Raw genomic sequence first — 144,179 nt, 5'->3', positions numbered from 1 at the left:
GGTACATGATTGGATAGTTGGGGTGGTAGTGCCTATGCACAGCACCTATAAAGCTTACTATATTGGCCCTAGCATGTCAGGTGGCTTGCCTGCCCCTTCCCCAGAAACTATCTATTACATTGTTGCAGGATTACCATTGGCCCTTGCCCTCTGCCATCCACCCCTGCATGTGTGTTCCCTGATTGGCAGGAGCAGATCCACCCCCAGGTCTGGGACCGAGCTCTGTTCTCAGCGCACAGTGCTCCTTCACAAGGTGATGAGAAAGACTATGGGCCCAATTCACGGAATGGGGTGCAGAAATGGTGCAAGGTCCACGTGGCGAGGAGGACCTAGCGCAATCTGTGATGCAGAAAAAAATTGCATGCCATGCATATTCATGGATTTCAAGATGCATTACTAGCCGTCCCGCAAGTAACAAAAAGCTGCGTGAGGAATGCCCACAACAAGCCCCCACGCACACAAAAAAGCAAGCTAAAGTCCTAACATGGCGCAAGCCTCCATGCCACCCCAGGCCCAGAATCCAGTACCACTGTGAGAAGGCGTGCCTCATCTCACAAGCCCATGCTGCACCCCAGTGAAAGTGCACGCCTCACCTCACAAGCCCAGGCCACATCCCAGCAAAATTGCGCGCACCTCGCAATCCCAGGCCGCACCCCAGAAAAAACACATGTCCTCGCTAGCATGTCCAGGCTGCACCCCAGCGAAATCGCGCACCTCATCTTGCAAGCCCAGGCCGCAGCTCAGAGAAATCGTGTGCCTTCCCTCGCAAGCCCAGACCGCACCCCAGAAAAAACGTGTGCCCTCCCTCACAAGCCCAGGCCACACCCCAGTGAATTTGCGCGTCTCACCATGCAACCCCAGGCGCACCACAGCAAAATCGCACCTCAACTCGCACGCCCAGGCTACATCCCATAGAAAACGATTGCCCTCCCTCAAAAGCCCAGACTGCACCCCTGCAAAATCGCGTGCCCTCTCTCTCAACGCCAGGCTGCACCCCAGTGATAAGGTGGAGCCCCTTCGAAGTGTAGGCTACACCCATTACAAAACCGTGAGTCCCGCGTACACCCTCGACTCCCATCCTGTGACATACCCCCTACTGCACATCAACCACTGTAGTAAAGACACCAACCCCAAAACCCCCTCACCTGTGACACCCCCCACAGCAGCCCACTCCAGACTGGACACCACCCACAGGCAGCCCCCTTCAGACTGGACACCACCCTGTAGCCCCCCCACACTTGTGACACCCCCCACAGGCAGCCCCCTCCAGACTGGCCACCACCCCCAAAGACCCCACACCTGTGACACCCCCACAGGCAGCCCCCTCCATACTGGGCACCACACCTAGCCCCCCACACCAGTGACACCGCCCACAGACAGCCTACTCAAGACTGGACACCAACCCAGCCCCCCTCACCTGTGACACCCACCACAGGCAGCCCTCTCCAGACTGGACACCACCCCCAGCCACCCTCACCTGTGACACCCCCCACAGGCAGCCTCCTCCAGACTGGACACTTCCCACAGGCAGCCCACTCCAGAATGCACACCACCCCCAGGCCATCTCCAGACTGCACACCACATGTGACACTCCCCACAGGCAGCCCCCTCAAGACCGGACACCACCATCAGCCCCCCACCCCTGTGACACCCCCCACAGGCATCCCCCTCCAGACTGGAAACCATCCATAGGCAGCCCCCACCAGACTGGATACAACCCCCAGGCCCCCTCACCTGTGCCATCCGCCACAGTCAATGCCACCAGACTGGACACCACCCCCAGCCCAATCACCTGTGACACCACCCACAGGTAGCCCCCTCCAGTCTGGACACAACCTTCCAGCACTCCTCACCTGTGACACCCCCCCAGGCAGCCCCCTGACAGTCTCACACAATACCAGTGCAATGTATGACTGCAGCTCACCTGAACTTCCGTGGTCTGACAGCACCATGAAGTGCAACACCAACATGTAGTCCACAAATACGACCAACTGGAATCACTGGAGGTCCATCCATGAGTGGAGCATCTGCTCACACACCGTTCCAGGCCTTAATCACCCCCCACCATACACATGTGACAAGTGAATGCAAAAACATGTGCTTGTTGCACATGGCACATTGCCAAGGCATCAAAGCACAGCGAGTGAAAGAATGTGTGCGCACGACAGAAGAAAACCTACCAAAAGTTGTTGCACGATACACAAATATTGGCCAGGCGTGTCACAGCCAGAGCATGAGTGGAAAAATAACTGTCAGGGAAAAATCTGCATTGGCTTCCAGTGAAGGGAAGAGTTCAATTTAGATTGCTACTCATCATCCATAAATGCTGTATGGGTCGCATGCCATCTTACTTTATGGAAGGCTAGTGGAGAAACAGACCCAGAGGTCCCTGAGATCCAATAATAACCATCTACTGAGAACACACCGGTCAAAGTCAGCAAAGCCCTCAAGGGAGTATTTAGCATAGCTGTCCCCATGGAGTAGAACACTCTCCCACTGGATTTAAAAGAGGCCAAGTATACTGACATCTTCAAAAAGAAATTAAAATCACTTTTATTCTATTAGTCTCCTGGAGTAGCTGTGGTACATCTTTTTAAATCTGTGTAAAAAATAGACTCACCTGTGATTGTTCTTGTTGTGTTTTGCGTTGGTTATGTGTGTGCCATTAAGCCTTCGGGTACCCGGAGCGTGGTATAAATGTAAAGTAAAGTAAAGTAAATCACATGACAGAGCCATGCATGGGTGATGGTAGGGCAGTCAGAGAGAGCATGACTCACAGAGATTGGACAATTATGCTGCCACTCTGGAACAGCAAACATGGCCCTCCACTGAATTCCAGTGGTAAAGGTTGAGCAACACATGAGATAAGGCATTGTGTGACTGCACATGCTGGGGAACGTGTGTGCACGACATGGGTTTTACACAGCAATGACAAACTAATGTGCTATGAACGTGACAATGGAACACTCCCACAGTGAACCCACCTCCCTCCACCATAACCACACTGATGCCAAACACACACTGATTCTGCACAGGTGAATGCTAATGAAATCATACAGTGCAGACCCAGTTGAACTGGGGTGTCTGACCCAGCCCTTTAAGATGAGGCAGCAATACTTAGAGACAGATGGGGATGCAGTATATTACTCAAACATCAATAATCAAAACGGACTCAGGAAGTTGGTAGAGTGTGACTGTTTTAATATCAATTATCTGAAACAGGGAGTTACAATGAACATCAACGCGTTTGCTCGATCTTCACACTCAAAGCAACACTTAAAAAAGCAGGTTATATACTGAAAACTCGTCATTATTGATGTCAATCTACATTGCAAACTACAAAAACCTACTTGGGATGGTGATAGACTTACAGGGAACATCTAGGTATACATTTCAAATTTGTCAGGGAAGGTGATTGGGTGTCTAACATCAGGTTGGGCAACTAAGCCCTCCTCTATTGAAGGTTTCTACTAACGTCATCAAATACACAACGTCTCATTGGTTATACAAACTATAGGGCTCTATTTTACATGTTCCTCTATAATTTGTTGGCACCCTTGAACCCTACTGTAATATTCCAACTACTCAAGCCTCAAGCAGGCTGGCACACAAGTGCCGGTGGGCTGGTCCTAACCATAGCTTCCCACCAGCTTGGCCCTGGCATTCATCATCACTTTTGCAGTCTACTAGTCAATTCAGGCTTTGAACTTGGCCTTGGAAATGTTCTCTGTGCTGGAGAATAGGAGGGAGAATAGCGTACTCTGTCTTCTTGGTTTCGATACAGCTCATCATAGTGTCTATTTTCATCTGACCATGTGACTGCAGACCATCTTTTCGAGTCTTACTGCATTTAAAATACTATTATTTGATGAACCTCAGACGTCTTCAACGTTCTCGCCCCTCACTTAAGACAGAAAGTTTATTGTATTCATACGTTCTGTAATAGTTTGTACGCTCATCTAGGCCGACAGTGGCCTTGACTTCTTGGTGTTGATCCAACCAAGCCTTTCTTTGATTTACTTCCATAGTTAAGTTTTCCCAATTTCTAATTGCGACACACTGAAAAAGTCTTTATGCTCACAGGATCCAGCTCTGCTAAAGTGCATTATGGAATCATCCATAGTCCTTACATTTCCTATGTATATATGTTGGCACATCAACACAATCAATTCTCTACATAGCTAGCCTTTAAGAATACTTTGTCTACTTGCGTTACTGCATCTGTGCAATTATAAAATGACTTGATATCTTCTTCATTATTTCTGTAGCAACAGCATCTTCATCTCAAGCCCGAAATGTTGCTCATCTTTAACACCTCCTCTTTAGAGGTATTAGAATATTTAGGTTCTCTCGTCTCTGCATCTCTTTTGGGTGTGTCAGCTCTGCTTTTCATGACATCACCAGTCTTCCCTTTTGCTCAGTTTTCACACTTCCTCTGGGATTTCATTCAAATGACCATCATATCAGGATTCTCTTTGGTATGGGTATTCTTACTGGTAATGCACGTGTCTCACACTCTGGCTGCCAACATATAGGTAACATGGGGGAGGAGCTTTGGATGGGGGTACTTGGTTCCACCTCTACACTCCCCCCTCTGGGCGATTCATCAACCACTCTCTCATCAGTTTTCACATCTAGACATCCTTGTCTGAAGAAATTCTTCTTTGGGACCCATATCTTTGTGACTCCTTTCAGGCATCCTGCTGATTTAACATGCTCATCCTTATTCCAAGACACGAGCGTGCATTGTGCACTTGGACTGCAATAAATCAATTTTCCCACATACTTCTTGTGATTCTTTGGATATAGGAACTTCATTCCTTCAGGTGCATGGACACTGGCTTTTACATGATCTCTGATCTCGTCATCTGTCAGCTCTTTCGTCTTCCATCCTGATTCAACATCAATCATGATCTTCATTCCCACAGCTTTCTTTGCAGTCTTCTTACATTGTGACATTATTTTCGTAATCACACAGAATCCATGCAATTCCATCAATATCAGGGCACCAAGGAACTTGAATATATCTGCCATGCATTGTGTAACCCACGAAAAGAGTGATCCATCCAGCTGTCAACAGCAATGCTTTCCACTTCGTCTATCATTTGGACGTGTAACTTTGCCAGCATTTCTATGGCCTCTGTCAAGGTGCCATTCTCGTTGTCATGAGCAGGTATGAACGTGCAACATGATTCTCCAACTTTGGCTCAAACACCTCCATCCATGGCTGAGATCATGTCTGATCATATCTATTCTGAACAGTCATCAGTCAAATGCCTCTCAGCTCCTCTTTGATTGCATTAAATCTCTTGATAGTCGCGTTGATCGTCTGCAGCAATTCCAATCTGGTTATCTGTAACCACCTAGTGTTTGCATCTTTCTAGATCCTGGGCATGAAGATTATCGTGAATATCGATGAAGTCCTACTAAACAATCTGTGTTCATATGGAATAGAATCAAAGGCTTCTATCGACTTGGCTGAGAAATAGTTCTCTCGCTTCATTCGACTCAAGATTTCAGCATATCTCTTCTTTCTCAGGTGAGCGTCTGCTTTTGGAAACTCGTCAATGTTCAGGTCACTTTTAGGAATCACCAATGCTGTAACATGAACATTCATTATAGAACACAGTCCTTCCCAATCCCTGGGAAGCTTTATGTAAGCTATGAATCCACAGGCCCAGTAGTGATCAATTATCACTGCTGTTCCAATGTTCATTCTTGGCACAGCAAAGATTCAACCACAATTCTGATTTTCTCCAAGCATAGTTTTTCACTTTCCAGAGGCACTATCTGTAAGGGCCCTCCTTTGTCTTTGACCCATGTCAGTAGTTTAGCAAGTTACGCCAAAGAGATTTGTATGCATTTTGCACAATGTCAATGGTTGGTTTGTAGCTTCCAATTATTACCCACGTTCTGCAGATGACCACTCCTTCCTTCCATCTATCTGGAGAAAGTGCTGATCCCCACATCTGTATCTGGCCTCTGTTCTTCCATCTTCAAATGTCTTCTGCTGTTTTTCCTAGACTTTCAAGTCTTCTTTTTACTTCCCTCCTAATTCCATCCCCTTTAACTCCTGGCTGTTCATATCATATCACCTGATTTTTTGTGTGGGCTCTTGCTCTTGTCTTTGTGTCTTGCACATAATAATCTTCATCTGAATCTGTCCATTCAGTTGCCCATGCTAAATAGGCTGTTTGGCCCATGAACTGACCCCTTACTCGGCAGAGTGCAATGTAAGATAGTCAGTGTGCTGTCTGAACATCTATTTCAATAACTATGAATATCTTAGACTTCCCCATACAGGCAGGGGTGCACATACATAGCATTCCTCCTTTGAGGTACTCTTGCCTACCTCTTTCATGTGCTGATACCACATATCGTTTCCCAAATGAGCTGTGCTGTCTAGATAATCATTCAAGTCATGATCATCTTCCCTTTTCCTTCTCTTAGGTCTCCTTCTCGCCTCTGCATAATTCCTTCCCACTGGGGGAATCATAGGGACATTCATCAGTACAATTGGTGTCTTTACATGTGTTACTGGTGTATGAACAATCACTTAAGGCCTTGGTTGCCTTACACTAGTCACTTCTGCACCCCCCTCCTGCTGCATAGGAAGATATACAGGAACTACTGCCTTGTTTGGATCTACATAATAGACAGTAGGTACTGTGAGAGAAAGTAGAATGATAATGAACATAATGCATGTATAGATAATGTACCAATAAGTCCAATGTATACAACAATAGCCTCTTGCACCTCGTGGCGGTCTCTTGTTGTTTACCACATTATTGTTGCTTCCAATGTTGCCCATTTTCTATTTTTACTTTTAAGGAAGGAAAAACCAAACTTGAATCGGGCAATCTCATACAATATCTTGGCAACTGCCAAATCTTTTCCACAAGCTCCACAAGCTGCTGGCTGATTGTAGGACGATTAACTGGATTTTGGATAAAGACAAAGGTGGCGTCTTGTCGCCAAAAAAATGCAGATGAAGTTCTAGCAAATAGCAACAGAACAAGGTCTACAGATTATGGATATCCTCACTCGATAAGCTCATCAGGATGCTCACTGTGTTGTCTTAGACAATAGAGAAACTTGCTCATTTATATCATGTAGCAATTGATTAATTGCTGGTTGATTTCTAGGATCTCTCAGGAATACACAAGTGTTGGCTTGACGTCCAACACGGTGCAGGTGTTCCTCAATCAAGAAATAAAAGACCATTCCACCTAGTTTATGAGTGTCTTTGCCAGACAGAGGCATCTGTGTTTTCCATGCAGGACTCATGCTGTTGGAGGATTTGCTCTATTATGGCTGTGAGCAATCACCTCATGACTGGACAATTTTTAGGATCTTGCAAAAATACCTAAACGTCAGTAGTTCTCCCAACCAAATTAGGATACGCACGCACAGAATGAACAGGAAAACAGTAAGAATGATCCTGTGAATGTTGCCATTAGGCACCACAATGGGTACTTCCAAAGAGAACCTCAGTGAGGCAGGAATCGGGGTACTGCTCCCTTTTCCAATTGTCAAAGATGAACTCTAGGTCTGGCATTTGTTTTTCCTTCAAAACTTCAATATGTCTCAGTTCAATGTTAGCAAGCTCCTGTGGCTCAGTAACAACAGCTTTTCCTTTCACTCCTTGTTTAGCAGCTACAAAGAGTGTCTCGAACGAACCACAGTCCAATGAAATCTTTATCTGTCTACTGCGTCCTTCTTCCTGATCATCGATTTAGTCTGCACATGCTGAACTACTTCTCTGTGGCTTGCTTCAGAATGGGGTAGGGGTGCGGTGGTCTCGACTGTGTAGATCTTCACATCTCCCAGGAATATCAAAGCACATCTTCCTAAAACCGTGACTGCTGATGGAGTAACGTTCTCGACAAAGAAGGTACCGTTAAACCTGGGTTGATGCCATTTTCAGACAAAGTTCCGGATCAGAACCTGATCTGCTGGAAAAAGCTTTGGCAGTAGAGGTTCATTTGATCTGGTTGCTGTATGGTCTTCATCTGTTTTCTGAGACTGGCATGCAAAGAAAGTATGAGGATGCACACCTAATGTAACTTTACAACATTTATCATAAGAATCACAAGCTTAGCTGTTAATATAATTTTAGGTGCAGGGGAGGAAAAATAGCCCTGGCACAGAGCCACAGTAACACAAGTACACAGAAAAAAAAGGATCCAAAACGGGACCCTCCCGTCTCCTGCACACCTTACAATGCCGTCATATCACCATTTAAGTTAGATATTGGGGAACTTCAAATCGAACAGTAGGTGAAAGAAAACAAAGTTTCATATATTGCGTTAAGTAAAACACAGTGGTTTAATTCAAACAGAACATATATATCAGAGAAAGTTCGGTTCACTAAATATGGCTCACGCGTTTCGAGAAATGCTCTCTCTTCTTCATGAGCCAGAGTCATTTTGAACTGTAAATAGATAACCAGAGAGAAAAAAAAGGAAAAGAAGCTGTCACAAATGAGTATGTACATAATCTATAAACAACGTAAAGTCATAATCAAACAGCGGAGCATCAACAGAGTCAGCAGAGTCGAGCAGTCTGCAGGAGTCTGCTTTTCGTTTCCTTTACTGTGGGCGGACCCACTTTAAAAACTGTATCCTGTCCATGGAGCGGACAGTGGAGCATCAGCGGAGTCAGCAGAGTCGAGCAGTCTGCAGTCATGCAGACGGTGCAGAGGGTCAGTGGCACGGACCCAGAGGAGCCTGAGGACCCAGAAAAAGGTAACAACATAACGGCAGAAGCGGAACCCACGGGGGTGCGAGACGCGGCCGTGGGTGCGAACGAGCTGGAGCCGAGATGCCTCAGAAGTAACGCGAAGCACCTGCCGGAGGAGAAATCACCTCTAGTAAAACGAGGTAAGAACACCTCCGCTACACCCACGCCCCCATAGGCCACAAACTCCCTTTTTGACTTTTTGCCGGAGGTCCCCCTGGATCGTCAAAATAAACCACGGAAAATGTTAAAAGATGTAATCAGCACGGGGCAGGACATGCCAAGGGCAGCTCCTGGAGGCAAAGTTAGTTCGCTAACAGGTCAAGCGGAAGCGGCAGTGTATAACGGGGACAGAGACAGAGGCAGGAGCCCCGCTTCGGCGAGAGGTGTTCCAGTCGAGATGGACGGAGGGCTATTTGGGCTGGCCCTTTTACCCTGCCCCAGCCCGCCCGCAAATACACGCGAACCGTCGGAGGAAATAACGGCAGTCCAGGCAAATAAGAACGCATTAAAGTCGGCAGCAAAGTCGACATCCACAGCGAGGGCGGAAGAGGTGGAACGGATAAAACTGCAAAGTTTGAACACAACGAGCAGGGAAGACCCTGAGGGTGACCCACTAAAAGGAGGAGCCCAGACAAACAAATCTGGTGAACCAGGAAAGAAGGGGAAAGTTACAATACAGATAACATCGCAAATTCATCGCCATATGCAAATAAGGACACCAAATCCAGATGATTCAATAATCCACATAACGGAGGATAAAGACTTGTCAGCAAACGCGACCCAACAAAGCGCCCAGTGATTAGAGAAGAATTGGTCGAACTCGATCCAGCAATTATGGAAGAAAGACAAGCGAAGGAGCTTGAGGGAAACCTATCGACAGTTACCTCAAAAATGTCTCAGGCAAAGCCAACGAAAATAACTACCACCAAAAGACAAAAGGAAAAGGTGCCAAAAGCTAAAAGAAAAGTAAAACCTATTCAAAATATGTTGACCAGTAGCAGAGGCACGGACAAAATGAGTGAAGTTAAAGATAAAAAATTAGACAAAAAAAAGGGGGTAAAAAGAGAGGTGAAAACCAAACAGACACTCTACCAAATCCACTAATTTCAAACGCTTTGTTGAATTTCTTTAAGAAACAACCATTCAAACGAAAACTGGACTCTGCACTAGAATTGTCCGACGCAGAAATGCTAGAAGTGGTAGAAGGGATCTTACCTGCAAATAAAACAAGAAAAACTGAGGACTCGAAAGGCATCAGAAGTCCTGAAATTGAAACTGAAACGGGACCTGACAGGCCTCTAAAGCCAACTCAGGAATCAATAACATCGGAACCCACAATTCAACCAGAAGAAAAAAATTCAACTGTTCTACCAAGGAAAGAAAAGGAGAGTCAGCATTCTGGCAAGATGATGAAAGAAACGATACCTCAAATTTCAAAAGAGGTGTTCCGGCCACGGGAAAAGGCCTCTCCCGTCGCCGAGATAGAACCGCAGCTAGAGGGGAGTCCACTACAACAGGAACCATTAGACCCCACAGATAAAAAGTCGTCTCAAGATACCCAGAGGCATAAAAATTTGCAGGAAGAGGGGGAAGGGGGTTTCCCCACACACAAGGGGCACGGGGGAAAATGAGTGAGCAGCCTTGGACAAAAATTCATCTGCACAACTTAAATAGAAGTGAAATTCGACCATTCCAAACTGCAGAAAAAACATTGCTATCAATGGGCACTACCGGGATTCACGGAATGTATCCACCAACCCCATCTTCCCCCAGGACTCCCAGTCGGCCGGAAAACATGCCACAGGCCTACCTCCATTCCCATACCCAAGAACAAACACCAAGGAAGAACAGAAGACACAGTGAAATTTCAATGGACACACAAAAAAACTCACCAAATAGAAAACAAGACATGACAACAATTATGGCAGCAATAATGATGGCTCTTGGCCCTTTTGGCAAATTGTATGAAACAATGAATGAAGCAACAAAAGACAATACAACTATCCTAGGGAAATTACTATCCAAATTTGAATTTATGGAAGGCTACCTAACGGCGGTAGAAGCCAAAAATGGAAAACAAATATCAAGGTTGGAGGCGAAATGGGCACAAATGGAGATAGACTCCAGGGAAGGGACACAGAGAACTAAGCCACAAAGCAAGCCCGTGGAAAGTTCAACTCAAACATGTCCAACAAAGGAGAAAGATGATATGGAACAGACTTGCAACAACCACAGACAATCTATACAGCCAGAAGAGACCCTCGCACAAAGGCCAAATTTGAGACTTGCTCAAAAATTGGCAAATCCCAAAAACAATTTACGAAAAGATAGCCCTACAGTTGGCAAGGCAAATAGAAACGCAGAAAAAGACAACCCCACGAGTAGTACACAATAAAGAGAAAATCAATGTGGATCTAACTAAAAGTCCCAGCCGAGATACCGAAAAGATGACAAAGAAGCAAAAAGAGGTTATCCACATAGAAAACTCGCCAAGAACGACGGAGGAGTTCCTAATGACAAGCTCATTAATGGATGTATCAGTCTATTCTGAGGTGGAGACAGATAAAGAAACCATCCACGAAAAAGATCATGAACAGATACCACAAGAAGAGCATTTTAAACGAGACCAAATTGAGACAGTGGCCCTCATTACGACCTTGGCGGAGAACCATGGTGCTATTAGCACCATGGTCCATGGCGCTAAGTTGCCAACTCCGCCATGGTGGTTGGCGGACTTACCGCCCCATTCCGACCTTGGCGGGGCGGTAAGTCCCCAATCCCCATTTACCCTTCCCCATTCCCATTTTTGCCCCATATGGCATAATGGGAGTGGGGAAGGCGTTAATTACGGCACCGTAAATTACGGTGGCGTAATTAACAACAAGGTCCCTTAGCGCCATGGATTTTAACGCCTGCAAAAAGCAGGCGTTAAAATCACCATGGCGCTACGGGAACTCGTACTCAGGCGGTAAGGGTCGGCGAAGTTTACGCCGGCGTAAACCCCTTACCGCCTGGGTCGTAATGAGGGCCAGTGATTTTTACGGAGCACAAGACGTACACAAAGAAGGGGCAAACACCTGGCGAAAAACAAGGTGAAAACCAAATGGAGCAGAGTCGTCTGGAATACACAAAAGAACAATGAGAATGGAATCCAAGAAATGAGAACAGACGGCCGCCAACACCGAAAAAACAAAAATTACAACGAACCTGGGAGGAAAGGACAAGAAGGACGCCAAGGAGAGAGAGACTAACTAGACGAGAAAAAGAAACGGAAGAAGTCAGAGTGTTCAAATTGGAACAATCGTCGTGTAAAAGTGAGTACATCATCCTAAATAGGAAAACAGTGCTAAAAACGTTGAATAAAATCAACTCATTAAAACACCTGAACACAGACGACTTCCTACTGATAGAACCATACCACCGTGATCAGAAAGCAAAAACATACCTCCACATTAAAAGCAAGGCTTTAAAGAGTTTGACACACAAACCTCATAAAGAACTAAAAAAGATAGGCTTCACATTGACCGAAATCACGCAACAAGAAAAACAATTGAGCAGAAGGGGAAGAAATAAGGAGAACGAAGGGGGTATATCCCAACAGATGACAAATCCTCAGTCTCTGGGAAAGCAGAAAAGATACGAAGGAAGATTGAAAAAGAAAGAGGGAAACTTCAGAAATAGGAAGCACAGCAACCAAGGAGGCAGACGGGAGCCAAGCGGTAGTAGAGAGCTCTACCCCGTGGGGCAAAGGCAGAAAGCACCGGCATGGAAGAATGAGAGACTTTACAATGACAGTCATGTTTCGGAAAGAATGGAACAATATCAAAGACCAGCAAAAGAGGGCATTAAAGAAAATAGAAGGTATGAAGAGACCAAAGAAAGAGGAGAGGGTGAGCCAGAAAGGGAAGACCCAAGAAAACCAAAAGGCCCGTGGAAATGGTTGAAAGCGGCACTAAATTCTAAATTGGATAAATAGCAACCACTAGGAGGTGAGTCGGGAAAACGACCTCCTCCAGTCGAACTTCAGCAAACGAAGATAAAGAACACCTTGACAATGGCCTCATGGAATACGAGAGGTCACCATCACCTAACAAACCCAGACAACCAAGACCTCAGGGCTTTTGATATACTCTGTCTCCAGGAAACATGGTTAATGGAGAAACCGGCACTGGACGGTTTCGAAATAGCATTCTCCGCGGCAACTAAAGGAATCTTTGGCCGCCCGTCTGTGGGACTACTTGTAGCAGTCCGAATGGGTTCAGGAATTGAAATTACCAAGATAATAACGGAATCATATGGTACGCTGGCTGTTTTGACCACCTGGATAAAAGAACAAAAGGGAACTAGTCGCCTAGAAACAGAGAAGATAGCAATTGTGACAATATACTGGAACCCGCAGAGAATATCAAGCTCAGAGTTCTGCAAAAAAATAGAAGACGTGCTGGATAACATCTCAGTGGAAGATCCACAAACACACATAATCATATGTGGAGATTTGAATTCCAATTGCAGCCAAAACACGGAAAATAGTGAGAGGATGAACGTGCAGATGCAAGCAGAAGAAAGGGGAGCCAGATGGAATGCCTTCATGAAATCAAGGAACCTACACATTGTCGCAACATCGAGAACATGGGGGGAGACGATACCAACCTGGGAGAGAGGTGAATTGAAAGCTACCCTGGATTACGTTTTTACGTCGGAAAGTATGCTACACTACATAGAAATCTATGCAGTAGTTAGAACCATAGAGAGTGACCACAATCTGGTAACCATAGCATGGTCATCAATAAGCCCTCTTACTCAAACGAATCAACACTCGATAGAGGCGAATAGCCAGCTAACTCGCCTGCGCCTAACTGCTTCAGAGACATTGCAAACATTACGGAGAAATACCAAAGAGAAGCCCTTATCACGGACCAGAAAACAGCACGACCAGACTACCTACCCTTCCTCTTACAGCACAGACAGAAAAGGAAAGGGGGAAACCCCGCTAAAATGAACAACATACATGCATAAGTTAAAGAGGTAGTGGAAAGAAGAAGAGAATTAAGAAAAACAAAAAAACAAGCTAAGAGACTCAATACCACGATAGGGTGGAGAAACTTGCAACTGGTAAAAAGGGCATACAAAACCTGGATTTTAGGGCACCGTCACGTGCAGTATCAAAAGGATGCAGAGGCGATGCTTAGGGCCCTAAACTCCAAGAAATGAAGTGATTTTTGGACACTCATCAAAAAGCCCAATAAATAATCAGTCAACCGACTTACCAACGCGGTGAGTGAAGAAAAATGGGCCACTTTTTTTGAAGATCTGTTCAAAACTCCGTCATCAACTACGACGCGAACACAAAGAACAAAAGGTCCACGATGGCTTGATGTGTCTGATAAACAAGAGATAAGTTCAGCAATAAAAAAACTCAAGAAATCAAGGGCACCAGGCCCGGATGGCCTGAGTAATATAGATATCAAACAAAATGCTGACGCGTGGACAGATTTCATCAGTATGCTCTTTGAACACTGCAGAGATGCACAAGCAATCCCTACATCATGGACAGAAGCGGTGATTGTACCGATTTTCAAGCAAAGCGACAGAGAAGAACTGGGCAATTATTGCCCGATAGCACTCTTGGACATAATAGGGAAAATCTTCGCAACTCTACTGTTAAGGCATTTTCAAACTTGGGCCAAGACATCACCGGCAAACGACCCCTTTCAAATGGGCTTCCTCAAGAACGGAAGCACCATAGTGAACATCTTTATGTTGAACATTATAAAAGCAAAGGTAAAGCAAGGAGCGGCACCAGTACATATGGCTTTCATAGACCTGTCACAAGCATTCGACAGAGTGGACAGGGAAAGACTATGGAGCAAACTGGAAAGTTGGAAATGCCCAGGAGAGCTACTGGACCCAGTGAGGGCCTTTCATGAGAACACCAGAATAAGAGTTGCCTCAATACCCAAGGTACGCTGACGCGTGAAATTACAGCCAACCGCGGAGTAAAGCAGGGCTGCCCGTTAGCCCCGGCACTTTTTATCGCATACCTGGGTGACTTTAAAGAAACAGAACTCTCAATAAGGTCCTTTCCGCCTAAACTAGGAAACACAACCATTTCACAGCTACTGTATGCAGACAACCTTATTCTACTGGACCAGACGGAGATAGGCCTACAGCGCCAATTAATCAACTTGGCAACATACATGGAACAAAACAATCTACAAATAAACAAGAAAAAAACAAAAATGTTGACATTAAGAAGGAGAGCTACAAAAATAAACAGAAATCACAAATGGTATCTGGATAAGGAAAAAATCGAGGTGGTTACTGACTATAAGTATTTAGGAGTCCTGATAGATGCCTCAAACCAAGAGGATACCACACAATCAACTCTCTGGAAAAAAGCAAAAAACCTGGCAGCACAGATGAGAACCCTGGATAGAAAATACAGGAAATTTTCTATCACTCCGGTTATCCAATTCTATAAAGGGAAAGTAGTCCCGACCATCACCTACGGGATGGGTGCCACGTTGAATATACCGAACACCATATGGCGGAAATTGGAAGGGTATCTGTGGAAATCCCTTCTAGGTCTACCAAATTCAGTTTCAATGGACCTTATTAGACGAGAGTTAGGCCTGCTCTCTCTAGAACAATCAGTAACATTGAGTGCAATGCAAATCTTAAGAAGTACTTTACTACCAGAGGCCCCACCTACATACAAGATTATCAGAACTGAAATATCAAGTCGTAAACTGACTGCCTTAAACAGCTGGATGGACAAGCTAAAAGAGAAACTGGAGGAGGTGGCATGCACGGAAGCAGACTTGCAAACAAACCCAGAAAGAGTAAAAAACAAATTGAAGGCCCAAGACTGGATAAACACCCTGGAAAAAGCGCACGGAAATTAGCTGGCAAAACATCTCCCTCGACCTTCAATAGCCTGAACAAACCGCTACCATACTGCACAAAGTTTCCGGATAAAAGATTAAGAGCATTTTACATGAGAGCGCGTCTAAATCTCCTGCCGACATGAGAAATTCAGGCAATCTGACTAAAAACTGCCCCTAAAAACTGCAGACTATGTGGAGAAACCAACAAACCGGAAACAATAAGACATATGTTAATGGAGTGCCCGGAGCTAAGAAATATACGGACAGACTTCCTCAACAACCTGTGTATCGGCTGGGTAGGCTTACAGGGAGAGGAACAAGCCACCTGGTGGAATAGACTAATGTCAGGTGAAAAGACTTCCTGGACCTTGGCCGCAGCTAAAATTCTGGAAGCTGCCTTCCAAAAAGTAAATGAACAAACTGAACAGAGATCCACCGGTGTAGCCAAAGACCTTGATGAAGGCAATTAAATAAATCTAGCAACATTTCTTCTTCTTCTTCTCTCCTGACTTTTGGGCGCAACCTTGCCACCAGGGTTTCGCTCCACTCGACTTTTGGATTTACCTTCGTTCCTACTTCTTTTATGTCTGTAATTTCTTATCTCCTAAGGAACATTGCAAGATTCTTGTAAAAATTGCTAAAACAATTATATACGAGTAATAAAAATAAATTAAAAAAAATAAAAAATAATCAAACAGTTTCAGCTGGACTATTTATATAAGTCAGAGTAATAATAGACCTATTCAAAATCAATCAGAAGCATGGAGTGCACACCTCAATGGCCGATAATACGTAATTGCAAAATTGCATAAAAATGAATGACAGGTAGCTAAAAGGTATGCAAAAAAAATAAAAAGTAAACTAAAAACTTCGATGTAAGTGAGTATATTAGCTATGCTTTATAGATTTACAGGGAATGTGAAGGACATACATAGATAATGGTGCAGTCAACTCGACATACCTTTTTCAGAATAACCGACATCTACAAATGTAGATCGGCAAAAAATAAGATTCAGAGTAGGTGCCTCCAAAGGTAGCACAATCACTAAAGCAGAGAGCCCTGATTCTGCTTTGGGCAATGTAAAAGTCCTACAAAGAAAAAGGGGATTGAGGGGTTGGATTTTCAAATAGCAATATCTCAGACTTAAAAGGGCTGACGAGTGAATCAGTAACTAATAAAGGAGGGTATGACTAACCTTTAAATGCAAAGACAAGTCAGTGGTAGTGAAGTTCCAGACCAGCGCGGAAATTAATAACAATGCTTTGAATGGAGACGTTCATCAAAGCGATGCACTGGGACACCTTCCAACTGTGAATAATGCAATAATTGTCAAGGTGAGTGTAAATGAAAGAGAAGAGAAAAAGATGTCGGAAGGAGAAAAAGATTTGGGAGTGGAAAGGTACTTACTGTCAATCTCATGATACCAGGAGCGAATTGGGATAGACGGGATGTTCTTGCGGTACGGAGAGCCACAGAAGGTTCGTCTTAGTCTGGTGGAGCTCATACAGGGTCTGCCTCATGGGTAACCTAGGGTAACGGTTGCTTGCAGGGAGACGCTGCAGATACAGCGCGCACCCCTCGTAGTGAGTAAGAAAATGGCTTAGCGCTTCATGAACATAAAAAAAGGACTACATTCACAGACTAAAGGAGTTCATACAGTCGAAGTCAGTGAACGGTATCCATCTTGGAGAGGAATCGTGAGTTAAGAAAAACACTGAGAAATGCAGTGCTAAATTCGTATAAAGCAGAAGTGAATATGCCTGTGGTGGTTGTCATCGAGAAGTATCTGAAAAGTGACAAAATTTATAAATGCTAAATCGAAAAATAAAAATAAATGACTGGTATATTAAGGAGAGTACACATACCGTGCTCGGAGTGACTGGAATTTACATATGGTCGCATCAGAATAGGGACACACAGGTCCTATGTGGTTTGTACATGAATCTCAAAACAGAGTGTTAGAAGCAGATATTCTATCAGTGTTGTTTGGATATGCAACATAGTTTGTATATAGTTTGTATATACATTTTGAAAAATCAGGAAAAGTATCCCTTACATTGTGGGGAGAGTACGGAAAATGACTTATCATAGACAGAGTTTCAACGAATCTGAAACTCACTAGGTACCTAATGCAGGTCAAGTGTTGGGAATGATTGGGTTGAAAAATCATTGATATTATGCCAAAAGGGAATTTTAGGGTCAAGCTCTAAATAAAGATGATGTAAAGAATAAGTAGTAACAAATGAGGTTCAATTCATACAAAGCATTTCAGTGAAAATTCGTCATTCAGTCCCCTGGGAGTTAGGGTATCAAGGTAATGTATCCAAAAATGTTCTCTCCTGGACAGAATGGCTTGGTAATTGCCACCTCTGTGTGGTGGGTTTTTTAACCACCTCCACGATTTGAAATTTAAATTGAGGCACAGTGTGGTTGTGTTCACAGAAATGTCTTGCAAGAGGAGATTTAACGCTCTTACATATAATATTAGATTTATGTTCGGTGAGTCTGTCTTTAACAGGTCTAGTGGTTTGACCCACTAGTGGGACTGACACCCCGTCTGTTTGACTTGGTCTGAAATTACAGAGATACTTGTAGTCATACATGTTAAGTATGCACGTTGCTCATCTCCTAATAACTTTGCTGTTGTCTGGGCATCACTTCTAGTCCTCGATGGAGGAGTGAGAGGCGTTCTCATTCACCTTACTGTTACTAGTTCATGGGGCGTAAGATGATGGTAGAGCCTGGTTGATTCCTCAACGTATATAATGCAAGAGGCAGGCAATGCAGCCAACCTTTTTCAACGTTAACTTAAGCTTGGCTATCCTCTCTTTAAGCAGGCTGTTGAGTCTCTCACAGAACCTGTTGGCGTGTGGGTCATAAACTGAAGAAAATGTATTCTTTATACTGAGCTATAAGCTGAATTGCTTGTATACTTCATTTACAAAATGTGGGCTCTTATCTGATCTTAATAATTCACATATTCCCCATCTAGGAAATACTTCTTGAACTAGGAACTTCTCAGCTCAAGTGGCGTTTGGATGTGTGCATGGGCCAGCTTTGACCCACCTTGAGAAGAGGCACACCACCACTATCATATATCTATAGCCATTACAGACTTGCAGCATGTCAACATAATCAGTATGTAAATGCTGAAAAGGACCATTTGGTCGAGGTATGACTCCTCTGACTGTTTGCAGCGTGTGCCCAGCAGTAAACGTTTGACATACAATGCAATTTACAACATAAAATGCAACGTGTTCAAACAAATTTGGTGCAAACCATTCCTCTGCAATAGTTACTGTGAGGCTTTTCCCTAGTGAGATACGCAGGATAGTGTAGCTATTCCAATGCCACCCTTAATATGGCTGCAGGAATCACCGGTTTAACAGTGATTTCCTGTCACCACAATGCCTCGAAGGGGATCAAGAACACCCTCTCCATGTCCACAGATCTTTCTCATCCTGTGGTGCCTCATGTTAAACTTCCATTATTTCGACAAGTTATTAAAACTTTCATTTTAATCATCATCGCCACCATTCTTTCATTCACTCACATCAGGCGTATCAAAGCTAATAATATGAAAGTCTGCTCTCTTAGTGTGCGCTGCGCATTTAACTACTGCAATGACTACTGGGAGCTGTAGTGCTTTAATAAGTCTGTCCAATAAGGAGGCATGTTGCACTGGAGTGCTGTCCGCTCGGCGGTAGCCCCTCCTTTTACAACGTGCATCTACTGTCGATGTCGCATAGGCGGAGTCACTGTGCACAGTTACTTCTTTGTCTGCGTGGTTCTCGAGCGTGACAATCAGCGCCACTAATTCTGCAGCTTGTGCTGAAAAGTGAGATGTAGTCATGCTCATGTCATTACTTTGAATTACCCGTTAGCCATGTGCCTTACCACAGCAGCACCTGAATATCTTTGCCCATCAGTTTGATCGATCTGTGAAGAACTGTCAATAAAGAGGGTCTCGCCGGCTGTCAGAGCATTTTCTTTCATTCTCGCAATCTCGTCATAGAATTCCTCATAATTCGAGCAATCATGTGCATGCTTGTCTTCTACCAGTCGTTCAGCTACAAACGTGGCAGGATTCACCTTTTTACATCAGACTATTTTAATCACTGGATTCGATATGACCACCTCATAAGCAGAATCTCTTTGAGACATCAGTGCCCCTTTAGGTTTTTCCAAAACAGCAAATAATGCATGCTCAACAAACAACGTCATGGAACATCCCATTACTATGCTAGCCGACTTCTCAATAGCGAACGCGGCGGCTGCCAAAGATTGTTTGCAGGGGAAGTGACCCCTCATTACTGGGTCCAGAATCCCACTATAATATGCTAGAGGCTTGTACCCCAACATAGTTATCTGCTTGAGTACTGCTATCATAACTGTTGCATTTGTGTGCGAGAATACAAGTAATTCCTCCGAATAATTCGGGATCCCCAAAACTGGAGCTGTGCAAATTGCCTTTTTCAACTCGTTAAACCCTTCCTCCATTTCCTCGGTCCATACAATCGTTTCCTGACCTACTTGAACCTTTTTCAAGGCCTGCAACAATGGCCTCATGTATGAACTATAATCAAATACCAATACCCTTACATAATTGCATAGTACCAAAAATGACTGCATATGCTTTACCGTGTGTGGTTTTGCTGTCTTCAAAATGGCCTCAGCCCTTTCAGGTGTAACTTTCTTTCCTTCATGTGAAATAAACTGGCCTATCTATGACACCTCTTCTTGGCAATACAGCAATTTTCACTTTATATCCTTTCTCAGCTAAAAAAAAACCATTAGCTGAACTGAATCACGCCTACACTCTTCTTCTGACATGCTGCAGACCAAAATCTCATCTACGTATTCCAGCACAGTGCTTGGCAAATCAATATTGCTTAAGTCCATCTTCAGAACAGGACTCACAGTACTCCTGAGGTAATCTTGTACTTTTTAACTTAGTCTGTCTGAATGTAAATGACGTAAGATCTTGAGAATCTTTATGCAATGGGATTGAGAAAAACGCATTTTTCAAGTCAATCACAGTGAAATATCACGCCTCAACAGGGATACTACATAAAATCGTTGCTGGATTAGGAACTAGTAGAAACTCAACCTCTACAATCTGATTAATCAGGGGCATGTCCTGAATTAAACACCACGACCCCCCCTTCGATTTTCTGACAGGATACATGGCCGTATTACATGGTGATTCTGACGTCACTAAAATATTTTGATCCACCATGGCAGATATCGTCTTAAAAATACCCTCATCTGCCTCTCGGGAGATGGGATACTGTTGTGCTCGAGGAAAAATTGCTCCTGGCTTCCGTTTAATCTTAACTTCTCCAACCCCTTATAATAGGCCTACGTCATAGGGGCCCGTAGTCCACAAAGAAACTGGCACTTTTGCCATGTCTTCATCAAAAAATGCAGGACGCTGTCTCACTATCATCATTCTCTGTGGGATCTCGCATTTTTCTGATCTAACCCAATATGTAATGCTCATCTTGAACACCACTTCATCATCAGATGGGTCATCTTTAAACATGTCCTCGTCAGTGATGTCAGTTTATCTGTAACCTTCTCCGATAGCAATTACTGTGCTGCATGATCTGCCATTGTCATCAAATCCTATGAGCATAGCCAAAACCCCTCGTACCACAGCTGCTTGTAGTTCAAAGAAAAATCTGTTGCCCTTCTTCGTCCATAGGGATCTCTCATCTGAAGAGAAACTCGTCAGGTATTCTCATGGTCTTACCTATTAACCCAGGCAGCCATGTTAACAGAATACATACCCCATATCGAAACACCTCTGGCTGTAACGGTACTCCTCGTATGGCTATTTGCCCTGTAAATGCCCTAATGAATTCGATCACATTTAAATAATGTATTCCTGGTGTTGAACACACTATGCCTTCATCAGTAAATCTTAATATTCAGCTTTGTCATTAAATCTCATCCCAGTATATTAACTTTGAATACCACAATGGTACAGACATATCACATTCTCCTATAGAGACTGGTAATTCTTCAGTAAAAGGAACTTTACATGTAGCTCCTGTGAAACCTTGAGCATTCATGGCATTTCCTGAGAGTAAAAATGTTCTCTCTCGTACACATGAGCGAGTTGCACCCGTGTCTACTAAAAAAATGAAAAAGATCTGCCTCCTAATGTGACTTCAACCCTTGGTTCCTCTTGAGGATATGGCGTTAGAGATAGTACTGAACACATCAAGTCACCCAGTGAGCTGTCCTATTGTGGGTACATGCTTATTCCGGTGCCTGTGAAAGGATTCCCTCCCTCGACTGTGACACCCCCTGTGACACCCCCTATCCTAGGAGTCAGTAACTGTCCTGTGTTTGTGCTTTGCTGTATTTGCATGGGTGCATGCTGTGACTGCCATTGTGGTGGACTCAATAGTGGTTTCTGTGTTTGCAAAGCCTGTTGTATTCTCGGCGCTTGTGCTTGATACACTGTTTGATCTTGGGAAACCCCCTCCCTATTTTGTGTGCCATATAAAGGCGGAGAAGCAGTCCCCCCTCTTGAGAACCCCCCATTCTGTGCATATCCTTGGCTCCCACATGTTCATGCTATATGCCCTGTCATTCCACATGTCCAACATATAGGGGGAACTTTCTAATTTGTCCTCCCAGTATACCTTGATTATCGTTCTGTATCGGCTGAAACCCACTTTGGTTATTCTGGAAGTTCCCTTTATTGTTCTAAAAACCTCCTCCTCCGCTGAAGTTTCCTCTACCTCGTGGTTTAAATCCATTCCCTCCTTGATCGAACTACTGTTGGTTATTCACCTGCGGCACACCTACTGCTTGCTGCAATCCCTGCCCTTCACCGCTAGTTAACATTGCCCCTTCTATAGCATACTTTGATAGCTTCTTCTGTACTAACTTAGCCTCATCAAGCTTCCTACCTTCTTCTTTCTTTTGGCTTTTCTCTTGTTACAAACGGCAATGATGCGCTATCCTCAACTGTATTCCTGGCCAAGGTTTTGCCTCCGTACCTACAATTATCTTGAGCTGTCTCTGCACCTTGTTTGGCAGCACTTAACATAATATACGATAGAATAGAGGTATAGATTTCCCCCATGGCTCATGCGTTTCCAAGCTCCGTTGCTCTTGGAAATTCTGAATATAAATCAACGGATCCTCCCCTTCCTGCATCTTGCGTGCCATTATACCTTCCATGTCCGACGTGTCTGGGTACTGTACTCAAAGCGCTTTCCAGACTGCCGCTCTACAATTATTAAATGGTGCTCCATCGTGAGCAGTGTTCTGAGCACTGACACCTGTGTATCCTGCTCTCGACCAAATGTCATCAGCTCTCTCCCCAAGTATAGCTGCTAGAAGACCCTTATTGTCCCCTATTGCTAATGTATTTCCTCCTGTCATTTTCTCTAATTCATAGATCCATTTCCTGGCACCCGACTTCAAACTCAGGAGTTTACACCTTAAATTATCCTTATCCATCTGGGGCCAAGGAATATACTGTGGTCTGACCCCTCCTTTCTCTAACAATGGGAATTGTGAGATTCCAAATTAACATTTATCCCCCAATCGTCCGTCTGTCCAAAGCAGGGACAATAGTTCCACACCGTCTTCTTCCCGGTAATGACTTTACTCTGCTCACATAAGGTGGCGAGTCCCCAATCACACTATGGGACTGTATTTAGGTAGATCTAGCCGTGCCAGAGGTTCTGACGCTCAAGATTTAGGTAGGTCTAGATCTGACCATCCTACTTCTCTGCCTATCAGAGAACACCCTTGAGAACCATATTCATTAGTTGCCTCCTCCCCACGGAAGGTTTCTCTATCTTCGTCTGACATATCCTGTCCCCAACTTCCCTCTTTCTCATCTCTATTCAGAGTCAGCCTGTCCAAACACAAAGCTCTATGCTCGAGGCTAATCACACTTCCTTCTTTACCTTGCATTTGTGTACTTTAAATTCAATCGTTTTCTCCCTTATTTTTGATTCACTTTTGGTCCTGATGTCATGATAAACCTTATCAATATTCTCCCCAATGCATCCTATATCAAAATCATCTTCTAGATTTGCTCTAGACAGACCTGGCATTGGTTCATGAGTGGGGAAGAATTCTTCTATGTCCTCCCATGCTAGTACTGGATTAGGTTCCATTAACTCTTTCTCTATGCGATCAATGTCTCGTGCCCTTTGTCTTCTCTTAAGTTATATTTCCTCGTCAAGCACTCTTCCTTTACTTGATTCCTCTCTTACCCTTTACTCTTCTTGTCTTTTCACCTCTCTTCTCTCGTTTGCCCCACACACTTATTCCTCTCTTCGTCTTTGTATCCTTCTATCCTTTAACTTCTGTACTTCTTCTTCCTCCTTTTTCTTTTCTAGCTTACCTTGTTCTTCGATTGCGCTTTGTCTATTATCATACTTTCTTTGCTCCTCTGCGCTTTCTGGTTTTTTCAACTACTCATCTTGATACAGTTGTTCTCATCTCTGTCTATTCTTTCTTTTAGCCTTGTCCTCTTTGAATCCTTTCTCTCTTTCTTCACCTTTTCTATCTTGCTCGTCCTGATCTTCCTTTTGTCTTACTTCCTTGAAGCTCTTTCCATCAAGTTTGAACAATATCTGACCGCCATCCATTCATTTTGTATGAGCGCTACTTCACCAGCTTTGTCTTTCTCTCCTTTCCATCTTTTTATTTTTCCCTCTATTTTTAGAGACAAGCCTGGTCTGTGACTTCCCTCCTAGTCCCGTGGGACTTTAGGGATCACATCTCTTTCTGGAGTCTTTTTGGGACTCTTGTCGCTGCTACATGCAGGGGACTTATAAATTGGGTTATTACACACCGTCGCTGCCTTCAGCTCTCTCAAAGGATATAATCCTTCATCTTTTATACCATCGCTATTTACTTCAGGCACAGTAGGGGGAGCAGAAGGCTCTTCACCCCCCTCTTTACACTGGTTAAGCATCCAGTCCTCAGGAAGTGGGTCTTCCCTTTCCTCCTGGTACATTTTCCAGAGCTCTAAGCTCGCTAACCTTTTTGTAACTTTTTGCCCATATATGCTGCATGCAAATATGTCATCATATGTTGCAGGACCGCTTTGGACAGTGATCCCCCTTGTGGCCATGGCATGAACATCTTATCTGCTGTACCCTTAACCCATTCTGCATTGTATTGTTTAAGCTTGGGTGCCGGTTTTGGCAGCTGTCTGCACAAGTGTGTGAGCGGAGTAATATCTTCCATCAGGACTTAGTCACAATCAACTGTCACTAATTACCGTTCGTTCACACAAATAAATACCTTCCAGAAAAATAATACAATATGAGCGTGCACCAATGGTCGCAGCTCCAAGCCTCTATATGATGTTTTACTTCAATCTATCTATTCACTGAACATTATCAGTTAACTAATAAATAAATAATCAATTTTCAAATCTTATTGTTTCCACCATAGTCTTTTTATTTTCTTGTTTCTCAATATTTAATTTCTTTGTCACATATATCATATACAATATTCAGACAAACAGACAATACATGACAGACTTGCCGGCCCACATATACTTTAGTCCATGCTCCTCGTGACTATATCTGCCTCTAAAAATGACTCTGATGGAGTATGAGCTGTCCTCTTTAATGATGCATTGATTGTTTGCAGCCTATATATATCCACTTGGGACTTTAAGACAAGCTCCTTCTAAAGGTCCTTGACGTAGGTCTCCAGGCTTACTATATAGATTGCTCCTCGTCTATATATCTTAAACTATGACGCTCATCGTCTCACACTATGGCACTCCTCGTTTTTAGATAAATACTAAAATACCCCAACCAACCCTCCTTTACTCTATCCCCATTATCAGTCTTCCCCACTCAGTGCTCATTCGATTTGCCACCTCACTCAGCCTACTCACAATTTGTGTTTTCGACTGCCTACCCTCAGGATTGTCTCCTCCTCAAACCAGCCGCTTCAGGCTTCAGTCAGTTCAGCTTTCTGTATATGTCAGGAAGGGATGTCGCTTGAAAATGAGGGACCTGTTCCACCTGTATTTGCAAGGTTTTTAAACTAACAGCCGCTATCTGTAGGGAGCCTCACGTTCTTCCAGTTAAGTGGCGGAGGACGTCCGATATTTCCCGGACCCACAAGGTTTCTAGATCGATGGATTTTTAACCATCAGCTCTGCTACCACGTGAACTGACCCAGCCCTTTAAGACGAGGGAGCAATACTTAGAGAAAGATGGGGATGCAGAATATTACTCAATCATCAATAATCAAAACGGACTCAGGAAGATGGCAAAGTGCGACTGTTTAAATATCAATTATCTGAAACAGGAAGTTACAACGAACATCAACGCGTTCACTCGATCTTCACACTCAATGCAACACATAAAAAAGCAGGTTATATACTAAAAACTCGTAATTATTGACGTCATTTTATGTTTCAAACTACAAAAAACTACTTGGGATGGTGATATGCGTAAAGGAAAATACAGGTATATGTTCCATACTTGTCAGGGAAGGTGATGGTTGTCTAACATCAGGTTGGGCAACTAAGCCCTCCTCTAGTGCAGGTTTCTACGAACGTCATCAAATACACGACATCCCATTGGTTATACAAACTATAGGGCTCTCTATTACGTGTCACTCTATAATTGGTTGGCACCCTTGTAACCCTCTGTAATATTCCACCTACACAAGCAGCACGCAGGCTGGCACACAGGTGCTGGTGGGCTGGTCATAACCATAGCCATAGCTTCCCACCAACTTAGCCCTGCCATCCATCATCGCTCTTTCAGTCTACTAGTCAATTAAGGCTTTGAACTTGGCCTTGGAAATGTTCTCTCTGCTAGACAATATGAGGGAGTATAGCATACTCTGTCTTCTTGGTTTCAATATAGCTCATCATAGTGTCTATTTTCATCTGACCACGGGACTGTAGACCATGTCTTAATGCATTTAAAATACTATTATTTGATGAACCTCTGATGTCTTCAACGTTCTCGCCCCTCTCTTAAGACAGAAGGTTTATTCTTTTCACACGTTCTGTAACTGTACGCACATCCAGGCCCACGGTGGCCTTGACTTCTTGGTGTTGATCCAACCAAGCCTTTCTTTGATATACCTCCATGGATAGGTTTTCCCGATTTCTAACTGCAACACACTGAAAAAGTCTTTCTGCTCACGGGATCCAGCGCTGCTAAACTGCATTGTGTAATCATCCATAGTCCTTACATTTCCTATTTATATACGTTGGCGCATTGCCGCAATCATTACATAGCTAGCCTTTAAGAATACTTTGTCTACTTGCGTTACTGCATCTGTACAATTATAAAATGACTTCTGTAGCATGAGCATCTTCATCTCGAGCCCGAAATGTTGTTAATCTTTAACACCTCCTCTTTAGAGTTTATAGAATATTTATGTTCTCTCGTCTCTGCATCTTTTCTGGGTGCATCAGCTCTGCTTTTCATGACATCACCGGTCTTCCCTTTTGCTCAGATTTCACACTTCCTCCGGGATTTCATTCAAATGGCCATCATATTGTCGTGTATGCATGCATGGCTTCCTTAATGGGAATCTCACATCCAGGATTCTCTTTGGTATAGGTATTCTTACTGGTAAGGCACGTGTCTCACACTCTGGCTCCAAACATATAGGCAACATGGGGGAGGCACTTTGGATGGGGGTACTTGTCTCCACCTCTACACAGTCATCTGATGAACCCACCCCCACATGTCAGGCGCATGTGCATCCTGCCATCCACAACTATCCAAGCAACAACACACAAGCGTGCACTCCACAAGACGCATGACTTGCAATGGAGGGATGCACGGGCTGAAAATAATAATAATAATAATTTAGCGTTTATATGGCACTACAAACCCTCATGTATCTGAGCGCTGGTTATTATTACCCATCGACCTCGGAAGGATGAAAGGCTGAGTTTGGCCCTGCCGGGATTCGAACCTTCATCAGCAGGCTCTGCACAGATGTCAAAGTGAGCTCTCTATTCGCTGTGCTATCTGACCGGCAGTAAATAGAACTACCAAAGAGGCCGACACACAAATGAACTGCATGATGCTTGGAATGTAACAAACAGAATAATGTATTTGAAATAAATATGTAAAAAAATAGACTGGAAATGAAGCCCAAAGTAGTCCAGGGGAAATATGTAATAAAACGAATATCCTATGCCTTAACAGCTATATACAATAAAAACGGGGAAGGAATGTCTTCAAAGTCTCGGGAAAATAATGAATAAAAAAGGAAACCTACACCTAAAGAACTATGTACACAGGCAGCGGGCTAGTCCAACTCCTCCTCTCCAATCTCACTGAGCCTTTCCACGAGGGCCACGTCCTCACCCCTCATGGGGTCCTCCATTCTTGCCTGCAGGGCTTGTAGGGTGTCCAGCATTTGTGTCTCTATCACTTCAGCCACCCTGCAAGAGGCCTCCAGGATGGTAGGTCGCCTCCTCGCCCGATGCAGCACAATCTCACCCCTGGCCATCAGAACCCTTGCTTCCCGAGCCCGCTGCCTCTCTGCCCCGATCTGCTTTCCGTATCCTCTAAACACGGAAGACATCCTGCCCCTCAGGTCCACATGTGCCTCCCGCCTCACACCACGCACCTGCCTCTTTTGGATGGTCTGCTCTAATAAAATATAGCGTCCTCCTTGTTGCCGCCTGCTGCCACAGTACCCGGTGCCTGCTATGTGTGTACGCCCTTTGAGTTGATGCCAGTATCCAGGGGCGTAAGGCACTTCCACTGCTTCTGGGTGCCTGCTGTCCATTGCCTTTGACCCTGTTGGTGCCTGGGTAGGCACAGTGACCACCTCAGCTGATTTGCCTTGGACTCCCAACTCGGGCATGGATGTTGGCTCCACCAGACTAGGCATTGTGGGCGGGACTGGTGCACAGGAGGCTCTGCTGGTATCTAGGCCGGAATGCACCCTGAAGGATGACTGGCGCACAGAGTGAGCATATGGCCCTTTGGGTATCGTGCATGCAATGGATGGTGATGCAGAATAGCTCTGACACCAAATAATCGAACCAACTCAGGAAGATGGCAAAGGTGCTGTTTTATTAACAATTATCTAAAACAGGAGGTTACAAAGAACATCAACAGACGTTCGCTCGAGCTCTCAGCGCATTTGTCAGAATAACATTCTTAATATGCAAAAAATACATCAGACGTGACGTCATACTATGTGGCAAATAAGAAAAATCTACGAGCAATTGTGATACATTCAAGGGAAACATCTAAGTATACTTTCTATAAGGGGTGGGATTGTGATTGGCTATCTACTGTCAGGTAGACAATTTATGCCTACCTCTAAAACATGTCATCTTCAACACTATTAAGTACAGAGTATATCATTGGTCTTCTATAACTATAAGGACCTTCCTTATACAGCCCTCTATAATTGGTTGGCACACTTGTGCCATGTCTGGAACATTCAGTTCACTTAGCAGCACGTAAGCTCAGACGCAGGTGCCAGGAGGTGGACTTGACTTTACAAGCTTACCCAATTAGCCCAACATCCCTCATCACCCATGCCTTCTGCCATGAAGATTGTCTCTGAACTTGCCCTTTCAAAGCATTCTTGTCTGTGGCAATATATGGGAGTGTGAGCACCCACTATCTTTGTTCTAGAACTCCATGCTCAACTCTATTTCCATCCTTAGCTCACGTGACAGGAGACCACGATCTGGTCCGTTTTGCTGCATTTAAATGTTTTAAAGGAATAAATCTTTTCACGCTTGGTGTTCTTTTTTTGCACCTTAACAAGGGATGATTCAGCTTCACACGATCACTGCCTTCAAGAATAGACATCTGGCCTTGGCTGCTTCAGCTTTGGTACCAGACCAGACAGCCTTGTCATTTGTTTCCACAATCTCAGCTTATTCTTGCTGCAACACAGTTCTCGCCTTTTCTCTCCATGGGTCCTGGCTTAATAAATTCATGACACCAAACTATAAGGCCCTTCGTTATACGGCCCTCTATACTTGGTTGGCACACTCGTGCCATGTCTGGTACATTCAGGTCACTTAGCCGCACATAAACTCATTCCCAAGTGCCAGGAGGTGGACATGACTTTACCTCCCCATGCAATTAGCTCAACATCGCTCATCACCCATGCTTTCTGCCATGAAGATTGTCTTTGAACAAACATGTCCTTGCAGAGTATTCTTGTCTCTGGGAATATAAGGGAGTGTGGGCACGCACTATTGTAGTTCCAAAATTCCATGCCCGACTCTATTTCCATCCTTAGCTCACGTGACAGGAGACCACAATTTGGACTGTTTTGCATCATTTAAATGTGTTATTTGAATAAACCTTAGCATGCTTGGTGTTCTTTCTTTGCACCTTAACAAGGGATGATTCATTTTCTCACATTTTCCGCCTTTGAGAATAGATAATCAATCTTGGCTTACTTTAGCCTTGACACCGGGCCAAGCAGCTCCTCGTCCACAATCTCAGCTAATTCTTTGCTGCAACACAGTTCTCAACCTTTTCTTTTCATGGGTCTGGGCTTACTAATTCATGGCACCAATGTCCAGTTTCTATACAATGGCAGGTTTGCTTGCAGTCTATTCACTACATGTAGCCAGCTTCTAAAATTACTTACTCTACTTGCGGTACAGCATCTGTACAGTTATTGAATAGCTTGAATTTTTTGAAGTGCAATCTTCTTTTCGCATATAAAAGTTTACTTGATTCTTAACTTCATCATCAGATTCTGTAGGATCCATGCATTCTCTTCCGCCAGTATTCTCAGGGCATCATGCTCATCTCGTGTGACGTCACCAGCTTCTCTTTCACTCTTTTTCAAATTCCTTCAGGGAGTTCCTCCCTCAAATTTTCATCTCTTCCGGGATACATTTGATAGGGCTTTCTCAGAGGGTACTTTCTTTCGAATACTCACTGCGGTATTGGCACAACTGCTGGTGTTAAGCATGGCACGATCTCAGGCTTCCAACATATACTAGGTACGGGGCGTGATTTCCTGCAAAGGTATGCCGCTAGTCTCTTCTTTCCCCCCTCTGGTCGAGTCATTGACCACCTATTCAATGGTCTCCACATCCTGGTATTTTCTCATAAGAAATGCTTCTTCTGAGTCCAAATCTTCATCACCCCCCCTCAGTGTACCAGCTGATTTGCCATGTACATCTTCACTCCAGGTCATGTAGTTACACTGTCCATTCGAATTACAATAGACCCATCATCCCACATACTTCTTATGATTCTTGGGATACAGGAACTTTGTTTCTTCAGGTGCAATGATGCTGGCCTCTATGTATTTTCTGACATCTTCATCAGTCAATTCCTTGAGTCCAAACCCAGATTAGACATCGATCATGATCTTCATTCCTACTGCTTTCTTTGCCGTCTTCTTGCATTGGGCAATCACTATCCTGATTACACAGAATCCAAACATCACCATCACCAATATTGCTCCAAGAAACTTGAAGAAGCTGTTTTCCATCCACTGCGGAATCCATGAGACTATGGAAGCAAACCAACTGTTATCTGCAATGTCCTCTGTCTCGTTTTCCATCTTGTTATGCAGGTTCGTTAGCAATGTTATGGCCACTGTCAAGGTCCCATTCTCACATTTGCCAATGAGATCACAACCATTGGACCTGATTCATCTTCAACCCATGTCAGTAGTTTGGCATGTTTAGCCCATGACTTCAAAGATCCATTGTTCACTCTCTGCACCTCTTGTACATATTCTGGCTTCAGTAGATGAGCTGCACAAGACATCAGTCCTCCTTCCCATCCCTTCTTGGACTTCACTCGTCCATAGACTAAGACTTCGGTTTGTTCTCAAGATCCAGGCGATCCAGATATTTCTGTTATATCAGGGCAATCCATTCTCTTCTTGTCTTTAATGACTTCCTCTTCCAGTCCTGCTGCAGGATACACAAACATCTTGCTCTCCCATCCAGGTTCCTTTTCCATCTATGTAGTCTTTATATAATCATCCTGGAATGGAAACGACCATTTCAATCTCCATCGTAAAGTGCCCCATCTTCCCTGAAATTGCCTTCTGGTCATACATGCTGCAAGATAAATGAGGCACCTGGAACGTGTTCTGGGTCTTCTCTGGAGATGAAAGTTTGCACTGTATTCAAGGGATGAGAGCGCAGACATAGCAACTCTCCTTAGATGTTTTATCCCTACTTCCCTCATGTGCTGGTACCACATGTTATTACTCAAGTGTGCTGTAATATCTATATAGGTATGCATCACCTCATTATCTTCCTCTGCATCTCTCCAGTGTCTTTTAGAAGCCTTATACCATTCATGAAGTGTATCAAAGGAAGTTCCCATAGTAGTAAGACACATGGGGACCACTACCTCAGCAGAAGTACTAACATGATAGAGACTGAGTAATCATACAGGCATATATTATGCACAAAAACATAGGATTTCACTTCTCGTGCCATCCTTGTACTTGCTGCACTTGTTCATTCTCTAGAAGTGGGCCGGCTTCTTTATTTCTCATTTTTAATACAATTATCAAATTTCTTTATACTTGCAACTGTAAAACCTGCACAATTATTGCAATGAGAAGCCTTCTTATCACTGGGAAATGGTTAGGATCCTGTAAAAAAGTGTGAATATCAACATCTCTATTATATTAATACAAAAACAGCAAGCACAAGCCGATGAACATCATGTCGGTAAGTGCCATATGTTTGACTGCTAAGAATAGGTCTTCACCACGAAATGAATCTGGATACTGATCTCCTTTCCAATTTCTGATCAAGAACTGACGTTTAGACATAACTTTGATGCTTCAATGTGTTTCAAAAAGTTAATTTTCAAAATTCCTGATATTCCCTGCAAGTCTCTGCAAGTCTTTGGACTCCTGCTAAAATATCTATTAGGAGTGTCCTTTTGAATTTCAGTTCAAGATAAATCTGTATCATCCACTGTATCATCCACTGGTAGTTGCTTTATCGTCCTTCTTCTTCGTCATCGATTGAGTCTGCACACGCTGAAATTCTTCTTCTTGCCTTGCTTCTGGATCAGCAACTGTGGGAGGGCTGATCTCACTTTTATATGCTTTTACATCCCCTAAGTGAAGTATTGCTCGTCTTCCTTGGACCTTTGCAGCTGAAGGGGTTATATTTTCAATGCAAAAGGGACCATTAAATCGTGGATCATGCCACTTTCTAGTAACGCTTTTAATGAGAACTTGGTCTCCAGCATAAAACTTAGGTGGTGATAGTAGTTCAATTGGGTTGGTTGTTGAATTGTCTTCTTCTGTGTTCTGAAACCTACCCCCCTTGCGCTTTACTAAATCTGAAATGATAGAGATGCTAGAGGTCATAGATGTCAAATAGTCATGCAATTCATCACCTAAAGTTTTATATACACTCTGGGCATCATTTCTACTCCTAGATGGAGGTGTAAGGGGTGTATCATATGCTGCCCTGTAACTAGTTCATGGGGGGTGAGGTGATGGTCTAATCCTGGCTGATTCCAAAGGACATATAAAGCTAGGGGTAGTTAGTATAGCCATCCCTTGTTCAAAGTCAATATAATCTTGACAATACTTTCTTAACGAAGGCCGTTGAGTCTTTCACATACCCTGTTAGCTTGCAGGTGAAAAGCAGAAGAAAACTTGGTCTTTATATTCAATAGAAGCCCTATTTGTTCAAACAGCTCATTAACAAAATGTGGCCCATTTTTGGACCTTAGCACTTTGCACACACCCCATCTCAGGTAGACTTTGCACGCTAAAAAGTACATACACGATATGTAAATGCAGAAACTAACCATTCGGTCTATGTATTGCCCCTTTAATTGTTCTCAGTGTATGCCCAGCAGTAAACCTTTGACACACAATGAAGTTTACCATAAATAGTGCAACGTGCTCCAACAAATTCGGAATGAACCAGTCTTCCGCAATTGTAGCAGTAAGACTCTCACTAGTTACATGCGCGGGGTAATGCAGCTGTTGAAGCGCAACCTTTAATAATGCTACTGGCATCACCGGCTTTCCTGTGCTGTCTTGTCACCATTATGCTTCTTTGGGGGATAAAGAACACCCCCTTCATTTCCATAATTCCTGCTCTTCCTGTGGTGCACTCCCTTGAATCTCCATTAAAGGGGTTATCAACAATTTATTAAATCCTTCTTGCACTAACATGGTTGTAACTACTTTTTCTTTAATACTCTATGTTCCAAAAACTCAAAATATCTGGAAAATATGCAACCTTTTTGGCTTCTTCGTCTTGGGCTTTGTTCAAAAAAAGAGGTAAAATGTGTTTGCTTAGTGTGCGCTGCGCATTTAATGACCGCTATGGCCACTGGGAGTTGTAGTGCAATAATAAGCCTATCCAATAAGGATGCGTGCTGTACTGGAGTGCCGTCCGCACAAGGGTAGCCCCTCCTTTTCCAACGTGCTAATCCTGCGTGTACAGTTGATGTCACGTAGGTGGAGTCACTGTACACTGTCACTTCCTGCCCTTCATGTTTCTCGAGCACGACAATACACACTACTAATTCTGCTGCTTGCGCTGAAAAATGAGATGGTAGCCTTTTACTTGCTGCAACTTCAATTTCTCCATTTAATTTGTGTCTCACGACTGCAGCGCCTGAATGCCTTTCCACACTAGTCTGATCAATTTTCAAAGAACCATCAATAAAGAGAGTTTCCCCTCCCGCCAAAGCATTCTCCTTCACTCGGGGTATATCATCATAAAATTCAACATAATTACGACAGTCATGCACATGATCACCTTCTTCTACTGGCTCATCTACAAACGTGGCAGCGTTCACTATTTTACATTTTACAATCTTAATCGCCGGATTAGAAATCATTACCTCATAAGCTGAAGCTCTTTGGGATGTCAATAGGGTCTTCATCTTCCTTCATTTTACGTGTCATAATTGCACCCATATCTGATGTATCAGGGTATTGTACCCTGAGAACCCTTCAGACGTCTGCTTTACAATTATTAAACGGCACTCCATCATGCGCTGTGTTTTGTGCTGTCACACTTGAATATTCTGCTCTCCTCCACATGTCATCAGCACTTTCCACAAAAATAGCTGCCAGGAGACCTTTTATGTCCCCTATTGCCAACACATTTCCTCCTGTCATTTTTTCTAATTCATATATCCATTTCCCAGTGTCCAAAGTCAAACTCGAGAGCTTACACCTTAAATTATCCTTTTCCATCTGCGGCCATGCAATACACTGTGGACTTGCTCCCCCTTTTTCCAATAAGGGAAACTGTGTGAACCCCAACCCAGAGTCGGCTCCCATCATTAACCTAGCCTTGGTTGGGACGATCGTCCCTGTCTGCCTCCTTGTTGGTAGTGACCTTAACCTGCTCACATATGGTGGCGATTCTCCCCTCTGACTATACAATCGTCGTCGGGGACACTCTGGATATTCTAAAGGATCTGGTGTTCTATCCTTAGGTTGTTCCAGATCTGACCATCTTACTTCTTTATCTATTTGCAAGCTTTCTTCAGGGGCACACGCGCTCCCTCCTTGTACCTCGAGAGCGGCCTCTCTTTCCTTGTCTGACATGTTTTGTCCCCAACTAGTGTTGCTATCATGCGTTTCACTCTTATCCAGATTCAATCTACTTAAAGCAAATGCTCCACGTTCATCACTGAACAGGCTTCCCTCCTCTCTTCATGGTTGAGGTATTAGGGATCGATCATCGTTCCCTCGAGTTTCATACACGCTATTTCGCCTGAACTGTTGATAGGGCTTATCGATCCTTTCTCCGATGCTTTCCGCATCATTTCTTTCATCGTCTAACGCAACTCTAGATGCCACTGGCGTTGCTTCCTTTATTGGAAGGAACTCTTCTATTCTATCCCATCATATTTCTGGGCTTGGCCCTACTCATTCCTTACAAATGAGACTGGAGTCAAGACCCTGTTGCCTCATTGTTTCGTTCCATTTTTTCATCTAGTTCTGTTTGCTTTCTCACATCCCTTCTAATTCTTTTTTCCTCTTGACTTTTTTCTTCTCTCCTTACTCCTTCCCTTCTTTCCTCTCCCTCCCTTCGTCTCTGTAATCTTTTGTCCCTTAGTATTTGCACTTCCTCCTCTTCTCTCTTCCTTTCTCTTCTATCCCTATCGCTCTCTCTCTATTGTCATACTTTCTTTGTTCTTGTGCCTGTTCTTCTTTTCTCTCTTGCTCCTCCTGATATATCTGTTCTCTTCACTCCCTGTTCTTCCTTTTGTACTCATCTTCTTTCAATCTCTTTTCTCGTTCTTTGTCTTTTCTTTCTTATTCATCCTTATCTTCTCTTTGCCTAACTTCCTCGATTCTTTTCCCATCTATTTTAAATAATGTCTCTTCTCCCATCCATTCATTCTGCATGAGTGCTATATCGTCAGCTTTATCCTTCTCTGCTTTCCATCTCTTAATCTCCTTGTCTATTTCTGTCAACAGATTCAACCGTTAACACTCCTTTCTTCTTTATCTTGTATGATCTTATAGATTTCTTCTTTTCTCTTATTCTCCTCTGGACTATCATCACTACTATAGGCGGGGGGTTGTATATTGGATTACCATACCCTGTTGCCGCTTTCAACTCCTTTAAAGGGTACAACGCTATTTCTTCAATGCTAGCATCTTTTACTTCGGGTGAGGTAAGAGGAGCTGAGGGCTCAACACCTTCCTCCTTACTCTGACTAAGCATCCACTCCTCAGGTGGCAGATCTTCACTTTCTTCCTGGTACATTTTCCTCCAGAGCTCTAAAATCGAAAATCTTTTCTTCTCTAATTTCTTCCCCGTTCACGCAGCATGCAAATATGTCGTCATGTGTTACAATATCACTTTTGACAGCGATCCCCCTTGTGGCCACGGCATGAACATTTTATCTGCCATACCCTTCACCCATTCCTCACTATACTGTTTAAGCTTGGGCATATGTTTTGGTAATGTTTTGCATAGGGCCATAAGAGGAGTGTCTCCCATGATGACAAGTCTCAATTTACTGTCAATACTTACCAGACTTATTAAATAACCTTTATACTTTTTGCTTAAATCACCACTTTTCAACGCCTTCAAAACAATAAATATGAGCATGCACCATCAATCGCTGATCAGGCCTCTAATTTCTTAATTAGCTATCACTATCTTTTGATTGGTACCAATCACTTTGCTATTCTCAATCACTAATGCTCCTCAACTTTTTTCAATTACTTCACAACTTCTATCGCTCTTCGATCTTTTTACTCAACAAACAACATACAGACTAGTCGACATTACACATTAATAAACACTGTGATCACCTTTTTCTCTCTCGCCTTTACTTTGTACCCTGTACAGGGTTTGAGACGTTACCATACGTAAACCTGTTTACGCATTATGTGTTTCTGTTCCACGCCCGTTGGGATTTGAAATGTCTCCTTCTCCCTTGAGCCAGGACTCTAGGTGCTACCTTTTCTTCACTCAGTATTTCCCATTACTCAAACATTATCACAATCCCATCCCCTTCATTTACCATTCCACGTAGTCTACTCACCATTCCTTCATTAATCGACTCAAGTCCTTTATTATCGACTCCTCCTCCAATCCAACCACTTTGCCTTTTGTCCGCAGAGCGCCAGTGGAAATCAGGCAGGGATTTCGTCAAAGGGGGACTTGCCCACTGTCTCGGTTTGTCTTGCAAGTTTATTTCTATCAGCCACAATCTACAAAGGAAACCTAGCAATCTTCCGTCTAATGGCAGAGGATGCCCGATTGTCCAAAAATCTGGAGACAAACTAGTTTGGATCTTTTCCAACAATCCTCTGCTACCACATGAGCATATGGCCCTTTGGGTATCATGCATGCAATGGATGGGGATGCTGAATAACTCAGACACCAAATAATCGAACCAACTCAGGAGGATGGCAAAGGTGCTGTTTTATTAACAATTATCTAAGACAGGGAGTTACAAAATCAACAGACTTTCGCTCTAGCTCTCAGCGCATTTCTCATAAAAAATTCCTTGTATGCAAAAAATACATCAGATGTGACATCATACTACGTGGTGAATAAAAAAACACTACGAGGGATTGTGATACGTTCAAGGGGAACATCTAAGCATACTTTCTATAAGGGGTGGGATTGTGATTGTCTTTCTACTGCCAGGTAGACAATTTATGCCTACCTATAAAACATGTCATCTTCAACACTATTAAGTACACGGTATATCATTGGTCTTCAAACTATAAGGCTCTTCATGATACGGCCCTCTATGATTTGTTGCCACACTCATGCCATGTCTGGAACATTCAGTTCACTTAGCAGCATGTTAGCTCAGACCCAAGTGCGAGGAGGTGACCTTGACTTTACCTCCCCACCCCATTAGCCCAACATTTCTCATTACCCATGCCTTCTGCCATGAAGATTGTCTTTGAACTTGGCCTTGCAACGTATTCTTGTATGTGGGAATATATGGGAGTGCGAGCACACACAATCGTTGTTCTAGAACTCCATGCTCAACTCTATTTCAATTTTGGCTCACATGACAGGAGACCACGATTTGGTCCATTTTGCAGCATTTAAATGTCTTGAATGAATAAAACTTGGCACGCTTGGTGTTCTTTCTTTGCACCTTAACAAGGGATGATTCAGCTTCACACAATCACTGTCTTCAAGAATAGATAACCGGCCTTGGCTGATTCAGCTTTGGTACCAGGCCAGGCAGCCTCCCCATCTGTTTCCACGATCTCTGATTATTATTGCTGCGGCACAGTTCTCGCCTTTTCTCTCCATGGGTCCTGGCTTACTAAATTCATGACACTGATGTCCAGTTTCTATACAATGTCGGCTTCGCCTGCAGTCTATTCTATACATATAGCTTCTAAGATTACTTAATCTACTTGCATTACAGCATCTGTACAGTGATTGCATTTTCTGTAGTGCTTCGCACACATGCAATCTTCTTTTCGTATGTGAAAGTTTACTCGATTCTTAACTTTGTCATCAGATTCTGTAAGATCCATGCATTCTCTTCATCCAGTATTCTCAGGGCATCACCCTCATCTCTTGTGATGTCCCTGGCTTCTCTTTCACTCTTTTTCATATTCCTTCAGGGAGTTCATCCATCAGATTGTCGTCTCTTTGGGGATACATTTGATAGGGTTTTCTCAGAGGGTACCTTCTTTCGAATACTCGCTGCGGTATTGGCACAACTGCTGGTGTTAAGCATGGGACGATCTTAGACTTCCAAAATATAGGAGGTAGGGGGCGGAATTTCCTGCAGAGGTATGCAGCTGCTCCTCTACAAGAGGAAGACGAGGAGGGGGTTGCAGCAGTGAACATCCCATGGACCATAACACCGAACAGGCATGTTGAAGCCAGTCAATGAGGTGGGATAGCTCTCTGTGATTATGTGCAAGCAGACTACGAGTAGCCTGCACATCATCACGAATGACAGCTGTCTGCTTCCCCAACCCAGCCTGCAGGGGCAGCACATAATCCCACATGGCAACACCAGATGTTAAGGAGGTGTTGGTCTGGGTGGACACATCAGCTGACACCGGGTGGTGGGTCTGGGTGGAGGCATCCCAGCAGGTGCATACTGCTGCATCCGATGACCCAGGGACTACATTTTGCACAGCCACTTCCACGGTGGCCTGCACAGCCCTCTGCCCCTGGGCAGGACTGAAGTAGGCACACTCACCTCAACACACCCACCTGACTCCGTGGGCTGGGCTACAACGGCCTCCTGTTCCGCCGCCCCGCGGCCAACATGGATGACGCAGGGGCGTTTTCAAACATGGATGACCCCTGTGTGGCATCACCTGTCCCCATCGCTGCTGAGGAGTCCACTCCCTCCCTCACCTTCTTGAACTTACCCCCAGCAGTCATGCACGATGTCACCAGCGCTGCCACAGCCACATCGCTCCCCAAAGATGTACTTTCATGGGAGTGTGGCTGTGCCGTTGCGCCTCTACCAGGTGGAGGCATCCCTGCTGCCATGCTCCACAGCACTGTTTCCACCCTCTTGATCAGATGCAACTGTGGAAAAGGAGACACAGAAAAGAAAAATCAGTGTACTTAACCAATTTTTGTGTGGCAACACCAACATTCACATGAACATGACTAGTCAAGGGAACAACCATCAATGTCCACACCCACACACATGGACATGCAATCCACATCATGAAGACACCTGCTTGGCCATCACTCCACACATTCACATCAGGCTACTTGCCACTGTCACAACCAATCAATTGTGTATGCTCCACACACATGCATCATTTGCACATGCACATGTCAGCATACCATAGCAACAAGCACATACACACGTCATGCACACACATCAACTGGGTGGCCCCAAGCAGTGTGATGACCAATCACATCAGAGTCCGGTGAACTTTAATGCCTCTGTGTGACTAAGCCAGACATCCAAATACACATGTTGCATCCAGATGTGAGTGATGCCCAGTAACATATTCCCATCTTTTGCACACACACATCACCATCATGCATGCACATGATGCGGGCAACACTACCTCAACTGGCACATTTGTCACCCTGGCACGTCCCAGACACAAGTAACATTGCATGTGGAAGGACTGAAAAGGCAGCACTACAACACACAATGCAAGTGATAGTTCATTGAAAATACATATCGTCTGAATGCACATATGGAGACCAATGTCTGGGGCATGCACGCAGACATACGTCTCAGAAGCATATTTGCGGAAAGCCTAAGGAGCTCACTGCCAACATGCTGCGACATTCACAGAGCACATACACCATAGAGTATTGCACCACATGGCTACTCACTAGTTGACTCCAGATGTTCACTTAACTCGCAGACCTGTGTGTGCAGCACTGGGTAGAACTTCTCCAGGCCCCACATGTTGGTAGCTGACATCCGGCACCTGCACGCATGGTGCACCTGTGCGGTGGCACCGGCCTGGACGTAGCGCAGGGCCTTGCTGTGAGTCCTGGATTTCAGGTTCCCCCAGCGCTTGTGCATGGTCTTGAAGGTGCGGGATGCCACCCCCTCTGCATGGATGGCATCCATTATACCGTGCCAGATCTGCTGATGTCCTTCCTTGCCGCATTGCATCACAGAGTTGATGAGAGCATCATAATGCTCCAGGACCTTCTCCACCAGGATGTAAACTTCCCTGGTGGTGAAGTTGGCAGCCCTCTGCCTCGCTGCTGTGGGGTTGCCGCTCTGGTCTGAAGATGATGGCGCATACATGGCAACCTCCGAGGCAGGTGTGGTTGGCAAAGGTGATCTTGGAGCTGGGCTGTGGAACGGTGGTGGTGGTATGGCACGGTGGGAGTCCGATGAAGCAGCTGAGGTGGTCACAGGTCCAAGGACAGGAGCATAGGCAATGGCTGTACAGCAGGCACTCCAAACACAGTGCAGGTGGGCAGCAGGCACACACACGGGACAGGCAGACGCAGATGGCTAAGTAGGAGGCAGCTATACATTTTGGGAGGGAAAATCCTGATTAACACTAATTAGATCCCTACCTTTTTCTGGGTATAGGTAATCTCAAATAATTGTAAAGGTAGGTAGATATTTCAACAGTTCAAAGAATCTACAATTATGTAGAAAAATACATCCACTGGTGGTCTGGCATCAGGAGCCCAGAGTGGTCCCAGCCACATAGAGGCAACACCACATGGCAAGAAGGCAAAGCCTGCACAGCAGGAACAGGCTCAACCCCATGGCACAGCACATTGAGGAAGAGGAACTTTCATGATGAGAATTCCAGATCCTCATGGACTACGTGACCATGCACCAATGTGACATTTGCCAGCATCTGGCGAGCACACAAACACCTGCTCATTGAATAGTGCATTGGCAGCATGTCACGGGTGAGATCAATGCCTCAGGGGTTGAGAAGCGCACTGCTGCTAAGGTAGTGAAGCACTGGAATGACCTCACCCATCGCACCAAGTCTAAGCTGGGTGCCAACCTAGCCTCTGCTCTGGCAACTGGAGGGGGGTCCCCAGAGGATGAGGAGCTGCACAAACATGAAGAGGCTATAAGCCAAATCATTCTAATGGAGCAGGTGCAAGGCATGGGAGACTTGGAAAATTACGACGACACGTCTGGTGAGTGACCAAGATTGTGCATTCTGAGTACGTGTAGTGAAGCATCACCAAGATGTATGATTGTGGTGTGCTTTTGGCTGCATTTGAATGACTGCCCCCGGGTGAACCATGTCGTGGTGTACTGACTCCTGTCAAGTGTAGACAAGAATGGATACAACCCTTGTGTTGTACATCAGATGAACATGGCCGTGTGACAGTACCAATCCCCCACTAGCATACCCACCCAACATCTGCAGCATGATACCACAACGTGCCCTCTTGTAAGCTGCATCCTTGATGTCAGTGACTCTGCTCTTCTAGACATGTGCTTGTGTCCGAAAAACAAGTTACACTCCTGCCCTGCAGGGTATACATTCTCTTTTCACACATGTACGTAGGTGCTTCCATGCTACATAGAACATCCAAGATGACAACCAACATGCCTTACAGCGTGCCCTGAGTGAGCATGCATATGTCTAGACTGTGCACATCCCTGTTGCCGCTATGGCAATGACTGCTGAGTCACATCGTTGTGAGGACTGATCCCTGTTACCCTCCCACACTCAGCACACACTCCATCCGCCGATGCCCCTGTCCCTCTTGTGGGTCACAGTACCTTGTTCCGATCTACAACTCCATTGACCTACTCTCTCCACTTCACATACCTTAGCTAGGTGGTACTCTTACAGTCATACATCAACTGGGACTGTTTCCTTTTCCCCACACTTACGGCATGTTCCCATTGTGTACAGTCCCTGTGCCAGCTCTACACTGGTGCAGCGTGTGATGGATGCAGACTTGGATGTGGATTTGTGTGTCTGCCTGTTGACATGTCATGTAATTGCACATCAAAGAGCCACACGGCCATGCCCATTTCACTGGTATTAGTCAACAGTTAGCTGTACCACGTGCCATAGTCTGCTTGTTAAAGACCATGTTTGCTGGCGATGGGTCCACTGGCAGTATGGCCCTGAGCAGGGAATGTTGTTGCCAGTCTAAATATGCCATGATCAGATAGCTTTTTGTACATAGTGTGTGGATGCTGTTTCTCTTATGGTGACATGCCCTGCATTTTGTTGCATGACAGCAATGTGATACACGTGTTTACTGTAGACACATTGCACATGACTCCACATGTCTTTTTCTGTCCATGTGCAGATGAGGAGGAACCAGATGCAGAGGAGGAGGAGGAAGAAGAGGAAGTCTGTGGCGCTTGAGACCACGAGTGGATGATGTTGCATGGCAGGCCGTGAGAATCCACTGGTGCTACAGACGATCCTGAGCCTTGCTGCAGATAATTCAGACCCTTTGGACTCCAGTAGCTCTGATGCTGAACTGGATGTGCAGTCCTCAATGCTGGTAGAGGTGAGTGCACCAATTGGGGGAGCAGTTGGGGCCTGTGAGTCTGCAGGGGGTCAGGTGCCTTCACAAGGCCAGTCAGTGGTGTCACACCCATCTGCGGTGGTTATGGCTGCAAGGCCACACTCCCATGTATTGGTTTATGGTCCTGGGGCAGATATCCAAGGGAGGGTTGCAGTCCTGCAACAAGAGACAGTGGCATCACAGCAAGGGCCATGCTCCCTTGGGTCAGGCAGGCATGGGCCCTGCACACGTGGGGGACGTTAGCAGCCTGGGCAGACAGTGTGAGAGAAGCAGAGGTTGCGTTCCGCACATCGACAGAGTGCTGCCTATGAGAGTTTGGCTGAGGGCATGGATAGAGTGGCCAGTTCCATGATCCCCCCAGCAACACAGGTGGAGCAACAGCTGCTGCAGGTCATGTGGTCCACATGCCGCTCCCACACGCTGCACAACGAGGCCAACATCAGGAGCCAATGAGCAGATCTGAGGTCTCTGCAGGCATCCCTGCTTGCAGAGGGTCGGGCACACAGGGAAGCCATGAGGCATGAGTTGTTTGCCCACAGAACTGCAATCCGTGAGGAAGAGGCAGCCACCAGAAGACTTTTCCAGCAGGAGATGCTATTATTGAGGCAGACTATCGCGGAGGAACTCCGTGCAACCCGTGAGGTTGTACATGGTGACCTCCAAGCACTCAGTCTGCTGGGGCCTTCATCAGTGTTGCGCATGGCTGCTGACACTGAGGACCAGGCCAGGGCACAGTGTGGGTAGCCTCCAGCACCACTTCCACCTTCTGATTCAACTCAGGATGGTGGTGCCAGCAGAGACATGCCTCCCGGTCCGCCATAGCCATGCGGTCCATGGGCCCATGGAGTGGATTTCTTTTTGGAATTTTTTGGGGGTGCCATGCACCCTGCCCCTCACCCTCCTGGGTGGTACCCCACCCCTCGGATCATAATGGACATTTTTGATTTTTAAAAAAAATATTTGTTACTTTAGTTGACCGGATGTTAGCATTTTATTTTTGAGTTGCCCTTTCCAGGTTTTTATTTTTATTATTTTACTTATATTTCCTTAAGGACACGCGTTTGCAGTAGTGGACATGCAGGCATGCATAGTAAGGTCAACTTGCATGTTTGCATGGTGGTGCACAGGATGACATGTGCAGGTAAATATGAGTTCAGTGTTTCCTCGCACATGTGTGCTGTGTGCATGGTACTTCACTATGCCTGTGTGATGTCTTCTCCTATGTTGTTTCAGTAATCCAGTATCTGGCGGTGACTGCTGTCCCAGGGGAGACACCCTGCACCCTTTGACATCCATGCTCCCCATGCCCTCCACCAGGCACTGTCCCTCCTGTACCTAAATTTGAGACAAAGTTCCAGGTTAAGGTGATGCGGGATTCACACCATGCCAATGCAGTTATCCAGAAAGCATGAGCATTGTCTTACATGTTGAGCATGCGTCATTGGTCACCGTGTTTGCTGCATGTGTAACTTAACTTATATGTGCTTTGCATGCTAACATGCTGGTATGGTTATTTAAGTGATACTCATGTCACTGTGTTAACTACCTTGGTCAATTCATCTATGGCCACACCTACTGTGGTGTTGTGCGTGTCATTGGCCATCTCCAATCCAGGTAGTGTACTCCTTGATGTGGCACTTCCTTGGTCTTCCCTCTGAGTGTCACTCTGTCTCCCTCTCTCTGTTGTGGTACGCTGCACTCATGGGCAGATCACAATCTGTTATGTTATTTTTTTGTTAATGGAACTTTTACAGCACAAGGCCTCCCGTGGGTGTCATGGCGCTAGAGAGACATGGTGGACAGCAATAGCCATAGCATCATTGAGCTTAGAACAGATATGTTTAGACAGCCTTTCTGAAGGCAAGATGGTTATGGCAGCAGGGAGCTTGTTCCATAGCTGAGCCACAGCTATGGAAAAGGCACGGCCCCCAATCTGCACACGACGAAAGGAAGGAACACACAGCAGGTTGTCCGAAGCCGATCGCAAACAGCATTTAGGGCAATAAGGAATAAACTTAGTGCGGATATACTCCGCACAAAGGCCATGTAGTGCCTTGAGCAATGCATAGAGCTTTGAACATAACCCTCTGGGCCACCGGGAGCCAATGCAGGGCAGGCAACACCAGTGAAATGTGGTCTCCATAAAGCATACCTGTAGCGACACGCGGAGCTAAGGTTTGTAAGCGCTGAAGCCGCGAAATCACCCACTTCGGTTGGGCCAGATAGAGGGAGTTGCAATAGTCCAGCCGACTAAGCAGCATAGCGGCCACGACCGGAACACAGAGGGCGGCAGGAATCATTGGAAGTGCTTTCTTCAGCAGTTTGAGCTGAAAATGGCCAGCTTGGCAAACAGAGGTGACTTGGGCGTCCATGAACAGGGACGCCGAAAGAAATGTATGTCCTGTCACCCTCTTGCACCCTGTGGTGCTTCTGCAGTGGGTGCTCTGTGCATATTTTCTGTATCAATTCATTTGTTGTCATGGATGTGCATGTTCTTTCTGTTGTTACTATGCATGTCATTGCATTTAGGGGAATCGTCTCCCGATGGTGTGTATCATATGCAAGGCAGGTAGGTACCCGGTGCAGATAAGTGAAGGGCATTTGCAGACGCTTGTGTGGTGTTTGCCTGTGAGTCTTGAACTGTGTGTGATCACTTGGGATTGACTTGTCTTGTGGGGCACCAGTACTTCTTAATGGGTGCATGTTTCACAAGGTGTGGTTCAGTTGATAGGTCTGGGCATGGTGTTGTCTATATAGATTGGTCGGGCCACTGGTTTCATAATCAAAATTGTGGGAGGTCAAATTGTGTTGGCCTTTCTTGGGTGTTTGGGAGTGGGTTGCAGGGCTGGCTGTTTGTGGCCTGTGACAGGTGTAGATACTTGTCTCATTTCACTTTGACAATGTGTACTGAGTGATACCTCACATCCCTTGAAATGTTTGTGGCATTATGGATCAATGGCACATTTGGCCTCTCTTGCTTAGGGTTCCCAACTTATGGTGTGCAGCACCAGTTAAAAGCCACAACCAGGTGAACATTGATGCACATGTCTGGGATGCTATGTTTTGTACCAGCACAATACGTTTAGTGGTGTTGTTGTTTTTTGCACATGCATGTCCCTTGCATGCTACACCATGGTGTTTGCAGCTTCAAGTTGACCGCAGCTGGGTGCATGGTACTGCTGCATTCATTTGAATGCAGCGTTTGACCAATTGTATGCTGTCACAATGATGTCTGCATTGACCATGCACTTTTTGTTTGCATCTTACATTTAGCATGCATTTATCCTTGCTTGCTGTATCACATTGCTTTGTGTTGTCTGCTTAAGTCTTCCATAGAAGTTGCCCCGGTGGCCAGCCTTCCATTCTGACATCAGCCTCTGTGAATTGACGTGTCAAGCTATATCCTGCCAGAAGTGCAAGAGGTGAGTATTTGTGTACTTGCATTTGTGTGCTTTGCCGTACGGCTGAACTCTACAAAATGTGCGTGCAGGGACCTTGCCAACCCATCCACAGTATCTTCTGCCCCTTCACAGGCCCTTTGTAATGCACTCACCTCTCACTTCTTTAAAAAAAACATGGGCATACTGAACTTCCTTGTCACATACTCTTTCAACTCAACCCTCACCTCTCTGCCCCCCTTACCACTCACCCTCCTCCTTCCTCCTTCTCCTGCTTTGCTCATGTCTCCCCAGAAGAAGTCATCAGAGTTGTCAGCTCCATGAAGGTCTCTTCCAAACAGGTTGTCCCATGGTCATCCAGAACAATCAAGGGCAACATCTCCTCTCTCGCCCCTGCTTTTGCTAATCTCTGCAACCACTCCTTTGCTACTGGTTCTTTTATATCCTCCCTCAACCACTCCCTTGTGCACCCCATCCCTACAATACCATCTGCAGACCCTTCCTGCCCAGCCAACTACCACCCCATTACCATGACCCACTTCCTGGGAAAACTGCTCGAGAAGTTAGCGATGCACTTATGTGTGATGGATAGGGTCTTAAATTCGATGTGGTTTATGACAGATAGCCAATGGTCAGTGCGTCTAGCGTCAGAAATATTTTTATTTTTGGGGATATTCAGTGCTGCTCTTAGGGCATTGTTCTGAATGATTTGTAATTTTTTGGGTGTTGTGATATGTGATGTCTTCTCATTTTCATGCAGCATTTTGACTGATGCGTACGTTGTGTATGTACCATGGTCTAGTGAATGGAGATATGTGACATGCACATTTGCTGCATGTCATTGAGAGGGCAGGCAGTGTGGGTGATGTTGTTTGTCAGTGTGTGTGTGTGTTTTGAGTGTTTAATTTATTTGCATGCAGTTCGCAAGTTGTTACTGCATATATGCTGGGACACCTGTTGATGGTTGTCTTGTGATTTGTTGTTTGCAAGTGTCGTATGTCACTGAGCGGTGCCCGTGGCTCTTGAAAGTTTGGGTGCATGGATGTGTTAGCTGCGCTCAGTTTCATTTTGTTCATTGTCTGCAGATCCTTCCATCAGGGAATGATGGCTATTTCATAGGATGAAATTTGATTGGTGACTGCATGCCAAGGGGACAGGTTAGATGTGCATTTATCTTCATTGTTATGGACTGGCTACTTCTGTTGCTGCATGTCTGGATGTGGTAATTCTGGTGGGTCACCCTCTTTGTCACAATTGTCTATTATCTCTTGTTAATAGTTTTTTGTGGATGGGGTTTATTGTGGTCATGTTGATATGTTCAGTAACTTGTGGGTCAATAGTGCACTGCTTTTCTACACCCCACAATAGGGACTTGTTTGTGCACATCATGCATATTGTAGGACATGTGTGCAGCTATTTGAAATTGTGCTTGTTGTATTTTGTGTCCATGTAAATTGTTGAGGCCATGTATGGCTTGCAGCTCAGACATGATGTTTCAGGATTTATTGATGCTTACACATTTAACAGGTATGTTAGGTAGATCCACCAGAGTGCTAGGCTACCACTTCAGTGGTGATAGTGTGCGGTATAAATATCCTTTTATTTTACACATGGGATGGTTTCGGTGCCAAAGAGGTGATTTAATTAAATGGTTGGCATGGTGCTAGTGGTGTCATTCCTCTTCAATGTGTTTCTTTTGGAAACACCAAAAGAAATGTATTTTTAGTTCAAAGGGATGCACACAAATTTGCACTTCCAAGGGCACTTCCTCAGGGTGGTTTTGTGGGCACAGTGAATTGGCCCATTGTCATCATTGAATGGCATCTGGGATTTGGCGGGATTGTGTGCACTCCACCGGGGAAGGAATTTAGGTTAAATAAGATTTCACAAGCTGGGTAAGTGCAGCCTCTCCACGTGCCCTTTGCCCAGCCATATGCAAGTTGTGTGCCTGCGGGTGTGGATGGGGTGCCATGACCATGTCCACCGGGATGCCATGCCATGTTGCAACATTGTGCAGGACACATGCTGCCACAATGATCCTGCAGACTACTAGTGGTGCATATAGCAACACACCACAAAAGTGGTAAAGGGAGCTGAAATGTAACTTAATCACTCTGAATGTGCGCTACCACTATGCCCCGAGTTGCATTATGGGAAGTGTTTTAACTTACCTGGGCAGGTGTGTTGAGGTTGTGTATGGGCATCATCATGTATGTGCTCAGAGGGTAGGCACTGTCCCCTGTAGGGTTGACAATGGTTGTCATTGTCATTTGTTGATAGTGTCTATTGGTCTGTGTTCAACATGCATGCATGTGCATGCATACTCAGCAATGAGCCATGTGTTGCGCCATGCTTCCCAGCTTCCAGGGCCCGGTATAGCGGGGACATCCTGAAAATGTAACTATCATGGGTGCTGCCAGGATTGTTGGCATATTCTTCAGTAATGATGCCCTTGGCATCACACACAACCTGAACATTGATGGAGTGCCAATGTTTCTGGTTGCAGTAGATGTTCTCTGTAGCTCAAGGTGGACTTAGAGCAATATGTGTGCAATCAATGGCACCTAGCACCTTTGGGAAGTACACCACCCTATACAAATCCTGGACCATTGCTTTCCTTTCTGCCGGTGTTCTGGGCATATAGCTATGCCGGCGGACAGAAGTATGTGCAGTTATGATTACCAACACCTGGTGTAAGCAGTGTGACTGGGTGGCCTGGGAGATGCCACCTACTATGCCGGTGGTATGCAGGAATGAACCAGTGGCCAAAAAATGCAGAACAGTGAGCACCTTTTGCATGGGACTCGTGCGTGGGAGCACATGGTGGGTGATGTGAGGTCACCTTCCCACTCTGTGACCAGGTCTAGGATGATATGGGGGGGTGGGCATCCCAAAAAGGCTGGTCCTTGGGTGGAAGATCCAGGCCCTGGCCATCCTCCTCCTCCTGCAGTGTCCCAGGATGACTGCTGCAACAAATGGTGCATTTGTTGATCACGCATGCTTTTTATGCATTTGTTAATGTGCACGTTGATATTTATGCCTGCTATCGCATGGAGTAGGTGTTTCTGAATTTGTGTATGGTTTTTCGTTTGCCGGTGTTCTCTGTTCAATTCGATTAATATGTTTGTTTTGCTTTTGTATGGGTGGTGCGATTGTTTGACAGTGGAATGTCCCTCGTAATGCCCACATTTTTGCTTGTTCTTCCTCATTCCACGTGTTCCGCCCCCTTTTTAGGTGGCTGCGCAGGCCCGGCCGGCCCTTTCCTTGGGGTATCGTGCAAAGCGTTTGTCGGCTCGCGGTGAGGTTGTGGACCTGCGCAGATTCCTCGCAAGTCCCGGGTTAGCCCAGTGCCTTGTGTTCCATGAATCGACGAACAGGGACTTGCGTGTGATTTTACAAGCAAGTCCCATTTTTTCAGCGCAGATTATTCCATGTATTGGGCCCTATGTGTTTCCAGTGTAACTGTTAGTATTAGCACTTTACCTTTCAGAGTGCCTGCCGGGTTGCAACGTTGTTAAAGTATCCGTGTTTCACTTCATGTCTGTGTTGCTGGGAAATGCCTATCTTCCCACTGTGTGTGAATGACGATTGTCTTGCTGGGCCGAACCACGTGGTCGAGGACCACGAAAACAAGCTCTCTGGTCTGCAATTTATGAGGATTTATACTAGCTTTTTGCAGATGGCTTCTTGTCTCCGGGCCCAGGAATGTTTTGCTCATCGCTGACCTTGGCTGTGAGCCCTGGTCTGCTGCTCCAAGCAGACTGATTCTGCTTTGTCTTGCTTTATGTTTTAAGGCCTGTGGCTTCATGTAACTCTATTATGGTTATGCTATAATTGCCATATGTCTGTATTGTGCTTTTCATCTCATAGGTTAGTAGTATTGTGGTCCTTCCAGGTTTCTTATATGATCATGTAGTTCCATATGTTTAGCTGCAATAAGCATCTGCAAGCTTGCTCTGCGTCTCCTCTTATCCTTTCGTTTTGCGTTTCTGCATTTCACTAATGAGAAAAAATAAAAAAGGCTTTTGACAGTGGGCCTCATTATGAGTTTGCTGGTACAGTAACCAACGGTACCGGTAAGCTTGCCGGTACTGTTGTTACCAGACTAGCAAACTACGAGGTGTGCTCGCGGATGCCTTTACGCCCGCCAGGTCTGACCTGGTGGGCGGACCAGGCACCCGCGAGCAGTCCATGTCGGATGCACCGGCACCATTCAACTCATCTTGTAGGGTTGTCACTATATTCATATATGTGGTTTTTGGAAATCAGACACAGACCATCATAGTTCACAGGCCTCTCATACCAATCATGCAGGACGCTGCATTCAGGCTACCTTTTAGACTTTAATGATGGTTACTATAGATGCAAGACAAGGGTGTCATGATCCGATATCAACCAGATCTGATAGCCCAGCTGATTATCTTGCCCCACATCCTGCCACCTTCAGCAGTAGATTGAGAACAGATGAGTAATACAGTCAGGAATGTGTATGGACCTTCTGATGCAATAGAGACACAGAAAAGCTGCAGCAGTATCAGTCATTTAAGAATTGTGGAATGTTAGAACAAATTTGCCTGTTTTACCACAGGGTTTTAGACTTCAATGTTGTCATTCTGGCCTCTCTTGCATACACGATAATTTCCATGTACATGGGATGGCAAAGATGAGGGCACTTTTCTTCGAAAAAGTTGTGTACTTGAATTGGGAAACAAAAGTAGAAGAGCCAGTTTACCTCCGCTCCTGGTCCCACGCGACAGGGAGGACTGGAACCATGGTAGAGGGTAAGCACAGACTTTTGCATTGTTTTCTCAGACCATTCTTTCCTACTACTGTAAGATGGTTGATTGCCCTACCCATAAGTCAGTTTTGTACCTTCAATGGCAGCAGATGTAGTTACACCCTTGTTGGAAAATATTTTTGCCATGGTTGGTATTCCAGAATAACTACAGTCAGGCCACAGTCCACCATTCCAGGACTTTGTACCGGGTCTGAACATTACTAATAAGTGCATAAAACCAGGGTAGTCAAGAGCCATCGTACTACCCTGAATTGATGCACGTATATCAGACATGACAATGCCAACACGAGGAGGAACACAAAGAGTGATCATCAGTCACCTCCCAAAAGTACTGGGAAGAGGAAGATTGATTGAGTGAGGCAAACTATTCTTTTTCCGAGTTTAGACAGTACTAGGAAGAGGTGGACTCAAGAAAGCATGAGGAATGCCTCATCGACACAGAAGAAAGACTTGGTACTTCTCTGGAGAGGTCCCAGCTGCTGGACATAAAAAGCAAGAAGTGACTTAGTGAAAATCGAACCTGGCATGAAGCCTGTCAAGACCGGGGGATTCAAACCTGGGAATGAGTAAGTGAGCAGGAAAAGCTTCTCATCAGTCATGAGAACATCATGGAAGACTCGGAAGAATTCTCCATCATGGAGCAAAGACCCAACCTCTGCAGAAGCTGGAGAAAGACCAACAGTGGCGTGACCTCAGGGAGGTGGACCATACAGTCCTTCAACTATGCTGACACCGAAAAGCTCAGTAAGCCGCGGAGCTAACGCGATATAGCTGGGAGTTGAGAGAGAGAGAGACGCAAAGAGCGTTCAGTAAGAAGGCGCGAGACAGACACCCCAGGAAGAGACGGCAATGTGCACCCAGCATAAAGAAGGTAACTGGAGTCACGGGAGACCTGGTAGAGGTTTGGGCAATACTAAAGAGCATCTGACCCATACTGACCGGCTAACTATCTCCCTATATCAACCACCCCCTTCCTGATCAAACTCTTGGAGATGTGGTCCTCCCCCATCTGATTCTCCATACTGAACTTGCTGGTTGCCTCCATGTCCATGATTCCAGGCATCCAGAGGCATGGAAACTGCTCTCCTGAACATCCATAAAGACTTGCTCACAAATGCTGACTCTAACTTTCCTGCTGTTCTCATTCTCCCCGATCTCTCCTCTGCCAGTCAATTATTCTATCCTCATAAAGCAACTCCATGATACCCTCGGCATCATGGATTGGGCACTTGACTGGCTAACCTCTTTCTTCACTTACTGCATCTCCCAGTTGCAGCTGGGCCCTTTCTCCTCCACCACTTTTGAACCTGTGTAACCCACACAAGGCCCTTTAAGACAAGTTAGCAATACTTTGAGATTGATGGGGGATGCAGAATATACTCAAACATCAATAATCAGACTGACTCAGGAAATTGGAACAGTAAGTCTGTTTTAATATCAATTGTCTAAAACAGGGAGTATAACGAACATCAACGAACATGCTTGATCTTCTCACTCAGCGAGTTTCATAAAAAAGACAAGTTATATAGTAAAAACTTGTCATCACTGACGTCAATCTACGTGGCAAACTACAAAAATCTACTTGAGAAAGTGATAGGCTTAGAAGGAACATCTAGGTATACGTTCCATACTTGTCAGGGAAAGTGATTGGATCTCTAACATCAGGTGGGCAACTAAGCCCTCCGCTAGTGCAAGTTACTATGGACGTCATCAAATACACAATGTCCTATTGGTTACACAAACTATAGGGCTCTCTATTATGTGGCCCTCTATAATTGGTTGGCACCCTTGTACCCCTCTGTAATATTCCACACACTCTAGAAGCACGCAGGCTGGCACCCAGGTGCTGGTGGGCTGGTCTTGACCATAGCTTTCCACCTATCTAGCCTGCCATCTAACATCACTCTTGCCGTCTTCCAGTCAATTAGCCTTTGAACATGGCCTTGGAAATGTTCCTTAATTCCTGAGAATAAAAGGAAGTATAGGCATACCTTGTCTCTTGGTTTCGACGTAGCTCAACTCAATATCTATTTAATCGACCATGTGATTGGAGACCATGTATCAGAGATTTTTTGTATTCAAAATACTATTAAATGATGAACCTCTGACGTCTTCAATGTTCTTGTACCTCACCTCGGACAGGAGTTTGTTCTTTTCAAACATTTTGCAGCAACTCCATGAACATTCAGGCTCACGTGGCCTTGACTTCCTGGTGCTGGGCCAGCCAAACCTTTCTTGAATTCACCTCTGTCATTAAGTCGTTTTCCCAACTGCGCCACACCGAAAAAGCCTTTCTATTCACTCGGTCCAAACTCTGCTAAAGTGCATTGTCAAACATCCATATTCCATACATTCCTATGCATATATGTTGGTGCATCGCCACCATCTATTCACTATGTAGACAGATTTAAGAATACTTTGTCTGCTTGCGTTACTGTATCTGTAAAATTGTAAAATGTCTTGGCATTTTCTTCATCATTTCTGTAGCAGGAGCATCTTCATCTCAAGCCCAAAATGTTGCTCATCTTTATCACCTCCTCCTTAGATCCTATAGAATGTCTATGTTCTTCAGACTCTTGCCTCTTCTCTGAATGCGTCAGCTCTGCTTTGTATGACGTCACCAGCCTTCTTTCTTGCTCATTTTCACACTTCCTCCGGGATTTCATTCAAATGGCCATCATATTGTCGTGAGTGCATATATGGATTCCTTAATGGGTGACTTACTTCCATGATTCTTTTCGGTAAAGGTATTTTCACTGGTTCTGCACGTTTCTCACACTCTGGCTCCCAACATATAGGCAGAATAGGGGCAGAGCTTTGAGTGAGCGTACCTGGATACACCTTTACACTGCCCACTCTGGCCGATTCATCGACCACTCTTCCATCATCCTTAACATCTAGACATCCTCGTCTGAAGAACTGCTTCTTGGGGATCCATATCTTTATGACACCTTTCAGGCATCCTGCTGATTTCACATGCTCATCCTTGTTCCAGGACATAAGCATGCATTGTCCATTAGGACTGCAGTAAATCCACTTCCCCACATACTTCTTGTGGTTCTTTGGGTACAGGTATTTTATTCCCTCAGGTGCATGGATGCTGGCCTTCATGTAGTCTCTGATCTCTTCATCTGTCAGCTCTTTAGCTTTCCATCCTGATTTGACATCAATCATAATCTTCATTCCTACAGCTTTCTTTGCATTGTTTGATTATTATTCTGATCACACAAAATCAAACCAAAAACATCACTATCAAGGCTCCAAGGAACTTGAAAATGCCTGCCATCCATTGTGGAACCCATGAGTAAATTGATCCAAACCAACTGTCATCAGCAATGTCTTCCACTTTGTCTATCATCTGGATGTGTAGTTTTGTCAGCAACGTTATGGCCTCTTTCAAGGTGCCATTCTCATCATCATGAGAAGGTATGAATGTGCAACATGATTCTCCGATTTTGGCACAAACACCTCCATCCATAGCTGTGATCATGTCCAGGACATATCTATTCTGAAGAGTCATCAGTCGTATGGCTCTCAGCTCCTCCTTGATTGCATTGAATCCCTTTATGGTAGTGTTAATCGTCTGCAACAATTCCCACCTGGTTATCTGTAACCACTTGGTATTTGCTGCCTTCTGGATCCAGGGCATGAAGATTATCGTGAATATTGATGAAGTCTGGCTGAACCATCTGTGTTCATATGGAATGGAATCAAAAGCTTCTATTGACTTAGCTGAGAAATAGTTCTCTCTCTTCATTCGATTCAACAGCTCAGCAGATCTCTTCTTCCTCAGGTGAGCATCTTTTTTTGGAAATTCACCAATGGTCAAGTCACTTTTAGGAATCACCAACGCTGGAACATGGACGTTCACTATAGAACATGGTCCTCACCTATCTCTGGGCAGCTTCATGTAAGCTATGGCTCCACAGGCCCAGTAGGGATCCATTATCACTGCTGTTCCATTGTTCATTCCTGGCACGTCAATGACTCAACCACAATTTAGATTTTCTCCAACTTTTCTCGTACCATTGTTTCTGAAACACAGCTTTTCACTGTCCAGAGGCACTATCTGTAAAGGCCCTCCTTTATCTTCGACCCATGCCAGTAGTTTTGCAATTCTTGGCCATAAAGGTTTTCATCCATTTTCTACAATGTCAAAGGTTGGTTTACGGTAACCAATTACTACCCACGCTCTGCAGATAACCACACCTTCCTCCCAGCCGTCTGGAGAAAGTACTGATCCCCAGATATGCATCTGGCCTCTTTCCTTCCATCTTCAAATTTTTCTGCAGATTTTCCTGGGCTTTCAAGTCTTCTGTTTACTTCCCATATTATTCCAGCTCCTGTCACTCCAGGTTGTTCACATCTTATCACATGATTTCTGGTGTGTGCTCTTGCTCTTGCCTTTGTGTCTTGAACATAATCATCTTCGACCTGTAGCTGACCATTCTATTGCCCATACCAAAGATGCTGTTCGCCAATGAACTGACATCTTGCTCGGCAGAGTACTATGTGAGTTGGAAAATGTGCTGTCTGAACATCTATTTCAATGGCTATGAATATCTTATATTTTCCCATAAAGTAAGTCAGGAGTGCACATACATAGCATTCCTCCTCTGAGGGACTCTTTCCTACCTCTTTCATGTGCTGATACCACATATTGTTCCCCAAATTTCCTGTACTACTCCAGGTACTCATTCAATTCATGACCATCCTCCAGTGTACTTCTCTTAGGTATCTTTCTTGCCTCATCAGCTTTTATGATCATCTCATAAAGTATATCAGCATAGTTCCTTCTTACTGGGGGAATCATAGGGACACTTGTCAGTGAAATCAGTGTCTTTACATGTGCTACTGTTGTAGGAACAATCACATGTGGCCTTGGCTGTTGCACAATTGCTATATTTGTACCTTCCTTTTGCATAGGAAGATACCAAGGTACCACTGCTCTCTTTGGACCAACATAATAAACAGTATGTATTGTGAGAAATAGAAGAATAATGATAAATATAATACATGTATATATTATATACCAATACATCCAGCTGCAGCAACAGTGGCTTCTTATTATTGCTATCAATATTCCCCATCTTGCCTGTGATTACTTTTAAGGAAGGAAAAAATAACTTTCATCAGTCAAGTTTGTGAGATGCTCAGGTAGTAGCCGAATCTGCTTGATTATCTTGTGTAGGAGTCAATTTATTGCAGGTCGATTCCTGGGATCCTTCAGAAATACACGAGTGTTAGTTTGTCGCCCAACAATATAAGGATGTTTGTGGAGCACAAAATAAAAGATCATGTCAATCAGTTTGTGGGCATCTTCATCACATAGGACCATCTGTACTTCCCGTACAGTAATCAGGTAATTGGAGGATCTGCTCAATAATGACTTCAAGCAGTCTCCTCATAATGGGACCATTTCTAGGATCTTGCAAGAACAAATGAATGTCACAAGTTATCCCAAACAGTGCAGGATATGCACAAAGAATGTATAGGAAAACAGGAAAAATGATCCGATAAGTGTTGCCATCAGACACCACCATGGGTGCCTCCAAAGAGAAACTCAGCAAGCAAGGAGTCTTGAAACTGTTCCCTCTTCCAGTCATTGAAAAAGAACTCGAGATTTGGCATTTTTCTTCTTCAGGATCTCAATGCCTCACAGTCCAATGTTAGCAAACTCCTGTGGCTCAAGAGCAATAGCTTTTTCACTCCTTGCTTAGCATCTACAAAGAGTGTCTTGGAAAAACCACAGTCCATGTGCATACTTTCCCTCTGTCTATTTGACAGTCTCTGCGTCCTTCATCCTTGTCATCGATCTAGTCTGCACGTGCTGAACGTCTGCTCCGTGGCTTGCTTCCAAATAGGGTGGGGGTGCGGTGGGCTCTCCAGTGTAGACTTTTATGCCACCCAGGTGTATCCAAGCGCATCTCCCTAGGACCTTCACTGGCGATGGTGTAATGTCCTCCACTACGAAAGGGCCATCAAATCTGGGCTCGTGCCACTTTCGCGTGAAATTCTTGATTAAAATGTTATCACCTGGAAAAAGTCTTGGAAGACGTAATTCTTCAGGTACGGTTGATGTATGGTCTTCATCTGTGTTCTGAGACCGACACCCCGTCCATTTGACTTGTTCTGAAAAGACAGAGATACTTGTGGTCATACATGTTAAGTAAGCACATAGCTCATCTCTTAATATTTTTACTGTTGTCTAGCCATCACTTCTAGTAGTCCTCGATGGAGGAGTGAGAGGTGTTCTCATTCGTCTCCCCATAACTAGTTCATGGGGTGTGAGGTGATGGTCAGAGGCTGGTTGATTCCTCAATGCATATAATGCAAGGGGCAGACAATACAGCCATTCTTTTTTCACCATTCTCTCTTTCACATCAGGCGTATCTAAGCTCATTATATCAGGTGAATATGCAACTCTTTTTGCCTCTTCATCTGCAGCTTGGTTTCCGCGTGAAATAAAGTCTGCTCTCTTAGTGTGCGCTTAACTACCGCAATGGCTACTGGGAGTTATAGTGCTTTAATAAGTCTGCCCAATAATGCGGCATGCTGCACTGGAGTGGCGTCCGCTCGGAGGTAGTGCCTGCTTTTCCAACGTGCTAGCCCTGCGTGTACTGTTGATGTCATGTAGGCAGAGTCACTGTACACTGTTACTTCCTGGTCTGCGTGTTGCTCGAGCGCGACAATCAGTGCCACTAATTCTGCAGCCAGTGCTGAAAAGTGAGACAGTAGCTTCGAATTCTCCATTAGCCCTGTGTTTTACCATAGCGGCACCTGAATACCTGTGTCCATCAGTTTGATGGATCTTTGAAGAACCATCCATCTCCCCCGCTACTAGAGCTTTTTTCTTCACCCTCTGGATCTCATCATAAAATTCATTATAATTCGAGCAGTCGTGTACTTGCTCGTCCTCTGCCAGTGGTTCAGATACAAACATGGCAGGGTTCACCATTTTACATCTGACGATTTTAATCACTGGATTCAATATAACCACCTCATAAGCAGAGGCTCTTTGAGATGTCAGTGTACCTTTAGGTTTCTCCAAAACGGCAAACAAATCATGTTCAACAAATAACATCATGGAACACCCCATTGCTATGCTGGCAGACTTCTCAATAGCGAATGTGGCGGCTGCCAATGATTGTTTGCAAGGGAAGTGACCCATCATTATTGGGTCCGAAATTCCATTGTAATATGCCAGAGGCTTGTACCCCAACGTAGTTCTCTGCGTGAGCACTGCTGTCATGACGGTTACATTTGTGTGTGAAAATAAAAAGAATTCCTCAGAATAATTGGGAATCCCTAAAACTGGACCTGTGAAAATTGCCTTTTTTAACTCATCGAACCCTTCCTCCATTCCCACAGTCCATACAATCTTTTCCTTATTCACCTGTGCCTTTTTCAGTGCCTGTAGCAAGGGTCTTGTGTATGAACTATAATCAAAAACCCATGCCCTGACATAATTGCACAATCCTAAAAATTGTTGCATGTGCTTTATCGTGTGCAGTTTTGAGGTTTTAAAAATCACCTCAGCCCTTTCAGGTGTAACTTCCGTTCCTTCATGCAAGATTCACTGACCTATGTACAGCACTTCTTCTTGGCAATGCTGCAATTTCTCTTTGTCTACTTTATATCCCTTCTCTGCTCAGGTGATCATTAGTTGAACTGAGTCACGTATGCACTCTCCTTCTGATATGCTGCAGACCAAAATATCATCTACATATTGTAGCCTGAGACTTGGCAAATCAACATTGCTTCAGTTCATCTGCATGACTCTATTGAAAATTGATGGAGACTCACAATAGCCTTGGGGCAATCTTATGCTTTTCAGCTTAGTCTGACGAAACGTAAATTACATCAGATCCTGAGAATCTTTATGCAATGGGATTGAGAAAAACTCATTTTTCAAATCAATCACAGTGAAATATCATGCCTCAACAGGGATACAACATAGGATTGTCGCCGGGTTAGGAACTAGAGGAAACTCGGCCTCTACAATCTGGTTAATCTGCCTCATATCTTGAATTAGACGCCACAACCCCCTCTTAGATTTTTTGATAGGGTACACTGCGGTATTGCAGGGTGACACTGAAGTAACTAAAATGCCCTGATCCATCATGGTGGATATTGTCTTAAAAATACCCTTCTCTGCCTCTTGAGACATGGGATACTGCCTTGCTCAAGGTAAAATTGCTCCTGGCTTCAATTTAATCTTGACTTCTCCAACCCCCTTTAATAGGCCTACGTCATAGGGGCTCTTAGTCCATAAAGAAACTGGCACTTTCGCCATATCTTCACAAAAAATCTGGGACGCTGTTGTTCTATCCTCATTTTCTGTGGAACCTCACGTCTTTCTGCCCTAACCCAATATCTAATGCTCATCTCAAATAATACTTTGTCATCAGATGGGTCATCTCTAAATATGTCCTCATCAGTAACATCAGTCAATCGGTAACCCTCTCCAAAAGCAAATATTGTGCTCCATGATCTGCCTTCCTCATCAAATCCTATGAGCATCACCAATTCTCCCCGCGCTACAGCTGCTTGTGACTCTAAAGGAAACACCCTTCCCCCTCTTCACCCATGGGAATCTCTGGCCTAAAGAGAAATTCATAGGTATTCTCACAGTCTTTCCTACTACACCAGGCAGCCATGTTAACAACATGCGTACCCCATAGTGAAACATTTCTGGTTCTCACGGTGCTTCTTGTATGACTATTTGTCCTGTAAATGCCATGATAAATTCACCCACGTTTAAATAATGTATTCCTGGCATTGAACGCACTATGCCTTCATCAGTGAAAGAAATCATCATGTTTAGTTTCGTCATTAAATCTCGGCCCAGTATATTAACCAGTGTCTGCCTTGAATACAACAATGGGACAAACATAGTGCATTCTCCTATAGACACTGGCAATTTCTCAGTGAAAGGGAATCTATTAGTAGCTCCCAAGACCCCTTGAGCATTCATGGCATTACCCGATAATGACAATTTCCCCTCTCATATACATGAGCGAGTTGCACCTGTGTCTATCAAAAAAGAAAAGGATTTACCTCCTATAGTGATGTAAACCCTCGGTTCCTCTTGAGGATTGGGAGTCACAGATAGTACTGAACACATCAAGTCACCCAGTGAGCTGTCCTATTGTGGGCGCATACTTATTCCCATGCCCGTGAAAGGATTCCTTCCCTCGACAGTGACATCCCCTATTCTAGGAGTTATTAACTGTCCTGTGTTTGGGCTGTGCTGTATCTGCATGAGTGTGTGCTGTGACTGCCCTTTTTTTTAAAAACACTTTTTATTGATTTTTACAACACACAAAACATAACCAACACACCAGACATTCTCGGTTGCAAGCTTCATAGCATACATTTGCATGTTTTTAGTACTGTCTTCCCCCCTCCCCCCTTTTTAACTCGAGCTTTTCCCCTCAGTTCTTCAGACTTCCTATCTTGGGGGGCTCATCCCCTTCGCTACTCTCGGACGTATCATTTCCGCTTGAATTGGCGTGGGTGGATCCCGCCAATGTGGCTACCAATTGTCTCCACGCTATCAGGGGTCACACTTCATTTTCCTCCCCTCTTCTGGCTGCCTCATACCATGCTGCTGTCTCAGCGTCAGCCCATTTCAAGAGATCATACCACCATACCTCTATTCTGGGTCTATGTCATGATCTCTGCTTCCAAAAGGTCAGGGTTTTCCCAACTCCCTTGGAAGCAGATCCATAACCCAGGTTCCAAGTGCCAACCAGTCCCAATTGGGACCTTTTGTACCCAGTCCTGGCGCCAGTGGCACCAGGCTCATAAATATGCCCAGTCCCAGCGCTGGAAGCGCCGGGCTCATAATGCTTGGGTGGACTTACCTGCAGCAGACCATGCTGCTTACTTGCCTGCCAGTTGAGCCTCTGATCCTCTTCTGTTTGGAACTACTTTTCCTGTTGGGTGGGGCAGGAGCCACTCCCTAGATTCAGAACACTGGAACTCTTCTGGAAAGCAGGAACTCTTTTCTTACCTAGGCGTGGCTGTGGAAGGAGACACCTAAGCACTACAGGAGGCTATTTAAACCACACCCGATGGATGAATCTTGCTTTGCGTTATTCTGCATCCTCTGCAGCAGAACGCTCATCGCGTCTTCTGCATCTGATCCTGGGCCTAAGGAAAAAGGCTTACCATCCTGAATCCAGTCTTCAGCAACACCTATAAAGACAAGAAAGAACAGGTTAGCATTACGGTCTTCAGTGACAGCTCTTCACTTACCTGGTCCATCGGCTGTCACCAACGCCTCGCGCTGCATTCCGGCATCTGAAAGACAAAGGCTTACCTACTCTTCGTGCGCTCCGGAGGTCTTCACACTGCATTCCGGCATCTGAAAGACAAAAGCTTACCAACTCTTCGCACGCTCCGGAGGCCTTCGGCGCTGCATCCCGCATCTGAAAGACAAAACAAGGTGCGTTTAAAGACATTGGGGAACTTTAATACTCACGTGCCATTACTCCTTTCCACATCTAACCCAGTGGGTATTCCGGCACTCTGCAGCCGCTCCGAACTTGTACCTGCAAAATAAAAAGACAGTTAGAGCGCATCGTGAAGCAGGCAACAAGCGCTTACTTACGTGCTTCCAGGCGCTTCTATTCATCACACGGGCTCCATCTTCAACTCACTTCAGCCCGTCATCCGCCATCGCCGGAACCCTCCAAAACAAGAAACATCATTACTAAAGACTTTAAAGACATTAGAATTACTCGAAACTTACTGTTCGTGCAGTAAACGACGGACAGCAGTCCTCTGAAGTCAAGAGGCCTGCTCCCCTTATCCAGTGAAGAAACTGGTTACAGCACCCTGCCCCGAGGCAGATGGAGAGCACGGCGTTCACTTACCTAAGGTGAGAGCGTTAACCTTTGGGGTTCTACAGGAGAAGAGAAAGGGAAGAAGAGAGAGACATTCAATAACCCAGTTCCTTTTCCTTAATCCCATATTTTCTATCTGCAGACATCTTACCCTTCAAGTCAGACATAAAGTGCACAGAGGTCCAGCCCAAAGAGCCAGCCGTGTGTTACACATCACCTTTGCAGATACGGTATACGCCCAGTCAAGACCGGCGCCTCTACAGGAATCAGGTGAGCGTTACAGAACGCAAAGCCTACCACAAAACTCCCGTCCAGGCGCTATGGAAACCTCGGATACCGACCAGCTAGCCCAGTTACTTGGGAAACTAAGGGCAGAAGTGCATGCAGCCCGTCAGGAAACGAACGCTCTAAGAAGGGAACTGATTATTTCCAAGGAGCGAACAGATGATCTCGCTAGACAATTGCTACAGTCACAAGCCAGACAGACCCCGTTACCCGCATCTGGGGGAAATCTTCCTTCTACATCCTCTATGAATCCAGTGCAGATCAACCTACCTGGGAATGTACCTCTGGCTCCGCCCAAACGATTTTCTGGTGACCCAAAGAGGTTTGCAGTATTTATCAATCAGTGCCGGTTGCATTTCTTATGCCGGCCAGCAGCCTTTCCAACTGACCAAGCTAAAGTAGCTTTCGTGCTTTCGTACCTTAGTGGCAATGCGGCAGACTGGTCGATCCCTCTAGTAAATCAAGATGATCCGGTCCTCCATGATTTTCAAGCTTTTCAGCTCAGTATGGAAAAACTGTTCGCAAGACATTCACAGGGGCAGGCCTTGGACAATGAGCTTCTTTCGTTGCGACAAGGTAATCAAGACCTTTTGGCTTATATTGCGTCTTTCAACAGACTGATAGTGGAAACTCAATGGCCTGAGGACAAAAGGATTACGCTGTTTTATAGAGGTCCTCTTGCCGAGCGTGAAAACCAGTTCCATGACCTCGCATTTCGTGATACCTATGGTCCTCATTAGCCCTGATAATCCGGATCGATTACATGCAATTGAAGCTTACGTCGACAGCGGTGCCATCGGCAATTATGTGGATCATGAAATGGTTTTGAGGATGAATCTAACTCTTTGTCCCAAGGCTGTAAAGGACGTCATTACTACGGTGGATGGTACGGAGATAGCGTCTGGGCCAGTAACGCATACCACTCAAGAGGTGACGCTAGTAAGTCAAGATGGACACCATGAGAAGATCGTGTTCGATGTGATCAAGGCCCCTCAGTTTCAGATTATTCTAGGAATACCTTGGTTAGAGAAACACAATCCTCTGATCGATTGGCGAGCAAGAACGGTCCAGTTTCCAGAATGTGTCTCTACTTGTCACCCTCCACCTGGTGTTGCACTGGCAGCAATTTCTTCAGAGACTCCCCAGTTACCTCCCGAATACCTAGAATACCAAGATGTTTTCCGGAAGGATCAGGCTAACTCTTTACCTCCTCATAGGTCTTATGACTGCCAGATAGACCTGATACCTGGATCTACTCCTCCTTGTAGTAGAATTTATGCCCTCACCGAGCCTGAGAACCTTCACCTTCGACAATACCTGGATCAATACCTGGCAAATGGGTTTATTCGTCCTTCCAAGTCCCCTGCTTCTTCAGCTTTGTTCTTCGTTCCAAAAAAGGAAGGAGACCTTAGAACTTGTATAGATTATCGCTCCCTGAACCAGATCACCGTTAAGAATAGATATCCGTTACCTTTGATCCCTGAACTCCTGGACCAAGTCAGAAAAGCATGCATATATACAAAGCTGGATCTTAGAGGAGTTTACCACTTGGTACGAGTAAAAGAGGGTGATGAATGGAAGACGGCCTTCCGCACCAAGTATGGGCTATTTGAATATCAGGTCATGCCCTTCGGACTTTGCAATGCCCCGGCCGCCTTTCAATATTTTATGAACGATGTCCTCAGAGAGCTCATAGATGTGTGTGTTGTTGTTTACATTGACGACATCCTTGTTTATTCTTCATCGGAATCTGAACATCGGAAACACGTGAAAATGGTCCTCGAAAGATTGCGTCAACACAAACTTTTCGCTAAGTTGGAAAAATGTGTTTTCAACGTGACTGAAGTTGAATTCTTGGGATTCATATTATCACCTGGCGGAGTGCGTATGGATTCAAAGAAGGTCGATGCAGTTCTCAAATGGCCATCACCATCCTCCGTAAAAGGTGTGCAAAGCATGTTAGGCTTCGCTAACTTTTACCGCAGGTTTATCCCCGAATTCTCTCGAATAGTCCAGCCCATCACTGCCTTGTTAAAGAAAAACAAACGTTTTGAATGGTCTACCGAGGCGGAACAAGCTTTCCAGGATTTGAAGACTAAATTTATCTCTGCACCAATCTTAAAACACCCTCGCCCCGAACTCCCCTACATCGTGGAAACTGATGCTTCAAGCCTTGCCATGGGGGCAGTTCTATCACAAAAGGACCCGGTAACCAATCAGTTGCATCCCGTGGCATTTTGGTCCCGCAAATTCTCGCCTCCTGAAATCAATTACACGATTACTGACAAGGAACTTCTGGCTATCAAGTCTGCCTTTAAGGCTTGGCAGCATTATCTGCTGGGGGCCCGACACACCGTTACTGTGATTACGGATCACCGAAACCTGCAATATTTGAAAACCGCAAAAGCCCAATCCTCTAGACAACTCCGTTGGGCATTATTCTTTGCCGAGTTTGACTTCATAATTACCTATCGACCTCGTACAAAGAACGGTAAAGCTGATGCCCTTTCTCGGATGGGAGTGGAAGAACACTTGATCAACCCTAAACATGTACCAATCATTCCCGAACAAAGAATTCTGGGTGTAATCGCCACAGAATCCATAGAGGAAGTTAAGGATAAGGCCAGGCAACTTGTAACTCCAGCAGACATACAGAATTGGCATCTGCAGGGAAAGGACTTTGCAGTAAAGGACAACTTATTGTATTTCCAAGAACGATTATACCTACCCAGCACAGATTTACAGAAAAAAGTAATCTCTTGTTATCACGATTCTTTAATGGAAGGACATCCCGGTATGGCCAAGACCTCAGAAAAGATCAAGCGCTACTTCTGGTGGCGGTCTTGGAAAAAAGATATCAGAGACTTTATAGTGTCCTGTGGAGTATGCGCCCAAAACAAGAGTCAAAAGGAAAGACCAGCAGGCCTCTTACGCCCTATTGACATCCCACCTCGCCCTTGGCATACGCTTTCTATGGACTTCATCACCGATCTACCTCCATGCTCCGGATACAATACGATTCTAGTAATCGTGGACTTATTCTCCAAGATGGCGCATTTCATTCCGCTCAAAGGCTTGCCAACAGCAGCAACTCTGGCCCGAGAATTTCTCGAAAACATCGTCCGACTGCACGGTTTTCCTTCGGTTCTAATTTCGGATCGAGGTAGTCAATTTATTTCTCATTTTTGGCGAAGTTGCTGTCGGTCGGCTCAAATTGATGTGAGACTATCGACCAGTCACCACCCTCAGACCGACGGACAAACCGAGAGGACCAATCAAACTCTGAACAGTATTTACGCTGCATGCTGCAACAAACTGAAAAAACTTGGAAAGACATCCTTTGGATAGCCGAATATGCCTACAATAACTCTGTCCATTCGGGAACTGGGAAAACCCCATTTTTTCTTTTGTACGGCAGTCACCCTCAAACCTTGGAGTTGGATCCCCTCCAAGATCTTGAAACACCAGCAGTAGACTACCTGCATTCTACAATCACCCAAGCCTTTAAGGAAGCTGTTTCTCACCTTCAAAGGGCTAAAGAACAATACAAGAAAGGAGCAGATCAACATCGGAAGGAAGCCCCTCACTATCAAGTAGGGGATCAAGTCTGGTTATCCACCAAATATCTACCTCTAAAAGGGCCACGCACATTCAACCCAAGATACCTTGGTCCCTATTCCATCACTACCATAGTAAACCCAGTAGCGGTCAAGTTGGACTTGCCCCCGCACATGAAGATACATCCGGTCTTCCACGTCTCTCTATTAAAACCCGTGCAACCTCAAACCCGACTAACTAAATCTCCAAAACCTATCCTAGTTGATGGAGAACTCGAGTTTGAAGTCAAAAGCATTCTGGACTCCAAGATCTCCAAATCTAAACTATTTTACCTAATTGACTGGAAAGGCTACGGCCCCCAAGAGAGATCCTGGGAACCTGCTGAATATGTCCACGCTCCTCGCCTAATCAAAAGATTTCACCGAACATTTCCTGACAAGCCAAAACCCCCGGAGAAGCCCGGTTTGGGAGGGGCCTTGAGGGGGGGTACTGTCATGATCTCTGCTTCCAAAAGGTCAGGGTTTTCCCAACTCCCTTGGAAGCAGATCCATAACCCAGGTTCCGAGTGCCAACCAGTCCCAATTGGGACCTTTTGGACCCAGTCCTGTCGCCAGTGGCACCAGGCTCATAAATATGCCCAGTCCCAGCGCTGGAAGCGCCGGGCTCATAATGCTTGGGTGGACTTACCTGCAGCAGACCATGCTGCTTACTTGCCTGCCAGTTGAGCCTCTGATCCTCTTCTGTTTGGAACTACTTTTCCTGTTGGGTGGGGCAGGAGCCACTCCCTAGATTCAGAACACTGGAACTCTTCTGGAAAGCAGGAACTCTTTTCTTACCTAGGCGTGGCTGTGGAAGGAGACACCTAAGCACTACAGGAGGCTATTTAAACCACACCCGATGGATGAATCTTGCTTTGCGTTATTCTGCATCCTCTGCAGCAGAACGCTCATCGTGTCTTCTGCATCTGATCCTGGGCCTAAGGAAAAAGGCTTGCCATCCTGAATCCAGTCTTCAGCAACACCTATAAAGACAAGAAAGAACAGGTTAGCATTACGGTCTTCAGTGACAGCTCTTCACTTACCTGGTCCATCGGCTGTCACCAACACCTCGCGCTGCATTCCGGCATCTGAAAGACAAAGGCTTACCTACTCTTCGTGCGCTCCGGAGGTCTTCACACTGCATTCCGGCATCTGAAAGACAAAAGCTTACCAACTCTTCGCACGCTCCGGAGGCCTTCGGCGCTGCATCCCGCATCTGAAAGACAAAACAAGGTGCGTTTAAAGACATTGGGGAACTTTAATACTCACGTGCCATTACTCCTTTCCACATCTAACCCAGTGGGTATTCCGGCACTCTGCAGCCGCTCCGAACTTGTACCTGCAAAATAAAAAGACAGTTAGAGCGCATCGTGAAGCAGGCAACAAGCGCTTACTTACGTGCTTCCAGGCGCTTCTATTCATCACATGGGCTCCATCTTCAACTCACTTCAGCCCGTCATCCGCCATCGCCGGAACCCTGCAAAACAAGAAACATCATTACTAAAGACTTTAAAGACATTAGAATTACTCGAAACTTACCGTTCGTGCAGTAAACGACGGACAGCAGTCCTCTGAAGTCAAGAGGCCTGCTCCCCTTATCCAGTGAAGAAACTGGTTACAGCACCCTGCCCCGAGGCAGATGGAGAGCACGGCGTTCACTTACCTAAGGTGAGAGCGTTAACCTTTGGGGTTCTACAGGAGAAGATAAAGGGAAGAAGAGAGAGACATTCAATAACCCAGTTCCTTTTCCTTAATCCCATATTTTCTATCTGCAGACATCTTACCCTTCAAGTTAGACATAAAGTGCACAGAGGTCCAGCCCAAAGAGCCAGCCGTGTGTTACACATCACCTTTGCAGATACGGTATACGCCCAGTCAAGACCGGCGCCTCTACGGGAATCAGGTGAGCGTTACAGTCTCTGGGCTGCTTTCCAGCTCATGGCTATTCTTCGTTTGGCCAGGATTTAGGCCGGGTCCATGAGTTTGCACACATGTTTCAGGTTGCGTGGTCTGGTGAATCTCCCCACCATGCATGCCCACACAGATTCCACATCTAGCTGAATTCCCTTCTCAGATAGCCGTTGATGAATTTCCCCCCAAAATTTGCCAACCTCAGGGCATGCCCAGAACATGGGGCATGTGTGCTGTGACTGCCCTTGTGGCGGGTTCAATGGTGGTTGCTGTGGTTGCAAAGCCTTTTGCATTCTTGGCGCTTGTGCTTGATACACTGTGTGAACTAGGGCAAATCATCTCTACTTTGTGGGCTATATGCAGGCTGATAAGCGGTCCCCCTCTTGAGAACTGCCCATTCTGTACATACCCGTGGCTCCCACATGTTTGTGCTATGTGCCCTGTCATTCCACATGTCCAACATACAGGAGGGAATCTTCTGATCTGCCCTCACTGCATGCCTTGATTATCATTCTGCATAGTCTGAAACCCACCTTGGTTACTCTGAAAACTCCTTTGATTATTCTGAAAGCCTCCTCTTCCATGGAAGTTTCCCCTACCTCTTGGTATGAATCCGTTCCCTCCTTGATTGAACTGCCGTTGGTTATTAACCTGCGGCCTGCTTACTGCTTGCTGTGATCCTGGCCCTTCTCCACTAGTTAACATCACCCCTTCTATAGCATACTTCGATAGCTTTTTCTGTACTAGCTTAGCCTCCTCAATCTTCCTACTATCGTCTCTCTTTTGATTTTTCTCCGGCAACAGTCGACAATAATGGACAATGGTCAGCTGTATTTCTGGCCATGGTTTTGCCTCCATACCCACCCGTTTCTTGAGATGTCTCTATACTTTGTCTGGTAGTCCCTGACATATTATATGATACAATACAGATATAGATTTTCTCCATGGCTCCCATGTTTCCAAAGACCACTGCTCTTGAAAATTCTGAATGTAAATAAGCAGATCCTCCCATTCTTGCATCTTTCGTGCCATTATAGCACCCATATCTGACGTATCAGGTAATTTTACTCGAAGTGCTTTCCATAACACTGCTCTACAGTTGTTAAACGGTGCTCCCTCGTGTGCTGTGTTCTGTGCAGTGACACTCGCATATCCTGCTCTCGACCAAATGTCATCAGCCCTTTCCCCAAGGATAGCTTCTAGAAGACCCTTAATGTCCCCTATGGCTAGCGTATTTCATTCTGTGATTTCCTCTAATTCATAGATCCATTTACCAGCACCCAATGTCAGAATCGGGAGTTTACACCTTAAATTATCCTTATCCATCTGGGGCCATGGTATATACTGTGGTCTGGCCCCTCATTTCTCTAACAAAGGGAACTGCGAAATCACAAAATTGCACTTGTCTCCCATTGTCTGCCTGTTCGTATCAGGGATAATGGTTCCACACCGTCTTCTTCCTGAAAATGACCTTGGCCTACTCACATAGGGTGGCGAGTCCCACCTCCACTAAGAGGTCGCCTTTTAGGTCGATCTGGCCGGTCCAGGGGCTCTGGCGTCCTCGATTTAGGTAGGTACAGATCCAACCATCTCACTTCCTTATCTGTTGGAGAATATTCGTCAGGACCACATGCACTAGCGCCCTCCTCCCCACAGAAGGTTTCTCTGTCTTCGTCTGACATATCTTGTCCCAAACTAGTGTGGCTTCCCTCTTTCTCATCTCTGTTTATTGGTAGTTTGTCCAAAGACAAAGCTCTATGCTCGAGGCTGAACAGACCCGCCTTTTTGCCTCGCAACTGAGTACTGTCAAATCAACCATCTTTGCCTTTATATTTCCTCCTCTCCTGATAAGCCTTCTCGATTCTGTCTCCAATAGCTCCTATATCAAAATTGTCTTTTAAGTCTACTCTAGAGGGTCCAGGCATTGGTTCTTGGGTTGGGAAGAACTCCTCTATGTCCTCTCATGCCACTACTGGATTAGGCTCCATTAATTCTTTCTCCATGCAATCAATTTCGCGTGCCCTTTGCCTTCTCTTTAATTCCATTTCCTCATCAAACTCTCTTAGTTTCTTTGCTTAGTCCCTAACCCTTTCCTCTTCCTGTCTTTTCACCTCTCTTCTCTCTTTTGCTTACGCACATCTTCATCTCTGCATCTTTGCATTCTTGTATCTCTTAATTTGTGCTCTTCCTCTTCTTCTTTTCTCTTTTCTAATCTGTCTCGTTCTTCGCTTACTGTTTGCCTGTTGTCATACTTTCTTTGCTCCTCTGCACTCTCCTGCTTTTCAACTGTTCATCTTGATACAATTGTTCCTGTCTTTGCCTATTCTTTCCTTTAGCCTGGTTTTCTTTCAATTGTTTCTCTTGTTCTTTGACTTTCTCATCTTGTTCATCCTAATCTTCCCTTTGCCTTACTTACTCAATGCGCTCTTTCCATTAAGTTTGAGCAATATCTGACCTCCCATACATTTGTTCTGTCTGAGCGCTACCTCGTCAGCTTTGTCTTTCTCTCCTTTATATATTTTTATTTTCCGTTCATATTTGGTCGGTCACTTCTCTCTTTGTCGTGTGGGACTTTAGAGAACACATCCCTTTCTGGAGTCTTTTCTGAACTCTCGTCGCTGCTACATGCAGGCAGCTCATATGTCGGATTACTGTACCCTGTCGCTGCCTTAAGTTCACTTAAAGGATATAATCCTTCATCTTTGGTAATATCACCATTTACTTCAGGCGTGGTAAGGGGAGCAGAAGGCTCAACACCCCCTTCTTTATACTGTTTAAGCATACAGTCTTCAGGAGGCGGGTCTTCACTTTCCTCCTGGTACATCTTCCAAAGCTCTAAGCTATCTAACCACTTTTCTAGCTATTTTCCTGTGTATGCTGCGTGCAAATATGTCATCATGTGTTGCAAAACTGCTTTGGACAGTGATCCCCCTGTGGCCATGGCATGAACATTTTATCTGCCGTGCCCATAACCCATTCTGCACTGTACTGCTTAAGCTTGGGTGCATGTTTTGGCAATTGTTTGCAGAAGTGTATAAGCGGAGTAATATCCTCCATCGTGACTAATCGCAATCGACTGTCAATACTTACCATTATTTTACACAGATAAATACTTTTCAGAAAAATAATACAATATGAGCATGCACTAATCGTAGCAGTTCCAAACCTCTATATTTCACTTTACTTCAATCTACCTATTCAATGAACACAATCAGTCGACTAAATAAATAAATAATCAGATGTCAGCCTTTTACCACAATCTATTACTTGCTCATTTTCACACTTCCTCCGGGATTTCATTCAAATGGCCATCATATTGTCGTGAGTGCATATATGGCTTCCTTAATGGGTACCTTCCTTCCATGATTCTTTTCGGTATGGGTATTTTCACTGGTACTGCACGTGTCTCACACTCTGGCTCCCAACATATAAGCAGCATAGGGGCAGAGCTTTGAGTGGGGGTACTTTGCTCCACCTGTACACTTTACTCTCCACCTGTGGCATCCCCAAGGGCTCTATCCTATCACCATGGCTATTCAATATCCATCTCGGCCTTCTTGCTCACCTGATCTCCTCCTTCTCTCCTCACCTCCAATGTTACACTGATGACACACAGCTTTCCTTCAAACTTCCCTCTACTACCTTTTCTTCCTCCTCTCTAATCCCTGATTGTCTCTCTGCTATCCAGGCATGGTGTACTGGTAATGACCTCTGTCTTAATGCCACTAAAATGCAGATTCTACTTATTCGGACACCTGCACCCTGTTTACCTCCTACCATCTGGCTGCCTTCCTTGGGCCCTCTACCCTCACCATCCTGTGAGGACAAAAACATCAGGGTCATCTTTGACTCCTCTCTCTCCTTCACCGCTCACATCTTGGACCTTGTCAAGAAAGCCCACTTCCTGCTTCACCTCCTTAGAGGCATTCTCCCTTTCCTCACCCTCCTCCAGAAGCTCAATGTCTCCAGAGCTCAGGCTCTCTCTAGGCTGGACTACTGCATCAGCCTTTTCCTCAATAGCCCTCTTTCCTCTCTACGCCTTCTCCAGCTAATCCAGACTAGTGCAGCAAGTCTTATCCTTGCCCTCAAGCCCGGGGACCATATCTCTCCTGCCCTAAATTCTCGCCACTTGCTCGCAGCAGCAGCTAGGATTAAATTCAAGACACTATGCATCATCCACAAGGCTTTCTGGGGCCGGGGACCACGCCATCTCCAACTTTCTCTCCCTAAATAAATCCCTGCTAGAGCCCTCCACTCCTCTAATTCCAACCCTCTGCTTGTCAAAGGCTTCTCCAAGCAGAGGGTGGGAGGAAGGTCTCTCTGTTCAGCTGGTGCTGCTCTTTGGAACAGTCTCCCTGCCCCTCTCAGACTTGAGCCGGACCTTCTTAAATTCTGGAAAATTCTCAAGACTCTGCTTTTCTCTACCTCTTTCTCTCTTTCCCTTCCATGCTAATCACGCCACTGCCGCTGAGACTGGCGGCCTGGAAATTCATGAACCTAACAGGCTACCATGCCCATTGCACAGACAACACCAGCACCCTTTCCTACCCCTCATCACCGCCCTTGTGGATCCCCTACCTGACGGCTGTGCATCCCACCCCTGGGATTCCTCCACTCTAGCACTTAACAAGCGGCCTCCTCACCTTGCTCCCCTTGGAGCTTCCGTCACAGGCTCTCACCAGCTCTTGTCCTTACCTTGCCCCCTCTGTCTTCCCCTTTTCCTACTGCACGTCTCTTCACAGCACTAGCATGTCCGAATGTCACAAGGCCTAGTAGGACCACAAATGTATATTTACTGCTTCGTTTTGTCATTTATTTACTCCCCTGTTCCCTCTCCATTTTGTCTTGTGGCACCTGGAAACACCATTTTGTTGTATAGGCGCCTAACAAATGCTCAATAAATAAATGCATAAAATCTCCGGAGTCCCAGCAATCACAGGGAAGGCACTAAATTGAAGAGTATTTAGGGTGGAATCTCCCTCATCACAGTAATTACTGAGAAGCTATCCTGAGTGATGAACGCATCAAGAGTAATATCCCTTTTTTCAGTAATCATAGAGAAAGCACTGAGGCTAAACAATGCCTCTGGATTTGTCTCCCTCGTCACAGTAATTGCCAAAAAGTAATCCTGAGTGAAGAGTATCTCGTGAGTAATCTCCTTGTCACAGGAATTACAGAGAGAGTACCAAGAGTGAAGAGTGCATCAGGAGTCATCTCCCTCGTCACAGTGACTATACAAAAGCTATTAAGGCTGAAGAGGGCCTCAGGAGTAATATCCCACCTTAGAGCAATTGCCCAAAGGATATCAAGAACAAAAGTCACCTTGGGAGTGGTGGAATCGACGGCCAGAGCCAGAGACATGACAGGAGTGATCTTGCTTGTGACAATAGATCAGAAGAGGAAAATCCAGGAATATATATCACTGAAGAAATTCAATTGTTGGACATTTAACCAAGCTCAGAGAGGTCCCTGGGAGGAGTCACAAGGACTTATCAAAGTTACTGGCAGATACTATTAGAAGTCAGCCCTTGAGGGTGGACCAGTTTACCAGGAGAAGGGAGTCATTATTTTTGTTGTTCGCTGAATAGCTTTGGTTAGTAGTAGGGTCAGAGATGGATAATTTTTGGATAGATGATGGAATTGTTTAGTTGACAAACACTGTGACGACAAGCACCCAAGTTTGCATTTGATTATGTTGGGCAACCCCTTAGTTGTAGTTAAAGAAAGGTTATTTTCCTTTTTTATTAATAGAAACCTGGAGTTAAATTCCACCCCTTTGTCCGGCTCCTTCTTATGAGTTACCAAATATGGTGCCAGAGGTGGCATCAGGCCCGATGATAAAAATTGGTGAACCCTGAAGTTCAGAAAACGTACTCCTAGAGCCTCAAATCCAACAGCCGAGTCTATTGGCTTTGATCTTCATAATATAATGAGGTCCCCATTGAAGTAGGAGAATGTCAATTAGTCCCTACCGGCCTAATTTTGTTTCCTCCAAAAGGTACTTATATCGAGTTGGTTTCCAAGTCAGGCTTAGCTTGGAAGTATGGCTTGGATATCATGGATAGGGTAATAGTTCCTGAATACAAAGGTGATATCAAGGTGCTAATACATAACCATCGGGCGCAGGCCTACAAGCTTAAAATTGGAAAAAAGATTGCTCATGGTATTTTGGAAAATGCTGTCTTTCCCTTACCCACAGAAGTACAGGACCAAGAGCTTACAGAAAGGGGAACCCGAGGTTTTGGGGAAACAGACGTCTTAACTGAGAAATCACCCACCCCCCACTTAAGAAGCAGAATGTCTTCATCATCTAGCCTCCACCCAACATAACAATCCCATGTTAGCAGAGGCTTTCTCAGAGGTAGTTCTGAAGGCTGAAGGTAGGGCACAGGGTGGTCCTTTTTTTTCTTAAACATGGGCTCCTGTATAGCAGGGACATGACCACGGAGAGAATGACACAGTTAGCAGTCCCTTGTAGTCACCGGGGAGTCGTCTTAGAATTGACACATTCTCACCTTACATCTGTGTGCCTAGGGGTGACAGAAACTCAAGGACAGGTGATCCCACAATTCTACTCACCAAAAGTACTTGCAGATATAAAGAATTCCGTAACTACTTGCACCCTATGCCAGAAGACAGCCTCCCCTATGGTATCCTGGCGCCATACAACCTCTCCCTTTTATTGAGCTTCCCTTCTCCTGGATCGGAATGGACATAGTGGATTCACTGGAGCCTTCTAAATTGGGGAATAAATACATATTGGTGAACCTTGATTATACAACCTGGTACCTGGAAGCCTTTCCCCTCAAAAACAACACCACTCAACAGATCTTAAAACATCTGATCCCCTTTCTGTCTAGGGTTGGGTTTCCCTGGGAAATTTTAACAGATCAAGATGGTACCTTCTCCAAACTAATAGCTGAAGTGAAGGAGATACTACAAATCAAAACTTAATGTACCTCCATTTACCATACCCAAATGGATGGATTCATAGAAGGCTTTGTTGGGATGGAAATGAGTCTCTCCCCACCCCCTCAGGCGCTTTAGAGTAAGGATAATCCCATAAGCTAGCCATGCAAGGTGCTAGAGGGGAAAGGACCGTGTTAAGAACCCATAAACAGATGCCATTTTGTAGTTATGGCAGAAACCCTACATCGCCGTGTAGGAAAACATAAGCTTGATGGGGAAACCTGAAAAGGCCCAAATCGATGAGGAGAGATAAGCTTGCACGACTAGTACTCACAGAAACTGCCCCTTGTACCATAACTGTTGCAATTACTTAGCATCGCAAAAAGGAATGCGCCCTGCAAGGCCATGAGACAGCACCAGGCTCCTCACGGTTCTAACAACAGGCCTCTAACCCTCTAACCCCCACCGAGCCCACCAGGAGTAATGGCACCCACCACTGAGCCAGTCCAAGATCCCCTGCATTCCTCGATATTGAGGGACATCAGCTGATCAGCCATAAAAGCAATGGTCATAAAAGAACTGAACATGTGCGACCATTTCACCTTGTCCCATAGAAACACCCTTTGTAGTAAGAGGTACAAGGAGGGATAAATTATAGATCAAAACAAGGGTGGAAGCCTTGAGTGCGAGGGGTGCGATATAGCAAGAATAGATTGTGTGGGTTAGCATGTTTGTGTTTCTTCCCTCCCCTCTTTTGCCAGTTCATAAGCCTCCCAGGTGCATGCCATAATGATGTAGTAGTAGCATTAGCTCACAAGAGTAGCCTTGGAACAGCAACATGTGAAGCGCCTGACCTTCAGTCCCTGAAGAGATGAGACCTGCTGACCACATGGGGAAAGACAGACGGCGGAGATGTGAACACATCATAGCCTGGCATCCCCTATGGAGCAGGGCCATGTATACTGTTTTACCAATCAGCTGTGTGGGTTTAGACCCTATGGATGACATCATCAGTGATGCTGTGAACTTTTATAATGCACTGTATATGATGACTGGACCAGAACGTTCTCGAGCAGCAGAGTCCTCTGCTGACCCCTTTACTATTTGTATAATTAAACCTTGTTATCCCTGCAAGCAGTCTCTTTGCCTTTTTCCCAAGAGGGTTGTATTCTTTCGGGTGTGAGCATTACAGGGCCTTGCCTTCATTTGGTGACTCTGCCGACGTGACCCCAGCACCCTTCTGCAGAGGTATTCAGGTGACCGCTCAGGAAGGGCCGCGCCCACCTACAGCGACCAGCCCCAAAACGCATACTCCCAAGTGGCCCTGCAGGAGCTGTCTTTGCAGCATCATGCCTGCTCTTTGGAGTGAGTTGTGTCCCTAAGGAGAGGTGCAGGCTGGTTTTGGAACCCTGTGAATGGAGGAGTTTGGGTGGACATGCTCACTTGAGTATAACCTGCAAGGGATAACAAAGTAGGCCTGGATGTATGGAGCAGTGTGAACAGTGTGAACACCCAAAATTGGAAATGGGGTATGCCTGTGGGGTGTGTGGATTTTCTGTCTTTTATTAATTTTTTAAGGGTATTAAGGAAAAGGAAAACGGAAAAGAGGGACCCTCCCCGAGTGAGGGGAGAAGGTGGCACCACAATTATTGTTTTAAACAATAAGGGAAAAGAGGAAAATACATAGGAGCTCCGTATAAGTAGAGACCTCGGGAATTGTAGTGGTTGTTGTTTTAGTTTGTTATTGTAGTTTGTTTTGTAAGTGTATTTTATGGTGTAAGAAGGAGGCCCAGGAGGGGTGTGCATGTGTTGTGTGTGGATATGTGAAGAGAGTGTGAGGGGTGTGTGTGTGCATACAAAAAGTTCTAACTGGAAATAAAGAGGTGGGGGAATTGAACTGACATTTTTTTTAATGATATTAAGTTGAATTGTTGACTAAACAGAACTGCATATTTTTTGAACGGACTACTGTATAACTGTGAAGCAGCAGTATAGGCGTAGCCCCACTACCAGAAACATGGGAGACCCGACTATGGGGGGAGAAACACCATTAGAGCACATGTGCAAGGCCCTGTGTTTGTATAGTGAGAAGATTAAGAAGTATCACAACCAGTGGGTTGCAGAGAATAGAGGAGATGGGATGCCTCGCGCCTGGCCAGACGAGCGCTCCTTTAACCCGAAAGGTGCTAGAACACATGTCTACCGTCTTGGCAGCAAAATATAAGGGGAGACCATTGCAGAATAGAAGGGAAGTATTGAACCTCTGGAAAATGTTCGAGGATACAGAGGATCACAATGGGGAAAGAGTGATACAAGACAGTAGTACAGATACAGGCCTGACAGAAGACAGGAAGACCATGATGGGGAGAAAAGGAATATATCCACTAGCAACCCACCCTGTGGAGGGTTACACGAACCCAACATATGTATTGGCTAGCACGACTGTAGCAACACCAGCCACACCCCCACTTTCACCTTATATCCCTCCTCCGGAGGTAACCACACACACTGGGGTTGGTGCAAGAAACCTAGAAGTAGCACTCGCATCGAGCTGAACAGAGTTAGCAAGATTATGGGGGGCATGTGATGTAACAAAGACAGACACACCAGTGCAACTAGCAGGGGATGAGTGGAAATAAGGAGACTTCTTATTTAGAATAGACAATGGGCCTCATCATAAGTCTGGCGGTAACCGTGCCGGTAAAACCATCAGGTTGCCGTCGGACTTGCAAATTCTACCGGCGCCTGACTTCCCGGTAACACCGGGGTATTCTGACCCCAGCTGCCGGAAAGTCAGATGCCGGTAATTCTGTAAGTCACTATTCCCATGGGGTCCCATAGGACTCCATGGGAATGGGCACAACAGAAGCACCGGCAACGTTTATAATGGTGCCGGTGCTTCCGTGAAACTCTGCCGGCAGGTGCCGTTTCGCCTGCCAAGTCTGATCCGCAGAGTCATAGTTTGCCTGTCTGGAAACAACGGTGCCGTTAGGCTTACCGTCACCGTTGTTTCCGGACCGGCACACTCATAATGAGGCCCACTGTGTCCATAAGAACCGTCCACGTAGAACATGACGGAGAGACAGACAGCTTGGGTTATGAAAACATAGGGTCACGGAGAGGGGATGATGAAGAGAGGAGTGAATTCAATGAGGTTGAAGATGATGAGGAAAGAGATGCAGAGCAAGCGCCTCAATGCACCCCAAGGGTGTACAGTTTGTGGGATGGAAGATTGAGGGAGAGGTTTGGCAGGATAGCTTTAGTAAGGAAAAAGGGAAGTGTAACTAAGGGCAGAAAAAGTAAGATGAGAATGCAAATGCCACTTATACACAAGGGAGCAGGGAGAGCATGATATATACCATAGGCACAGATGGACTTGCATAATCTCCTTAAGGCACTCCTGCCACTTACAGCAGGCACGGGGAAGTGGATATATGCTTTTGAAAAGAACAACGCAGGGGTGCCCTTGGCAATAGGAGACATTAAAAGCTTATTGGTGGGCGCAGTTAGAGACCAAGCTGCAGATGTGTGGGTAAAGGTGGGGTACCCAGGAGTAACACTGACTAAAGATGCCCATGATGGAGCCTCGTTCAAGAAGATCAGAGCCAGGGTATGGGATGCACTGCAGTGAGTGTTCCCAGACACAGATTTACAGTCCATTATGCAATGTACAATGGGGGATGATGAGGACATCACACAATTTATCCTCAGAGTCCAAGAGATGTGGAGTGCAGAAACGGGCAATGCCTGTGACCAATCAACCCCCTTTTCCTGATTTTATAGTGAAACAGGGCCTTCCCAAGGAAGTGCAGAAAGCGCTCAATAAAATAGTAAGGATCGAAGCGAAAGAGTGGCCCAAGATTTAAAGCATTATAGTTTACCATTGTAGGAGAATAAAAGAGCGCAAGATGGAAACGGTTCAGAGGCGACAGGCAGAGGAAGCGAAACTAGTGCAAAACAAATTAGCTAAAGCAGCTGTAGTGGCGTCAGGGACAACCCCGAAACAGACAGAAGAGGGTGGGTACCCTCCTAATGCTGCGAATGGCGGAATAGCCATGGTGTGGGCTAAAGGAGAGCAAGGATTGTGGGGCGGAAACCCGCAATCCTATGGTCCACAGGGGCAAGGAGGTCAGCAACGAGGCCGAGGTGGGTTTTGAGGGCTGAGAGGAGGTGGGTTTGGGGGCATGGGCCAAGAGGAGGAGTTATCGGGCAGTGTTGGACAAGCCGGAAGTGGGGACATTTTTTTTCAGAGCAGACAGGGTATGGGGTATAATTACAGTCAGAAAAATGGTGGCCCCCCGCCACAAGGGACTCCTCAGGGTCCACCCCCAGGATGTCCTTGATACCGTATGAGTTCCATCATCCTACACACAGCTGCCCCCACATATGCCCAGCCCCCCTCCACCGCAACAAGCAGTACAGCATTATCAACCCCGTCCCATTATACAGCAAGCAGGAAATCCGAACGCCTTCGGTGGTGTGCCTAGCGGCACAGTGGCCCCGTTTCAAGGTGCTACAGTAGTAGGGGCAAACCCCTGTTTTTTCCCTGGGACAGACACACTCCCTGTATGGGACAGCCACAGAAAGCACTTGCATGTCCAGTCCTGACAAGGACCCTAAACCCAGAAGAGGAACCGTTGGTGCGGGCAGAGATAGGGAACAAACAATTCATCTTCATGGTGGACTCAGGAGCCGAGAAGTGGTGCATTAGTGAAGATGACTTCCCGTTATCAGGCACAATTCTTGACACACAGGGATTCATGGGGCTGTTCTTAAGGTTCCATACACAAAAGATTCAGATGTAAAGGTAGTGGGGAAGGTCATGAGGGCTCCCGTCTTGTATTCTGAGAGCTTTCCTGTCAACTTGCTCGGCAGGGATCTGCTTAGCAAACTGAACATGACAATCTCATTTATCTATTGAACCTATGTTGATGCTCTGCCTCGCGGCTGCTGCAACAGATAAAGCTAGAACTCCAGAACTGTGGTGGGTGGCTTCCAAAAATAGTCTTAATGGATAATTTAAACAGAAACCTTTCAATTGTCTGTAAGCAGACAATTGTGTATTCCCATTAACGTTGGGCATTGAGGAACATCGTTGTTGTAAAATAGTGAAACCTGAGACAAAAATGTTGACGACTGAAGCGTTAAGACACGACGCGTCTTCTCTGAGAACAATTGCATGCCTCTTTTTCTAGTTTCTCTCTAGGTCGGTGAACCTGGCCTTGACCGGGTCACCGCCATGTCACTCGCTCCTGGGCGCCTTACAAGGTTTCGGAGTCTACAATGCAGCACGCCCCACCAATCTCCCCTAGGGGGGCAACCATCGGAGCTCACTGAAAGTTGGAAATCCTGACAAATTTAGCAAATTATGCCAATATATCATTGCTAAGAACTCTAACAATTCTAACTCAGCCCATGGCGAGAGAAGCTCTAAGAGCACTGCAAGATCATAGCTCACAGTCCGATTAGGCTCAGGAAGAAGATGATTCAACCTCGAAACGCGTCAGCCTTTTACTTTGGACATTCGGATAGCTTTGCAGATGAATTCTGTTCACTCATTAATAAATTGCTATTTTTTCTTTTTTTACAAAAATCTGTTTGAATGTATTCTGTTTTAATATGATTGATATAAATTGGTACTGCTTTGATTCCTTAGACTGAATCCTTAACTGTCTTTTGACGGTATACTATAGTGTGAAGGGGACGGGAGGGTTCCAATCTTGGATCCTCACCTATTTCTCATGACGATCTCATTCACAGACAGTGGTATCATCTGCACATCTCCTGGCATGTACTCAATGAGGGCAATGCTCATGATACAAGTCACGGCAAATGAGGTAGTGGTACGATTCATCCCTGTCAACCCCAACATGTTCATTTATGATGTCACAGTGCTCGCACAAACAATGCACCAGATTACCAGAAATTGCTGGAGAGTACCCACTGATTTCATTTTCCGGCCCTTGGTGTCCCCAGAACTAGTCGCAGGTAGAATACTCTCCCTGGACCTAGAGGTCTGCTGGTGTCAGCCAAAATAATTGTGGTCCTAGGAACAGATACTCAGAGATGCCAATGGCACACAGTTTTATTCATTGATACCACTGTACCCCTCAAAGAGTTGACAGATGCCAAACCCTTTGACGACAACAACGATGACGGGCAATTAATACTCGAAATATGCATCCCCTGTGAGATCATGGTACAGTACCGAAGGACATAGAGCCCCCTCATGGCTGTTGTTAAGCCACCCCCGTTCAGCCAAGCAGACTTACAACAGGTCCCCACACAATAATGGACCACCAACACACACGATGTAGAGATGCTGAAAGAGGTAACATCAGTAAAAATCCTATTAAAGAATGGAGCAGTGTTGCCCCGGGTGAAGCAATACTCATTATCCACGGAGGTGGAAGAGGGGATCAGAGACACAATACAAGCCTTACTACCACACCAAGGGATCATACTGCCCTCTACCTCACCATGCAATACGGCTATATACCCCATTAAAAATCTTTGGGGGCAGTTGGAGGATAATCCAGGAACTCTGCATCCTCAATGACGTAGTGCATAAAGAATTTCCACTTGTTCCAAACCCGACCTCCATTTTGTGCAGTATCCCCAAGGAAGCGACCCATTTCCTGGTTGTCGATTTAAAGATTGCCTTCTTTTCGGAACCCCTGCACCCAGACTCACAGTACCTCACAGCATTTACACATGGCGGAAAGCGCTATGAATGTACTTGTTTGCCCCAAGGGTACTGCGTAAGTCCAGGCATTTTTAACAGGATACTGCGCAAAGACTTAGGCAACATTCAGGTACACAGCACAGTAATTCAGTACGTAGATGATTTTTTGGTGTGCAGCGGCAGTGAACAGAACTGTCGCAGAGACTCCAGTGTCCTATTACAACTGTTAGACCGCAAGGGGTCTAAAGTCGACAAGGCCAAACTCCACTATTGCCAACATGAAGTGCTCTATCTAGGACAGCTCATTTCTGCGGACGGCAAAAGAATTATCCCTGACAGGGCAGCAACAGTGTGTGCCACGGCCAGACCAGTTAGAGTAAAAGACATGCAAAAATTCTCTTGGGGTTGTGTAACTATTGCAGGGCTTGGATTCTGGATTACGCAGCATACACAAGGCCACTCTTACAGGGCCTCAAGGAAGTACAAAAAGAAAACAGTAAAATAGAGTGGACTGCAAATATGATTCAGTTTCAATGATCTAAAAGAAGTGATTCCGACAGCCCCCATTCCTGCCACCCCAGACTACACGCAGGAGTTTTACATATTCTCACACTGAAACGGGACACTCATGACAGTGGTACTAATGCAGAAGAGCACAAAGGGACACAAGCCATGGCCTTCTACAGTGGCACACTAGACTCAGTGATGCAGGGACAGTTTGAATGCGAGCAAGCTCTTGCTGCAGCTGCCTTTGCAATTGAGAAGAGTTCCACAATTGTGATGGGGTGCTTAATGACTTTGTATGTGGAACACTCAGTATTTGCTATCAGAGAACAATACAAGTCCACTCTCACCACCCAGCGGGCATCAGAGTATGAGATTATCCTCTCAAGCCCACATATCCATGTTGTAAGGTGTAAAACAGTGAACCCTGCCACGTTCCTGTTGGAACCGTTCACAGACGAAGACTTGCAGCAACATGACTGCACCACTTATGAGGGCGAGGAGGATGATATCCCCAAAGCCAAAGGCACCCCTTTGGTGAAGGGCGAGGTACTTTTTGTTGATGGGTCAGCGACAATTGATCAGGAAACAGGGCATAGACATGTTGGGGCAGCTGTGTTGCGCTAGAAAGAGGTGACTATGAGACACTAGTAATGAAAATATTGCCCATGCATTACTCAGCACAAGCGCAGAACTCATGGCACTTATTGAAGTGCTTCAGGCGTAAAAGGGATGTTATCCAGCCATCCTGCTCAACCGTCTCTGTGATAACCTGGGCATCACGGGTCAGGCCCTGGCGTGGCTGACTCCTTTTCTCTCCGATTGACCCTCCCAGGTCCAACCCAGGTCTTTCCTCTCCTCCATCTCTATCTCTACCTGTGGTGTTCCCCAGGGGTCTAACCTCTCTCCCTGGCTGTTCAACCAATGCCTGACACTTCTTGCCCACTGCATTGCCACGCTCTGCCCCAACTTCCAATGCTGTGTGGATGATACTCAGCTCATTTTCAGGCTACCCTCAGCCGCCTCTTCTCCCTCTCTCATCTCTGACTGCCTGTCCGCCATCCAGGAGTGGTGTGCCGCCAATGATCTCTGCCTGAATGCCAGCAAGACTGAGATTCTCCTCATTGGCACACCCACTCCCTCCTTTCCTGTCACTCTCTGGCCGGCCTCTCTTGGCCCTCTCCCTGCTTCCACCTGTGAGGCTAAAAACCTTGGTGTCATCTTCGACTCCACACTCTCCTTTTCTCCTCAAATCTCTGATATCTCTAAGAAGTCACACTACCAGCTGCACCTCCTCAGAGGTATTCTTCCTGTCCTATCCTTCCCCCAAAAGCTCACTGTCTCCAGAGCTCTGGTTCTCTCTAGGCTGGACTATTGCAACAGCCTCTTTCTAAATCTGCCTGCTTCTACACTCCGCCCTCTGCAGCTCATCCAGAACCAGACTGCAAGACTTGTCCTTGGCCTCAAGCCCAGGGATCGTATCGCTCCAGGACTGAAATCTCTGCACTGGCTCCCAGTGGCTGCGAGGATTACGTTCAAAACCCTCTGCATCGTCCACAAGGCCTTCTGGGGCCAGGGGCCTCAATACCTTTAACTCTCTCTTCCTAAATATCTTCCTTCTCAAGCTCTTCGCTCATCCACCTCCAACTCCCTCAGGGTCAGTCGCTTCTCCAAGTAACAAGTTGGTGTTAGATCACTTTCTTCGGCCGGGGCCTCCCTCTGGAAAAGACTCCCAGCCACCCTGAAACTTGAGGAGAACCATCTCCGGTTCCGGAAACACCTCAAAACATTTCTCTTTGCTTCTGCTTTTTCTCCTCCTCTCCCCTGCTGATTTCATGGCTTATACTGAAACTGCACTGGTTTACCTGGCCACCCTCTGATCTCTGGCCTAGGTCCCCCCTCCACCAGTTGCACACCTGCACTGCCCTCCTGGAAACCCCCGCACTTGGGGACTGTTCTCTGTATCCCTACAGTCCTACCATGAGCACTTGACACCTGATGCCTGCACTTACTCTTCTCCCTTGCGCTTGCCACCTGCTGGCCGTACTTTATTTTGTTATTTATTCTATTATCCCATGTATTGCACTGTCCCCTTCCCCTTCCCCCCTGCACTTTCCCCTTCCCCCTTCCCATGCACGATCTGAATGACACTTGGCCTAATAGGATTGTTGTCTGTCTTCCCTCTGTTCCCCCTCCCTTGCCTCATCGCGCCTTGAAACACCTGTGTATAGGCGTGTTATAAATGCCTTATCATATCATATCATATCATGTATTCAGACTCTGCCTACATCACCACAACGGTGCATGTGGATCTTTCATACTGGAGAAGGAGGGGTTTCAGGCGGGCAGACGGATCACCAGAGCAACATGCCGCGCTACTTAATACCCTGATTTCTGCCCTTGCAGAACCATCTGCAGTGGTGGTCGTCAAATGCGCAGCCACACAAATAACACCAACAAAATCTTGTTCAGAAATGCAGCCGCTGAAGCGGCACCAAAGGCAGCAGCATATCTCCCGCGGCCCATACCTGCTGAGAATGTCATTGCAGCCATCACTATGAGCCCAGACACAGACCCATACACAGCCTTGCCTTTAGCACAGATAATAGAGCATGGATGTAGGGCACTGCAGGAAGAGCGAGAAATTTGGCTCAAATGTGGGTGTGTGCAATGTACTGATCTTTTATGAAGGCAACAATGCACTGGAAGGTAACGATGCCCGCAGAACTATAATGCACAGCTTTTGAGCAGTTGAACTACCCCTCTCATAGCTCCAAAAAACATATTGCAGCAGACATACAGGAATATTGGTATATACCTAATCTCCACGAATACCTCTCAATGATGGTCGTGCAATGCACCACCTGTGAAGTGTTCAGGACAGGGATGACACTCTGTACATTGCGAGGCACCCAGCCCCGCACCATCGGGCCAATCGGCGAGCTCCATATTAAATATGCAGAAATGTGTGAGAGATGCAACGGAGCTCGATATCTCATTGTGGTGCTGTGTCCGTTCTCGCGATGGGTTGAGGCTGGTCCATGTTCCCAACAAGAAGCCAAGTGTGTAGCAAAATTCCTCGTATGTGAGGTATTCCCCTGATGGGGGTATGTGACCTTCTGAGATCAGACAACAGCACTCACTTTTTCAACAAACTCTTTAAGGAAATCACAGCACTATTGGGCATTAAACACTGCATCTGTTCCATTTATCACCCCCAAGCGAATGGTGTTGTGGAACGAATAAACAGCCTCCTCAAGAGTAGGCTCCCTAAGATGTGTAACACCCTGGAAAACTACTGGCTGCACTGCCTGCCCCTGTCCTGTTCAATTTGCGCATTCAGCCCAGCAAAGACCATCACCTCTCACCCCATGAGCTAGTGACTGGCAGAAGCATGCCCACGCCCATCTCCCCTCTGCGGTGGGCATCAGATGCCAATAGTGCTGCAACAATTCTGGGGGAAGAATTCAAGGCATAGTTAACAAATCTAACATATGCGATCAAATGCATCTTACGACAAATCGCAACACCTCACCCAGATGACACCCAAAAAACTATGGGTCAACCAGCTGACACAGCTCCCGCCCAACCACTGTTGGAACCACTAACGAAATAGAAGGGATTCTAGCAGTCGAAATGGAAGCATCATGTGTAGGGGAAAAAAAGAAAGCTACTGTTAATAAACATGTATTGGAACAATCAGCTAGAAACCTTGGAAATCTACATAAATCATATTTCTCAACTGGTTGGTGAATGGCTGATGGATGTTGATACACTCATTATGTTAGTGGGGGATTTTAATACAAATTGTGTCAATTACGGTTCACGCCCCAAACTGCTTGATCGCATAAAATGAGGAAAAATAGGACAACTTGTGCAATATTTGGGATCTTCATATTCTGAACAAAACAATGGTGATTAACAAAAAAATGGCTAGTACATGGAAACGAGGGAAATCATGTTCTACAATTGATTATGTAATTCTGTCTAGATCATTTCTAGATTTCTATGACTATTTTAAAGTGAAAGAGACTGTTTTGAGCGATCATGATATGCGAGTCACACATCTGACAATGAAGGTGAAATGCTGTGTAGCCCGAGCACATACAGACCTGACGGTTAATCCAGCCCGAAACTGGACACTAAAATATAGGTGTAAGGGAAGCTCATTGAATCTGAAGTTAAAGAATCATGTAGAACAGGTCAGTGAATAGGTTTTGATTAGCAACTGATCAGTGGAGAGATTTAACGATTTTCTCTTATATTGGGAAACACCTCACACAATTCATATACTGACTAAATGGCATACATATGCTTTTGACAAAGAAGTTTGGTTAAATAAGAAGACAATGAATTATCATTTGAGGCAGCTTAGAATTAATGAGTATGGAACAGAAAAATACTTAATAAAGAAAAAGGAAGTCCAATTACCCTACAAACATTGTCTTAGGGGCCATAGACAATTAATGGACAGAAAAACTGGGGAGATGATGCTGGGACAAATCTGGACCTTATTAAATGACACTGAACATCCACAATGCATAACCCAATCAACAAGTGTATCTGAGGATGATTGGATTGCACATTGGAAAATTATAAATGGAGAGGGTCCTGATGGGTCAAGATGAGTGGCTAATCATGCAGAACCCTGAATACTGGAATTTGATGTATCAGACATAGAAATATTAATTACAAAGCATCTATGTTGGTTGCATGTGGTCTGAATAGTTCATCTAATGCAGTCCTTAATAATAATGTTAAATTATGGCCGGGTCTTTTGGATCTAATTTTTAAGGATATTTTGCTGAAGCACAGAATTACACAATCTTGGAGAGAGTCCATTAATGTACCTATACAAAAAAGGGGGGATCAAACAGATCCGTTGAATCGCTTTGTTGGCCCCCGACAGCAAGATATTTGCAACGATTGTCCTTGAAAAACTCAACAATTGGGCGAAAGAGAAAAGCCTCTTACCTAAAGCATGCACTGGGTTTAGAAAGGGAATGGGAACAACATGTAATGTTTTGGTCTTATCAGTCCTGAAGGATAAAATTGCAAAGGATCGTAGAGGAAGTCAGTTAAGGGTGTTTGTGGCCCTTATAGACTTCTCCAAAGCCTTTGATCTAGTAGAGAGGGAACATCTATGGAGAAAATTGAAAGCATGGGGCATTCCTCTGCCACTTCTTGCAATACTAGAACATATTCAGGAAGAGAACTGGAATAGAATAAAACTAATCTCAGAAGGTGCATTACAACCCTTGCTGACCTATTATGTGGGCAAAGTGGTGCATAAGATATTACTTGGGTCAGAAATTAACCCTATGAGGCTAACCATTCTATGGGCGAAAATAGAGGGCCATATTTGCAAAAGGGTACTAAATTTGCCAATGAGGACACCAATGCCATCAATCCGGTATGAACTTGTCTTGCTGTCATTGGAATATTGGTTCCAATGGAAAGTTCTGAGCTTAATGACAACAATTATTTATCCCACCATAAATACACTTTTTGAAGATCTAGTTAAAGAATTAGGGACAAATGACTCACCATTTCTTACCACCCTTGTAAATAGTGCAGATGCCATCTTGTATGAATGTAGTAAAGATAGAAGAGAGATGAATGAAAATCCAGAATCGCTCATAAAACAATTAGAGGAGATGGATTGGATCAGGACAATCACTATGGTTTGGAGTTATAAACTTCACACTACATTTGCCAGGATTGATAAGCCATTGGGACTTCTGCCAACCTATTTAAAACAATTCCCCTGCCCAAGAATAAGGAGTCAATTCTTGCGATTTCGACTTAATCTTTTGACTACTGGGAAATTCTGGCTAATTGTGAACAGATGCCACAGAAAATAAAGGTATATGTGTCCATTGAAGTATGCCAAATGAGAACTTACGTCATCTAATGGTAGAATGTGGGGTCCTAAAAGAAATGAGAACATGCTTTTTGAGAAGATCCTTTTCATTGGTTAATGTAGATTTGGCACAAGTAGTCTGGGATAGGGTGAGTACAGGCAATGACGTTTATTTGACTGCCGAGGTGATTAAGATGTTGGATGAGCTTGGCCTCACTTTGAAGTATTTGTATGCATTTGCAACTGTTATGAAGAAATTGCTTGGAATGACTTATGAATTATTTTATATTAACAGAATGCTGTTCTGCCATTACCAGAATGGGTTCTGTTTATTTTAGTAGAATTGTTACTTGGTATTAATATTGAAATGTGAAATAGTGATGAATGTATTTTTAAAATTGATTTTTATGTTTTAAATAAGTATTGTTGATGTGTAAAAGTTCAAATTTTGAACATATGCACAATAAATAAAAAAATAAAATACAAAATAAAAATTAAATAAGCTCTGTGAACTAAACAAAACTCTCTCTCATGCTCTCTCTCTCTCTGTTTCTGTCCATCCTTCGCCCCACTCTCCTCTTCCCCTACCTTGCCCAATCTGTTCTTATTCCTTTTACAGATAAAAGGAAGATGAATAGTTCAACGTTTAATTGTTCACTGAATAGTGATAGAAATCTTATTAGTTCTACTTGGATGTATTCATATCAATGTGGCCAACATTTTACAGCCATTTTGTTTACCTTCCTTATGTTTTTGTTGGGAATATAGTGGGGTCATCTTTTATCTGGGCGAGCCATCTAAAAGAGGGGAGTTGGGGGAACCTGACCCGAGCCTGAACCTGAATGAAAGCCTGAATCAAAGCACATCCTTTAATTTAACTGAACCTGTAAATACGACTGTATATATGTAGAGGACATCCCTGTCACAAGGGTCAGCTATGTCCTCTTCGTCAAAAGAAGACTCTGTCTCAAAACCCTCCCTTTCCTTCTCACCTTTATCTTTCCTCCTGGGTTTTCTTTTCTCTTTGCTACCGGGCCTCTCCTTTTTTTTATGCAGATAGGGACGACCGCGGAAGGACGCCACAGTGCCACCGTGTAGGTGGGACGGTGGGCGATCCTCCGTGACCGTCTGAGAAAGGGGAAAAAGCCAAAGGCACAAAAAAACCCTGTGTGAAGTGCTCGGACAGATGTAGGAAGATCCGGGGTCCTTGGAACGTGGACGATGTCCGATGAGGCAGAAGGAGACGCGAAGGCAGTCAAGGGTATGGATCTCACGAGGATGAGCAAGAAGGTACAGTTCAACAAGCTGAGGCAATCCAGTAAGCAGGCAAAAGGTCCGGTACACAGGGAGGCAGGCGGAAATAAATATGGGAGGCAAAGGCAGTCCAATAGAGAAGCAGGGGAACTGGTACACAGAAGAGCAAGCAGCACTGGTCAGGAGGCAGAGGAGTCCGTAAGCAAGCCGGGGTCCGGTACACAGGTAATCAGCGGGTCCAGCGGGTAAGGAGGAGGAGGTAAGCACGAGAGAGAGAGCAGGGGAGAAAACAACAAAGAACCAAGGAAAAGAAAAAGAGGTGGACCGAGGTCCGAAGTTAAGGAAAGAGGGGAAACAACAGAACGAACAGAGAAGGCAGGAACACCAGAGGAGGGGAGCAAAAGAGAGGATGATCCCGGGCAGGGGATCACCGAGCGAGAGAGGAAAAGAGTGGAAAACCACACGGAAGGCGAAAGCACAGAGCGAAGGCAAACCAAGGCGAAACCAAGGAAAGTAGGGGAATAAGAACTACCGGTTATGCGCGAAGCAGAAAAGGCTAGACCTGCACAGGACGTTCGGGGAAAACGTGAAGGGACATTCAATGGCGGATTACGGCGCCAACGATCCCAAACACGCCATCTACCCCAAGGTGTGACAATCCCAACCAAAAAGCACCAGTACCGTATGACCGTATGCACGAGTAGAATGTTTGAGATATTACTGCCAACTATCAAAAACCTCTTTTGTAGCACAAATAATAGTGGTAACACCACGATTAGCAGGAATAGAGTACCAAGACAATATATATCGCGTCATGACAGAATTAATAGACAAGCGCATAGATTCAAATAAAATGCATACCATGTCCTAGGCCTGGATGCGGTTGAACATATCCATTATCCAGAGCACTCAAACAGTTGGTACTCTGTCATGAGTGCAGTGGGTAGACGAACAACCAATAGCAGTTGCTACATGTGCTCGTTAACACTGCATGCATCAGGGGCACCCAAGGTTCCAGTACCACAAGAAGAACCAATTATAGAGGCACAATGCCTGATTCATCTTGTTGTATGTAAGGTCAGAGACACTTTCCAGCAACATAACGTACATCTACAACTTGTCGATTCAGATGCCCAGAAACGCAAAACCAGTCTGACCAACACCAACTGTCTAAAACCACCCTATTTGGTGATCGTAGCAGCACAATATGTCAACAACAAGTGGCAAGAAACGACCCTCACTTGCCGAGCCAAAGGACTCCTGGGGTTTCCAGAAAAAACGGTGGCCCTCGTGGAACAAACATTCGCACAAATATGGACAGAGCATGTTATGAAACTGACATGGATTGCAGCCATGGAGAAACCAATGCAAGTGCAGCAAGAAAAGACTTATGAACTACGCATTTTCTGTGAAGGAACTGCCTTTATTGGCTCAAATGAACGATGCAACAGAACAGTGTTGATTCCACATCTAAAGAAAGGCACAGCAGCACTGATGGACTTCTACTTGGTGTGTGGCCACCAAGCGCACTTGCACCTCCTAACCCCCTGCAGGGGCTATTGTTCGCTAGCTATGCTACACTCAGCCCTGTTAGTAGTCCCAGAAGAACACCTGAAAGCGGGGCCACTGCCCAACAAAGCACCAACAGTGCCCCGGATGATCGAAGGACAACATACGCTGCCACCACCAGACTTTCACATTTTCCCTGAGAAAGAACCGTATGGGCAGCTGTGGAGAAAGAAGAGAGCATCAAACTATCTGTCTCAAGAATCATCCGAATTGCTCAAAGAAATACCTGAGGAATACAAGCTGTTTAACTCGGCAGAGACATTTTTTGCATCCTTATTGCTATCCTGTGTACAAGCACGAGCTAATGACAAATGGCTCCAAATTCCGCAGGGGTTCAACATCATAAGTTTCAAGCTGCATGCCCTAAGGCTAATGGCGATGCAGAACCGGTACGTCCTTGTTATGCTGACAGCGATGGAAGGAGTTGTGTGCAGAAAGATAGGGAGTTCATGTTGCACATTTGTACCTTCTGAAGATGCTGAGAATGGGACTTTGTTGCACGTCATTGCTGCAGTATATGATCTAGGGGCCAAGATGAAAAAGAAGGCTGACGTCCAGGAAGAAGACTGGTTTGCACTTGATTTTTGTTGAACCACATCCTGGCTTGGAACATTGGTAAAGATGTTGGTACCCATCATCGTGTTTGTCTTGGTCATCTTTTGCACATGCCAATTGGGTCTCCTATGTTGTGCCAAAGCAGTGCCTAATAGCTCAATGATGATGGTCTAGATTGGCGCTCCAAAAGCACCTCGTAGCACAAGGGAAATAGAAGTACAAACTGACCATCCGGTTCCCCACATGCTCTCTATCCCCTATGGTGATTAAGTTGACCGATTGTACCACACGACCATTATCCCTACCCCAGACCCCAAACATTATAATGAAGTATGTGTAGATTAGGTAGGGGATGGGGGATGTATTTACATGACATGTACACCTGCAGAGTATTAGCGAACAGGAGAAAGCTTATGAAATGTGTGTAGGGCATGGATGCCAATAAAGGGAACACCCCCCTTTTAAGCTGCAGTGAGAAGGGAAAACGAGTACAAATATGGGGAAGAATTTGTTACTGTAGAAGTAACGAAAAGGGGGAAGGTTGGGATGGAAATGAGTCTCCCCCCGATGCTTTGGAGTAAGTCAAATCCCATAGACAGCCGTGCAAGGTGTTATGGGGAAAGGACGGTGTTAAGAACCCCGACATGGATACAATATTGCAGGAATTATAGATGCATAGATATAGTGCATGCATGTAAAGAGACGCCATTTTGTAGTTATGGCAGCAATCCTGCATTCCCGCGCGTTAAAACATAAGCTTGATGGAGAAACCTGAACAGGCCCAAAACGCTGAGGAGAGATAAGCCCGCATTACTAGTTCTCACAGAAACTTTCTCTTGACCCTGCAATCACTTAGTATTGCAGAAAGGAATGCACCCTGCAAGGCCATGAGACAGCACCAGGCTCCTTGTGGTGCCCATTCATCACAGCTAGGCCAACAACAGGCCTCTAACCCCCACCAAGCCCAGCAGGAGTAATGGTACCCACCACTGAGCCAGTCCAAGAGACCCTGCATTCCACGATAGTAAGTGATCCCAACCCATCAGCCATAAAACCAATGCTCATAAAAGAACTGAACATGTGCAACTATTTCACCTTGTCCTATAGAAACACCCTTTGTAGTACGACTTACAGGGAGAGATAAATAATAGATCAAAACGAGGGTGGAAGCCTTGGGTGTGAGGGGTGCGATATAGCCAGAGAACAGAATGTGAGGGTCAGCATGATTGTATTTCTTTCCTCCCCCCGTTGCCAGTTCATAAGCCTCCCAGGTGCATGCAATAATTATGTAGTAGTTGCATTAGCTCACAAGAGTAGCCTTGGATCAGCAACATGTGAAGCGCCTGACTTTCAGTCATTGAAGAGATGAGCCCAACTGACCCACATGGGGAAAGACAGATGGTGGAGATGAGAACCAATCATAGCCTGGTATCCCATATGGAGCAGGACCATGTATACTGTCCTACCAATCAGCTGTATGGGTGTAGACCCTACGAATGACATCATTAGTGATGCTGTGAGCTTTTAAAATACACTGTACATGATGACTGGACCAGAACGTTCTCGACCAGCAGAGACCTCTGCTGACTCCTTTACTATTTGTATAATTAAACCTTGTTATCCTTGCAAGCAATCTCTTGGCCTTTTTCCATAGAGGGTTGTATTCTTCCTGACATGAGCATAACAGGGACTTGCCTTCAGCTTCAACCAGACATTAAAGAACATCCTTAAGAAACTGGTTGAAGCTGATGGGTGCAATTGGGATACTATGATTCCTTGGGCGCTATTTGCCATATGGAAATTTCAATAAGCCTCCTTGGGTTTTTCATCCATTGAACACCTCTGCGGACCAGAGCCAGGGAATGTACTAGACCTGCTTTGTGAGACCTGGAAGGAAAGAGAAGAAGCAGTTCTCTCCATTTCACAAACAGCCCAATGTTTAAACGAACATATGGCGATAGTAAGGAAAATAGTCATCAAACATCTTGAAAAAGGTCAAGAGAGTCAAAAGACTCTGTTCGGCCGAAAGGCTGTTCACTGTTCCTTTTTGATAGGACAGAAGGTGCTAGTTCTCTTTCCCACCTCTGACGAAAAGATGATTTCCAAAATCGTTTGGGCCATATGAAATCCTAGACAAAAAATGACCCTATAACTACCTGGTAGCCCAGCCCCATTGAAGGTTAAAAACCCAGGTCATCCATATAAAACGTTTACTAGAATGGAAGGTAGACACTGTAGACACCCCTTCAGTGACTATAGCCACATTACTGTTGGAGGGAGGCAAAGAAAAGTGTTTGGTGCTTTTAACAGCTCTGCTACAGGAAGACATCCAAGACTTCCTTTCTCAGTTTCCCAATGTCCTTAATGATAAGCCACGGCGGTTCAAGAATTTCATGCACCACATTCGAACCACACAAGAAAAGGTGGTAAACCTAAAACCATATTGAATCCCAAGGCCAGAAAGGAAGCAATCCTCCGGTAAGGAGATATCATGTTGGCAGCAGGTATCATAGATCCGTTGGAGAGCCCTTGGTTCTCACCAATAGTTCTAGTCGCTGAACCAGATCAGTATTGGAGAGTTTGTATTGACTTTCGAAAGCTCAACTCCATCTCCCAGTTTGACAATTATCCTATGCTTAGGATTGATGATCTAATAGACAAACTGGAACCAGCAAAGTACATCTCCATGATTGATATGACAAAGGGCTATTGGTAGGTTACTTTAAACCCTGCTGACAAGGAGAAGACAGATTTTTCTACACCCCAAGGGTTGTTAAAATTTAACGTCCTTCCTTTTGGCCTACATGGGGCTCCCAACACCTGTCAAAGGTTGATGGATAAGGTATTGCAACCCTTTTCACATTTTTGCAGTGCATACCTAGATGATCTTCTGATCCATAGAAAATGTGGCAAGAACATCTTTTAGACTTGTATGAAATCATAAGGGTCCTCTAGAAGGCTGGACTGACTACCAACCCTAGGAAATGCCATCTGGCACAGTCAGCCGTCAAGTACTTTTTTGTTGTTGTTGGGAATGGTTTGGTGCAGCCCCAGGTGGGAAAGTAAAGGCCGTGCAAGAAACATCTTCCTAGGGGAAGGGTATGTGACAATTCATGGGATCTCGTCACTGCTTCCCAGAGAGAAGCCCTTCCCTGTGAGGTTAGGAAGTGAGCCCACTATGGAACAATCCCCCTAGGGTTGGCGTAATATGGGACCTCATAGGCAGAGACTCCCTCATGGGGCAAGGACTCCCATCCTGTAATGGAACTCCCAAACCCCCTTACTTTTGAGACCATGCATTCCTCAAGGTCTTCCAAGAACCAACATGAGAAGACTACTCTTTGTTATTGCAATACTCCCTCCTTTACTTATCTCAAACATGACAATACCAACCCGAGGAGGAACATACAGAACTATCAAGAGGCACCTACCAAAAGTACTGAGAACTGAGTCTTGGGAGGATAAATCACGGGCAACGCACTCACCTTGGAAGCAAGACAACATGGTGCAAAATAGGTTTGAACCCCAGGTCCGTTCTTTGAAACCTCTGGGTATTAAGTGCATTATAATAACCAATTACAACTGGAAGGTTGAAGGAGTGAGGCTTACTACTCCTTTTCCAAGTCTAGACAGTACTAGGAAGAGATAGCCCCATGGAAGCATGAATAATTCCTCATCGACACAGTAGAAAGACTCTGTTACTCCTTTGCCAATAGTTTTGGTGTTTACTGTTGTTCTTTGCATTTAGCATTCATAGGCACCAGGGTGCAAGGAGGAGAGTGAAAGTCTGAAGATTCTAAAGGAGCATGCGATAAGGGGTGCAGGTGTGGAATGGAACGAGAAGGGGAATAGAGTAATGGAGGAAGCCATTGATAGAGGGTGCTGATGATGAGCAACAGTAAATATGAGTGAGAAAGTGTGAGAGAGTAAGAGAAAAATTGAGTGGGAGAGGAAGGATGAGATCAAAAGTAAGGGCTGAGAGCAAAGGTCAGAGGGAAAAGAGGGAATAAGGGGATATCTTCAAGAGTACCAGAGAGAGAGTGTCAGCGCATGCAGGGTGAGAGAGACAGCACACACGGGGAGGGAGAGCGAGAGTGACAGCACACAAGGGGAGAGAGCGACAGCATGCAGAGAGATGCAGAGGGACAGTGTGTAGATAGAGAGAGAGCGACAGCATGCAGAGAGTGAGAGCAACAGTGTGCAGAGAGCAAAAGGGTGCAGAGAGAGAGAGCAACAGCGTACAGAGAGAGAGCAGCAGCGTGCGGAAAGAGGGAGAGCGATGGCATGCAGAGAGGTCGCAAAGACCGGGTGATGTCCGAGAGGAAGTTTATGCGTTGCAGAAAAATTCACTCTTCAGCTATCAGTTTTGCCAGCATTCTACTTCCAGAAACTGGTGAAAATGGAATGCGTGTAGCTGACATTTACTGTATCTACTTCTAGGTGCTATACAGGAGAAGCGTGTTTAAGTGGTTTATTCTAACAGTGATTGTCACACAGAGGGTTGGTGGACCATGGATTGATTAGCAGTGAAATAGGTAACTGATGTATTAAGTTGACGGTGGATTATATGGTATGCGAGTGTAACATTCTAGTTTAGTGATCCCTGAAGATGGTGTTCAAGGGGAACAAGGCAGGAAATGCGTGGAGTACTTATAAGGTCAACACCAAGAAAACATTTTGATTCTATACCCCCAGCTTCACCTGACCCACGTCTTTGCACTATTTGTGTATATATGTTGTGAATGGGTCAGTGATAACATTTTTATAGCGTCTTATTGAACCAATCAACTTTGAAAAGACGTATAACAAAAGGCAACTTCATTAGATGGTGAACAGACAATCTGCTCAAACTTGTCACCCTGAAAAAGGTGTGTAAAACATAGAAAATACACCACAGTTTTAGTGTGATTAAGAGACACCCAGCTACACTTGAACTATTTATCAATTGCTGAACAGTTCAGAAACAACCACTTATGTGACAAAATACGTGGACAAATACTGTGGCAGATGAAAATAAAAGGAAACCGACTTCTGTGCCACTGCCGGACCCCAGGGTAATGTGTGTGTCATGGAAGGTGACATCGAACCACAGTGTCCCTCCACGTTTTCTCACGTTGCTCCCCAAAACGGTAAAACACCGCCCACAGGGAAAGCATCTGTGCAGGAGCTAACACATAAACTGGAGCCAAGAAGCAGTGGCAACTAACTGGCAGAGTAGGTACAAAGCAGATGAAGAGCAAACGCAACAAGGAACAGTATGCGCAACTCACTGGAAGTTGTGTCGAGCATCTGCTGCCTTCCCCGCCTGTCTGAAATCGCCCTGGGTTTCTGGCTTCAGGATGACATGACTTTTGCAATGTGCGGTCGTCAGGCACAGTGCGCTAGGGATGCAGTGCATGTCATCAGATGCGCCACAGAGGTCTTCAATCTCTGCCGTACCGTCCTTGCAGAGGCAGTTTGTGCTCCACGGCAGTTGTGGTTGGGTTTTCCGACGAATGTCTTTGAAACTGTCAGATATGTAGCACAATCTGTAAGGAGCAGTTTAACTATCTCTCTGGCTTATATATGCCCACATGGCTAATTAACAACAATAACCTGTCAAAGCCTGACTGGTGCTTCGACCATTTCATCACCAAGCATTGGCAAGTTGCTATGCCAATGCCATACACTGCTACTGAACTCTCCTTTCTCCTTTTTTATTTACATTTGCAGTACCAATGTTTTAGCGATATTGGTGGCTTATGCCACCAAGCGCCAAAACCAAAAAGCAAGAAGGGACTTAGTGGAAAGGGAATCCGGCGTGAAGCATGTCAAGCCCAGGAGATTCGAACCTGGGAATTAGTTCGCAGGAGAAGCTGGTCCTCAGTCGTGAGGATGTCATGCTAGGCTCGGAAGAACTCTCCATCGTGGAGCGGAGACCCAACCTGTGCAGAAGCTGGACAAAGGCCAACGGTAGCGTAACCTCAGGGAGGTGGATCATGTGGTACTTCAACTACGCTGACACCGAAAAGGCCCAGTAAGCCGCAGCGACAACGCGGTACAGCCGGGAGTGGGGAGAGAGATGCAGAGAGCATTCAGCGAGAGGACGCGAGACCAACACCCCGAGGAGAGGCGGCAACGTGCTCCCAGCATAAAGAAGTGGGACAATTCTGACCTGTTTTCCCCTTGGTAGAAACTCTTCTTATTTGATGAAAGTAGGGGATGGTCATAAAGGTCCTACAACCTCTACCCATTTAATTCCAGACAAACTAATGTGCTGTTGTAAACTTGAGCTTCTTACTCATATATGTAATACTGCAAGGAGGAGGCCCTGTGAGGATGGAAGGATCAAACATGAGAACTACCTTTCACATTCTAGTTGTCCTATGATACATGAAAGCAGTCACGAGATAAAAAGAGGCAAATGATAAAGACAGAACAACTGTAGTAGTATTAGCAGCAGTAGTTTTAGTGGTTTGAAGTGGAGAGGCAGTGGTAACAGTGGTTCGAAGTTGAGATGCAGTGGAGATACCATGAAGCAGAGAAACTATGGACACCGCATCCAAAACCAAACCAGGGATCCGGGCATATGCTCGTGGACCATGAGGCAAAAGAAAGGTGGGCCGACGAGCATTGGTAAGTGGGTTGGTGTATGGTCCGCGACGTCCATGTCTGTTAGGAGGTTGCACGGAAGCCTTGAGCCCAAACTCTGGGGCACGATTCGGGACAGTAAAGGCAGCGGAAGACTTGTCAAGTGACACAGAGTTTATGTCAGGAGAGAGCGAGGTCGGCACAAAACGTCACTGACCTGCACCAAAATGAAGGATGTTTGCAACCCCAGGGACCTCGGACCGCTGCAGCATTAAAACAAGCCTCACCACATAGTTAACAGGAGACTGGGGAAATTGCATGGAAGGGGTTCACAAGGAGAACTTGGTTGCCTGGTGTTGCCATAAACGTGAAGCAGCAGAACATGGCCCAGGAGGTTTGGGGAGCGCAAAGCCTAACAGAGATGAGGCAAGCAGACCAGGAGAAAGCCTTGAGTAAGGTATGCTGCTGGGGAGAAAGGACAAGGAGCTCTGAAGGAGTGGAGGCTGAGCGTTGGGATAGAACAGTCAGAGAAAACAACTAAAATAACAACCTAATTGAGAAGTGTACATAGTGAGAAGCAATGCTCTTCCTCATGCCTGTAATTTGGGAAAACATTGGAAATACATGGCCGGATAGCGAACCAAATATGTGAGTAAACCAAGGTTGTAAAAATACCCAATGTTGGATAAAGAGAAGTGGCATTCTTAAAAGCTACAGAGAGTCTATCAATGAGAAGTAACCCTTTTTGAGCTGTGTGAAACTTACATTTTTTTTAACACATTGAAACTGCAAAAGAAGGCTGCAAGTGAACATCCAAATTACGTGTTTCCCTTTCCCTCTATATTACATTAAGCTTAGTGTGAGGGACAGAGTAGGATTTGGATACAGAAAGTTGTACTTTGCGTTGGGACATTCTGGCAGAAATAATTTCATTAATTTTGTTGAGGCAGGGAAACCCCTCTTAGATTTAGGGAAAGCTAGGTATTTTCCCAACCCCCATTTGGTTTCAATAAAAGCTTATGGGAACAAGTACCCAATTCTTGTGTCAGTCTCCTATCTCTGCACCCTTACAGAAGGTAACGGGAGTCACAGTAGGGGTTTGGGCAATACTATAGAGTGTCTCTGCAGTAATCTCCCTTGTCCTGGCAATCTAAGAGAAGGCACTAATATTGGAGAGTACCACTAGAGGAATCTCCCTGGTCACAATAATTACCCAGAAGGTATCCTGAGTGAAGAACACATCAGGAGTAATCTCCATCATCTCAGTAATCATAGAGAAAGCAATGAGACTAAACAGTGCCTTGGGAGTAATCTCCCCAAAACATTAATTACCAAAAAGGCCTCCTGAGTAAAGGGTACCTTAGGAGGAATCTTCCTCATCATAGTAATTGCTAAAAAAGCATTCTGAGGGAAGAGTACCTCTGGAGTAATCTCCCTCGTCACAGGAATTACAGAGATAGTACCAAGAATGAAGAATGCATCGGGAGTCATCTCTTTTGTCACAGTGACTGTAGAAAAACAATCAAGGCTGATGGGGGCCTCAGGACTAATCTCCCTCCTTACAGTAATTGCCTGAGGGATATCAAGAACAAAAGTCACCACATGAGTGGTGGAATTGACAGCCAAAGCCAGAGACATTTCAGGAGTGATCTCCCTTGTTACAATAGACAAGAAGAAAATCCAGGAACATATATAACTGAACAAGAGAAATTGTTAGACATTTAACCAAGCTCAGAGAAGTCCCTGGCAGGACGTACAAGGACATATCAATGTTACTGCCAGAGACTATTAGAATTAAGCCTTTGAGGCTGGACCAGTTGACCAGGAGAAGGGAGTCATTCTCCTGGTTGCCTTATTCTTGTTGTTTGCTGAATACCTTTGGTTAGTGTTAGGGACATAGTAGGATGGTTTTTGGACAGAGAGCAGACTTTTTAAGTTGACAACCACCCTGATGACAAGCATCCAAGTTAGCATTCAGTTAAGTAGGGCTACCCCTTCAGTTGCAGGGAAAGAAAGGTCCTTTTCCTTATTGCTGAATAAAAACCTGGAGTTAAAATGCAACCCTTTTGTCTGACTCCTTCTTGTGACTTACCACATAGAGCACCTAGAAACTGTGCACATTGCATCAATATACAGTATAAATCACAATTACAAAATATACAATAACTATTTCAGTCTGTTCTGCTTTTGAATTGTGATTATATGACATGTCTCAGAAAGCAGCGTGACTAAAAGGAATGGTTTTGCTGTTCTACCTTGCATGGCTGTAACTGACCTCTATACCTTCTAAAAGAGCAATCATGCCTAGCTCCCAGGAGGTGAGCAGTGAGCAGTAGCTTCCACTGCCTCTGCAATAACTCTCATCGAAAGTTCCAGACTGTCTTCTCCACTAGAGCCCTTCCGCTGCTGTTCCTCTCAGCTGAAGTCCGTATGTACCAGAGTTGCTCTTAAACTCTTAAAACTGTTTCTCCTTCAGTCAATGGCCTTCTCTTTCTTTCAAGTTCAAGTTCTTTATTTAATTAAGATTTATCCATTAACAAACAACAAAACAAGTTCAAAAACATACATAAAACCTATAAAAAGATTAAGATTTCACGCTGTACAGAGCAATTGGCCTCCTTAAAGAGCTCTTAAGACAAAGTTGTACAGACTAAACAAAAAGCAGTATCATTGCAATTCATTATTAAAGAAAGTGCCTCGCGATAAAACCTGACATAACATTTAGGGGCCGATTCATGGAACAAACTTGCGCCGAAAATCACAGCGCAAGCTGGCGCAAGGTGGCGCAAGCGTGAGAAAGCAAGAGCACGCGCATGCGTGCGATTCAATGAAGGGGCTACGCGTGTTTTCCAGGTAGTGCACCAAATCCGTGCGTGGCGCACACGGGCGCACACGTGATTGCAACAACCCGAACGCCGTGCGCGACGGGCACAGGGAAAGCACACAATGTCCGCACACACACCAAAAAGGGGGCGAGACATGAGGTGTAACATGCAGAATGGGGAACAACGCGTGAAAAAGAAGGCGTAACTGGGGAAGTACTGCAGGGAAATACACAGAACGCCCACACGCATGCGAACAACACGTATTCATGGATTCGAATACGGGAAACAAGCGCACGCAAAAAGACGCACACAGGTGTCAACACGTCCGCCACGGGAAGGCAGGCATAAGCGTCCCCGCGCACAGTATAAAAATGCACGCAAACAACAAACACGTTTATACCGCTACGATGAATGCCCCATTTGTCGCAGCACTGATCGTGGGACACCGCAGGAGGAGAAGAATAGCCAGGGCCCGCATTTCTTCCCCCCAGACTAGCCTTTTTGGGATGCCTGATGACCAGGTCTACGGTAGGTATAGGTTTCCACCTCGTATCATCCTAGACCTGGTCGGGGAGTGGGAAGATGACCTTACATCCCCCACCCTCTGCTCCCAAGCATTGAGCCCCTTGGAGAAGGTGCTCAATGTCCTGTATTTTTTGGCCACTGGGTCATTTCAGCAGACAACTGACATAGTGGGGGGTCTCATAGGCCACGCAGTCACGCTGCCTACACCAGGTCTTGGCAATCATGACTGCGCGCCCCTCAGTCCGCAGGCACATATACATGCCCAGAACACCCGCAGAAAGGCAGGCCGTTGTCCAGGACTTTTACAGGGTGGCACACTTCCCCAAAGTGCTCGGTGCCATAGATTTCACCCATGTGGCCCTACGTCCACCAAGGGCCACTGAGCCCATCTACCGAAACCGCAAGCACTGGCATTCCATCAATGTGCAGGTGGTATGCAATGATAAGGGAATCATCACATCTGTCTATGCAAACTACCCAGGCTCCACCCATGACAGTTTCATATAAAGAATGTCCGCCCTGAGCTGGGCCCTGGAAGCTGGGCAGCATGGTGACACATGGCTCCTAGGTGAGTACAAATGCTTGTGCACATGCATGCATGTCACACACAGACAAATACACAAACCCCAATAATCACAACCATTATCACCTCTCCAGGGGACAGTGCCTACCCTCTGAGCAACCACATGATGACACCAATCCGGAACCCCACCACACCACCCCAGGTAAGATACAACGCTGCCCATATTGCAACCAGGGGCATAGTGGAGCGCACATTCGGAGTGCTCAAGTCACGCTTCCGCTCCCTTGACCGCTCTGGCAGGCAGCTACTCTATGCACCCCCAGTAGTGTGCAGGATCATTGTGGCAGCATGTGTCCTGCACAATGTTGCAACACGGCAGGGCGTACCGGTGGACATGGTGGTGCCCCCACATCCCCAACCACAGGCACAGGCACTGCCCATGGGAGGGGATAGGGCACGTGGCGAGGCAGCCCGGACCCAGCTTGTGGCCACATTTTTCACCTAAACTCCCACCCCTGCGGAGTGCACACAGGCCTGGCACATACCAGGTGACAATCGATGATGACAAAGAGACAGTCAACTGTCACAACCTTACCACCCTGAGAATGTTGCCATGGAAGTGCCACATTGTGTGCATTCCTAGCTACTCAAACCTAAACAATCCTGTGTGACCAAAAGGAACACATGCAAGGTGTGTATCACACACACCTGCAAAACAGGCCATGACAATCACTGGTATGTCACCCAAAACCTCCAAAACCACATCACCTTTGCCTGCCACACCATGACATGGCAAGCAATAGCAAAACCCCAACACAGTACCAATAATGTACAAATTGACATGTGAAAAATGGAAAGTGGCGTCAGACAATGATGCCTGTCATGGAAGCAGATGAAATGACTGACCAACAACCTCCCACACAAAACAAGTCATACCCAAATGCATACCAACAGTTGTAGCATGAACATAACAATGAATGCCTCTTTACATGCACATTGGGCATGGCAAAATCACCACTGCAGAATCCGTGTGCTGTGTCCATTTCCTGCAACACACTGCTCAGCACACAGCATAGTGACCAGCCATTGTGTGTGACGCACACCCTGAGCATCACATGAAAGCGACCAACTAAAATAAAAAACAAATGACGCATGTACAGGATCCACACATGTTCATAGATCATGTGCTGCAGGGACACAGTGGGCCTCAGAAGGCAAACTGAGTGCCCATGTGGACATGGAAGGGTTCTTGTACATGTTGTGGATCATAGTGCGAGTGTGTGTGTCAGTAGGGACATGCACTCAATACATGCATGTGCAATCAAGTGACCATCAGTGTCCTCTACACATCACATGTGAACATTGCCCATGTGTACACCCCAGCATGTCAAACCACTCCAATCCCCTCACACCTGAAAGGTAAACACAACACATGAACAGGCATTGATCAGCAGAATACATCATGTACATAGGACACCACAATTACAATGTCAGGGTGCCCATCAAACTGTCCAACAACAAAATACCCCCCCTCCCTCACATATCACCATGACCCACTGAACAACTGCGCCTGGGGTATGTAGCCTTCTTCCTTGAAGTCTACCTGGCCACAAGATAACCCTTCCCCTTTGTCTCCATCTTCCACCTTGCGTATTAACACATACACAATCAGACAAAACGTGTTCATCATGCACATTGTAACAAATGACTCAAATGGAAGTCAAAGAGAAACTTATCTCTGGGGTGAGTGCTGGCCTCCTGCCTGCGCACTATCAGGTCCGGTAACAGGAGCAGTTCAATGCTGCAAAGAGAGTCAGAGTTACTAATCTGTGTGTGCCCATAACACACACACACACCACCATACATGCCCCAAAGAAACAAACTCCCCTACAAACAAGCAATCTTGTGTGGTGCTTCATACCCATACGTAAGATTCCCCCCGTGATGGTTCATACACAGTCAAAGCAGTCCGGCGCACATGGGTGCGTGGCAAATGGAAGACCAATGTGTAAAGATTCACACAACATGAAATCTTCCCTGGGTAAGCAGCTAGACGCATTTAGCAAGGTACGACTTCAGTACAAGTTGTGTTCCAGCATCGCCCAAATAAAGTAGGTAGTGCATGTCTCAATTTCAACATGCAAATGACATGCACTGCCCACGAGTCTGCCCCTCGCTGTGTGTCCCTGTGCGCTGCTACTTTCCCTGGCTCGGAACGCTGCAGGGCTAATACATCTGCCTCAATGGACCATGGTGGACCGGAGTATATGTGCAACTGCCCCCGCGTGTGCCCCTGACAACTTTGTCATGAACTAGCCATTAGTCCACCAACGCATCTTAGCTGTACTGTGCACTTCAACACCAATACCTGTCCAAGCTGACCGTCAGTGGCGCTACTTAGCATGCATTTGCAACTGGCCTGGTGGAAGGTTGGCTGCGGTGTGGCCCCCTTGTGCTGCTCACCTTGCCTGGAGTTCGTGGAAACACGTCTGCTTCAATTGGATGTATGAGCGCAATCCCTGTGGCTCCGCTTGCGCACACATGCGCATGTCTGCACCACCGAACGTGTCCAGCTGCCAGACGTCCAATGGCCCATGTTTGCTGGCAAAGGTGGTCTGGAGGCTCATTCCCTGCAGAAAGGGCACAAAACACATGATTAATGCTTGAAATTCCCCTGTGTGTGTCTCTTCAGGCAGGTCATGACTGGACCATGTCAGAGACGTACATCAGAATTCAAACCATCAGGTGACTTTGACAGGCAAAGTATGGTAGCCACTGTCTACAGCATGAATTGCATAAAGCACATGTACAGTAAAGATAAGAAACATACTACACAATGTATATCAATTAATCAACACATGAATCATGAAACCACACATCTCTCAAAAGAAGAAATGCGGTCAATAAGTCCCCTATAATCCCCACTAGGGGTGTTAACACAAGTAGTACAGCAGCAGACACGCCACAGATATGACAGTCCAAAGCCCTTGTGAAATAGGCTGTAACACCGAACCATCCTTGCGAGCCCATGGATAAGGGAAGCAGGAGTGGCTTATGTGAGTCAGGACCCCAAGCTGCAAACACATACATGAGACAAGCTTGAAGGGACCAGCTGGAACAGACAGTGGATGCTTTCAAAAGCCACAAAGCACCACACCGTCACATGAAAGCACAATAGACAAGCAATTTTAAACTATATTAACTAATTACACTAACTATAAAAAACCTACATTACCTAATTAAACCAACTATCAAATCAAAAGTTAACTAACTAAACTAAAAAGAAAAATCAAAAATGGCCACATATGACGCAGGGGGAGGGCACCCAAGACAGGGGAGGTACAGGGTGGTGCTCAACACCCACATGTGATGATGTTGAGGAAAAAAAAAACCTTCATGGGCTCAACGCCTGCACAGCCCGACCTGTGTGAGAGATACCTCGTCGTCCGAGTCTGGCTCTTCCTGAAAGGGAGGACGTGGCACAGGAGCCTGACCACACCTAGCCGCAGCTTGCCCCTCGTCGGCAGCAAGTCTGCCGGACGGGTGAGCCTGCTTCTGTGCGGCGATGACACGTAGGTCTACATGCAGAACCCCCTGTGATACGCGTGCTTCCTCTTGCAAGGTAACACGTGTAACACGGAGTTCTTCCTGCAAGGTCTGGCTGGACAACTGATGCACCTCCCAGCAAGCATGTAGCTCAGCCGAGATGGTACACTCAAGCTGCGCAAACCTCTCCTCTGACTGTGCCCTCTGGGACATCAAGAGGGACTCATACTCATCCCTCAGGGCCTCCATGTGTGTCTCTGCATGAGCAGCAATTGCTTGACGCAAAGACAACATTACAGCCTGGCGTGCCCTGTCTGAGGCCGCCATACCCAGCCTGAGCGAGCGGGCCGTGGACTGTGCCACCCGCTGCTGGAGAAGCACCTGCCTAGCAGGGGGGGAGCACGGATTGGGCCACACGCTCCATGCTCACAGCGATGTTTTCCATTGCTGCCCCCTGGCGTTCTGAATTGGCAGTCATGTCTTGCTCCCACTCAGTATACCTCAGTGGCGCGCGGCCACCACGTTGCTGGGCTTGACACCTGCGGGACCAAAGGACCGGCCGTCCTCGTTGGGTTGGCACCTCCCATGGCTGCACGACTACATGCCCCCGTTGACGTGATGGCCAGGCCCATCAGCGACTGGTGTGGAGGGTGACCTTGCATCCGATCCACCACTGGCAGAGGTCCCACCACTGTCTGACCCCTCAGTGCAGGTGTCGCAGACAGAGGAGTGTCCACATCAGAATCACTCACCCCTGACATATGGACCTGATGCACATCCAACTCGACATGGACATCAGAGTGGTCACCTGGGCTGGACTCATAGCCAGCCAAAGACAAGATGGTCTGTAGCACATGTGGATTCTCGTGGCCTACCACTCCACGACCCCCACTTGTGGCAGGTTGCTGTAGTGATAACAACCCCGTGCCTGGCATGACAACACCATCCTCTGGCTCCATTGCGTCATCATATGAAAATTAGAGAGAAAAACAGATCACTACACATGTTAGAAGCAGACAACACACCCACACATTTACATCACACAGACAGCCAACACATGAAGCAAACATGTCACACACAAAAGAGAACCTGCCATGCATGCTGGGAGAACTTGACATTGCTTCTGTGATTAGGCATGTAGAAGGGTGTTATACCGCTCAGAAGTGGGTCGATGCAGTGCTGGACATGTGTAACTTACTCACTATCTACATGTACAAGTACTTCATGATGTGTATCAGAAAACGTGAAGGCAGTGCAAGGTCAAGTTCAGGCATCACATGAAATGTGCATGCAATGGGTTGCATGGCTACAAGAAAACCACCCCTCACCCGAAGTGGAAATGCAGGGATGCCTTGCATGGTATCAAAAGAATGACCAGAGACCTGTGCATTGGCAGACAGTGTTGACTAGCATCAATTGCATCATCTGAGTGAAGTGACAACACAGCAGATGATGATGGGACAGTAAGCAGGACACATGATGAACCCTCAGGAGTACACCCATTGCGCGAAAGACACTACACCAGTTGGACAGAGTCAGTGGGCCTGAAACAGGCTGAGGCCTGTGACCCACACTGACTGTCACACCCTAAACATGTGTGGGACGCAGGACTGAGCCACAGTGGCCATGGGAAGGCTGATGAAATGCCAGGCAATGTAGGTCACCCTCGACACGTACTACAATGATCATCCAGTCAAGGACACATAGGGGCATGCATGGAATGCACATGGAGCATGAATGGGCACTCATGTCCCTGCGGAGCATCTGACATCTGTACAGTTCAAGTGAGACACCCTGCATCAAGTACAAAGGATGTACCCCACTGCACATGTCTGGCAGGTTGGCTGGTGGAAGTTAGCATGTACACAGGACGCATGAACAGGCCATTGCATTACGGAAAAATATTGCAGACCAGTGCAAAGGTGATATTGGGGTGCAGGGGGGGGGTGGAGGGGCAAGGGAGCATGCCTACGTGGAGTACCTGCATGCAAGCAGAGGATACATGCACGTCAGTCATGCAATGACATAGTCCCAGTGCTAAGAGGAAGGACACCCCAGGCTACATGCAGAAGGCCCAGTGAGCTGGAACATGGACCGGAGGGGCATCCAGTTGACCAGCATGTGAGTAGGCTGCAAGTGTGGTGATGAGGACAGTCCCCGTCTGCTCCACATGTCCACCATCCTGCAGAGCAGCCATGAATCAGTGAAGCATTGCATAACTTGCACATCTGAGCCATGTACACATAACATGTAGTGGCAGTCATGCACAACACATCACACAAGTGGCCTCGACAAACACGCAGCAACACTCACTGGACTGGGCATCAAAGTCCGGCATCTCTCCCACTCCTTCGACCGATTCAGGTGGTATGAACTCCGCAACGAGTGACTCATGCGGAGTGAGGTCTTCCTCCTCAGGTGCCGGCCCACTGCCAGTCACCAGAGTCATATTGTAATTTGAGGCACGCTTTGCCTTGGCGCTGCATTTGAGGTCATTCTAACACTTTTTGCACTCTTGCGCCGTGCGCACCTCATGGCCGAATGCACTCACATGTTCTGCAACTTGCTTCCAGTGGGTATCACGGTGGGCAGCCGTAGTTTGACAATTAGGCCCCACTAGCATGTCACGGTTGTGGTCCCGCACGTAGTCCACGAGGAAGTCCAGCTCCTGCGCACAGAAATGCTTCTTCCTCGACGTGCAGGAGGTCGTGGCTGTGTGTGGGGTCCCAGCCTGTGCTGCAGGTGCAACCTTCCTTCTCTTGGATGTTGGAGCAGACCCTGGCAGGCAAATGCCGCCCTGATCACTATGGCCACTGGCACCGGTGAATTGAGCCAAGGGAGTGGCAGGTGGAAGCACGACCAAAGACCTGACTTGCGTCAGTGGCAGCTGGGTGCCCTCGAATGGACCCTGCGCAGCAACATCCGCTGTGGCAGGGTCATTGACCCGACTGTCCTGGTTGGTAGACTCACAACCGGGGTGTTGTTGGCTGCATCTGCCCCTGCACTTGCCAACACCCGGCTGGTCGGGGCAGCAGATGACATTACTGCCCCAGGGACATGTGTCTCGGTCAGGGCAGCCCTGCGTGCACCTACGGTTTTCCTCCTGCCCTGTTGGAAATCTTCCATGGACTCTTCAAGTGCCAACGCAGCCTGCGCTTGCAGACCCTGAGCCTGGGTGGTGGTGTCCACAGCTGCACCTGCGGCTACCACTACCCTTGGGCCCGTGGCAGTCGATGAAACGGACTGCCGGGTCACATGGGCGCCAGTGCAAGATGCAGAAGCTGGATCGCCCGGAACCACAGGGGGTGGTGGCATGACTGCACCAACACATGGCACAACATCGTGCCCAAGTGGCGCACCCCTGCCTCTTCCCCCTCTGTGGCCACCCTGGACACCCCTACTCCCTGGTCACCCCGGCCACATCCCTAACCATGCCAGCCACGAGGAGTACGCCCAGCTGAGGCGCCCCTCAACTTTTATGGCCTCCCAACCCTGGCACAGATGGAGTAGTGCCGGCACAGATGGAGAAGTGCCAATGGGAGGTGTACACAACAATTGTACTGGGCAATTGGGGTGAAGGGGGTGGGATGCAAGATGTTAACAGCACCCCTGCACCTGCAAGGCTGTATGTGACCCCTGTGATGAAGTGACGGGTCACGCAATGCTCAGGCACCCCAAAACTGCTGTAAAACCGTGCACGCAACCCCTGTAGCCTACGTGCGTGGAATTAACCTCCCGCAGTACGCGGTGGCACCCAGGAACACGAAAAACACGTATGCGTGGGACACGCAGGCTACTATGACCTTGAAAATGGGTACGCGATACACAGGGGCACCCGCAGTGGGAAAAATAGCATGCGGGACTCACCGTCAGACTAGCGTGATGATGAAAAACACACGTAGCCAATACCCCCGCCAAAAGAAGAGATACGTCCTTGATCCGCTGTGAAGTTGGGATGGCGCGCGAAACAACACGAAGTAGCAACACACACGTCGGTCTCCACGAAAGGCACGTACAGCAAACTGCTGGCCCCGCTCACCTTTAACCCGTGCTGAGGGAAATGCCCGTGCATGTCACGCCACTTACGCGCTTAGGCCCTTTCCTGGAATCACACACATTCACACACGGACGTGTGCTTTTTTCACATGCTGAATCAGTATGCACCCGTGTTGAGGGAAAAGCCTGTGCGCGTTATGTCACAGACGCGCTTAAACGCTAAGGGCCTTTCCTCGAATTACACACTGACATGCACTTTTTTCACGTGCCAAATCACTCCGTATCAAGCTGGCCACGCGACAACACACGGAAGACCACGCTCCTGCCCAAAAGGCCATTTCCCTGTCCCAAGAGCCCTGAGAACGCTCCCACTGCCATCTGCTGCCTGCCTGCCTGCCTGCTGCCCACGTGCCCTGCTATTTGGTGCCTGCACGTCAGCCATCTGCAGGGGTCCAGTTGCTGTGTCCACCCCTGCTGGAACAGAAGACTCCCGACTGGGAAACCATCGCTCCACAGCCCAGCCCCAGGACCCAGTTGCCCACCCACGCCTGCCTCGGGGGTCGCCATGTCGGGGCAAACACCATCTGAAACCACTGGCGACCCCCAGCCAGAGAGGCAGAGGGCCACCAGCTTCAGTGAGAAGGAAGTTGGTGTCCTGGTGGAGCATGTCCTGGGGCATTATGATGCCCTCTTCACACCATTGCGCGGCGACAAGGAAGGACGGGAGAGGATCTGGGAGGACGTAGTGGTTGCCATCAACACGGAGGGGGTGGCAACCCGCGATATCAGGCACATCCGGAAGCGCTGGGAGGACTACAGGTCCAGGACCCTCAACAAGGCCCGGCGCCTCATGAAGGCAGAGGATGCAGAGGGGTGCCGGGTCAGCCTGACCAACATCCAGATGAGGGTCCTGGAACGCATAAGCCCAGAGCTCCACACCCAGATCCTTCGGAGGAAGACCCGCCTGGAGTTGAGCGGTAAGTGGCCATGCATTGCTGTGTGAAACAGGGCATGTTTCAGTGTGCTGGTTGTCAGCTACTTTCCTGTATGTGTAACATAGGCCATGTATGGATGTGTGTGTGCAGGGACATCATGGTAATGCATGTGAGACCAGTAATGCGTGAACCACATGGATGGTGCATGTGTTCCAAAGCAACATGTGGAGCAGCATGCAGAATGCACACATGAATGCATGCCTGTCCCTGTTCTTGGACATGGATGGGGGGTGAGAGATGGGTGCTGCTCTCATGTACATGTATGGTGTACATGTCGGTGTGTCTCAGAAGCGTGTGTGTGACTTTGAAGCACCATGGATGCATGACACATGCCCGTGACCATGTGTAGATTCACTTATGCAGTCTGGTCACCCTTGTATCCACTGTGTCTGTGGTGTACGAGCCATGATGCATGACCCTCCAGTGATTTGTGTGCATGGGATCAGTATGAGCCATGATGCATGTGAGTTTTAAGGCAACATTTATGTCAATAGAGGCCCTTGTACATGGATGATGATGTTGATTGCATGCGCCGTGCCTATTTCTGCATGGGTGTTGCCTGCATTGACCCATGTGTTGTGGAGGGAGAGGATGGAAGTGACGTTTGACAGTGCCACTCATATGTTATTGCTTCCTGTCTAGGGGACTATTGTACAGTATCCTGATGCTTGTGTTCTATGTCTCCCTCTACGCAGCATCGAGTGAAGAAGAGGGCGGAGACGGCGCTGTGGAGTTAAGCGGCAGGGATGCCTCCACCGGAAGGCGACGCAAGGCCCAGCCACCCTCCCAGGAATTGCCATCATCCGAGCGAGGGGACTGGTGCCGCGTCGGCCACTACGGCTGTAGCGGAAGGGCCGGGTGAGCCCCCACAGGGGCTTGCAATGGCGGAAGACAGTGCGGAGACATCGAGGTTGGTGGTCTCCACAGAGGAGGAGGAGCCCGCTACTGAGCCGCACATGGGGCCTGGTGGGGGTAGTACCACCGGTGCAAGTGGTGCAGTACAGGGCCAGGGTCAGGAGGCAGCACAGGTCACCGCAGAGGGGCCTGTGCATGTCGCTGTCCCTGACCCTGTGACTGCAACACCATGCACCAGCAGGGACGCCCCATCCCAGGCCCGTTCGCAGGTAGGGGGGAGGCCCAAATCATCTGGCTCTCCACTACCTGCTGACAAGGAGTCCAATGACCGTATGGGCTCCGTCCTGTTTGGTGTTGCGTTGCACACGCGTGTCATTCGTGATGATGTGCGTGCTTCCTGGGGGGACCACGCATGCCTTCACGAAGAGCTGCGTGGCAACGTGGCACAGTTGGGAGGGGCCATGGTCGGTGGGTTCCTACATGTGTTGCGCACTCTGGCGGACCTCTGCTCCTCTGCGGAGACTATGCGCCAGTCGTTCTCCCTGCCGTATTCCGGCCCAGATTCCACCTGGGCCCACTGTGGACCTTGCCTGACCAACACAGCCAGCTTGGTGGAGATCCCATCCCTGCCACAGTCGGGAGTCGGCGGTCCAGCAGGGGTGGACACCCCAACAACTGGAGACCAGCAGATGTGGATGTGAAGACATCATCGGACAGGGCACATGGACAGCAGCAGCAGCAGGCTCTAGGTGGGAGCAATGATGGCTCGGGGCCATCAACATCAGAGGGGCAGGCATCGGCCAGAGGGCAGGAGGACCCTGGAATGGGTGTGTCTTCCGTGTGGCTGCGATTGGGCCAGCGTATAGATGCGGAGCGGTGTCGGGCGGAAGAGGCGTGGTTCACCATTGTCAGAACGGAGTTCTCCATTCGTCGGGCATTGAGGCGGGCTGAATGCCTCGAGCCAACTCGAACGGAGTTGGAACAGGCCATGGCTGCATCCCTGTGAGACCTCGGGGCCAGGGCAGAGGCCCGCCTCCAGGAGATTGACATGGAGTTCGGTGATGCCCTGGCCCACAACATCACAGAGTGAGCCGTAGGACTTGCCCACCACCATTGTATATAGTTAGTGTTAGGTTTCCTTTCTCTTTTTTTTTTCTTTTGGGACGCTTAACAAAGCCCCACGTTTTTGTATATAGTTCTTAATTAGGTAGGTTTTTTTTTATAGGTTTCATTTCATTTGTTGGGCTCATGGACCCTGGTTTCAATCTCTGTACATAGCTGACTGTGGATTTCTGCAAAAATATTATTTTACTTCACCATGGATCAATGTATTTGAAAATGTAGGTTTCCTTTGGATTTGCTTTGGTGGACAAGGAGTTTTCACTGACTTTATTTTGGATGACTTTGGATTGTGACTTCATAATTTTTTTTTTTTTTTTTTTGGACATGCATTCTTTTTTTTGATTAATATTATTTTCATGCTTTGATTCCATTTGCTTCATTTTGTGCACAATACATTTTGATTTCTTACTTCCATGTGTGGTATTCGCTCATTGGTTTACTGCATGTCACAATGTGGGTTTGCACAATCACTGGCACACAGTGTGTGTGTGTGTGTGTGTGACGGACATGTGTTGATGTGCATAGTTGACTTTTGGTTCGTGACAAGAAATAGGCCTTTCAGTGTGAGCTGAATGGGACAATTGATTGTGTCTCAGGACTGGGGTGGCGTGCAGTGGGATTTTGGTAGACATGAGGCCCATGAATGTGCATCTTTATGACATTTTGGGTGGGGACATGTGCCGGGGCCTGCTGGCAGGTGCCCCTCAATGCTGGGTGGGTGGGTGTGCAGGGGGACATGTGTTGGGGCCTGCTGGCAGGTGCCCATCAATGCAGGGTGGGTGGGGGTGTAGGGGGACATGTGTTGGGGCCTGCTGGCAGGTGCCCGTCAATGCTGGGTGGGTGGGGGTGTAGGGGGACATGAGTCGGGCCTGCTGGCAGGTGCCCGTCAATGCTGTGTGGATGGCGGTGCAAGGGGACATGAGTCGGGGCCTGCTGGCAGGTGCCCGTCAATGCTGGGTGGGTGGGGGTGCAGGGGGACATGTGTCGGGGGCTGCTGGCTGGTGCCTGTCAATGCAGGGTGGGTGGGGGTGCAGGGGGACATGAGTTGGGGCCTGCTGGCAGGTGCCCGTCAATGGAGGGTGGGTGGGGGAGCAGGGGGACATGACTCAGTGCTCACTGGTGCATGATGACATGTGGGCTGCCTACGGGACATGACCAGGGGTGCAGGGTAGTCCCCTGTTGTGTGGGCTGGCTGCAGGGGCTGGGGAGGGGGTACAGGGCACACCTGGGAGGACACACACTGCAAAAGCATGTTTGTAACTCCCCGCGCAGCCCTCAGAATACACGTACCCAGCTCGCACAGGGCCTATTGTGTCTGATTCTCCACACGCACCCCCGAAATACACGTATCTCGCTCGCACAGGGCCTGTCGCGTGTGATTCTCCACGCGCAATCCCAAAATACACGTACCCCACTCGCACAGGGCCTATCGCGTGTGATTCTCCACGCACACCCCCGAAATACATGTACCCCACTCGCACAAGGCCTGTTGCGTGTGATTCTCCCCGCGCACCCCCGAAATACACGTACCCCGCTCGCACAGGGCCTGTCGCGTGTGATTCTCCATGCGCACCCCCGAAATACACGTATCCCGCTCACACAAGGCCTGTCGCGTGTGATTCTCCACGCGCACCCCCGGAATACATGTACCCCGCTCACACAAGGCCTGTCGCGTGTGATTCTCCATGCGCACCCCTGGAATACACGTGCCCCGCTCGCACAGGGCCTATCGCGTGTGATTCTCCATGCGCACCCCCGAAATACACATACCCGGCTCGCACAAGTCCTGTCGCGTGTGATTCTCCACGTGCACCCCGCTGCGAGCAGGGCTCGTGTATTCGGAGGGGTGCACGGGGAGTTTTACAGACGTTTTCGGGATTGGGGGGCTGTATGCTGGTCCACTGGCCTGTGCGCCATGTACGGGCACACGGGGCGGGTGGGGGGCATAACTGGTGCTGCTGCAGGTTCGCTGCGCCACTGTGCGCCACGGCTTGTTATGGATGTTAGAATCCATGAATACGCTGTGCGGGGAAATGAATTTTGGTGCACAGGGCTGGCGCAGACTGCCGCACGCGCACTCTGTGTGCCAGCCGCGTGCCCCACTTGTGCGCTGATTTCTATAAATTACCCCCTTAAAATGGTGGTTTAAATATTCCTTGCATAGGCCGGAAAAACGTGTGCATAAAAGTAAAAAAGGTGCCAGATTCTCCACCATTCTTTTATTGCAATGACATTTCCTATCAATCCCTGACTTGCCCCACACCCTCCTTGAGGGAAGCAAGCTCAATCTACACAACAACAACAACCTGCATTCAGAAGATTTAATAAAATATATTTCACCACGGCGAAGCATAGTAACATGCAGATCTGCATAAAGGGCAAGCGAAGGTAGTGTGCTTGCTGTCCTCTTACTCTGTTCCCTGCCCATCCTTATTGCTCTCCAATTCACTGTGGTAACCGGGTGGGGCAGAGGGGAATAATTAAAGGGGGCACTACATGGAATACTCCAAAAGTCAGTTAATTCACACCACTTCCTGTACCATATTTATTTTGAGGAAGCAAGAAACCCTTCAATTTCCCCCACCACCTTCTTCAAGTAAGGGTTTTCCGAGCGGCCCAAATATACCTTCAGAAAGTAACAGGCAATTCTAAGTTTTGCCTTTGTCTCCATGATGGAAATCCCTAGTTCGACTTGCAATGTACTACTGGGGCATCTTGGAGAAGAACAACTAGATTTTTCAAAGTTCTGTTGTTTAGTTTAGTTTATTAGTTTAGTTTATTATTTGTATGGCGCGCCATACCCTGGAGTATCAGGGCACAAACAGACAAGGATATGCTCAACTTACTACAGGTACATAGAAATCAGATGAAGGTACAGAGATGCGCTGAGCTTGGTTACAGATATGCTCGGCTAATTGCAAGTACAGGAAAAGGCAGGAAGTGTAGACATAGACATCAGCAATATTACAGCAAGCAGATATGAACAGGGAGAGATCAAGGACAGGGGAGCAAGGAGCATGCTCCTGCATGGTCCTGTTGACGTAATATATAGTAATATACAGTAATGTACAATGTGACAAGTGGACTAGTTAGCTGTCATTGGCTCTCAGCCACCTAGTGAGGTTTTGTCTAAATTTTGCGAAAGGCTGAGGTTCTCTGACGTCATGGGGGAGGGAGTTCCATAACTGCGCAGCCTTGACCGGGAAGCTATTTCCTCCTATGGTGGCAAGTTTGAAACGCGGGACTTGGAGGCAGTTTGCGTTGGCTATTCTGGTAGGTCTGGAAGAAGTCCTTTTACGTAATCTATCCATGAGGTAAGGTGGAGCTTTGTTGTTGATACATTTGTGGGTGAGGGAAGCAGTTTTGAGATGAATTTTGTCTACGGTGGAGAGCCATTTGTATTCTCTTCTTGTAGAGGATATATGCTTGTTTCTATTAATCTTGAGTGCTGCTCTCAAAGCATTGTTCTGGAGCACTTGAATTTTGTGGATGGTCTGTTTATTAGCTCCAATGTAAAGTCCATTACAATAGTCTAATTTGGATAGTATCAAGGCTCTGGCAAGTGTAATGCAACTATCTGTGGAGAGGAATTGTTTGCTCGCTCTGATAAGTTTGCATGTATATGCTGTGGCAGAAGCTAGAGAGTTAACTTGTTTGGTAAAGTTCATGGTGGCGTCTAGGTAAAATCCTAAGGTTTTTACTCCGTGAGCTACTTTTATGTTGTTCCCATCGATAATGAAGTTGTCGTAATCAGGGCTGAGTTTGGATATATAGGTAGTGGTGCCCAGGATGATAAGCTCAGTTTTATCATCGTTCAGGCATAGGCCGTGTGTGGCCATCCATGCCTGAACAATGCTATAGATCCTGTTCACTAGGGCCAGGTCCTTGGCGTAGTCTCCTGAGAGCGGGAGGAGGATCTGGGTATCGTCTGCGTAGTTAGTGTAGGCGATACCCAGATGATCCATTTCATCAAAGAGAGGCTTCGTGAAGACATTATAGAGGGTGGGTGACACACAAGACCCTTGTGGAACACCGCATGTTATGGGAATTGGATCTGCTGAGGCTGATGGAGCGAAAACTCTCATGGTCCGATTACTCAGGAATGACTTGATCCAAATTATGGCCTCTTTTGAAAAGTGGGCTGCCGAGTCGAGGTGACTACAGAGGACTGTGTGGTCCACTAAGTCGAATGCCGCTGATAGGTCCAGGAGGAGAAGTAGGGCCGCTTGGCCATTGTCTCTGCAATCGTCTATTTGGGCCTTAAGGTCTATTAACGCTGTCTCGGTCCCATGTTGCGGGCGGAATACTTATTGACGGGTTCCAAGTAAGTGGTTAGACTCTAGGAAGCTTTGAATTTGCAAGTAAGCCACTTTATCTAAAATTTTTAGAAGAAAGGGCACAGTCGTGATGGGCCTGAAGTTAGTCGGAATAGCAGGGTCAAGGGTTTGCTTCTTTAGTTGTGGATCTTCTCCAGAGCTGGACAGTTCAAATAACCCCAAATCTCACTTACATATAACAGCTGTGTCTGGGCCTTAGCTTTGTAAACACTAAGGCATTCATCCAGCATGCGGCCGCCGTACATTTAACAAAATGTAAGCATCCCACCAACCCTGCAACAACTTTTGTGGCCATGGCCATTAAATATCTCGACCGCTTCCCGTTCTGGGTAAAATGAAGACAGAGGAAGCAATATGAATCTACTATCACGATTTTCTTACCCTTAAGTGCCCAAGGAAATTGATTGTGAACCTTCCCAAAAATCAGGGCATTGGTCTTAGTCATATTTAATTTCAAACCATGGACGGAAAAGTACTCCTCAGTGTAGGAGAGCCTGCTTTGGAGCCCTCCTAGAGACAATTCGATCAAAGCAGTGTCTTCAGCATACAGGAGTGCTCCATAAGCAGTACTGTGCAATAAGGGGATGGGGCGATTAACTCTAGGCCCCAAAGCCTTCGGAATTGAAGTCCAAAAAAATAAATATAAATAGCAGCATGACAAGGGCGCAACCCTGCTTTACTCCTATATTTGTTTGAAAAATTTGCTACAAATTTTAGGAATTCTCTATGACCTCGGATTGTCTTTAATCTTCCAACTTTAATCCTGATTGTGGTCTCCCTTTACTGGTGAGCTATGAGACTGGTGCAGTAAGCAGCAAGGGAGCTTCCACTACTTCTGCAATGGCTCTCATTGAAAGTTCCAGATTGCCTTCTCCACTAGAGCTCTAGTGCTTCTGTTCCTCTCAGCTGAAGTCCTGATGTCCCAGAGTTGCTCATACTCTCCTAATACTGTTCCCCCTTCAGTCAACGCTTGCTCTTTCTTTCTAGTGATTCGTTTACCTCAGATGCTGTATTGGCTTATATATTATCATGGTTATTTCAAAGGGGCTTGTGAATTTACCTTTTTCCTCTTTAGTGCCTGGAAGGTAGCTGCCTCAGACAATGCTTGCAAACCACCTACCCCTGCGGGAGCCACTCAGAAAGGAGCCACCCCCCAACAGGAACCCCAAGAGAAAGCTGCCTCACGTCCGAGTTTCCCGCTGCCAAAGCGAACCTGTCCCTTGAATACAAAGAGGTATGTGTGGCTAAGGCAGCAACCTTGGGCAAAGGAATTGATCCAACAGTCCAACATTTGATCCAACATCTAAGGGCGTAATTTCTCTATTTGCAGGAAAGGCCTCGGGCTGTGGCATACCATGTAGGGCTTGAAGCGTGTTTGGCAGACACTTGGACCTCTTTCTCAGCAACATGTGAAACCTGTCTTTATAACACTTTCTACACATGACAGGGCCATGCTTAAATCTGCATCCTTGGTCATAAACCAACCCAGGCCTCAGGAATGAGACTCTGTCCCAGGTTTCATTCTAATGATCAGACAGATCAGGAGGAAGGCAGGGCAAGACCCATTCTCCATTATGGCTAGGGTAGAATTTTCCATAAACCCTGAATGTCTCACTCTTTTCCATGAGCTCCTACCCCGCCCTCATTACACTCCAGTCCCTTCCCTATAACTCTTAGTCACATATATGTATAGACGCTCTTTCCACCTAATGTGTTTTGCTGTGTCCGTGTTTGTGCATTGATCAGCAGACGGCATATCAAATTTCCTGTGTAGAAAATGATAAACGGTTGCCTGACTGGTGAGCTGTGTGGAGTGACTGAATTGTGGGACTCAACTCTATTCTATTGGGCGTAGCGCCGAATGAGGAGATTCTGGTGTGATGAATCTGGACAATTTGTCCCTTCTCCCCAGGGGGAAGCCACTACCTTTTAAGCTAGGGAGGTAAGCCCACTACACAAGACCATACCATGGGATCTACGCAAGTGGGACCTCACTGGGAGTGACATCCCTCTTGGGGACAAGGACTTCCATTCCAACATAGAACTCCCAGTCAAAGCTACCCGTTCTGCATATATGGATGTCAGAAAAACTGTTTCATTCCCTGTTACACCTTTGAATCACAAAGATCCTTCTTTGACCCTATGGTGAACCTCGCCTGAGTGCCATAATCATGGATGACAGACATCATTTCATTCACTCTAATGATGTGTATAAGACACAAACATTTTGTGAATGGAGATAGAACTCCTGCAGTGGGAGGAGAGAAATTCCTATGCAGAGGCACGCCCCTGGAGCACCTATGTCCTGGATGGGTAGATCGCGTGATATAGGTCAGCCACCACCCTAGTTAATGAACATGACACTCTCCTTAGACACAGTGGTATTTGACCAGGGTGAAACCATGTATGATAATCAATATTAGTAATATGATGGCTGGATCATGGGTATTACACACAGTGATCAGGTATTAATGTAATACACAAACCGTGCTGATGGTGATGGGTTCATTGTCAGAACTGAGTAAGTTGAACACGATCGGCAACTGATTTAAAGAGAAGAGTGCTTAGAAAATCAATTATGTTGTCTACAAATGAAGTTATCTGATGTTCTTTGTCTCTATTTTTTTCATACATATTTTCTCCTATGTAATTGTATGAACATCGATGTTGTGGCCAATTAATGATTTATCAATATACTCTGAAATACGTTCATGGGTACAACAATGTGTCTAAACAACGCAATCTGAATTTCAAACTGTATGCACATGTTAACTGATGCCCTGTGTCTTCTGGATATTTCACATGTATCTTACTGATTTATCTCCTCAACTAATGTGTGTGCACCAAATTGTTATCGGTGAGTCATACCACTACTGAATCCAATGCATGTTCGATTGATGTTATGATTTATTAACTTTTTTGATCATGCAAGAAATAGAGTTCCGAACGAAAGACTGTCAAGTCCGAAATGCATCGGCCATGACTTGCATTTGCAATTACATTCATATCTATAAAATAAAACACAAAAATCTCACTATTTTGAAGAACCATTTATTTTGAAGAACAACAAGAATAATCAAAAGTTCGAATAACGTAAATATTCATAAGAAGCAAACCCCCAGTGGGTAATAGGATGTGCGGCCCACACCGAAGGCTAACTAGCCTAGGTCTCCTTTCCTTTCAGAGCTATGTTGAGCCATGCAGCCAGTGGTGACAAGCAGAATGATAAACCTGCCAGCTGGAGGCTGGACGAGGTTGCTTTTACCAAGCAAGAGGTTCTGGTCAAGGCGAGATAGAGGATGGAAAGACAACCACTGATGAGCAGTGGTAGGCCTGGCACTCAGCAATCAATGCAAGGCCTGCGAGAAAAGAGGAGCCCGAAATCCCGAGCTTTCCCCGACAAGCGTTTTTCCCACCAAGGCAGGCCCCCATGATGAAAGGAATGCTATGGACCTGTTGAGGCGAGCGTGATACATGGCTGCGGGTTTCAAGGAGCACAGAAACCGACGCTAAGCCCTGAGAAGCGAAGGGCTGTATCCTGTTTTGCTGTCTGTCTGTGATTCTGCCGTGCCCTGGATTTATTACTTAGGGCTGCTTACAGACTGCGTTGATAACGCAACAGAAAGGGAGCTGCTGTGCCCTAAAAGACTTCACCTGAGCTGTGTGGGCGGAGCTCGCTGATGTGCCACCTTAAATTGCAAGGCAGTCCGCACTTGCGGCGCTAAGCCCTGAAAAGCGAAGGGCTGTATCCTGTTTTGTTGTTTGGCTGTAGGGCGGTCGGCGCTAGGACACCTACTAGCACTCCATTCATGCCTGACAGCCGTGAGTTCTGATATACGAAGCGATCAATTCATTTATAAGAATAACAAACGGAGTCAGCAGTGATTTGGAGTCCTTGCAGGTCTGTAGAGTATTTTGGAATTGCTCCCCCCGAACTCCAAAATTATGAAGCCTGTGACTTCTGTAAACAACTGCACCCTGTGCCTCGGGTGCCAGCTGTAACTGAAGGTACACGTTGTAAAATGAGGACCCTGTCTTATCCATCCACACGTTTGCAACTACGTCGGGAGTTCAAGAAGAGCGACCAACGCCATCCACCTCTCCCTCTCCAGTTGGCTTGTGTGAATGAAGTAAGTCAAATCAGCCCTGTAGGTGAAGAGGTTATCGACATGCAATGTAACCTTGATGCTTCATCTTCGTTGGGAGGGGGACGGGGAGTGATTGTTTCGAACACCCCTTGCCCGAACGTTCTTGCTGCTGATCTGAACTTATTATCACATGACAGTGACTTGGCAAAACAAATAAAATTGCACATGAAGGTTGTGAAAGACTCAGGGCCAAATGCTGCTCCAATTGTGCCTACTGCGGTGTTGCTGTACCTAGACTGGATTTTTTGGCCCGTTTAGCGACTGGAAAATTGCAAGCACCACTTTCATGTCAGCTCCCCTCAGAGCATGTGCTTGTCTCAGCTGTGTCCCCTGAGCAATTTAATCGCCATTTAGGCAAGTGTGGCCTCGAAATGGACTCTGTCTTTTCTGCTTCTTCTTTGATTACTCTTTCAGATAGGCGGAATTCTATTGAAATTGTCAACAAACTTTTGGTTGACTTAGAACAAATTAACAGTGCTCATGCTAACCTTAAACAGGTTCTGGTAGCCAATGCAACTGCGCAGGCCGCTGATACTATAGAGGTTCAGGAGGCTCTGTTTGCCATATTTAACACTAAGATCCAACCAGATGCCAAACAACAGAGTGTCAAAGTGGATCAGCAAAAAAAATCAAAAAATGTAATCGAGAGGAAATCTCGTGCTATGAATGGTTCTCGTAAGTTCCTGCGAAACCTAAAGGCCATAAGTTTCGCCCTCAATCCTGTCATAAGCAACAAAGAACAAAAGGACAATTTGGTTGCTTCAGATAAGTCTGTCCCTTGTGTCATCTCTGATACAATCGCGATTAGATCGCCGGAATCGGTTGTAGATCTTTTAGACCTATCAACACGCGATCATGATGATGACCCTGAAAAATTGACAGAAGCCTTGATCAAAGCTTCTAATGACATAAACCCTTCTGAATTGGTTGAAACTTCTCTTCCTAACACCGCCCCCCCTTGAATCCACGCAAAATTCAAGGCATTGTGTTATTGTGTCCACGAAAGAATCCCAGGCCGTTGTAAACTCAAAACCTGAAAGCTCAAAGGTTCTTACTCTGGGAGAAAGATGGAAAAACCTACCAGTGTACGAACATGGCAAATCGAAGGAATTAAACTTCAGTAATGTGAATAAACCAATAGGGAGTTCTCCAACCGTTTCCACTGACATGATGGTTGTTAACATACAGGAAAGTGGAACCAAGATGGATCTCGTTTTAAGATCTTCAACAAACATGCACGGCACGAAACAGGTTTCTTTTGTGAAGAATCAATCAAAATTGCCAATCCCTAAAAAGCCCATTTTTAAATATCAACTGATCTTGGAACGTATAGTGTCTACTAATGATGGCCTCACACTAAATCGGAACAATGTCCTCCGACTATTCCATTATGTTCCAAATCTTCGCACAATTGAAACTGGGGGCATTGGAACCGTGGAATTCTATAAAGAACCACAAAATGATAGTGTGTGATTGCATATTGATTCAGGGATTGTACGCAATATTCTTTTGGACTCTGCATCAGTTCTTTTATCTATGGGCTTTGATATCCGAGAAGATCAAACTCCATTGGAAGCCAATTTGCCGTCTCAAAAAGATGGTGTTTTATTCAGGTTAATTCCATCTGTATCCCCCTTACAACATAAGCACGCTGCTGGGTTCCTTGGTGGCCCAGAGACAACTCATCTCATGGGGACATCACTTTGCCTATCGAAGGGGCCTAATGTTGACGACGGGTTGCCCTTAAAGATATTAAAAGCTTCCTCGATGAGCAAACAAATTCAAATAACCTTTTCATCTGGCGGACAAGCTGCAAAAAATAACACTTCTACGGATATCAACGGAGTGGGAACATTACAGTCGAACGAATGGGATTGGGTTGCTAAATCTTTGGCCAACCCCCATCGAAGGTAACGTTCAAGGCCCGAAAACTGAACTTTCCTGTCATTAGCATCATGGAATTTCCGTGGGTTTAGCCACCTGTTTACTTACTCTTGGCTCAAGGGATAAACCATTGTGTGTCTTCAGGAGACGTGGTTATCACAACTTCCATTGTGTGATGAGTTTGAAGTGGCTTTAAACCCTGCGATTCAAAACAAAACAGGTAGAGCTATGGCTGGTCTATTGATCATGATAAGAAAAAGCTCTGGGTATCAAATTAAAGAGAGTAGCAACATAACACCCTATGTTCAACTAGCATCTGTTAAACTAGAAAACACAGTAAAACGCTCTGAGGACATAATCTCAATTATTAATGTGTATTGGCAACATCAAGCGATCAGTGCAAACGTATTTATTGAATCCTTCTTGATACCATCTACGAAAAGGAATTGTCGGCCAAAATTATTCTGTGTGGCGACTTAAATATCGATTGCCTAAAAGCACAAACAAAGACATCGAATGCCATCACCACCACTCAAAATAATGCATTGTTGTGGATTGCAGAGATGTCTGCACGAGGCATGCCAATGCTTAACGGATGCACTATTGGAGACATCCCTGCGAAACCTACCTGGAAAAGGATGTCACAAAAATCTAATCTTGATTACTTTTATGTTTCTGATGAACTTCATTCCTGGGTGGAGTCACTTCAGGTGGTTGAAAAAAAAGAAAGTGATCACAATCTATTAAAACTGGTAATTGCTGCGACAGGCAAGACGGGTGCATACTGGAAACATGACATCTCTGTAGAATCAAACAGGATCCGTCTGCACCTAAAAAACAAAGAGGTAAAGAACCTAAATCAAGCGTTCTTGAGGGAACTGAATCAAATTGAATATCGACATTTATTAAAGCAGTACAAAGAGACCAACAAAGGTTCTCGATGTCAAACGTTTCAACAAACTCATGTCTTTGACCTGAATATCTTGAAACGTAAACGCATCATGAGAATGGAGATTCGACGTTGTTCAAAAGATTTGACCAGTGCATCCATCTTGCAAAGGAAAAAAATAAAGCAATCATATAAAAACTGACTAAAACAGCATAGAGCACCCTTGCTCCAACTTGATGCAGAAGCCATGATGTCAAAACTAGCAAACAAAAATACCTGTGACTTTTGGAACCTTATAAATAATCTTAGTGCTCCTCGAGATGCCTTGCAAGAGAACATGGTATCCAAGGAAACCTGGATTAACAATTATACACAACTTTATAGTATCAAGGGCGATACTAGCGTATCATCTGTGCCAGAGTTGAATAATTGGGATCTAAAATTTGAGAAATCTGACATTCTTGAGACGATTACAAAACTAAGTTCATCTAGGGCCCCTGGGCCTGACGGCTTGACTAATTTCACCTTGAAGCAAAACCCTGTGGAATGGACCGATTTTTGCCACAATCTTTTTACTAAGATTGCTCTTACTGCCACAACACCATCTTCGTGGAAAAGTGCTACTATCTAATCCAATCTTTAAAAAAGGCAACCGTTCTGATCCTAGTCATTACCGTCCAATTTCTTTGCTCGATGTCTTGGGGAATATTTATGCAACCTTCTTACAATGAGATCTGTGAAGATGGTCATTGTCTAGTAACCATACAGACATCAGACAAACCGGGTTTATAAAAGGTTTTGGTTGTACCCTAAACCTTCTGTTAATTAATCTGTTGAAAATGAATAACGTGCAAGCTGGTGGCAAAATTTACATCGCATCCATCGACTTATCTCAAGCATTTGATAGTATTAATTGACAAATATTATGGTAAAAGATGTCTAAATGGAACAGTCCTGCCAGTTTACTCCTTGCCATAAAAGACCTTCACACCAACACAAATATACTTATCAGGCTTGATAAAACGGGCAGGCTGTCTGTGGCCATTGATACATTTTGTGGGGTAAAACAAGGCTGCCCTTTAGCGGCAATCATTTTCAATCTCTTTTTGTCAGACGTTGATCAAACTCTGAAGGAAGCTGCCACATTCCCTCCGAAAATCAATGGCTGTCATATGGGCCACATGATTTATGCAGATGATCTCATTTTGATTGACTCAACTCCGATCGGTCTACTACCAAATCTGACATTATAGTACTGCAAAAGTTACAAGGGTCTCATGCACGACCCTGACAAAAATTTCGTTGGCACTTGGGCGACAAAATGTTAGCAACTACATCGCAAATTAAATAGTTGGGCACTGTATTGAATTCTAACATAAACAATGCACCTTGGGTCAACAACATCAAAGTGAAATGTAAGAAATTGGCAATACAAGCCACTTGGCTTAACAAAAAAAATGGCACATTTTCACTTTTACCGGTGTTATCGTTTTATAAACAAAAAGTTGTACCTGCCCTTCTTTACGGAATGGAGTGCGGCCTCGGGTGCTCTGCTGATCTATGGAACAACTTGGAAAATTTGTTTTGGTCACGTGTCTTATATCTTCCTTGGGGTACACCGACAGCTTGCATCAGACATGAGCTTAGCCTGATCTCACTCAATGCAAGAGTTTGCTGGCTTACGCTTAACATGTATCGAAAAAAATAACACTTTCTTCGCTATGCCCACAATTTGAGATATTGAACCAAGCGAACCAGACAACGACTTTGTCCGTTTCCTCTATGTGGGTTGAGCGTTCCAAAGTAATGTTGATGGAACTGGGCACCGACATTCACACACTTCAGACAAATCCTAACTATGTGAAGTTAAAGTTGTGGAGACAGGATTGGATCTTAACGGGTGAGCAATGTCAAAAACATTGTATAATGAAAAACGTTCCTCCCCAGAAAAGAAGCGTCAATGAAATTCAAAATTATTTAGTGAAATTTCTGGATTCAAACCGAAGGAAAATCTACATGAAATTTCGTCTAAATGTGTTTCAGTCGAGAGAACGTACTAATTTATGGGTGAATGATGCTCCCATATTGAAATCATGCAGATTATGTAATGAATCAGAGGAAACGCTTAAACACCTAATAATGCTGTGCCCGGCCTTATCCAGTGAAAGATGTAATCATCTGGGGAAATTCAGCAGTGCACGCCCATCACTAAGCCTAGAGGACTGGTGGCAAGTACTTTTCGATGAAAGCGATAGAAGGCTTACTATAACATTGATTTTTTTCTGGAAGCCATTATTGCACGGAATGCTTTATCTCTGATCTAAACTGGTGATGGATCGAACTAACTAATGAATATTGCACTCCGAAACGCTGTTCTAAAATTGCTGCGAGTTTTATTTTATCTTGTCCAGGATGGATATTGTGTAATGTGAGGATGTGTAATTCTTTTTAAAGATTTGTAACAAACCAAATAAAAAAAAAATAATAATTAAAAAAAAAGAAACCGACGCAGGTACGAAATCCAAAACAAATGTAACGTGCACACAGCCCCATTGGGCCAGAGAGCAAACAATACAAACATTGTACTGAAAGGCTGGAATAGCTGTCAATACTCCAAACGGTCAAGATAACATAACAGGCACCTGGCCCATCTAACTCAAAATGTAATCTGAGGCAAGAGAGTGACACTGGCACACATCCCTCACTAAATAAGAGTGGGAAAATATACAGGACCTCATCATGAGTTCGGCCTTAGCCCTTAAATGCGGCAGTAACGCTATTACTGCTGCTTAAGGGTTTGTCCAATTATGATTTGGCGGTAAGTGGGAGTTTTACCTGCAGCTTTTTGCTGAAGGTAAAAATGTCCCCTTACAGCCCATTTTTGGCCGTTTTCGTCACTTTTACTGCCGGCACAATTACTGTCCGACCATCCAATGGATCAATGGGGAATGGGAACTTATCGCTGTAGCGCTACCCGTGATCCAACACTAATAGCGCCAAACCGAGTAGCAGTGACGCTATTTGCGCTGGCGGTTTCCCGGCGGTACGACCCCAGACTGCTGATGAGGCCCACAGAAACTGTATATCAAAGTTGTAGTAACTGCCAATAGTGTCAATCAAGCACAGAGATATGTACCATGTTGATACAGAGTAAAGGGAAGCAGAAAACTCTACAACATGGACAGCATAGTGCATAAATCACAGGGAGCGGTTTTATTTGACTGGGCAAGAACACTAAATTAAAGTGTGTACTGAGAGATAAGACTTTTTTACACAGAGAAAACATACTTTTGGGCAAGTCCCAATTCTACAAGCATGGGAAAGAAAGAAGTGTGTTTTCAAGTCATCTTTGAGGGATTGGAACATTTTAACATAGGAAACTGTTTCCCTATCAGAGGGAGAGGGAAACCCTTACAGAAGATAGTTGTAGATTTTCCAAAAGGATTGTGATAAAAAATGTGTGAAGATAATCTACAAGAACTTTAAAGACTTGGAACCAGCAAAATACAATTGGGCCAGGCAGACGTCCACAGCGAGGGTATTGAACAAGCCCCCCTTTTCTTTTTTTGAGTTAGGTATTTTTATGAAGTGCTAGGACCAGTTAGCTACTTAGAATTTAGACTGAAGACTATTTATTTGCATGTGACGAGGACCCTTACTTTTAGTTTTGTTACATAGATAACTTCCCACATACTGACACGGTTAGTTAGTCATTTTCCACCACATGGGGTATGTCTTGAAGTTACTCATCCTGTTAAACATGTTTGTTATTTTATGTTATGTTATCCATATTTATATTACACTATTCACCACCGTATTGTTCCTACAGCACCTGGCCTTCTCCGAAAGGTGGCATATTCTGACACTGCCAGGATGTTGACAGACCTTAGTCAGCAGAAAGGAAGGGGAGGTTTAGGGAGGAAGAGTTAGGAAAGAGAAAAAAGACAAAAGAATGACGAAAATCAGAGAAGAAAAACAATGAAAATGAGTGGGGGTGAAATGGTTATCTGAGTAGGGATGCATACTTCTCATATGTTATAGGTTATTGATAAGCATGAATGTAGAACTCACGAGAGAACAGTTCGGTTTAGCTCAGACATTTCTCGTGATGGTAATATCTAGAATCGTTGAAGGCATTAGGTCCAGTTGAATGGTGAGTGGTAGTGTGATGGACTTGAGAGGAGCTCAAATTGGCCCTAAAAGAGTGGAGGCTTTCACCAGATTAGTTTGTAAGCAAACAATCCGCAGATCAGGGGAGAGCACTGTGCTTTCAAAACCAGCTCACAGTAGTGTCGGGTGACAAGAGTTGGACGTCTATAGAAGTATGCCTGGGTAGAACATGGGTAACTGGCAGGAGAGGGGAAAATTAGACATGATGGTCTTTTGTCCAGTAATAATGACTAGGTATAATTCACTGTAACTTAAGTATGATTCAGAACAAAATGGTCCAGGTGACGAGCTATTCAAGCTAGGAAGACAATTACAGTCCTAAGTAGACCATATACCCTCTTGCAGGATGAATTCCAACACAGACTAGATACCAAACAGCAGTAGCCTCCAGATCAGATATAATGCAATCACAGGGCAAGTTGCTATCTCATTAATGGTTATTCTGTGTGTAAATGAAAGCAATATCTATTAACTACTCGTTTAGGGCAGTGTAGAGGAGGCCCCAAATATGGCCTGCACTCCAGTTGCCCATTTATTTTGAAGTGCCAGGAACGTACACAGCGAGATATGTGACATATGTGGAGCAAATAAACCATCAGAGAGCCGCACTAGGGCTCTGCCCAGTGCCCACCAGAAGAGCAATACCTGTTGAAGTGCCAATAACCAGACAACCAGGGGCAGTAAGGTATCCATTGAGACAACCTTACCAGCAAATGACACGAAATGAAGACTGCTTAAACCCCGTCCCAGAAGAAACTCAAAAAGCATTAATTGAAGACGAATGGTGATGACACAAAGGCCCGGACAGACGTACAGATGAACGAACGACAACTAAAAGATGACTCACAAAGACGAAATGTTATGAATAAGGATATCATGAAATTAGAAGGAGAGACGATGTTGAAACATACAGAAACTTAAGCTGCAAAGCAGGAAGAAGATATTCAACCAGATGACGCCTGTACCTATGCTTGTAATGCAAGACGCTAAGAAAACAGTGCGGCTTGCTATGCTTAGTAGAAGAATAGAGCGGCATGCGCCATTATACATAATCTACCTCAGAAAAAGCACATTATACAAGTGCGAGTTACTAAGGGTCAAACAGGCCAGGATTCGTGTTTTAGCACAAGGCACAAAGAGAGGCCTGAATCGAAACTCAGCAAGAAGCAGCTTGTGCCTGGGAAGTCAAGGTCAAACCAAGAGAGGGAGGCGGGCAGCAACTTCGGAGAATCGAAACTTAAGAGCAGTGCAGCCTGCCTCGTGAAAGTCGAGATAAGGAGGCCCTGGCAAATGGCAAGGCCGAAAGGAGAATTAAATGCACAAAATAGAAGGAAAACCAAGCAAATTCACGGTGTACTAACACGTGACCAGCCAGGCGCAAAGAGGTACCAACGTCTGATGTCACCCAAAAGCAGAAGATACCATAACTTTTCCTGACAAGAAGCTACAGTTTCGAGGCTGAACACAGCCAACTAATTGACACATAGCAATAAAATGCTGATTGATCGAAGGGAGGCTGGGTGAATCTTGGAGCATCCTACACTTGGGTGACCATTCTGCATGCTACTAATTAAAGTGGAGATTTATGCTTAGGGATGTAGCCTACCCAATCACAATGAACCAAATAAGATAGGGTCCTATAGCTAATAGAACCAATGTGACGTCGTACTTTTAGTGACGTCTACATGAGTAATGTTAAAGGGAAGGGCGTAGTCGCCCACCAGATAAGGGTTAACCAATCCTCACACTCTGTTACCATATACAGATATAGTACCCATACTCAAGTTACCTTTTCTGACCAATAGAATTGCATGACAATCTTTTGCGTCAATGATGACGAATTTTGACTATTACTTTTGCTGTCTGAATTAAGATTGCGGGAGTTGAAGCGAGACGGACCATCGCATCACTGTTGATCTCCATGTTTCCCCGTTTTTTGTACTTGTCATTAAACGGACTTCCCTTTGAAAAACCATTGAGTTGTCCTTATTGATTGGTGTTGGAGTAAGAGAATGGTGCACCCCATCCACCTCAAGGTGCAGCTATCTCATCTTAAAGTATTCGAGAGCGATCTCTGGCTCTATGGGCCGGTCAGAGGTCACACGCACTCGTCTACACTTGGTAGCAGAGGACGGTTGGAAACCATTGATTATTGATTATTGATTATTGATTAAAATAAGACACCTATTTACCATCGACACGAAGTAACTCTAGGTCTTCGGCAATATCACAAGTCCTTCGCCATTCGGCTGAGTAGATTGCTGTGAAGCTTCCCGTGGACAATGGTAGTATAATTGATGCAAAACTGCAGTGGGGCCTGAAGGGACCCGTTTTAAAAACCATATCCCTTCCCATTCCTACGGGCAGCGAATCAGGCCAAAAACTGAAGGAGGCGGTAATGGAGGCGGTGATCCCGAGGGTCCAGAGAGGAACGATGCGAACGGTGAGTGAAACAAAAATTGAGTGCTTTGGCAAATGTCATAGGCTTTAGAACAAGTAAAGGGAAAAGGTAACAGAGGGAGGTGGAAAAACAAAATCGTCAGAACTAGAGAAGACTATATATATATATATATAAGGGGATAATGACTCGAGAATAATTGAATAAACAGAGGTTACCGGGGTAGACACCCGAGAAGAGAGAGGTTACCGGGGTAGACACCCGAGAAGAGAGAGGTTACTGGGGTAGACACCCAAGAAGAGAGAGGTTACCGGGGTAGACACCCGATAAGAGAGAGGATACCAGGGCGGACACCTGAGAAGAGTGAGGATATGCCTTATTCCTGCGCTTTAATATAGCGGTCAGAAGAAACGTGAACTCAGAGTCCCACATAATAGGGAACGACTAGGCTACCACCACGTTTTAAGACCTCGTGAACAGGGTTCGTTTAAACTCCATGTATGCGTAATGATTAGAGGCAGAGATTTTTGTGTCCAGCTGGTGTCTTTCTAGTCTGTTAAGTGCCTGTTTTACATGTTCTGTTGTGCCATCACATGTGGAGGAATTTTTGTGAGACCTGGTTAAGATTTACGCGATTCGATAGTTGAGATGGAATCACACACGATTGATGTTTTTAAGTAAAATTGGTGATATAAAAGATTTTGGCAGAAAAAATTGGATTGGAGCTTGCAGTGTTTGGTGCTCACTCATATTGTTGGAAGTGTTAAGGTTGCATGAAAGCATTGAAAAGAATTGTATAAGAGGAACAGAAACAGATGTAAGCATGGAAGACATTACTCCATTAGCACACTGCCGGAACATGCACCAAAGCTTAAGAAATATAGCACTGAGTGGGTTAAGGGTACCGCCCACAAGATGTTTATACCATGGCCACAAAATGGGTCTTTATCTAAAGCCGTCTTACAACATATGACGACATACTCGCATGCCACATATACAGGCAAGAAGCTAGAAAAATGCCTTGCTGTTCTTGAACTTTGGGAAATGTTTGAACAGCCAAAGGAGGAAGAGCCTCCGGCAGACTGGATATTAAATGTTATGCACGGAGGGGGGTGAGACGTCTACCGCGCCACCTGCCCCACCTGAAACAGAACCCGAAGAGAGTAAGCCCGAGGAACTCTACCCATTAAGGGAGCTTAAAGCAGCCACAGGGTATAGCAACCCCGCTTATGAGTCAGCTACTTAGAGTTGTGATGATAATCAAGGGAAGGATAAGGACAAGAATTTCACCTCCATAGTCCTGAGGGACAAGGGGAGACGCGATGATGAAGGAAGGGATCAGCCACAGACAAGTACATCTCTCGATAAGGAGAGAGAGGGAAAGAAGTGGAAAGGAAGTGAGGCCAGAACTGATGAGATAGCATTCACAAAAGATAAATGGATGGTTGGACAAATCTTATTGAAATTTGATGGGAAAGGAAGTGATGATGTGAGACCTAAAGAGAGGTTAGAGGAGGCACAGAGAAAAGAGAAAGAGAAGGAGTTAAGTGACGAAAGGATAAGAAGGAAAGATATGCTGAGGCGAGAACAGTGATATTGCGAAGAGCAAGAAAAACAGCTTGATCGCAAACAGCGGGAAGCCTATGACCACGACAGATAGAAACAGCAAAGGTTGGAAGAAGAGCAAAGGGTACGTAAAAAAGGATAAGGAGACGAAAGGATGAGGAAGTTCGAAGGGCAGATGAACGTAGAAATGAAAAGAGAAGGGAAGAAGATAGAGTCAGAGAAGAGGCGAGGAAGCGCAAAGAATTTGATGACGATACTGAACGCAAGCGCAGACAGAGGGCACGCGATCTCGAATTTCTGGAGAGGGAAGTTAAAAAACCTGATCCAGTGCTAGACTGGGAAGACATTGAAGAATTATTTTCTGCGTACGACTCAGTACCAGGCCCATCTAGGGCAAATATTGAAGATGACTTCGACACCAGAAGCATCGGGGAAACGATCGATAAAATATATGATGAAATGGGGCTAGCGCAAATATCCCACGGAGAGGGGGGGACGAGTGCTTGGAAAGTACTCAGCTGTATGACACTGAGGATGTCACCCGAAGCAGTTGGAATAGAGAGCCATCCCTGGATAGATTAGAAATAAACAGAAACAATGATGACACAAGAAGTTGCGCGAATTGGGAACAAACGATGTCCGACTCTGAAAGAGAGGAACGCGAGGCAAATTATGAAGGGAGAAGGAGCGAAAGACATCTCCCAAGGGAAAGAGGGGTACAATGGTCAGATGCTAGCGAATCTGCACCGAGGGCATCAGAGTAGGCCGCACAGTCTGACTGACATGAAGGGGTACCTTATGATTAGAGGCGGGTGTCGTCACCACCCTATGTAGACAGATTGAGGACATTGCCAGGTAGACGGCGATGTGGGAATATTACTCCTGCGATAGACAGGAGAACTATGAGAGAAAAGAAGGAAGGCTGTGCATTCCAATTTCCGCTACTAGAAAAGGGGGGAGCAAGACCGCAATATAGTCCATGGCCACACATGGATAGAGAAAACCTGAAGAACAAGCTTCCAATGCTAACATCGGGCGCCGGAAAGTGGATACATGAGTTTGAAAAAATGACAGGGGAAACCACGCTAGCTATAGGGGACATTAAAGGTCTCCTGATCACCATAACTGGTGAGAGAGCAGACGATGTGTGGACACGGGCAGGGTACCCTGGTGTAACCACAATTAACACTGCGCACGACGGAGCGCCATTTAATAATTGCAGAGCTGCAGTATGGAAAGCACTAAGAGTGCTTTACCCAGACAATTCCCATATGGGAGCTATAATGACTCAAAAAATGAAGGAGTCAGAAGATCTGTTAATTTATATCCAGAATTTCCAAGATGAGTGGGTGCTCGAAACGCATGAATCTTGGACGAAATCTATACCTGTGGTTTACCACATATTGTGCCAAGGGTTGCCAGAACCAGTACAAAAACAGCTTAAGAAATTGGTAGGAGTTGAGGCTAAACCTTCAGCTGAAATACAGTTAACTATCGCACATTACTGTAGATTGTTGCAAGAAAAGAAACGAAAAAAGGAGGCAACTCGAAAGGGTGAAGAAGCGAAGCTGGTGCAAAAGAAATTATCGAAGTATGCTCTTGAAGGAGCCATGCTAACTAACACAGTTGAACAAAACATTCAACAGGTGGCCTACCCGCAACAGAATAACCAGGGTAACATAGGAGTTTACCCGAGGGGAATAGGATTTAGAAGAAGAGGATGGCAGAGTTATCAGGGAGGTTTCCAAAGTAATCAAGGAGGCTTTCAAAACGTGCAAATGGGTAATCCAGATATGTCAAATGGACAAATAATCTGACCACTGCCAGTACGTTTGCTGTGTGGAATGAGAGGGCATTTGGCGCGCACATGCAGAAATCAAGGCATGTGGCAGAATAGCCAAGGAATGGTAGCAGGCACGGTGAATCCACCTGCAGTCTCACAACAGGCCGTTGCACAGAATCACATGGTGCAGCAGCAAGCACCAGGTGTGCAGCAAGGTGCACAACAAGGGGTACAACCACAGAACATGGGACATTTTTCACAAGGACAATCCCATCAGACACCGTTGCACGTGTCACACACGATGAGTACAGCGCAGGTCCAAAACCTTGGAAGGGGAAGCAACACTGGGAATGGGGAAAATCCGCAAGTGCACCGTGGGCCGAACCTATATATAAAGTAGGACAGCTCACTGGGAATCCTGATGTGCTCTATCCTATCAGTGACACCAGACCCTCATAGGGAACCTAAGGTGAATGTCGTTATAGGGGGTAAAGAATATTCCTTCCTAGTTGACATGGGTGCAACACGCTTGTGCATATGTGAAGGAAAGTTTTCCTTATCCGGCGAGGCCATAGATACTCAGAGTTTTACAGGAGCTCACAGTCGAGTTCCCTTTACAGATGCTCTCCCAGTCTCCATAGCAGACTGTGAAATGAATGTACCCTTATTATATTCACGTCAGACCCCAGTAAACATTTTGGGTCGAGACTTAATGACAAAATTGAACATGATAATCTTGTTCACGGAGGAGGGAATAGTATGCTCCACTCCAGGAATGCACTATTCAAATGTATGCAAAATGATTAGAGCATACTCAGGACACATAGCCATGAGGGCTATACCGCTGGAGCCAGATGTTTTTGCATATGGCATGCGGGATTGCCAGGCCTTGCAGACAAAGTCATGAGAACCCCTGATGAATTTTTATTCAGACCAAGGATACCTATGCATGAGGAAGAGGGACAAGTATTTCCCTTGATGATATACACAGGTGCAGTACGAAGGAAAGTAGCATTGGTTGAAGGTTACGATGATGAAGGCTGACAATGGTGCGCGATTATCGCCATTGAAGAAGGGTATCGAGTGACCGATGACGATCTGTTTGACGAGCAACCAGACTCAGAATATACAAGGGTGAAAGTGAGTCTCGTATTTTGGGTTAAAATGATTAGGAGAGAAGTGCCTCAGAGAATGATGTTGGCACTGAAGCGTCCAGAATATTTTGATGAGGATATAGCTGAAGTGCCTGTCTCAGTATGGACTACAGGACCCTATGACGTAGGCCTCCTGAAGGGGGTGGGAGAAGTGAAAATTAAACTGAAACCAGGAGCAATTTTACTGAGAGCCCGACAGTATCCCATGTCCAGAGAGGTGGATGAAGGGTTCGCGAAGACAATTTCTGCCATGATGGACCAGGGCATCTTAGTGACGTCAGAGTCACCATGTAATACGGCGGTTTATCCTGTCAAAAAATCAAAGGGAGGGGTCTTGGCGTTTAATCCAGGATTTACAAGCATTAAACAATATTGTTGAGGCCGAGTTCCCTTTAGTCCCTAACCCGGCTACAATCCTATGTAATATATCCGTCGAGGCAAAATACTTCACGGTGAATGACTTGAAAAATGCCTTTTTCTCAATCCCGTTGCACCGTGACTCACAAGATCTGACGACATTCACGTTCGGACAAATGCCTCTTAAAAGCACAAGGCTGCCACAGGGGTACTGAGAGTCCCCGTCCATTTTCAATAGAGTCCTACAGATGGACCTAATCAATATCGCATTAGAAAGTGTTGTCTTGCAGTATGTGGATGACATTCTAATCTGCAGTACCACAGAAGAGCAATGCAGACCGATTCTGTTCAGGTATTGACTATACTGGCTGAGAAAGGATATAAGGTTGACAAGGAAAAGTTACAATACTGTCAACAGGAAGTGCTATACATAGGCCAACTAATCTCACATGAGTACAAGAAGGTGACCCCAGAAAGGGCTGAAGCCATCTTGAACTTGGCTAAGCCACACATGATAAAGCAAATGCAGAGCTTTCTAGGCCTATGCAATTATGTTAGGGCATGGGTTTTCCATTACAGCTTGTATACTAAGCCTTTACTTCAAGCCCTAAAGAAGGCCCAAGTGACAAAGGGAAAGATTGAAAGGTCTGAGGCAATGGAAAAAGGGTTTGCTGAACTCAAGAGAATGATTTGTACAGCTCCAGTTCTCGGAATTCCTAATTATGCAGAGGAATTCTACCTGTTTTCGCACACAGATGGCAGCGTTATGACGACAGTGCTCGCTCAAAGAACCTCGTTGGGGTACAAGCCCCTGGCATATTACAGTGGGAACCTGGACCCAGTAATGAAAGGTCAATTCCCATGTGAACAAAGTTTGGCTTCTGCAGCGTTCGCCATAGAGAATGCGACAACCATTGTAATGGGATGTTCTGTGACGTTATACGTCGAGCATTCATTATTTGCCATTTTAGAGAAACCAAAGGGCACATTGACATCTCAGAGAGATTCTGCTTATGAAGTGATCATATCAAATCCATCGATTAAAATAGTCTGATATAAAATAGTGAACCCAGCTACGTTCATAGCAGAGCCAGTCAATGAAGGAGAGCCGATACATGACTGTGCAAACTATGAATAATTCTATGATAAAATCCCCAGGGTAAAATAAAATTCCTTGGCAGGAGGAGAGATCGTCTTTATTGACGGGTCTTCGAGAATCGAACAAAGTGATGGGCAAAGATACACAGGCATTGCTGTGTTGAAACATATAGCAAATGGGGAATTTCGAGTGCTCGTCAGTGCACGAATACCATCTCATTATTCAGCACACGCTGCAGAATTATTGCCATTGATACTCGCCATCGAGAATCAGGCAGACCAGGAAGTAACTGTGTACAGTGACTCCGCCTATGTGACGTCAACAGTGCACGCAGGCTTAGCGCAGGCTTAGTGCGCTGGAAAAGGAGGGGCTACCTCCGAGCGGACGGCACGCCAGTGCAGCACGCAGCCTTATTGGACAGGCTGATCAAGGCACTACAGCACCCAGTGGACATAGCGGTCGTGTCGCGCCGCCCACACGAAGTGGACAGATTTTGTGTCAAGTGTCACGCGGAAACCACGCAGCAGACACAGAGGCCAAGCGTATGGCATCCAAAAGTGAGACGGTTATGGAAGTGGAAGTGGCGTGCACCCATGAGAGAAGCTTCAAGGGAAGGCACCGCAGGATGAGAATGGAGCTTCAAGGGAAGGCACCGCAGGATGAGAAGATCCTGTGGAAATGTCAAGGGTGTTCTTTAAACACCTCTGACAGATTATGGCAGCAATACAGCACTGGTAAACCAGTAATGCCTGTAGCCCTTCTAAAAATAGCATTGGAACAGTTACATTACCCGATGCACATGTCAAAAGAGAATCTAGCAGCAACGCTCGCGGAAGACTGGTTCATACCGAATTTAGCTGAGCAAGTTGCATTCTTTATGGTGAACTGCATAATCTGCCAGCAATTCACAGCTGGGCACACATTAAAAGTAGTGAGAGGAGTCATCCCCCGGCCAAATAGGCCTTTTCAGCACTTACATGTCGATTATGTCGACATGATTCAAGTATGTAACGGGTACAGATACTTAATTTCGTGTTGTGTCCATTCTCTTGATGGATAGAAGCAGGTCCATATACAAACCCAAACTCTACCTGTGCGGCCAAATTCCTAGTGAGGGACGTGTTCCATAGGTGGGGGGTGTGTGAAGTAATGAGATCAGTTAATGGGGTTCATCTTGTAAATGCCGTCTTTGAACAGATTAGCTTGCTGCTTGGCATAAAGCACAAGTTCTCGTCGGCGCATCATCCTAAAGTTAATGGGGTTTGTGAGAGGCTCAATGGCTTTTTAAAGAAAAGAATAGCCAAGTTGAAGCTTACTCTAAAGAGGGAATGGTTGCACTGCCTTCCACTGGCATTGTATGCTCTTCAGAACCAACCAGGCTCTGACCATCACCTTACGCCACACGAGATAGTCAGAGGAAGAAGAATGAGGACCACCCTAACCCCTCGAGCCAGAGCTAGATGTGATGCCCAGTCAACCCGAGAGGTCCTGGGATCCGAAATGCAAAAATACCTGAACTGCATCACATCCAGCCTTACTGTACTTTCAGACCAGCTGCAACGACGACGAAAAGGGTGCAGCGCAGGACAAAACACAGAGGGAGACACTGCAACAGACCCAGTTCAAGGTCTACGTGTTGCACTCGTCTTCCCTGGAGATACTGTGTTAGTGAGGAACCACACGAGGACAAGGTGGGACGAGCCAAGATTCAATGGTCCTTTCATCGTGGAGTACTGCACTCCGTCAGCTGTGAAACTGCAGGGCAGCAGAACATGGAATTTTCACAATGACATTAACCCCTATATCGGAGAAAGCCCTCTGCCTGCACCCCACCGCGAAGAGACTACAGACAACAGGGAAGAACCACAGCACGTGCAGACCAGATCCATGACGAGGAAGAAGGACGCATGAGCAGCAAAGCAAAGACAAAGAACCCTTTTGCAAGTTGTGGCTTAACTTGGACATTTCCTCTAACCAAAAAGGGGATAAGGACATAAAAAACAGACACTCTGTGCATGCTAGTTGCAGGATGAAGAAGAAAATTGCGCATATAAGCCACAGCACGTTTTGTTGACACGAACTGTTGAACCAAGTCACACTTAAGACTTGTTGGGGAAAAGACTATAACAAACTTTGACCAAGGACTTTTACATTGAAAGCAAATACAGTATCCTGAGTCATTTCATATCAAGACTTTATTTGGCAGCACTTATGGTGTCCTACAACAGAGACATCACAAAGGACGTGCTTACTTACTTCCACTTAGTATTGGTATCATATACGTCGCTGGTGGGAAAGCTCACCAGTGTCACAGACTTTCTACAAGATCCTGCAAACGAGAAAGTAATCTGGCACCTGCTTACTGTCATCGCGGAAGCCTTCATTTTGCTCCCGGAGTACAGTGAGAAGGACACAAATGCTTCCACCACAGGTGATACTAGATGAACTCATCAATACGCTTTTCTTTCGCATAATCGAAGACTGTCCATCTATTGTCTGGAGAACAACAGACACTCTGACCTTTATTCGAGATCCAGCAAACACGGAACGTTTGAGCAATCTGTTGAACAAAATTAGCTATTTATTCGCACTCCACGTGACCGGACCCTGCAAACATTGTTCACGTCAAGGGAAGAGCCTATAATCCTGAAACAAGTAAGGCAGGACACATGTCCCTATCACCAGGAGACAGTAGATTTGCATACAATGTCTTCTTTCACCTCATTGAGAACTTTCCAGAGCTAGTGGGAAGACCAACCAACGTTGATGTACTTACATTCCCCGGAGATCCAATAAAGAATGCTCAGCTAAACATGCTCTTGCGTGCCATCATAGCTCAAATCAAAAATACTAATGTCCATCGACTTCTTAGGATATCCTGAAGAAACTTTTCGCTGAGGGACAGATCGAGGAAGCAGAGTAAGGCACTTCATCTTTTCCGCCGGGGGACAGATCGAGGAAGCAGAATCAAAACCTTTGTTTGTTGTATTCGTTGACATTTTTCCCATTTTTTCATATTGACCAGTGTCCAGCATGTCCTCAGGACTGAAGCAGATTCGGGGGGGTGGACTGGGAACTCACCTACTTTGAACATGCACAGTAAAAGTGACTCAGTTAGTTAGTCTAATCTATTATTTCCATAGTCTAGCAAGGGAACTGTATCCTGTATCAAGAGGGGGGACACTTGTGAAGCACCAGACACTTTATGACACAAACTGTTCAAGAACGATATTGAGAGGGGGAGAACAATAATATTGACATTTGGCAAATGATCGAGATGGGGGCCCAGAACAGTAACCTGGTCCTCCCACAAGCAGAGGGGCACCCCCGCTTCTCTGGAACAAAATGCTGTTGCCTCACATATCGAACTGCGATGTACTTATGTATTATAATTGTCGTTATTTTTCTGTCATTAACGATTAGAACTGCATTTTTTATTGGTGCACAAAGCGTTCCAATTTAAGTGCACCCACCTTATGATGTACGCATGAAACCCACAAAAGCACCCAGACCTTATATAGTCATTCCAGTCCCTAGAAAATCTGATGCTAAAGTAAATGAACTTGAAATGAACGTGATTGATAATGATATGCACACACTTGTGGTAACGAATCAGCAGGAAAGCCGGAGACAGGGTCGCCTCGAAAATAATGAAGACAAGGTACTGTCAACTACTCGCACACACACACTGAATGCACATGAATCAGGCCTAGTATCAATAACAGCAGAACCGCAAACGAAAGCAGCAGAGAAGAAGAGACTGCCTACTGAAAAACCAGTCCCAGGAAATAATGAGAGAAACCGAGAAGAATCAAGAGAAAGGCCAACAAAAGCAGTCATATCAGAACCCCTCAAGAAAACAGAAGTGGCCTCAGAAAAACTCACTGCAAAGACACAAATGTTAGTTGATCTTCGACTACCGCACATAGCCAGAGTAAGAAAATTACAAGAGGAACTGAAGAACAGAACAACAGAAGCTGTACTACCCAGCACGCACAGTCCAACACGAGTGACAAGTACCAGGCCTACAATACAACCATACACTGGGCCAGCATCAGGCTGGTGGTTGATAAGGGCACTTCTAAATAGCAGGAAAATAATGCAAGAAGAAAAGGAGACAGCTCCAAAACCTCCACCTATCCCATTGGTACAGATGAAGGGAGCTGCACCATGGACCGAAACACCTGAGAACCCTCCAGTAAGCAAAAGCCATACAGAAGCTTTCAGGAATGTATTCATAGCAAACTACAGGAAGACACTAAGAATCAAGAGAAGCCTACATGAAGACAATAATGAACTGAATGATTACCTGTGCAGCACAGCACATCTAGGGAACAACATTTTGTACCAACACATGAAGAAAGTTGGAAGACGAAAATTCAGAAGGAGAGTGTTTCATCTGTGCACTCCTACCGTACAGCATGGGGAAATCCAAGATCTTCGTGGCTGTTGAAATAGATGTCCCGACAACACTGTCTGTCACACGCAGCAATGTGAAACACCAGAGGCCAGTTCATGGGAAGGGATGCCTCATTGATATGGGCAGCTGAAGCAGCTTATCCCGATGAAGATGATTATGTCCAGGACATCAAGACGAGAAATAGAGCCCACACTAGGAATCACTTGATCAAGTATGAGAAGCCTGAAGTTAAAGGAGCAGGAATAAGATGGGAAATAAACCCAAGGCTGAACATCCAAAGAAAAACTCCAGAAGAGGCTCAAATCTGGAAGAACAGAGGCCAAATGCTGATTTGGGGAACAGTGCTTTCACCCAATGGATGGGAACAAAGAGTAGTGATCTTCCAAGCATGGATGGTCCTTGGAGCCTGCAAAGAAGCAATAGAAAACTCACAGAGTTTGTGCAAACCTCTATGGTCGAGACTCACAAGATTACTGACATGGGTCGAAGACAGAGGAGGACCCTTGCAGATAGTGCCACTAGAAAACCTGAAATTGTGCTTCAGGAACAATGGCACGAGGAAGATGGGAGAGAATCAGAACTGCAGATTAATTTTTGAAGCTCCAGGTATGACGCATGGGACCGCAGTAATTATGGATCATTATCGGGTGTGTGGATCCAAAGCAAACATCAGACTGCCAAAGAACTGGGGAGGCATATGCACAATAGTGAACGTCCACGTTCCAGCACTAGTGATCCCAAAAAGTGACCTGAATATTGACATTTTTCTGAAAGCAGTCGCTCACCTAAGGAAAAGGAGATCTGTTGAGCTGGTATCCCGAATGAAGAGAGAAAATTACTTCTCTGCCAAATCAGAAGAAGCTTTTCATGCAATCCCATATGAACACAGGCTGTTCAGCCTCCCCTAATCAGTGTTCACAACAATCCTCATGCCAGGATTCCAAGTTGGAGCAAACACTAAATGGTTGCAGATAACCAGATGGGAGTTATTGCAGACCATTAAAATGACCATAAAAGGATTCAATGCGATCAAGGAAGAGTTAAGAGCAATCCGACTGATAACCCTCCAGAACAGATATGTACTTGACATGATCACAGCTATGGACGGAGGAGTTTGTGCAAAAATCAGAGAATCATGTTGCACATTTATACCTTCTCATGACGGAGAAAATTGAACTTTAACAGAAGCCATAGGTATGCTGACAAACCTGCAGAACCAGATAATCGACGAAACGGACGAAGTTGATGATGACAGCTGGTTTGGATCACTGTTTTCATGGGTTCCACATTGGATGGCGGATGCATTCAAGTTCCTAGGAGCCCTACTATTATTGATATTACTAGGTTTTTGTGTCATTAAGATAATAATCTCACAATGCCAAAAAACTGCGAAAAAAGCCATAGGGATGAAGATCATGATCGATGTCAAACCAGGATGGAAGCCCTGAGACCTGACTGATGATGAAATAAGAGACGTTGTGAAGGCCACCAAATATACGCCAGAAGGTACAAAGTTTCTGTATCCCAGGAAACGCAGAAATTATAAAGGAAAATTGATCTATTGCAGCCCAAATGGGCAATGTCAACTAATGACATGGAACAAAGACAAACATGTAAAAACAGCAGGAAGCCTGAAAGGAGTGATAAAAATATGGACTCCAAAGAGTCATTCCTTCAAACCATCATGTACAAACCAAGAAGATGAAGTAGAAATTAATACAGAAGACTCAAGTGAGATGAATCCCAAGGGGGAAGCGGAAGTGGTCGATGAATTGACCGGAGAGGGGAGTGTAGAGGAGGCCCCAAATATGGCCTGCACTCCAGTCGCCCATTTTGAAGTGCCAGGAACGTACACAACAAGATATCTGACATATGTGGAGCAAATAAACCAGCAGAGAGCCACACTAGGGCTCTGCCCAGTGCCCACCAGAAGACCAATACCTGTTGAAGTGCCAATAACCAGACAACCATGGGCAGTAAGGTATCCATTGAGACAAACTTACCAGCAAATGACACGAAATGAAGACTGCTTAAACCCCGTCCCAGAAGAAATTCAAAAAGCCTTAATTGAAGACAAATGGTGATGACACAAGGGCCCGGACAGACGTACAGATGAACGAACGACAACTAAAAGATGACGCACAAAGAAGAAATGTTATGAATAAGGATATTGTGAAATTAGAAGAGGAGACAATGTTGAAACATACAGAAACTTAAACTGCAAAGCAGGAAGAAGGTATTCAACCAGCTGAAACCTGTACATATGCTTGTAATGCAAGACACTAAGAAAACAGTGCGGCTTGCTATGCTTAGTAGAGGAATAGAGCGGCATGCGCCATTATACATAATCTACCTCAAAACGAAGCACATAATACAAGTGCGAGTCCACTTTATACAAAAGCAGAACTAAACCAGGTTACTAAGGGTCAAACAGGCCAGGATTTGTGTTTTAGCACAAGGCACGAAGAGATGCCTGAATCAAAACTCAGCAAGAAGCAGCTCGTGCCTGGGAAGTCAAGGTCAAACCAAGAGAGGGAGGCGGGCAGCAACTTCGGAGAATCGAAACTTAAGGGCAGTGCAGCCTGCCTTGTGAAGGTCAAGATAAGGAGGCCCAGGCAAGTGGCAAGGCCGAAAGGAGAATTGAATGCCCAAAATAGAAGGAAAACCAAGCAAATTCACGGTGTACTAACATGTGACCAGCCAGGCGCGAAGAGGTACCAACGTCTGATGTCACCCAAAAGCAGAAGATACCATAACTTTTCCTGACAAGAAACTATAGTTTCGAAGCCGAACACAGCCAACTAATTTACACATAGCAATAAAATTCTGATTGATGGAAGGGAGGCTGGGTGAATCTTGGGGAATCCTACACCCGGGGTGACCATTCTGCATGCTGCTAATTAAAGTGGAGATTTATGCTTAGGGATGTAGCCAACCCAATCACAATGGACCAAATAATCTAGGGTCCTATAGCTAGTAGAACCAATGAGACGGTGTACTTTTAGTGACGTCTACACGAGTAATGTTAGAGGGAAGGGCGTAGACGCCCACCAGATAAGGGTTAACCAATCCTCACATTCCGTTACCATAAACAGATATAGCACCTATACTTAAGTTAATTTTTCTAACCAATAGAATTGCATGACAAACTTTTGAGTGTTAAACGTCAATGATGACGAATTTTGACTATAACTATTGCTGTCTGAATGAAGATTGTGGGAGTTGAAGCGAGACGGACCATCACATCACTGTTGATCTCCATGTTCCCCGTTTTTTGTACTTGTCATTAAACGGACTCCCCTTTGCCAAACCATTGAGTTTTCCTTATTGACTGGTGTTGGTGTAAGAGAATCCTGCACCCCATCCACCTCAAGGTGCAGCAATATCGTCTTAAAGTATTTGAGAGCGAGCTCTGGCTCTATGGGCCGGTCAGAGGTCACCCGCACTCGTCTACAGCAGCAAACATTTACTCTTTGTTCTACCCAATTAATGTTGTCAACCTCACAAGCAAGAGGAGAGGAAGAATCCCCCTCATAGACATGGATGTATTCCTCAACAATAATATTGCCATCCACCAGCATCCCGATCATGAATCCCACCTATATTGTATGTCATGGTTACCACAAGAATTTGATATTTGACCAGGATCTAGGCTGGTGCTTCTGTGCAAAGTTCTTAAGGACACAAGGTGTGTCTTTGGCTCAGCAGTGATAATGGTTACCACAAGGATTGTCGTTTTTTTATTTTTTTACTTTACCAACCCTACACTTGTGCTTCTGTGCATTAAGGAAT

The sequence above is a fragment of the Ambystoma mexicanum genome, chromosome 6q (assembly GCF_040938575.1).
Source record: "Ambystoma mexicanum isolate Mex_15411 chromosome 6q, UKY_AmexF1_1, whole genome shotgun sequence".
Taxonomy (NCBI): Eukaryota; Metazoa; Chordata; class Amphibia; order Caudata; family Ambystomatidae; genus Ambystoma; species Ambystoma mexicanum.
This window is presented reverse-complemented; position numbering follows the sequence as displayed.